At 40.4% G+C, this 122,807-nt stretch overlaps 2 protein-coding genes and 1 long non-coding RNA gene across 8 annotated transcripts; 2 read left to right on the top strand and 1 right to left on the bottom strand.

The window, feature by feature from the left end:
* The first annotated feature begins 3,849 nt into the window (after window positions 1-3,849).
* gpr25 (G protein-coupled receptor 25) lies at window positions 3,850-91,534 on the top strand. Of its 5 annotated transcripts, none has more exons than XM_072563552.1 (5): window positions 3,850-4,141; window positions 6,761-6,831; window positions 23,344-23,380; window positions 26,924-26,985; window positions 89,945-91,534. In XM_072563552.1, exon 5 carries the CDS (start codon window positions 90,102-90,104, stop codon window positions 91,197-91,199), a length of 1,098 nt encoding a protein of 365 aa, XP_072419653.1. In that variant the 5' UTR covers window positions 3,850-4,141; window positions 6,761-6,831; window positions 23,344-23,380; window positions 26,924-26,985; window positions 89,945-90,101; the 3' UTR covers window positions 91,200-91,534. The 5 variants fall into 5 exon arrangements, with proteins under 5 accessions (XP_072419653.1, XP_072419652.1, XP_072419655.1 ...); XM_072563553.1 differs by lacking the exon at window positions 3,850-4,141 and adding an exon at window positions 5,804-5,883; XM_072563555.1 differs by lacking the exons at window positions 3,850-4,141; window positions 6,761-6,831 and adding exons at window positions 5,829-5,883; window positions 7,295-7,330.
* LOC140467292 (protein FAM107B-like) lies at window positions 27,876-56,941 on the top strand. Of its 2 annotated transcripts, none has more exons than XM_072563557.1 (4): window positions 27,876-27,950; window positions 50,223-50,379; window positions 55,953-56,097; window positions 56,724-56,941. In XM_072563557.1, exons 2-4 carry the CDS (start codon window positions 50,264-50,266, stop codon window positions 56,889-56,891), a joined length of 429 nt encoding a protein of 142 aa, XP_072419658.1. In that variant the 5' UTR covers window positions 27,876-27,950; window positions 50,223-50,263; the 3' UTR covers window positions 56,892-56,941. The 2 variants fall into 2 exon arrangements, with proteins under 2 accessions (XP_072419658.1, XP_072419657.1); XM_072563556.1 differs by lacking the exon at window positions 27,876-27,950 and adding an exon at window positions 31,172-31,216.
* Window positions 35,750-119,973, bottom strand: LOC140467293 (uncharacterized). Its single transcript, XR_011955389.1, has 3 exons — window positions 119,698-119,973; window positions 37,601-37,696; window positions 35,750-35,980 (listed from the first exon to the last, which is right to left on the bottom strand). It is a non-coding gene; the product is annotated as an uncharacterized lncRNA (long non-coding RNA).
* Between the last annotated feature and the right edge of the window lie 2,834 nt (window positions 119,974-122,807).

Raw genomic sequence — 122,807 nt, 5'->3', positions numbered from 1 at the left:
CATGAGTCCAGATTGTTGTCTTTGAACTCCTCCAGGAATGTTAGCTTGCAGAGCTTTAATGGGCACCCAAATTTTAAGTGTCCCTACAGTCCAACAGTCAAAAACCAACTGCTTAACTTGTTCAAAGTCCTAATATCAATGCTCAGGCTGTATCATGAAGTCATGGAATTTCCACTGATACAACTCTGGTAAAGGTAAAGTTGCAATAGTCCTACCACACTTTAGGGATGTTCTCCTATTAGAGAGAAATGACTGATAGTAGTTTGACCAGAGGGTCACCATCCCTCAGACAAGGGAAGAGGAAAAGAGGAGAGTGCTTCATTAGTAACGTCATCTGGTGCAGGAACCTATGCTGTTGGCATCGTGCTGTATTGCAGACCAATCAATGTCAACTGAGCTGACCAATATCGTCACACTTCTGGTAATAACCAGTGCACATGTAAAATAGATGCCATATTGCTGGCTGCACACTTAAGGCAAGATGGAATAAATATCTCAAGTTTTCCTTGTCAGCATGTCTCACAACAAAAATATCCATTGTTGAATTGGCAACTCTTAACTGCTAACCCACTCATTCAAAAGTCCATGGCCTCTCTATCAGACTTGGGGATTTTCACTTTAAACTTGAAAACACATGCTTAAATATGAGTTAGGGTTGGCTCCCTCAATGCAGATGCCTTCATTAGGATTCTCTTTTCTCAGCTCATGCTATTTCAATTTAAACTCTCTTTCCTTTTCCAGGAATTCTCTCTCTTCCATTCCTGCCTCTCTTTTCTATTTCTCTTGTTCCATCCTCTCTCTCTTTTTCTCAGACACACTCTTCCTGGCTTTGCCTTCTGTACTTTTTTTCCTCGTTCTGTTGAAATTCTTGTTCCAATCTCTACAATTCAGTTTTAATTTATCTGTTTCTACATCTTCCATTTGTACCTCTAGATATTTTACTATCTGTTTTGTAATTTCTGTTTTTCTGGCTTTCAGGTGGAAATCAACTAACTCCAAGTGCCTTACTGTCCCTTTTTATTCTTCCAAGGACAGTGCCTTAACTTTCTGTTAGTTGCCTACCTTCTTCTATGAAAGCACCAACATCAAATGTAGACATTTTATCACTTTAATATTACAGTCCCAAGGAAACCTTTCTGCCATTTGTCTCAAATAGCTTTTGAAGAAGCAATCTAATTGTCTAATTGTCTGTGTGTCTAATCTACCAGATTCTAAACCCTAATTTTTGTTGTATCCAATTTAAAGAGAGGGAAATCACCTTCCTTCTTTTCAACCCTCTCAATTTGTTACAACGAAGATTTATGTGCAGCAAATATTTTATTAACTGTCACCTATGGGACGAGGAGTGTGCCAGTTGATCAAATATTCCAGATAATCAGGAGGTCCACATAATGTAAAAGGACATACAAAGTAATAAAAATATAATGTAGGAGGTATACACATCACTGTGTATGCTTTATTTGCAGCAAAAATCACTTTAATAACACGACTTTGCCTTAAATAAAACTTACTGTAAGAGAGTCTTTTCACTCGCACTCTCAATTGACTACTCGAATATCGCAGTATTTGAGGAGAAATTGAATCAACTGTTGATATTTTGTGTGACCAATAGATTGAACAACAAGCATGTTTACATGGAGGTAAATAAATTTTAAGAAATAATAATTGGACAGAATAATATAGTAAACTTCATAGTATTTGAGATATATAATTTATACTGGTTAATTGACAGTGCTAGTTCATAAGGTGCTGGTTAAAACAAAGTTTACTGTATTTTGTTAGCAGGAGGCTGTACCTGTCTGTAATAAAATTTAGTTACCCAATGTCTATGGTATAATTGAGGAACCAATTCACGGTTTTCTTGAGAGAAGTAAAGAGCTGTTTTATTGTTTACTAACCCTGAGAAATAATAAAGGTGTGAAATGGAGCATTCGCCGGTAAAAAGTTTTAAAGGTATGGTATCTAGGCTTATGGCCAGGTAAGGAAGGGTGAATTGGTTTTCTTCTTTTCAATCTTGGTTGGTCTCCACAATGATTTATGTGCTTTTTAACATGAGATTATAACCACTCTCCAATTAAAATGTAGTTAACTAGTACACCAGAAACATTAAGGAGCCAAATACAAGATTTTCTTTGAGTGAAAGAAGCAGTTTTATGTGCTAACCCAAGAAAAAATAATGAAGGCATCAAATGTAAATGAACATCAAAGGTAAAAAGGGAAAGTGTCCAGCTCAAAAAAAAGATGAAAAATGCAGGGTTTAACATCGTAGGGTATCCTCCAGGAGTAAAGGCTTTCTGCTGCAACATTGTCTTAATCCTTTCTGTAACAAACATTGGAGATCTTTTTAGGTTCTTCGTGTTATAATGTTTCCTTTTAATCAGCTCTGTCATGGCACACTTATTCCTTCTGGAGAGGTTGAGACAGAGCTTTTTCAAGTTTGTTCCAATCACAAGTGCATCTCCATTGCTCCACTTGCAGCTCCCTGAAATCCGGCTATTTTATGTATTACAATGTCTGAGTCTCCTCTTTTTAATCTGGATAATTCTATGAAATGTCTTTCATCTCCACTATGTGAAGCTTATCATACAGGTGTAAATTAAAATAGGATATAAGTTTTTTTTCACACCTGAATGGATGGACCAGTTTTCAATTTTTTTTGGATAAAATCTTAATTTTAGTTTAGCTGATTTTGTTTATTTGACTTTGGTTTCCCAAAGCTTATTTAATTTGTTTAACCACCATTTACTGCTTTTTTTTAAAGCCACTTAATTGTGGCAACAATATCTGCTTCAGCTAGTACATGTGGCAGTACTGTCTCTGTGTGAATCTACTGTAGGAGTTGTATTTTTATGCTGTGGTAGAGGTCACTTGATAGCAACTAGAGTGGTAACTCTGTCTGATTTGTACCCCGCTTCCAAACAAGAGATTTGCAGTCACTGTAATGCTTTGGCTGAGAGCCACTGACCGCATACTGGTGACCAAACCTGGAAGACCGTCTGCAGTTGTTTAACTTTATGTAACACATTTCACCTCTGTGTCTTCTTAGGGAAAAATTTATGTTGCACATTTCTCCACTGTGTCCTCAGGGGTAACAATTTTTGAACACTTTAGATTTACTGCGTTAACAGCTGTGTATATTTGGAAAAGAATTGCCTCACAGAATTTTAAGAAGAAAATTGCTAATAGGTTTTGTATTATAAATAAGGCACTGAATGATACCATTAAAATAGAATCCATACTGTCCTAAAAGAAAACAAATCATTCATAAGCAGATGAAAAGTATAATTATACAAAACTGATTGACAGTGTAAACTGAAGCCAGTGCTGTAAGGCACTATTTTATTTGCAATGAAAGATTGGTTTGCAATATGTCAGTGAAATATTTCAATTCTTGCTCTCATGGAAAATTTGTAATGTGAGAAATCTTGCTTTCAAGACCAATGATCACATAACTTCTTTCAGGAATAAGTTTTGGCCCAAGAATATATTTTATTTGCTGAATTTGTAATGAGCCTTGCAATCAGAAATCAAATCTTAGTTTTTAAATTGATAGAATTAATCAACTTGTGAAATAAACACTCTGAATAAAGTCTAATGAGACAAACACTAAAAAAAAACATCAGTGTGGTTTCTTCATGATGTGCACAGTGTTTATCGAGAGGCATTAGGAGTTAGGGAGCTAAGCTGTGAGAGTTTTGCTGCTGATCGCTTCACTGCAGAATGGTGATGTCTTGTACTGCCATAATCAATTAACATAATTCCAGTATGTTTGTGCATCCATTGCCTGGAATAGATCTACTATGGGCAGATATACTAATGCGATTACAGTCATGTAATGACTGTCTAACAATAGATGTGGAAAGAGTGGAGCTACATCGTGAAAATTTGATATAATACTCTTTACATTGGAAGATTTTCTTTCTACTAAGTGCTGACAATTCTAGGACTACTTTCAGATAATACTTGCTGCTTGAGCTTTTTAGCCATATAAGTGACTGCAAATAACTGCTGGATTGAGACCTCAGAAAAAGAAAATATAAATCTTTCTGTATAGGATTTCCCCATTAAAAAAAGGAGAAAACTACTGGTCTTAAAGTCAACCTGTTTACTCTAAGCTATAGGAGGATCTCAAGGCAAAAAGGTAACTTATGCATGTGGAACATGCTATGAACAAATGCCACTTATGACATACAATAATGCTTACTCTAAGCAATATATTGTATAGTTGCAACCACTACTACAGCTTTGTCTTTTTCTCAATCTAAAAATTTAACAATCATGTATTTATGGTTAAAAAAAATAATGCATTGACTGTTGTCTAAACACTTGATTTATGGTAGACTTCTGTTATTTGAGTCTATCCAGGCTGTAAATTATCTTATGGGGTCCTCTTAAGTCTGAAGATTCTGATGCAAGATCAACATGGATGTCCACAGTGTTTATGTTGTCATTGTTAATTCTTGAGGGACCACATGCATTGTCCTACTTCTGGTCTCTATCTGGGCAAATCAAATTTTATGCATTTAGCATAGTTGATTCTCAAATCATGCTGAACCAGTTTTCATGACTGTTTCCATATGGGCTACTCAGCTGCAGTGTTTTCCTAAGAGACGTTGTCTGGGATGCAGGAGTTAGTAATACTTTTTTTAGGCTGTCACTTTATTGCTTGTATTAACCACCTTGATGTTGTTTGTTATGACATAGTTCTCATTAAATATCTGCTTGGAGACTCATGTAATAATTGATGTGAGGGACATGGACTGCTCATCTAACTTGCATTTTCTGGAGACTACTTTCCATGCTATTGAACCAAATACAATGATGAGTCTTTATTATTTGTGATTTTGTCCTACCATCAAATTCTGATGGTGGATGGATGTGTCATAGATGGAAGTGTCATAGATGGAAGTTCCAGAGCTTCTATAGCAAACCCAAGATTCTGCACCATACATCAAGGGATACTGGACAAATTAGCACTAGTTTGTAGCTATACAGCATTATTAATGTAATTTTTTAAAAAAGATCCAAGGCATTTCACTAACAGAACTAAATAAGATATGGAGCCATAGAGGAAAATACACAGGCAGATGACCAAAAGCTTTGTCAAAGACATATGTTTTAAGCATGTCTTAAAGCAGGAAAACAAGGTAGAGAAAGATATGGTGAGGCTTAGGAAGTGTGTTCCAGAGTCTTGGGCTCAGGTAGCTGAAGGCGGGGCACCAAAGATAGAACAGTTAAAATCAGGGATGTTCAACAAATTGGAGGAGCACAGATGTCTTGGAGGGTTCTAGAGCTAAGGAAGATTACAAACATAAGGGAACCAGAACTTGGTGGATTTGATAACAATGATTAGAATTTTAAACTTGAGTACCTTTTTCAAGATGGAGTTGTGCATAGATTAATAAGCACAGCGATGAGTGAACAGATTTTTCTGCATGTTAGGATATGAACAATAGAATTTAGAATGACCTGAAGTTTAGACAGGGTAGAATATGGAGGCTAACCAGAAGTACATTGAATCATCAAGTCTGGAGGTAATAAAGTTAGGTTTTCAAGAGAAGAAGAGCTGAGACAGGGAAGGATAAAGAGTAATGTTATGGAGGTGGAAATAGCAGGTTTTAGCGTTGATATTGAAATGTGCTTGTAAGTTCCTCTTGTGGTCAAATATGACACCGAACTTGTACATAATCTCAGTGAGCCTCCAGCACTTTCCAGGGAGAAATATAGAATCAAGACAAGGGATTAGTGTTTGCAGCAAAGACATTGGCTTCAAATCTTCTGAATAATTAGTTGAAAGATATTCCTGCTTCAAACAATCCTAGATGAAGGAGAAGCAGTCTGAAAATGTAGAGACAATGGAATGTTAAGAGAGGTGGTGATCAGGTAAGGTTATGCTGTTCACATACATGTGCATCTGATGTGATTTCAGTTTAGAAGAATAAGGAATTGCACTCAGACATGGTTTTTTCCATTCACTTAAGTTTGGTTCAGTTCAGAAGACATCAGAGTGGAGCTCAGAAGCAAGGATTAGCTTCTTTCTTAATGGGAGTATTTTACTTAATTTAAGTTCAATCAAAGCCAGCCATCCCATTAGAAGTAAAAATGTGTTGCTGGTCAGGCAGCATCCAAGAAACAGGAGAACCGACGTTTCGGGCATAAGCCCTTCTTCAGGAATTCCATTAGAAGTGTCTAGTTTGGGGAGCTTCTAGGCCAAGAGATTTTGAATAGAAATCTTTAAATTATTGACTCTCAGATTTGTGAAGCATTCATATCAGGAGACTCAAAGGATTCATCAAATTGTTTCCACAGTCCAAAGGAAACAAACATTAAATAAGAACCAGAAGAGTTGAAGTTGATCTATAACTTCTCTGTAATAGATGGTGTTGGGAACAGTTTAAATTGTGTTTTTACACTTGAATTAAGATCTTTCTCACTATTTAGTAGTTCACTTTCCTTCTTTAGTCTCATAAACATGATCACAAATCTCACCATTTCTCACCAACATAAAATAAGAATTAGAATTACAAATTGGTTACAAATGCAGTGATATACTGGGTTTATTCTGGAAGTGATTTTAATACATTTTTCAATTACGTTGATAAGGGGACAAGTCTGCTTTGTGATGATCATACTAATCTCAAGAAACATCTGCTGTTTTTCTTAGCTAGAGTTCAAGCTAACAGAAATTAATCCATTTAATTAGTTCAGTTTATAAAGGTTGACAGATTCACAGTAAAACTCTATTGCGAAATCTTTACAGACATTATCATCTGGATTATAGCTGGAGGATAAGACTGCTAGCAGTGCAGGCTGTTGCTTGTACTTCCACTGGTAAGTAATTGCAAAGAGGTTTCTAATGCTCATTAATAACAAACAGAAAAATCTCCAGAAAATGAATGTAATTTGATAGTCTCATACCATTTGGATTTTAAATGTAAACCAACACCACACAAGCCATGAAGTCATATCTTAAAAGTCTCCAAATAGTGTAGCCTGGAAACATTTTAAAATTTGTATGAAGATTTCTCAGAGGGACCTCCTGGTTGCCTTCCATAAATGGAAAGATAGAAAATTCTAGATAATTTTTTAAAAAATTAAGATATATTTCATTCACATTATACCATCTAGTTGGAAGCAATGATATGATAGTAATGCAGTTGTTGACAAATCTTGGTGAAGATTCTGTATTATTTAGTTTACAGTAGGCCAAGATCTAAAATGAGAGAAAACATATGGAAGTTTATAAAATAATGAAAAGTATTGATAGAATTAATGGTAATTGTCTTTCCTGTAGGATAAGGGATTTCAAGACCGGGGATACATTTTTAAGGTGAGAGGAGAGAGATTTTAAAAAGATTGGAGTGGTAAATGTTTTACACAGAGGGTGGTTCCTAAGTGGAATGAACTTCCTGAGTTAAGTGGTGGATGTGGTATCACGAACAACATTTAAAAACCATTTGAATACGAAGATTGTAGGGAATCTTTGAAAAGGATATGGGCCAGGAGTAGGAAGGTGGGCCAAGTTTAGTTTGGGATTATGTTCAGTGTTTAGAAGAGTGGTGCTGGAAAAGCACAGCAGTTCAGGCAGCATCCGAGGAGCAGTTTCGGGCAAAAGCCCTTCATCAGGAATACAGGCAGAGCGGGATTATGTTCAGGATGGACTAGTTGGACTGAAAGGTCTGTTTCCTTGCTGTGTGACTATGACTCTGTCTCTGTGCATTGATTCAAAGCTGTGAAAACTTTATCCTCAAACCCAATATTTTTTCTCAAACATGATAACTTTGCATGTCATGCCTGTTCAAGCATCTTGCCAACTTAATTTTCTTCTTAACATTGCATTCCAAATATCACAACAATTTTATTCTCCTTCAAGCATGGACCATGTCTTCTAGTTTCATTGTTCTGGCAAGGTTAAATAGTTTGTTAAGGTCTACTCTTTTATTCATTGAGGGTGTGGGCATCACTGGTTGGGCCCCATCCATCATTGCCCTTTACAAGGTGTTATCACATTGTACTCCATTTGGCATAGATACACTCGCAATGCTGTTAGGGAGAGAGTTCCAGGATTTTGACCCAGTGACACGAGAGGAAAGGTGATTTATTTCCAATTCTGGATGTTGAATGGTTTGGAGGGGAACTTTCAGGCGATGCTATTCCCATGTGCCTGAATTTCGAGAGTGCATCTTGTAGATGGTACACTCTGCTGCTACTGAATTTCGATTATGGAGGGAGTGAATGTTTTGAGTAAATTGTGCCAATTAAGCAGACTCCTTTGTCTTAGGTGGTGTCAATCTTCTTGAAAGTTGTTGGAGCTGCACCCGCCCTGGCAAGTGGGTAAAATTCCACCATACTCCTGACTTGTGCCTTGCAGATGGTGGACAGGATCTGGACAGTCAGGAGATGAACTACTCATGGCAGAATGCTAGCCTCAGACCTGCTCCGATTGCTACGGTATTTATGTAGCCAGTCCAGTTCAGTTTCTGGTAAATGGCAACTCCCAGAAAGTTGGTACTGGGTGATTCAGTGACATTAATTCCATTGAACATCAAAAGATGATGGTTAGACTCTTTCTTGTTGGAGATGGGTCTCTGGCACTTGTGCGGCATGAATGTTACTTGTCACTTGTCAGGGTGTATTGTTAGGTTTTTCAAGTCTGATCAGAATGACTACAAGAAGACCATGTACACTTCAATATATAGTTCAAATACTTAATAACTACATGAATTCATAAGTGTTAACTTATCCTTCAGATAGATATATATTATAAAATTATATAATTCGGTTAAACAACTGAGGTAATCTAGTGAATCTCACATTGCCTTTCTATCCTTTGTCAACGGCAGCACACAGAGCTCGATCTCAGGTCCCATAGCAGCAGTCCTGTGAACCCAAGCCTGATGGTGTAAATTCCATGCGTATGGCAAAGTCCTAGATATCAATACTATTCTGAATGTAGGCTTACATGCTGAATTTTGTTATAACTTCAGTAATTTTCCAACCATCAAAAAACAGATAAAAAAACAAATCCAGGGTGGCCTCATGTAGACTGTAGAGGACGGTTCCCACTGTGCCTCAAGGTCAGGCAGGTCCCCCCCAGTCAAAATAGACTGTTTTTGCATGAGCTATTTTAGTTCAATTGCTCATTGTCATGTCGAATTAACTCTTAATGATTAACGTTTAATGGCCTGGTTTGAATATATAATTTTTAAGTCCAACACTACATCAGCACAGTTTGGACTGCTCCAGTATCTGAGGAGTCATGAATGGGTTTGAGCATTGTTAAGTCATCAGCGAACATCCCGACTGCTTATCTTCAGATAGAAGGAAGGTTATTATTGAAGCAGATGAAGATGGTTGGGCTTAGATACCACCCCGAAAACCCCTGCAGAGACATCTTGGAGCTGAGATATCTAACTCTAGCAACCACTGCCTTTGTGCTAGGAATTATTCCAACTAGCAGGGAGGTTTTCTCTTACTTCCTATTGGCTTAATTTTGCTAGGGCTCCTTGATGCAACAATTAGTCAAATGTTGCTTGTGTAAAAAAAAGTTTGTGAGGGAAGGCCTGAAAATTAATTGTAACTTTGTTTTTGATTGAAATACTCTTATCGATTATTTGACTCACAGAAACCTCATGACCAAACAGATAGCAGACATCTCATTGGTAACATGTCTTCATAGGGAGACAATCAGTCTGGCAGGGAGAGACTAGAGTTTGAATTGGATTTTGGAAGAACAAGTATGAAGATTTGATAGCTCCATGTCTAACCTTCCATGCATGCATGCATACACACACACACGTACACATACATGTAAGTCTATAGGGTGAATTTGTATTTACAGAATTGTGTTTGCAGATACATTGTATTTTGTTCAAAAAGCACACAATCTGCAGGCAGTCAATCCATGTGACATTTTATAAATTTCTACTTTGGAAATAGAACTAGTCTGACTCAAGTTTGGAATTCAGACAGACTCTAACCCTACACTTTTAATGCATTGTCTGAGCTCAGCTGTCACCTTTTTTAAATAAAACCTTATGTTATCTCAGGAATATGACTTGAAAGAAGTTCTGAGATTTACATATTAATGAATCAATGCCTGAAACCCATTCTAAAAGATGAAAAACCTAACAGCAATCTAGGTGTGTTCAATATATTGTATCAGTTGCATGACCCTATAATCTTTTGCTGTAAATTCTGTGTCTTATGATCCTGCCTCACTAGTTACCTGATGAAGGAGCAGCACTCCGAAAGCTAATACTTCTAAATAAACCTGGTGTTGTGTGATTTTTAACTTTGTCCACCCCAGTCCAACACTGGCAGTGCCACATCATAATCTCCCATTATCCGCTATTGGAAGGTCAGAGAAAAGGAACTAAGTTATAAATTGTTAAGGTGGGCCTGATTAACATCTTCAGAAAATGAACCAAGAAACAATCATTTGTGCCCATTAAACAACGTCATGTGGACTGCTTAAATAACCTTGCTAGTTTTATTTCCTGTTTTTAAATGTAACTATAAATGTGTTTGTCTGTCTGTCTTTTGTGTGAATGGGGCCAAAACAAATGTTATCAGGTTTAAGCCATAGACATTATATGATTACTTTTTTGTTTTTTCCTCTCCTAAAAGTGCTGTATTGTTACTAAGTTGTTAAATCTTGCATTTCAGCTACAAACCCAGTGTCTGGAATCGGTTATTCATAAATAGACAATAGGTGCAGGAGTAGGCCATTCTGCCCTCCGAGCCTGCACCACCATTCAATATGATCATGGCTGATTATCCTTAATCAGTATCCTGTTCCTGCCTTACCTCCATAACCCTTGATTCCACAATCCTTGAGAGCTCTATCCAACTCTTTCTTAAATGAATCCAGAGACTGGGCCTCCACTGCCCTCTGGGACAGAGCATTCCACACAGCCACCACTCTCTGGGTGAAGACGTTTCTCCTCATCTCTGTCCTAAATGGTCTACCCCGTATTTTTAAGCTGTGTCCTCTGGTTCGGCACTCACCCATCAGCGGAAACATGTTTCCTGCCTCCAGAGTGTCCAATCCTTTAATAATCTTCTATGTCTCAATCATATCCCCTCTCAGTCTTCTAAACTCAAGGGTATACAAGCCCAGTCGCTCCAGTCTTTCAGTGTAAAGTAATCCCGCCATTCCAGGAATTGACCTCGTGAACCTACGCTGCACTCCCTCAATAGCAGAATGTCTTTCCTCAAATTTGGAGACCAGAACTGCACACAGTACTCCAGGTGTGGTCTCACCAGGGCCCCGTACAGCTGCAGAAGAACCTCTTTGCTTCTATACTCAATCCCTCTTGTTATGAAGGCCAGCATGCTATTAGCCTTCTTCACTACTTGCTGTACCTGCATGCTTGCCTTCATTGACTGGTGTACAAGAACACCCAGATTTCTCTGTACTGCCCCTTTACCTAAATGGATTCCATTGAGGGAGTAATCTGCCTTCCTGTTCTTGCCACTGAAGTGGATAACCATACATTTATCCACATTGAACTGCATCTGCCATGCATCTGACCACTCACCTAACTTGTCCAGGTTACCCTGTAATGTCCTAACATCCTCATCACATTTCACCCTGCCACCCAGTTTAGTATCATTAGCAAATTTGCTAATGTTATTGCTAATACCATCTTCTATATCATTTACATATATTGTAAAAAGCTGCGGTCCCAGTACTGATCCCTGCAGTACCCCACTGGTCACTGCCTGCCATTCCGAAATTGAGCCGTTTATCACTATTCTTTGTTTCCCATCAGCCAACCAACTTTCAATCCAAGTTAGTACTTTGCCCCCAATACCATGTGTTCTAATTTTGCTCACTAACCTCCTATGTGGGACTTTATCAAAAGCTTTCTGAAAGTCCAGGTACACTACATCTACTGGATCTCCCTCATCCATCTTCAGAGTTACATCCTCAAAAAATTCTAGAAGATTAGTCAAACATGATTTCCCCTTCATAAATCCATGTTGACTCTGACCTATCCTGTTACTACTATCCAGATGTGTCGTAATTTCATCCTTTAAAATAGACTCCAGCATCTTTCCCACCACTGAGGTCAGACTAACTGGTCTATAATTTCCTGCTTTCTCTCTCCCACCTTTCTTAAGAAGTGGTACAACATTAGCCACCCTCCAATCTGCAGGAACTGATCCTGAATCTATCGAACTCTAGAAAATAATCACCAACGCATCCATGATTTCTTGAGCCACCTCCTTCAGTACCCTGGGATGTAGACCATCAGGCCCCAGGGACTTATCAATCTTCAGACCTAACAGTCTCTCCAACACCAATTCCTGGCAAATATAAATTCCTTTAAGTTCAGGTCTTTCAGCCACTGTTACCTCAGGGAGATTGCTTGTGTCTTCCCCAGTGAACACAGATCTGAAGTACCAATTCAATTCTTCTGCAATTTCTTAGTTCCCCGTAATATATTCCCCTGTTTCTGTCTTCAAGGGCCCAATTTTAGTCTTAACCATTTTTTTGCCTTTCACATACGTAAAAAAACTTTTACTATCCTCCTTTATATTATTGGCCAGTTTACCTTTGTACCTCATTTTTTCTCTGCGTATTTCCTTCTTAGTAATCCTCTGTTGTTCTTTAAAAGCTCCCCAGTCCTCCATTTTCCCACTTATCTTTGCTATGTTATACTTTTTCTCTTTTAACTTTATATGTTTCTTAACTTCCATCGTCAGCCACGGCCACCCATGTCTCCTCCTTGGATCTTTCTTCCTTTTTGGAATGAACTGATCCTGCAACTTCTGCATTATACACAGAAATATCCGCCATTGTTCCTCCACTGTCATCCCTGCTAAGGTATTGCACCATTGAACTTTGGCCAGTTGCTCCCTCATAGCTCCATAGTTCCCGTTATTCAACAGAAATATTGTCATTTCTGATTGTACCCTCTCCCTCTCCCTCTCAAATTGCAGATTGAAACTTATTGTATTATGGTCACTACTTCACAATGGCTCCTTCACTTCGAGGTCCCTGACCAATTCTGGTTCGTTGCACAATACCAGATCCAGAATCGCCTTCTCCCTGGTAGGCTCCAGCACCAGCTGTTCTAAGAATCCATCTCTGAGGCACTCCACAAAGTCTCTTTCTTGAGGTCCAATACCATCCTGATTCTCCCAGTCTACCTGCATGTTGAAATCCCCCATAACAACTGTAGTAACATCTTTGCGACAGGCCAATTTCAGCTCCTGATTTAACTTACATCCGACATCCAGACTACTGTTTGGGGGCCTGTAGATAACTCCCAAGAGGGTCTTTTTACTCTTAGTATTTCTCAGCTCTATCCACACTGACTCTACATCCCCTGATTCTAAGTCCCCCCGCACAAGGGACTGAATATCTTCTCTTACCGACATGGCCACCCTACCCCCTCTGCCCATCAATCTGTCCTTACGATAGCACGTGTAGCCTTGAATATTCATTTCCCAGGCCCTGTCCACTTGTAGCCATGTCTCAGTTATCCCCACAATATCGTATCTGCCAATTTCCAAAAGAGCCTCAAGCTCATCCATCTTATTTCTAATGCTTCGTGCATTCATGTATAATATTTTTAATTTGTTACTGCCCTCATCCTTCCCATCAACTCCTATTTCACTCAACCTTACAGCATGATCCCTTTCTGAGTTTTCTGCCTCATTGATACAGTTGTCTTTCTTGACTTCCCTTGTTCTAACTTTCCCTCCAAATTCCTTCTTAAACATCCAGTTTGTCCCCTCTCTCCTCTCTCTCCCCACCGCCCGCCCCCCCCCCCCCAACCCCGCTACTTAGTTTAAACGTAGCTGTGTTGCAGTAGCAAACCTGCCTGCCAGAATGCTGGTCTCTAACCTATTAAGGTGCAAACCATCTCTCTTGTAGAATTTATGCTTACCACAAAACATACCCCAGTGATCCAAGAATTTAAATCCTTGCTTCCTGCACCAGTTCCCCAGCCACACGTTCAAGTCCATTATCTCCCTGTTTCTGGCCTCTCCAGCCCGAGGAACTGGAAGCAAACCGGAGATAACCACCTTGGACATCCTGTTTTTCAGCCTTCTTCCTAGTTCTCCGAAGTCCCGTTGTAGTATGTTCCTCCTCTTCTTCCCGACATCATTTGTGCCGACATGTACCACCACCTCTGGCTCTTCACCTTCGTCCTTGAGGATTTCCTGCACTCTGTCTGTGATGTCTTTAACTCTGGCACCAGGAAGGCAACACACCATCCTTAAGTCCCATCTGCTGCCACAAAAACCCTGGTCAGTTCCTCTCACTATGGAGTCCCCTATTACCACGGCTCTGTGCGATGTCGGACTCTTCCGCTCTGTCTCCACGCCAACTTTTGATTGACAGACCTGGCCGCCTAGTGGACTGGCAGTGTCATCTGTCTCTACTGGGCGGCACGGTGGCACAGTGGTTAGCACTGCTGCCTCACAGCGCCAGAGACCCGGGTTCACTTCCCGCCTCAGGCGACTGACTGTGTGGAGTTTGCACATTCTCCCCGTGTCTGCGTGGGTTTCCTCCGGGTGCTCCGGTTTCCTCCCACACTCCAAAGATGTGCAGGTCAGGTGAACTGGCCACGCTAAATTGCCCGTAGTGTTAGGTAAGGGGTAGATCTAGATGTAGATGTAGGGGTATGGGTGGGTTACGCTTCGGCGAGGCGGTGTGGACTTGTTGGGCCGAAGGGCCTGTTTCAACACTAAGTAATCTAATCTAATCTAATCTAATCTACTGTTTCCAAAAGATTCAACTTGTTCCTGACAGGTACTTCCCCCAGGTCTCTTGCACCTGTCTCCTCTCTGCCTTCCTCATCGTCTGCTCTCTTCTGGTATGATTGGTGTAATAACCTCACTGAAGGTCTTGTCCAGAAAGATCTCGTTCTCTCGGATGAGCCTAAGGTCCTCGAGTTCTTTCATCAGTGCTGCAATATGCTTTGTCAATAGCTGAACGTGCACACACTTTCCACACTTATACGAGCCAGACACACCAGAGTCATTGACCTCCCATATCAAGCACGTAGCACACTGAACCAGCTTTGCAGTCATGTCTTCACACTCTTCAACTGTGGCGTAATCACTTCACTCAACCTCCTTGTCAAAGACTCCTGAGCTAAAGCCTCACTCTTCAATCCACAGGAACTTCCTTGGACCCTCTTTTTGGGGCAAGTCTGTGGACCTTTAATTTAGGTTAGAGGAGGAGGGAGGGAGGCCCTACTTTGTAGGACCTGGGGTCTAGAACACACCCACTCAAATAACAATCACTTACCTTCCCGACCGGCCTTGCGCTCTGCCTTCACTTCCACCCAGCTCCCGCCGCTCTCTGACGCGGGATTGGTTATTCTGGGATTGGAATTGGTTATTCAAAAAATCTGGGTAGGAACCATTGGGGCAAATTTTGAGGATCATACAGTCATAGAGTCATACAACATGGAAACAGACACTTGGTCCAACTCGTTCATGCTGACCAAGTTTCCCAAACTAAACTAGTCCCATTTGGCCCATATCCCTCTCAAGCTTTCCTATTCATGTACCTGTCCAAATGTCTTTTAAATGTTGTAACTGTACCTGCGGCTACCACTTCTCTGGCAGTTTATTCCACAAACAAATCACCTTCTGTATGAAAAAGTTGCCCCTCAGGTCCCTTTTAAATTTCTTTGAAGAACAGGATAACTGACTTGATTCAGTTGACTATCTTAAAACATTGAATGATAATACCACTCCACCATTATCTCCCCTATTACCTATAGAACTAAAACAAAAATCTCTTCAGTTCATACCACAATTGTACCAGCTGCACTTTAACTGATCCCAAACTGAAATGACTACCCCATTATTGTCTACACAACAAAGATTGTCTGCTCCCATTCCTGTATCATTTCTTATCTCTGACAATAACTTGGCTACACTGCTGTTGAAATCCTTGGGAATGGTTTTGTCAGCTCCAGACCTGATTCCTCCAAAGATCTTTTGGCTGCTTCCAAAAGTTTCAATCCACTCACCCAAATAAAATCATATTTTATTTAAATTATAGTGTACCTAATGTAATTAGAATTTACTTGGCACAAACAAGTGCAATTATCCTGTAACTGATTGTTAAAAGCATGAATTACAAAGCCATAGGAATTTTATATAAAACAGAGTTATCAGATGATTTGAATTAAGTAACTTTGAATTAAGGGTGTGTAGGATTTCATTTTATTTCGAGTAAAATTGGCACATTGGGCTCTACCATGCAAAATACAAAGGCAGCAAAAGAAAATAAACAAGTTGAATCTATTTGATACAACCTTATCACTAGTTGTAACCATGTTCATACTAATCTTTCTGTCTGCTTCTTTAAAGTAAATGATTTAATCCTCTAACTAGTGGATGGCTCTTTTTTTCTCCTGGTCTCTAAAAATTCCTGGCCTCTGGCAATGATTACCAGCCTTCAGCTACTACTCCCAGCCTCTGGTCAACTCCAGGCCACTGGCAATGACTTCCTCCCTCTGATGACTCCCGGCCTTCCGTAGTAGCCTCCGGTGTGGCATAGTGCGGTGACCCACCGGCCTGGCGTAGTGGCCTCTCCACCTATTGTAGCAATGTTTTAGGGCAGCTTCCCAAGGTGGTGTCCTCCCGGCCCAGTGTGGAATCCTCGGCGTAGTGCTCTGAAGCGACCTCCCAGACACATGACTTTGCGCAATCAGCAGCCAGGGCCTAGAGTGGACTGGAGGTGCCTGCATGGTGTTACACCCAAAATGTTGGCTTCTCCACTTCCTGATGCTGCCTGGCCTGTTGTGTTCTTCCAGCCTCCTGCTGGTCTATCTTGGAAGATCATTGTTCTGTACCGCTGGACATTTTATTTCGCTATTTTCTAAAATCTTGTAACTAAAGCAGCTGTACCTAGGTACCTTTGTACTTAAAATGGCACTGGAAGTGGTGATGTATAAACTTTTCACTAAATTCATTGAGTATAAGTGATAATAAAGCTAATTCATTCTTTTATTCCTTCATTCATCTCTAATATATTGCTGATCTTCAAATCTGCATCCACATGTAAGAGCTTCCTTACACACCTAAATGAATTCCAATCTGGACTCCAACCTTTTTTCATCAATGTGTTGATCATTGAGAAACCTTATAATGGCTTCTCCACTACTGGCCACCACAAATGGTCAATACATGCATTGAGATTTGTAATTCTACACACTTTAGATAATTTCCAATCAATCTGTTTGGAGATGCTATTACACACTTCTGGTGCTGGTGGAACTTGAATGCAGGCCTCCTGACTGAGAGGTAGGCCACTGCACCACAAGAGCCCTCTCTGCACACGGTCAGATTGGTTTTATTACTAATCTTGTAAATAGACTCACCTATTCATCTTGCAAGTTGGATGTATAAATAGAGTGCATCAACATTACCAAGGCCTGGTGGTTCAATGGTTAGCACTGGTGCCTCATAGCACCAGGAATCCAGGTTTGATTCCAAACTCGGACAAATGTCTCTGTGGAGTTTGTACATTTTCCCCATGTCTGCGTGGGCTTCCTCTGGGTGATCCAGTATCCTCCCACAGTCAAAGATGTGAATGTTAGTTGGATTGGCCACGTTGAATTGCCCATAGCATCCAGGTTTGTGCAGGCTAGATGGGTTAGCTATGAGAAATTCAAGATTACAAGGATAGGGTAAGTGGTGAAAATGAATGGGATGACTCAATGGGCTGAATTGCCTGCTTCCACATTGTAGGATTCTGTGATTCTATGAAAGTAATGGCTATCCAGATTAGATCATTGTTTGCTCTGTATTATACCAAACTCTCAAATGGGCCATAGGCCCATTTCAGATGTGAAAAGTACCAGCTCTACAAATTACCTTGGAAAGGCAAAGTATCTCAAAACTGTGAACAACAGATTAAGCAAGCCATTTTACACTGCTACCACTCAGTGGTATTTTCCACAATAGGGAAACAACCTCCTCCAAAATGACAGCTATCTATAACACAATTGAGTAACATAATGAATGGAAATACAGGCTGTGCATTCCAATGATTAGCTGGTCAAGTCAAATGATAAAAATAGATGGAGTACAGATCATACCCAAATAACCCTCACTCGCAAAACCCACTACGAAACATCAGCTGTTACATGATTCGATAATTTGACAGCATTTATTGGACAGTCCTGAGTACTCAAACTAAACTCAAACTAGGTTAAGATGATCAGTTGAACTCATAATGTGGCTCAGTAATGTTTGCAACATGCATTCGTAAACAGGGACCCATTCTCACAACTAAAATGAATTTATTCAAATCTTGTGCCTTTTTTAAATTCCCAGAAGCACAGAAAGCCTATACATCAATACCTCAGCCAATTGGAGCTACCTAGCCAACTAATCAGGAGCCATTTTCTCTTGTACTGTAGCTCCTTGTGATTATTTGGAAGTTGGCATTCTTCCTGTTTGACCTGATGAGTGCAAGATGAAAACCTTTAGCAACAAACCTCTCTCTTCAGTAATATCCATAATATAAATGGTAATATTGTAGAATGAGACTTCTAGGCTGATTTGTAACATGTTCACCTTCCAACAAACAATGCAATTAAAGCCAAGTCGCACACCTTCTTTAAAATCAGTGAGGACTATAGTTTCCCTGTTACCTTTCCTTTGTTTCAATTTTGCTGTCAGTCTCTCTTTTTCTCTGTTTTTCCACGGAAAGGATTCCACCAAAGTGTGAGTTGGGAAATTGGGCAGGACAGCAGCTCACCTGATACATGCCACTCACAATATTGCTGCAGCTAAAGTCTGAGGAAAGGTCACTCAAACCAAAACTTTAACTCTGATTTCTTGCTACAGATTCTGCCAGACCTGCTGTGTTTCTCCAGCAATTTCTGTTTTTGTTGTTGACATTGATTGAAAATATAGTTGCCTGCGATATAGGCTTTGGCCAGTAGATGGTACTACAGAGCAGGTTTCTGACATTCAGTCTCCCAATATAGTAGCTCCACCCCCACCCCTGCCAACCCCTTACCCGCAGGGGATATGTTCCAACACCTAACGTTGAAGCCTGAAACTGTGGATAGTAGTGGAACCATTCATTTAAATGGGAAATTTACCTCCCCGGCAGCTCCCTGGCCCTGGTTCTGAAATGTTCCATGCAATATGTGCAGGCTGCGGTAAACTGCGGGTAACTGAAACTGGAAACCGACACTGCGGATACAGCGGTCGCCCTGGATATCACTACCTCATATATTCAAATTCTCTATTTAAATTTATTAGTTGATAACAACAATACATCCTTAATTATCCGAACGAGAGGACGGGAGGTTATTTTGTTCGGATAATTGATCTGATTGTAAACAAGGAGTAATTTATGACTGCCAGTTATCAGACAATGCACACCATGCCATTTAACTGATAACTGAATGCTGAGTTGCTTAATGCCATTTTTTTACAGTACCTTGAGACCTTGATCGGGTAATCTGAAATTCGGTTAATTGTTGTGGTTCTGTTCGCCGAGCTGGGAATTTGTCTTGCAACCGTTTCGTCCCCTGTCTAGATGACATCCTCAGTGCTTGGGAGCTTCCTGTGAAGCGCTTCTGTGCTGTTTGCAAGACAAATTCCCAGCAGCCACTATAAATGCCAGAGGAAACAGCACAGAAGCGCTTCACAGGAAGCTCCCAAGCACTGAGGATGTCACCTAGACAGGGGACGAAACGTTTACAAGACAAATTCCCAGCTCGGCGAACAGAACCACAACAACGAGCACCCGAGCTACAAATCTTCTACCAAACTTTGAATTCGGTTAATTGATGCCCGGATAATTGAGGTTGCCCTGTATACAACTTACATTAAACATGTATGAAAAATTAATTTGCAATGTTAAATCGATTGGCATTTATTCTGAGTGTCTCCAAAGAATAAATTGATGACTTTAACAATGCAACAATTTTTGCCTATGAAATATAAATTCTGGAGCATATTCAGTTCTTAATTTTTGAACCAGAAAATGGTATATATTCAAAATGAAAATAATAAATTGTAACAGAGGTATGGCAGAGGATATCAATGCTGCAGCAAACTGTACCAAGGAGTAGTAGGATGTGACTAATGCATAGAGAATTCCCTCCATAAAACAATAGTTTGATTTCCATGATTCCATACATATACTAAATTTTTACGATTACTTACATTGTGAAATTTTGTACATGATTTGTTGGCAAAGCAATAATTGTTTTGTAAATCTGATCACTAGAGACCCTTTTGCAATAATTTGACAATGCATTGCATATGAGTGAAATAATGACATTTTCTGTTATTTCAGATTATGCATTACTTATTCAGGTGACATTGTTAGTTATGTGGAAAATTAACCTGTTTGGTGGAGACGGTTTTCACATTTTTCATGTAATCCAAATTCTATCCTCCAATGAAAGCTCATAAAACATCTTGCAGATGCTTTTCGAGAACATTGACCATCATCGACTAGTATGGTTACATCATCAAAATGTATTATTTAACAACAACAAGACAGCATTTATTGAAACTAATTGGTAGTTGCAAGATACTGACTCCATCCACCCAGTTTGAACATGCAAAACTCACAATCTATTGGCCAACATTAAATGTGCTCTGCAATTGAAAAGCATTTACTAAATAATCCTGAGTTTGGAAAACTTTTCACTGAACCAATTTAAGATTGTCAGTCAGGCTGAAAGCATGGCCCATTGTGTGTACTGGAAACTACATATATTAATATCTGGGGCCTTGTTAATTTCAGACAGAAAGAAGATATACACATACTGCATTGTTTCCAACGAAACAAGGAAATAGCCCTTGATTATTTTGCTTCTCAGGGTGATGCCTCAATCAATCAGAGTCAACCTGCTTGGCTTAAATTTAAATTTTATATAAAAGCATAAGAAAGAGAAACAGAAATAGGCCAGTCTGTCCCTCAAGCCTGCCCCACCGTTCAACAAGATCACAGTTGATCTGCCCCAAGTCTCAACCCCTCTTTCATGTCAGATCAACATAGCCGTCAACTTCATGATTTTTAATAATCTATCTATCTCCTCTCTAAATGCTTTCATTGATGTCAACTTCAGCAACTCTCTGGGATGGAGAATTCCAGCCATTTACTACCCTCTGGGAGAAGCAATCCATTCATATTTCAATTGAAAATAAATGCCCACTTATTCTGTAACTCTGTTCCATAGACTGAGATCCGCAACCACTCCCCCCCCCCACCCACCATACCTCATGGAAGTGTCTTCTCAACATCTGTCAAGCTCCAGCAGAATATTGTATGTTTCGATAAGACCACACTCATTCTTCTAAACTCTAATGAATAAAAGCCAACCTGCTTAGCTGTTTCTGATAAGCCAATACCAAGCTCAGCTATCAGTTAGCTATCAGTCAGTAAATAAAAGCAAATTACTACAGATGCTGGAATCTGAAACCAAAAGAGAAAATGCTGGAAAATCTCAGCAGATCGGGCAGCATCTGTAAGGAGAGAAAAGAGCTGACGTTTCGAGTCTAACTGACCCTTTGTCAAAGCTGTAAACCTCTATAAGGTCACCTCTCAGCATCTGATGCTCCAGGTAAAACAGCTTTGACAAAGGGTCAGTTAGACTCAAAACATCAGCTCTTTTCTCTCCTTACCGATGCTGCCAGACCTGCTGAGATTTTCCAGCATTTTCTCTTTTGGTAGCTATCAGTCAGTAACTGATACATTCTCCATGTCAAAGACACTACCAATCAAACATGCCAAACAATCAATACCCTTCCCTAATACAGTCTAAATGTTGTTTTCCTTTTGGACTTTTGTATTTATTGATCCTGATGAATTCAAGAGGAAAACATTGACAATTTTGTGTTCAACTAAACACATTTATTTAAGCTAATCAGTAGCTGCAGAGTTTTCAAGGGAATGATTCTTCTGTTGGAGCATTATTTCATAATTATATTAGATAAAATAGAATTTAGTTTCTAAATTAGGTGCAATTGAACATTGTATTTATTAATACTGCTGAAAATGAGTTCATTACAAATTGAATGATTTGAGTCAGCATCTAGTCTATGCCCTTAATTCTGAGAATTAGAAATTGACCAGATTTTAACCAGTTTTATTGGTGTGTACTAGATGGTATCTTGGTGCAAATATACTGTCTGGATACTAACTAAGTGAAGAGGGTGTTTCATATGCTTTCAGAAAAGATTTACAAGGATGTTGCCAGGGTTATTGGATTTGAGCTATAGGAAGAGGCTGAACAGGCTGGGCTGTTTTCCCTGGAGTATCGGAGGTTGAGGGGTGACCTTATAGAGGTTTACAAAATTATGAGGGGCATGGATAGGGTAAATAGGCAAAGTCTATTTCCTGGGGTTGGGGAGTCCAGAACTGGAGGGTATAGGTTTAGGCTGAGAGGGGAAAGGTATAAAAAAGACCTTGGGGGCAACTCTTTCACGCAGAGGATGGTACATGTATTGACTGACCTGCCAGATGGAAATGATTGCAACATTTAAGAGGCATTTGGATGGGTATATGAATAGGAAGGGTTTGGAGGGATATGGGCCAGGTGCTGACAGGTGGGACTAGATTGGGTTGGGATATCTGGTCGGCATAGACGGGTTGGACCGAAGGGTCTGTTTCCATACTGTACATATCTATGATTCTATGACTCTAAGTTGGAAAGTAAAAACTGGAATTGTCTGAAAACTGGACATCTTTGAATGTACTGAACATCACTTTTTTAAAAATATACTCAATTAAAACCAACTTACTTGAAAAATTTGGCTCATTATTACATGACACCAAATTTGATATCTGTTTCACTGTTCTGGTCAGTATCTTCATTACAAGTGACCCTTGACCCCATCTGACCCAGATTAGCCTGAATTAACCATTGCGGAAATAATATGATTCAAAATCTGGGGAAATATAAATTCCAGCATGGCTTCAACCGTCAGTTTTGAGAGAGTTGACCTGTAAGTAAAATGCACTTAATTATTAGAGACTTTGAAAAAGTGTCTACTGATTCCATCTGATAAAAACACAACTTAAGGTGAAGAACTTTCTGAACAGTTGAAAATGGGAGCTATTAATAAAAACAAGCTATTTAATATTGATCTGATGCAGTAGACAATAAAGCATTCATAAACCAGTTAATTCATATGAAAATTAACATAACTCAAAGTAATTTGCATGTAAACATCCAAGATAATTTGCATGTAAACGCCCATGATATTTTGCACTGCTTTGGTCATTTTGAGATGTTCATGGCTGTAACTCTAGATAAACTCTATTTAGAGGTATTTTAATCGTTCTGATTAATTGTTCCCTTTTTTGTTTGTCAATTACTACAGGCAGGGTGTAAAGGTGTGCAAGATGGGGTGAGATCAGGTAAGTAACAATGCATATTTTCAAAGAGTTTGACTTCCAAACCAATCTTCCAATGCCTTGTAAAATCAATTAATTTCAGAAAAGATTAGCTCTGATTGATAGATACACATCATACGTCTCTCTTTTCTTTTTTGCCTTACGTATAAGTTCTCCAAAACTGCACCGTTCCAAGGCAACAAATGAAGATTTTCACTGTATTTTAGTTGTAAAACACATGTGACAATTAAATCAAAATCAAATCAAATGCCATCATGTTTAGCCTATATTTGCGCTCAAATTTCAAGAGTTAAATTTTCCTGCAAATGCAGGAATTTAATATATCATCCTGTCAAACATAATTTTTATTAAGGTGTAATTATTCACTCTTGTTATAAACTCTTATCTGAAATTTTTTGCAGATAAAGATATAAATTCAATAAACCAGTCTTGATTTTTGTCACATTTATTTCCTATTTACATGAAAAGAATTATAAGTACAGCACTACTAAACGAGGTTTCCCAATTTGTCACTGCTCCAGCTGGCATACCCAAATACCCAAATGAACTGGCACCTCCTCTTTATATTTTTTAAGCTCTTATACATGACTGAACTTTCTTTCCCATATCACCACCGGTTAAATTACCCATTTTCCAATTGATTACTTTACAAGCAAAGTCTGTTAAGGGCAATGCAGACTCCCAAAGGTGAGGGAGAGCTAGGAAACAGGGAGAGGCTAAATCAAAATGAAGTTGGAAAGAGAGATAAAGCATTCTATCCCAACAGTGTCCACATCTCTCTGAAGACTTCAAGCATATCAGTGGACTCTGGCATGCTCCCTCTCCAGATTGTATCTATATTCACCCACCACACTTGATTGGTCACAACAAGGTTAATTTTAAAAGGATGCAATCGCTTGTGGATGCCCTTCTCTCATCTCCCCTAGAAAAAATGAAATTGTGTTTTAAAAGGAATCAATTTAACCAGGCTTTCCTAATTTACAATAGAGGGGTTTATTAGTTACTAAAGCAACACATAAACACACAGATTAGAAATAAGAGGTGAGACCAATAAAATAAAACCTAAAAAAAATGGATTGGGCTCTGAGTTCTGTGAATAGTAGATGATGGGACATTATGACTATTAAATTGGTGATATTGAGCATTAATGTTGCTATGTGACAAGTTGATTTTGAGATTCTTTACATTGTAGGCCAACTGAAAGGTCTTTCTCCTTTCAACATTTTCTTTCTCTCTGGGATGTTAGTTTCAACTGGGGTGGGTGGGAGGAGTGGTCAGATCAGGAAGTGTAGGCCATTACTTCAGCTGTGTCAAGGATTGGGGTTTGGAGCACAGCTTTAAGATTAGCTTCCAATTTCAGGGCTTGAGAATCAATATACTGTAGTTGTAGTTGCATTATCAGTTTCTAAGTTGAAATTGGTTGTGGAGTTTAGGGCAGGAAAATACAGAGGAAAGCTTTAATGTTTTAAAAAGATTTTTTTAAGATGGTTTCATACCTGCACCAAATATGGAAATTATCTCCTGTCAGCCTCTTCATTGGGAAAAAAAATCTAATACTGGAAGGACCCATTTGTCTGACTGTCCAAGAATGAGGAGTTGATGATGTCCAGAGCATTGCATAAGGCAATCTTGGTATCTGAATTGGTGTCTGAAAGGGATAAATGTCATCATGAGATAAGCTCTGTTCATTAGGATATAGAAGACTGTTCTTAGGAGGAGCTAACCATTTCACTTCCAGCTTATGCACTGTGCTGCTGTACCATTTTCAAGTACTAAGATCAATGTAGGTAACAACAATGTGTACTAATCTCTAATTGAGCCCAAGAGTCTCTTCTGAGATAATCATTATTCTCAGATATAGCATGAGTTGCTAATGAATCCAAAACAATAAACTTTTATTGTTTATCAAGATTGAGTCCACCGTCAGCCAAGGAATTTACGTGGGCACCCTTTCCTAGATTCTATCAGTACCAACAAAAAAAGATTAGAGCCAGTGACTCTACCTAAAGTATTCCAGAGTTTTAGTTGAATACGGCAACAACATATTTAAACAGCATCAGCAGTGGGGGCAAAGCGATTTGGCATAAAACATGTTGGCAGTGGTGGTTGTCTGAAGATTTAATTCAGCTGCATTTTAAAACAAGCTGAACAGCCATACAGATTTTGACCAGACAGTGCTGGCCTGAAGAAATCCTCCACTCCACAAGTGACACAGTCCTCTGAGGAGAAGAAAGAAAGAACACAAATTCCAGTCACAAAGGCTCTGAATGTGAGTTTAAACATTCATCAGCTGAAAAAAACACAGGCCAGTTTGCTTCTGTGAATGCAGCACCAGAAATTAAAAAGTAGCAGTACTGTCAGCTATACTAAGCCTGCCTCCAGAAGTTTAAACCAGTTAGACTATGATGGAAGCTACTGAAAAGCTTATGTACGTCATAGAGAACTATAAGGGAAAATGTTTGAATCATGAACCTGGTGAAAACCAATTGATAGCAGATAATCAAAGTAAGTTGTCTCTTAGAGCAAGGGTAAAAATTCTTAATTCCATGGAGAGATTCTATGTTGAAAGGCTGAATAAGCCTTAAACATTTATATTAAGTAAGTGAGCAGCACTAAAGTCATTAAAACCGTGAAAAAAAGCTGCAAATAAATATTTGGATGAAAGGACAATTTTAAAGATAATCATTGAAGCAGCTGTAGACTACGACTAATCAGGATCAGAAAATCAAAGATAGAAGAACAGTTTATTAAAAATAAGTACTTTGAGAGAAAATACATTTTTATTCAGCAACCATATCATTTTTAAGTCATAATAAACACAATGCCATCTTTTCCATTGAAAACAATACTGCTATTATGGAGAAGAATCATCCATGTTGTTAAAAAGGGTTTGACATTCATGAAGAAAGACAGAAAAAGGCATAAGATAGCAGTACTTGCTTCATTCTGAGGGGAAAAAAACAAAATAAACAGTATTTCTTAATTTAAAAGCATTTTAATGACCTTTGATCTCTTGAAATAATTTTTTCTGCAGTAAAAGAAAGATAATTCTGAAGCAGTTTTTAAAAGTTTTTCAACTTTAATTACTAGAAATTAGTGAATGTCTGAAAAGGAAAATAATAAAAAGTGAAAAGACTTCATCAATGCGATATGGTTTCTTAGTAACAAAGCTCTATTCGCAGTTCATCTTTAAGATACAGCAACTTAAAAATAATTGAGATATTAAAAAAAACTAAAACCTTGCTGAAGAAGACAACATTTAATATAATTGAAATAATTGTACAATTTAAAACACAAAGCAGTAAAACCAGTTATATCTACAAAAGAATTGAAAATTCCTGCACCAGCTATCAAGAAAATCATTTAAATAAAAGAAGTAACAGAAGTACAATCACAATGACCAAAGGAATTATAAGTTCATGTAGATTTAAAATCACAAACAGTTCAGAGTGAGAATTATACTACATGGGAAAAAACAATTCATGTGATGCAGAATTATAGAATAATTCAAGGGAAGTACAATAAGCATATTTCTTTATTCACTAGGTCTGCAAGTAAACCACGTTTTAAACTGATAGAATATAAGGAAAGAGGCAGATCCCTCTTTTGTAAGTAACTTCTAACAGCAAGTGGGAGACTTCTAGAGAATGTGTGAAAGCAAAATGTTGTTGAAAAACAGAACTAATAATGATTATTTGCACATAGAAGTTAACACATCAAAACAAGCATCTTTAGAAAAAAAACTCCAGAATATGAAAACACTCATTAGAATACTTCATTGTGGAAGGCTGGTTTGCCACGCAGAGTGATACCAGCAGTGCAAATTCATGAAATTACAATGAAGGTTCCACCTGCTCAATCTCACCTCTCACCAGAGGAGTGGTGACCCTCAGGTTAAACTCACCACTAGTCAACTCTCAAATGAGAAAGCAGCCCTTTGGTCCTCAGGGACTTTGGGTGACTTTATATTATTTGATGATATAATAATGATATACTGGATGTAGGTTTGCTTGCTGAGCTGAAAGGTTCATTTTCATTCGTTTCGTCACTAGGTAGCATCTTCAGTGAGAGACGGAAGTATGGTGATGAAACGTCTGAAAATGAATCTTACAGCTCAGTGAGCAAACCTACATTTAGAACCTTAATCTGAGCTACAAATCTTCTCAAAACTCGCTAATAATGATATAGCTTTACATTATGTGATGATCCATGGGTTTTCTCAAGGTGCTCTGGTTTCCTTCCACAGTCCAAATGCAGGTTAGGTAGATTGACCATGCTAAAATTAAAATTTGCCCCACAATGCCCAGGGATGAGCTGGTTAGGTGGGTTAACCATAATAAAAACCCCATGTGGCATTATAGGGTGGGGGTGGGGGTGGGTGTGGGTGTGGGTGGAATGCTCTTTGAAGAGTTGGTGCAAACTTGATGGGCCTATGATCTATGATTCTATAATATGCCATTCTTCTTATATGTGAATCAACATTTCCTCGGAATATTAGGTGACTCATCTCAGTCGCTGTTACTCAGATCAGACAGATTACAGTCATCAAACTAATTTTGAATTTGGCACTGAGGTAAGTATTACTGTACTATATAAAAACTCTGTTAATGGAGGAGATTGGAACATCTGATAGGGAACTGCATGTTGTAGGAAGAACACTACTCAAAGTCAAGTCAAAGGAATGCTGCAAGGACTTCTAAAATACAGAGACTAATGCTATATGGAACAAGTGTATGCCATTCAAAACCACAAAATATATGCTCTTCTGTTAAAATTCTATGGTATATTCAAGAATTTTAAACATAAATCAAATACCAGGGATCAATGCAATTCTAAGTAACAAGGTGAAAACTTCATAGGCCTCAGAAAATTATTACTTCTCAAGTGAAGGTTTATGCTGATGGTGAAAATCTGATTTTTGCACACTTGCTCAATCAACTAATCGACTGTGACAATGCTGTCACTTTAAACAGGTCATTTTGTCCTTTTTTTTCAAGGGAGGTCATAAAGGCAGTGGTGTTGAAGAGTCCATGAACTGTCTAGTTTAACTGCGGAAGGGGAGTGGCCAGTTTTCCCAATTTAGGTATTTTGCAGTTTGTTTTAGCTGTAGCAGTCACAAGATGTGTGAGTGCATGGGAGTTGCAAGCTTCAGTAAAGAACTCCTCTGACCATCTTCTGAAATCCCTTTGGATGTTGTTCTCTCCTGCCTGTAAGAATCAGTGTTTGAATTTATCTTTTTGTCATAGGATGTGTTTGTGGGATATTGCTGTATTGGAACTGTTAATTAATAATAGTTACTGGATCAGGTCAGTTATGTTTACCCATATTTAAGTTATTGTAAATTCTGTTTTCTTTTGTCCGTGTTTCAACTGTAGTGTTTGAATAAATTCTGTTTTGCTTAAAGCCAAGTGGTTTGACCAGTTGCAACACACCTGGAATATCCACTTCATGTCTGCCTTTAAAATAAAAAAAAGAAAAACCAGTTAGTCTTGCACACAGTCTTGATAGAGACCAATATAACAATTTCCTTTCAACATTTGTAACTATGTGTAACTTACGAATATTCATTTTACCCACTGGTATCATGTGGCAAGCTACAAATTGTTATATAATGTTATGAAACAGACCAGATTCCATTAAAATATTTCAAGATAGCAGTGACCCTAACTTTTTCTTGTTTTAAAGGCAAATGTAACATGTTGTATTCCAGATCTAATTCGACTAGTCAAACTACTCTGTGTTAAGCAAAACACAATTTATTCAACACTACAGTTAAAATACAATAAAGAAGAACTTAGAATAACTTTATCCTCTTGGAAAACTTAACAGAATAATAGATACAACATCTACTAATAATTAACTGTTCCAATATCGTAATATCACATAGATACTCCCCTTGGCAAAAAGGCAAATTCAGAAATCAGAATTTCTTATATGGAACACCCGCAATAGGAAGAGAAAACCTAGCTTCTAGCTTTAACCAAAAAGAGAAAAAAAAGCTTCTTCTACTTCAAAACTCCAGCAGCTTCTGCTGAACATACAAGCTAAAAAAAATCCTGGTCTGTGAGAGTTGGCCACACCCATCCAGGCTGCTTCTATTGTTCCAACTTTTTAAAAATCCCCAAGCCTCACTAGCTGTTTATGTTAAGATAGCTCAGCACTTCTCGTTCAATCTCTCTCATAAAAGAAAGCAGGACAAAGTACACCTCTTAAAGTACCATATTGTTTTGTCTTTTCTGGATATTGCCTGTATCAACAATGTTCCACTGTTCAACATCACTGAAAATGACTCTTAGTATCTGTTGTTAGACTTCCTCTGTGTTGATTTGTCATCTGTCTCTTAATGACATTTGCATCTATATCTTAAAAATTAGCGGATGTACACAGTTATAGAGCAGCAAAAGGCTAAATGTTTATTCTTACAATGAGGTTAATGAGGACAGACCATGCCTATCAGAAAAAACACTTGCCATTAGGTGATATCCCTCCATTAAAAAAGATCTCAGTGACATTCTTGGTTGAAATTAATACTCCAAATGACTAGTCATTCAACCAATTCTAGTTTCATGAAACATATTTATATTAAAATGCACCACAGCATTGTCACAGTAAGAAAACTGTTTATTCTGGTTAAGACTTGCTGTTCACTATCTGCTACCACTGATAATTTGACAGGACTTTGACTCAATATAAAATGGAGGCCCGTTGGCAGTGAACTATCTCAACCACCAACTGCTAATGGTTGGTACTGAGATCCAAACATGGAATGATGATCAGCAGTGGTCATCATTACTGAAACCCATAAAGAAAACTCAATGGAGAGAATCCATTCAACTCAGAATTGTTTTTTGTCCTAAGGTAATTGAGTTCACAAACTTAAGAACATTATCATTTTAAGGAGACACAGACGGTCAATCAGCAGGCAAAACATGAAGACTGATAAACATTCAGCAATACCTGTGTGAACTGCATTGGGATGAAATCAGTTCTTCAGAAGAAAATCTTCACCCCTGAGTTGGTAAGAGGTTAAAAGAAAATTTAAACATCTAGAACCAGAGAGAAGAGACAAAAACTTCAGAACTAAACTGTGTGGAGTTTGCACGTTCTCCCCGTGTCTGCGTGGGTTTCCTCCGGGTGCTCCGGTTTCCTCCCACAGTCCAAAGATGTGCAGGTCAGGTGAATTGGCCATGCTAAATTGCCCGGAGTGTTAGGTAAGGGGTAAATGTAGGGGTATGGGTGGGTTACGCTTCGGCGGGTCGGTGTGGACTTGTTGGGCCGAAGGGCCTGTTTCCACACTGTAAGTAATCTAATCAAAAAAAAAATCAAAGAAAGTATGGATAGTTTTGACAAAGTTGTGAAAGCTTTTGATAGTTACTTTAAGCAGCAAATGAACAAAATCCTTGAAAGGGCAAGATTTAACTGGAGAGTTCAGCTTTCAGGGGTATCTGCTGATCAATGAATAATGGATCATTTAAATCATAATTCATAAGAGACAGAATTTTATTAAAATTATTTGAGTCGAATAGATTTCAAATACTGCAAGGAAGATTTATCTTTGGTGAAAACTATTTAATTTGTGTTTGAAGCAGAAACCAAAAAGACTTACCAACAGAGATTGGGGTGGGGGTGGGGGGATGAAGAACAATGCTAAATAACAGAATGGAGCAACTTAATCTTCTTATTTTTCAGATGTAGTTGCAGGCGTCATCAAGAGACAGATGACAAACCAACACAAAGTAAGCTTAACAGCAGGTACTAAGAGCCATTGTCAGTGATGCTGAACTGTAGAACATGGTTGAAACAGGCAACACCCAGCAAAGACAAAAGAATGCCAAATCTGTAAGGCTGTAGGTCTTTAGAGGATTTACACAGTTGTAGAGCAGCAAAAGGCAAATGTTTATTCTTACAATTAGGTTAATGAGGACAGACCATGCCTATCAGAAAAACACTTGCATTAGGTGAAATCCCTCAATTAGAAAAGATATCGGTGGCATTCTTGGTTGAAATTAGTACTCCAAATGACTAGTCTTTCAACCAATTCTAGTTTCATGGAACTTATTTATGCCAATGACATTTTGTTAATTTTAAGCTTAATATAGAAATACATTTCATTGTCCTCTCAGATCAGGTAATATGGCTGAAGAAAAATACAGTCAGATGGAACAACTCCTAAAATAGGGTGGAACCATTGTGACATGCAATGGTTCTGAAAGAGATAGTCACTCCCCCCAACCTAATGATTCACACAGTCTTTAGGTGGAGAAACTGTTGATCTTGCACAATGTTCTGTGTTATGAAGTGTACTTTACATTTAAGAGAGTGAAGGACTTTACAAGTACACTGAGTTTATAATGTAACATTTGGTTCAGAACAGATAGCACTGGCTATGAGACAAAAACAAATTCAAATTCGACCAATCAGTTTAAATTATAGCCTGAAAATACTAAATTCCAATCAAGTTTGAACGGAGTATATTGCCAATGACACAATCCGATGCTTTGGGGTATAAGACTGGGAAAAATTGAACAGTTGAGAGGAGAACTGCCAAGCTACCAGCATGTAAGGACTGCCTGAAAAATAGCTGTCTTGAAGGTACCTTTATCAATCAGTAACCTGTGAAGCAGAATACCCAAGAAGAAAAGAATATGGAAAAAAACTAAAAGCTGCCTGGTTCTAAGATAAGAAGTTTTGTTTTGTAAATCTAAATTGGGAGTTTTATTGGACAAGTATTATAGAAGGGAAGGTAAAGTATTTAGAGGAAGGAGTTGTAAATAGTTGTTAGTTAACTATTCTCTGTTATACTTTAAGAAATAAAGTTGTTAATTTTTACTTTAAATCGAATTTTCATAGATTACTGCACAGGATAAATCTTTTCTATGTTGCTGGGTTAAATTGAGCAGGATGGTTTATCCCATGTTGTAACGCCTGATAGAGACAGACATGACATTGACTTCCAATAGTCGTGGCCTACCTAGTTAATTTCAATTTGACTTTTTGCTATTATGCAATGAACGACACCTTGCAATGTAATACAAGTGCCTGGTGATCTATCCTGTACTACTGGTAATTAAGACAGGCCTTCAGATAAAGGGACATGTTTTTGGAGCTTTTATAGCATAGTGGTAATGTCTTTACCTCTGGGCCAGAAGGCCGGGTTCATTGCCCACCTGCTTCAGAAATCTTTAATAATACATTTGAACAGATTGATTAAGATATCTATAATGAAGCATTGATGACAGTGAACCACTTCTGGTGGTTGTTGGTACCCAGAGGTGAGTTATTCGTCTTTAGGGACTAGACAGCCAGCAGGTCCTGGTAAGCTGGTGGGGAGCTTCAGAACACAGTACTTTAGCTGCAGGCATAATTATCATGGAGTGACCATTAAGGATCCTCCTGAAAAGGTGCCAACATTCATTTAACTGGCAGTCTCCCAATAATTTAATGATGGCATCTCTCAATGCAGACTGAGTGCATATGGGTGGAAGTGACCCTAATTGGAAGTGCTCAGCAGACTGCTTGGCTTGTGGACATATGCCTGAGTGTCCTTCTGCTGTTAATATGGCAGGAGAGTGGGAAGTCATCAGGTCTCTTCTGACAATTTCCTTTGGCACATTATCAGACCTCCAGCCTTCCATGACAAAAATAGAAATTGCTGCAAAAGCTCAGGTCTGTCAGCATCATGTCGAGTGACCTTTCCCTTTCTCCAGCCTTCCATCCTGTCTCCAAAGAATTGGGAAAATTTAATTTCCTAACTACAGTAATAAGCCCTCTTTTACATTTTAATTTAAACCTTTCTGATGTGAATTCAAAAACAATGAGAATTACATGTTTTAGTTCATCATAATATGCACGGTTCAGTGCATGCCACTCTAAAATACATCACTGAAGGGCAAGTGAGGTAAGCCAGCCAACATGTGGATCAGTTTAAGGCCAACAGCACTGGATTCAATCTTCATTCCAGCTGAAGGAGACTTGGGGTCTACCTCCTCACCAATGATCCCCCTAATTTCTGAGTGGGCTTCCAGTGTCTGTGTGCAGCAATAACCTCTACATGCAGAAGTCAATGCATCGTCACACTGATTGACATATGTGGAACCTCCAAGCAGTCAGGTAATCATACAAATTGGAGAGAATGTTGCTGTTCAACCAACTGTAGTAAAAACCAGCACTTTGGCAAATAATCACCAAGAATCTACTTTTGATCAGAGAATTCAAACAGAAAACCTGATTACAAAATGACAATTCGATTCTTTTTAACTTTTCCTTTGTCTCACCATCTTTATCAGCACATCAATAACTCAAGTGCCCCTAAGAATCTATTTCAACTATTCTTTAATGCTAGTCCTTGCAGAATTACAGATCATATCAAGTGGTTTCTCAATCTATCATCATAAATTCACTTGCTGCTTGGCGGTGTTCGTGTTCTGTTTCTGCTGTTGTTCCAGCCACTTCTCTGCTTTTTACATCTTTTGCTTCAGCATCCTATCTGCAAAGCTCCTTTTCAAGACAATTAAGTCCCTCTGTTAACGTGGTCCTCCTTTGCTAATTTGCTTAATGTGTGATACTTGCTAGGCACCTTTTCATCCACTTGCTTCCAATGTTGATAAAATGAGTGCCTGTGATATGTATTGTACATGTGCAGTCAGCCACTTTTATCATTCCTGAAAATCTCTGTGACATCCTCTTGGAATGTATCACCCACAAACAACAAGACTCTACTGTATTGACAATTCATGCACCTCAGTTTCATATCACCATTGCTCCCATATGGCAGGAGCCAAACCATTTTTGCCATTGTATTTTCTTGTTTTGCAAGCATTTGTTTACTAGTAATTCATGCAATTATGAATTTCAAACAATCTGATTGGACATTGCATGATAGCTATCCCACTTTAGTTTACAATATATATTAATGATTTAGATGAGGAAAGTGAATATATTATTGCCAAGTTTGCAGATGATACAAAAATAGGTGGGAAGGCAATTGGTGAGGAATATACAAAGAGTATGCAAAGGGATATGGACACGTTAAGGTGTTTGGGCAAATACTTGGCAGATGGAACATCATGTAAAGAAGTGTGAGGTAATACATTTTGGTAGGAAGAATAGAGGATCTGAATATTATTTAAATGGAGAAAAACTGCAGAAAGCTACAGATGAGAGGGATTTGGGAGTCCTCATCCATGAATCACAAAAACTAGCATCAGGATTCAGTAGATGAGGGAGAAGACAAGTGGAATGTTGGCCTTTATTTCAAAGGGAAATGCAGTATAAAAATACAGAGGTTTCACTAAAACTATACAAGGCACTAGTTATACCAAAGCTGAACTACTGTGAACATATTTTGGTGCCTTATATAAGGAAAGATGTGTTAGCATTGAATGCAATCCAGAAAAGGCTGATAGCATGTATGGAAAGATTGTATTATGAGGAGATGTTGATTAGAATGGGCCTGTACTTGTTGGAATATAGAAAAATAAGAGTTAACTTTATTGAAACGTACAAGGACTTGACAGGGTAGATGTGGAAATGTTGTTTCCTCTTGTGGGAGAGTCTGGGACAGAGGGCATTATTTCAGAATAAGGGGTTGCACATTTAAGACATTTGAGGAATATTTCTTCTCTCAGACGATAGTGAATCTGTGGAATTCTTTATCACAGGGGACTGTTGAGGCTGGACCATTAAGTCTGTTCAAGGATAAACTGAATAGATTTTTAATCATTTAGGCAATCAAATGTTATGGGGAAAAGGCAAGAAAGCGGAGTTGAACGTGATTAGATTGGTTGTGATCTCATTGAAAGGAGAGCAGACTTGATGGGCTGGACAGCATATGTTTGCTTCCATGTCTTATGGTCTAATTGGAGAAAGTGAGGACTGCAGATGCTGGAGATCAGAGCTGAAAATGTTTTGCTGGAAAAGCGCAGTAGGTCAGGCAGCATCCAAGGAGCAGGAGAATCGACGTTTCAGGCTGAAGAAGGGCTCATGCCCAAAACGTCGATTCTCCTGCTCCTTGGATGCTGCCTGACCTGCTGCACTTTTCCAGCAACACATTTTCAGTTATGGTGTAATTGGCACTACTTAGGATTCTTTACCACCTTTTTCCCCAGCTTTGATGATCATGACCAAATGCTAGTTTCCACAAATCACTTATAAACTAAAATTCATATCTTTATTCTTCATTGCACTACTGTGACTAAGTTTAACAATAAATGGTATGTGATATTGTGGGCAATAAATAAAATTATTACTTTTTCACCACCTCAAAATCTGAAAAATAACACACAACTGCACCAACGGAGACAAGATAAAATTATTTTGGACACAAGTAATATGCAGAATCAAGGAGATGTAATGAATATTAATGCAGGACAATAACCAGACATATAATATTTATTTAAAAGCAAATGCAAACTGAACAGAATCACTGCAGTTCTTTTCAGAAAATAATTAGAATCCCTGGTGTTATTCAATAGAGATTATTTTTGATCTGCCATTTACATTCCAAGTTAAAGTACAAATTATGCATTTGTAATGGAGGCCATAGGACGTTCCCTGAATTACGTAGCTTCTTTGCCATGATGTAAAAGCAGACTCTTTGAATATCTGAAAAACATCACAATAAACGATATATTAATGCTTTAGTAAACGGGTTTACTCAGTACTTTAATAAATGGATTTACTCAGTGCCATTTGCACTTTGCCAGTTGTAATAGCTAGGAACACTTAATTGATAGAGGACATTACATTTTACATTTGCTACATCACCCCAGGGGAAATGTTAAGTCAGTGATATAAACAAACTCCAGTTGTGAGCCTTTTGAAATATATTTCAAACAGAACTGCACACCAAAGAATTTGTTCAGAAAGTTCATTTTGATTAATTTTTTTTGATGGGGCAATTAGAAACAAAAATCTCTGTATCCTATTAGTAAATGGGGCCATTGGCCATCTTATAGTCTGAGGTCAAAACTAAGAACATTGGTTTCTTTTTAAATGCACTGAAATGTTACAATTATATTTGCTCTTCATACTAATATAGCCATTTTGTTCCAATTTCTGAAACTTCATTTCTTCAGATTATTTTATATGCACTTAGTGGTGACATATATTACAATGATTTGGAACATTGCAGATTTTCTCTCAAGTTGGGAAGTTGATGCTTCTTCTAAAGTAAGTGTGACTTCATCATGGTTAAATTAATCTGAAAAATGGATGCTCCAAGTAAGCAACAAACCTGCTCACTTTAATATGTACACTATAAATAGTAATTCTCAATCTCTGACTGATCGTGGATAACAATCTGACAAGCAATACTTCTTAAACAGCTAGCAGTTAGGTTACGAAGAATCAAAATCAGAAAAAGCAAAAGCCAAAGAACAGTAGATCGACAAGTCACAGTAATTCACCTGGAAATAACGTGATAAAATGATAGCAGACATCTCTATGACTCTATGACTATTTGATGATTTTGCAGTTCTGCACAGGTTTGCAACCTTGATTGGAGAGGAAAAAGTTTACAGAATCTTCTATTGATCATAATTCATTTGGGAGTTACAATTAATGGCCCAAGAAAATATCCTTATATCAGTTTAATGCACTCCTGCTGTGGAATTATCAATAAAAATAGGCCTCAGAGTTACTTGATTCGGACCCTTGGAATTTGATAATTAAAGATCTTGTTAAGACAGACATCATGATGGACACCTTTCTGATTGCCATGTGACATAACAAGCATCTATTAATCTGGGAAAGTCCCATCCCAATGTTATTGGGGTTGGTTAGCTCAGTTGGCTGAATGGCTGGCTTGTCACAGAGAGTGACACTAAAGCACAGATTCAATCCCTGCACTGGCCACGTTACAATGATGGTCCTACTTTCTCAATATTGCCACTTGCCCATGGTATGGCAACTCTCAGGTTAAACTCTCTAATAAGAGGGCAGGACTCTGGTAACTTCACTTTTACTATGTCCCAATGATCCATATTTGAGTATTCTATCACTTAAGTTGTCTGTGAGCACTTGTTGCCAAGGGAAAATTAACATCCAGTTTCCCAGTCTGGTCCCAAACCTATACCAATCATCAAATGTAATTAAAAAGTTGAGGGACAGGTTTAAAAAGAAAGAGAAATACAAAGGAACATATGCATGGATGTCCAGTTGTGAGAAACTATACATCAAGCTCAGAGCACATACACCAGGTGTCACTATCTGCTGAGAGTCTACCTGTACTTCCTGCTGTAAAGGAGGAGTCTGGTCATGTTGTCGTGAATGCTCCATTTTGTTGAAAAATCACCGGTGGAAGTGTTTGCACTCAAAGTCCTGCAGGAACAAGATACTGTTTACTTCCCTGAGCAGACTGAAAGTCATTTGACAAAAGGACTTATTGCCAAAACTTTCAAACAAGCACAATGATATGCTTTGCTTGGTAGTGAATTCCCTTACTGTCAAATTCTTTCTGCATTCCCAGGATTTTATGCCCTTCACATGTTACCCTGAACACAGCTGTGGCTGAAAAGACATCATTATTCCTGTTAGAAACTGCCTTTGCAAAGTAGACCTGGATATAGATGTCCTAGTTGTTGTTGAACTTTATGGTAACACAGCAAAAACATAGGAGCTGTGTTCCCAACGATGCACCCTGAGGTATGAGATGAATTTTGTAAATGCAACCTCATGGATTTGAACAGGCCAGAGGGACAGTACCTCGGAACAGGAAACAGATAACAAAATCAGCTATATTGGGACCATCAAGAGAAGTTTGGTGGTCAGCAGTTTGCTCGGAATAAAGGAAAGGGGGGGGGTGTCAGGTCTCACAGTCAAGATGAATCAGAATAGTGAAATGGTCGGGGTTTATCCTAGAAATTCATTTTTTACAAGTGGACTATCCAAATTAGTTATGCCCAGAACTTGGTTTCTAAAGTAGAGAAATTCCTTGTATACGAACTTAAATTGGTCTGAAGTTTTATTGACACATTAACTTGAGTTGAAGCTTTCAACTTGCTCTTATTTATTTGAAAGCAGGACTGTGAAAGAAACCCAAGAAAAGAATATACAGACAGGAGGAGAAATGCACAATTTCAGAAATCCTAGTCAATGCTATGGCACCATAGATTCTTGCATATGGGAACAATGTCCTGCTTTAAAGCAGAATGTTTGTTGTAGCATAAGGCACTTTCAAAAATGTGTAAAAGCAGAACTTGACACTGACAACCATAAAAATAAATTCTTCAAAAACGCTATAATGTAGAACAATATTAGCCTGAAGATAAACCCAAAATCTTTCTTGGTGATAGCAAAGATTCAAATCAGACATTTTAGCACACACACATTTATGTCCATGAGCATCCTATAGATTTTAAGTCAGATACTGGAGCAAGTGCAACAGTGTTGTTGCTTCCAAATTATTATTGGGAAGAAAGATCAATACTCAAATTCCTATTCTACCAAAGTAATTATTTCCAAGATTAAAATCAACAGATTATCAAAGAATCAACAACAAACAGGAATCTTATAGAATTCAAGACTGTTAATACAACATGTGCTAAGAACTTACCAAAGTTGTCGGAAGGTCAGAAGGTATGAATACATGACCAAAACTAAAAAAAGTATGAACATCCAGACTGATGAAAATCAACAAAAATCTTACATACTACATACAACAGAAAGAACTACAAGATGAAATAAAAGGAATCCTATCCCAGTAGAGTAAGACATCCATTGTTATATTGGGATGAACAAGGTATTGAATCTGAAATCTGAGAGGAACAGCAAATGTCAAATTTTCAGGAAGACCAACCAAGTCAAGAGTCAAAGGATTCAAGAGAGTTCATCATTCTTCCAAGTCTCCAACCATCTGAATTTGCACAGTCAGAGACTTTAAATGACTTTAAAGACTTTATAGATGTACAAAGATGAATGTATGTAATAGTAATATAATAATTGGGACAAAGAGTTGAATAGGCACGATAAGGATAATATTTAGAAGATTGCAATTAGCACCGTCCACCACGATGATATCGAATCAGAGACAAATCAATTGACAGACATTGAAAGCTTCTGGGTGAACAGCAATACTGATAAAACTAATGATTTAGATTAAAGTTTAGCTTGGACTAATACAAAAATTCTTATTGCTTAAATTTGCCCGATTCTTGAGATTCTTACTAGTTAGATGAAGAGGTAGATTGTTCTCATTTACAAGAAAATGCAAGAGGGTTCAAGGATCTAATATGGTGCAGCAGATGCAGAAATTTATTTGAAAAATCAACTAATTTTGAAATAGTCCTTAACGATATTGAATTTTAGAGACAGCAATCTTTACGGATAAGTCATTTTCTTGGAACATTAATAATAACGTTTGACCTCAATATTCAATGTTTGTTTGTAGGATAATATTAGAAACACATTTACACAAAAAGGACTTTGATGTAACAGAAACTCAAGAGAAGTGTACAATAATAATATATTACTTGCTGTGAGTCCAGCAGCACTTCATGGCAATTTCATCTTTCTTGATGATTTAGAAGCAAGGTCTCAGTTCAGATTGAAAACAATGCCTCGTAGAATTTGTCATTAGTAGAGTAAATTATAATACCTGCCTTGTAAACTGAATTTTATTTAGGGAATCAACAGAATGTGAACTGTTCTTATAAAGTACAGGTATGCTTATTACAATTAAATACATAGTCGCCCTAAGGCGATGTTGACATTATAAATTTAGTTTTCTGATTAAAAATACCTAAAAGATTATATTCTTATCATAAACATTCTGTTCATGAAGTGACTTGAAGAGGGATCCTTAGAAAAAAAATTAAGCAAGTTATGAATGTTACAATGTTGAATAGCTACACTGACATTAGATGCTGAGGACCAGGCATCTTTCTCAGTATTATCCTAGAGTACTATTACTTATACCAAAAACTAATATTTGTATAAATTTTGTGATTTTTTTATCTTCAAACAAAAATATTTCTGTGAAGAGAAAGTAAGGTCCTAAAGAGTGTTGCTGAACAAAGAGACCCTGGAGTGCAGGTTCATAGCTCCTTGAAAGTGGAGTCACAGGTAGATAGGATAGTGAAGGTGGTATTTGGTATGCTTTCCTTTATTGGTTGGAGTATTGAGTACAAGAGTTGGGAGGTCATGTTGTGGCTGTACAGGACATTGGTTAGGCCACTGTTGGAATATTGCATGCAATTCTGGTCTCCTTCCTATCGGAAAGATGTTGTGAAACTTGAAAGGGTTCAGAAAAGATTTACAAGGATGTTGTCGGGGTTGGGGGATTTGAGCTATAGGGAGAGGCTGAACAGGCTGGGGCTGTTTTCCCTGGAGCGTCGGAGGCTGAGGGGTGACCTTATAGAGGTTTAAAAAATTATGAGGGGCATGGATAGGATAAATAGACAAAGTCTTTTCCCCAGAGTGGGGGAGTCCAGAACTAGAGGGCATAGGCTTAGGGTGAGAGGGGAAAGATATAAGAGGGACCTAAGGGGCAACACTTTCACGCAGAGGGTGGTACGTGTATGGAATGAGCTGCCAGAGGAAGTGGTGGAGGCTGGTACAATTATAACATTTAAGAGGCATTTGGATGAGTATATGAATAGGAAGAGTTTGGAGGGATATGGGCTGGGTCCTGGCAGGTAGGACTAGGTTGGGTTGGGATATCTGGTCAGCATAGACGGGTTGGACCGAAGGGTTTGTTTCCATGCTGTACATCTCTATGACTTTATGACTCTATATATGTTGGAAGGACCAGAGTTCCAATCAGAACTCTATTAACAAACACATTGACTTGGATCCCATTTACCACCCCCTAAGAAAAAGAACCAGAAATAACATCACCATAGGAAATGATGTCACCATAGGAAATGGCATCACCAACCTTAGGAAACTCAAACATATAAATAGAAAGTGGCTACACTACTGGTGCTTCATTCAGAGGCTCACTGAAGATATTACCTAGTATGGTGACAGAACATCTGAAAATGAACCTTCCAGCTCAGTGAGCAAACCTACATGCAGAACAGAGTCGTGAACTGATGATGTTGAAATCATACTCATGGTTCATTATTTGTGAACCCCTCACCGAATTTGGAGGCACAGTACACCCCACTATATATTTCTAGCATTTTGCACCATAAACTTGGTAACACATTTACCACAGTGCAGTTTGAAATACAAATGGCTTTCCAATATTGTAGTACATGAAAGTGTAACAGTTTGCCATGCAACATTTTAATAATTAGTTAAAACTTAATTTTTAAAAAATTATCAAAAAAAACTCTTGAGGCACTTTAATTTACTTTAATCTACATAAATGAATAGAGAAGTTAATAATTCATGAATGAACTTTTCTAAATTGATACTTTCATTAAAACTCGCTTGAGATATAAACTCAGGTTTCTGGATGTAAGTAATTCGACTTATTTTTATTATTGTGCTTTAGTACTGATCATGTCCATTACCCCATAATCTCTGGCCTACATTCACCAATGGTTAAGCAGTGTCTTAAATTTAAAATTGTCATTGTTGTTTTCAAATCTGGCCCTGGCCTCATATCTCCCTTTCTCTGTAATCTGTACCAGCTCTAAAACCCCAAAGACATAAGCTCATCTAATAGTTAACCTCCCTCTTTAATATGTTTGCAGCAATAAAGCCTACTGCAGCTCCCAGTTTGAGAAACAAATATTATTCTTCCAAAATAAGTACTTATATCTTAAAAATACTGAAAAATGTTGGAAGCACACACAAGGTCAGACAGTGTCTGTTGAAAGATATCAGAAGTTAACATTTCAGGTTTAGACCTTCAGTTAAAACTGGAGATATTGCAATGGATGGCATTTAAAACAGAACAGAATGAAAGAAAGGAAGAAGGAGAAACATCTTTAAGCTATTCGTACACATGGCGGGTCCCATTTATCTATTTTCTTTATTAATATCACTGAAAGACTTTAACCATTTTCTATTTATAATTTAAACAATTTAAAAAGTCTGTCTTTTTCGTTTTGCATGTGTTTTGTTTTCCCTTTCTCTCTCTGTTCTGCTTCTTCTTAAATGCCAATTATTATTAATATTTCAATTTAGAAAAGTTCATTCATGAATTATTAACTTCTCTATTCATTTTGCAGATACTGCTAAGTGTATCAAGAATTTTCAACAACTGTTTCAGGTTTCTAGAATCTGCAATTACTTCACTTTCCCATTTTCAACTCTTTGCATGCCTAGAAACTTGTCTTCACCTTGACAATATCGGTTAAAAATATCAGGGGGACTTGAGCACATATCTTGGATTGTTTCCTTAATACCGTTAGTATGATAAGATGATATCTTCTGGAATATCAAGATTGAGGTCCCTGTACTTGCTGAGGTGCAAAGAAAAACATGAATGGACCTAATCTTCCCAACCCATGAATGACATGGGCATTGATGAGTCAGTTGGGAAAATAGGACAAATGAGATTCTTGATGCAAGAAAAACATTCAGATTCTGCTACCATTTTTGAATGCCGAAACAGAGATGCTCATTTTCATGTATTAGCATGCAATTGCTATCTTGTCTAACCTCATGGATATGCAAATTTCGATTCTCCCGCGCACCGGGAAGAAACTAGAAACTAACATTTCCCAACATGAAAGATAGACTCTGAACCTCGTGACTCCAACTCGCTATTTACTCCTCCATAATTCTACCTTGGACAGCAGTCACAACTTCTTAGGGCACACTTCATGGGCTGCAACGACCTGCAGCCCCCATCCATGATAGGGGCATTGGACATATAACAGACCCTCGATACCCTCACAGCGTATCTCTGATCCACTTACAGCACACTTCAGCAATTCAATACTGCACTTTGGAGTATACCAGCACTTATTATTGTAATGCTGCTGCCAGGACAGTTTGCCCACGTTTAGGCAGCCAGCTCGTGAAACAGACCAGGGTCCAACTCTCAGCTCCTTGCTTGCTCTCATAACGCTTACTCACCTTATGCCTACTTGGATGCTGGCAGCATCTCTGCTTTGCCTGACCTTGCGTGCTATTTTCAGCTTTGTCTGCTCAGTCACAGTTTAAAGACTCACTGTATTTCTACTTTACCTTAGCTTTTAGTAAAAACACAAAGCCAGGCACTTGTCATTGTCAGCAGTGATCACTCAAGATGATGGACAGGTTGTTATATGGAAAAGTGGTATGTTTGTCTCATAACCACACCACGTGCCAACAGCATACCGACAAACACATTGAATGTGCATCAACCAAATGACCATTTTTCAAAGTCTAAGGAGAGTAAATTCTCAGATGGTTCAAGGAAGGTGACCTTCACTCAGGCATAGCAAGTCAAAGGCTTCATCCAATTTCAGTTTAGGGGCATGGATACTGTCAGTTGGCAATCCTGCAAGGCTAATGCAATCAATCTTGTGAGTGCAGTAAGTCAAGGACCTGCACAGAGATTAGACAGGAGTCCAGTCACTCTAATGGTCAGGGTTGTCCATCCAAGTCAGTCATAGATGTGGACTAGTCTGACACTCAATGAAAGTCATGTGGTTATCAGGGTAATTAAAAATTTAGGAAGATTTAAAAATTCAATTCTGGGGATTAGAGGTACCAGGTTGGGATGCAAAGGGGGCAATAATTGTGAAGGGGGGTCTCAAAATATATATAAAGAGATCATAGTGCATTGAACATGAGCTACTGCAGGATGAGGCATCTGCAAAATTGCAACCATCCTAGCTTCGTGGGGGGGCAGTGCAGCATAATGAGGGGGTGGAGGGTGGAGGGGGTGGAGGAAGGGTGAGGGGGTGGAAGAAAAGAACACAAACAAGGAAAAGAACATAGAGTTTCAGGGGTGCTGTCATTACCAGGCTTAATCTCTGTGCAAAATGTGACCTGCATCATCTACATACTCATGTGAATTATCAGTTTGCAATAGTAATGGAAAATACATTAGTACAATTTACATTAGTAATGCGATCTCACCTGGAGTGGGTGGAGTATGTGGTGTTTTTCTGTCTGAGCATGCAAGGTCTACTTGTGAGCAATGTGAAACCTTCAGTAACAATTTCATTGATCAAGCATGTTCACAGAATGAATTGATGACATCTCTAAAAAAGCACCCTGCACGTGAAATGCAGCAGTGTCCAAATTCCTGGAATAGAAATCCTGGTCACAAGCAATCTTGACCATATTACTAGTCATTATAAATTGAAAATAGTTACCCTTGTGAGGCAGAGATCATCGTTTAAAATTGGGAACTGTGGGCTACAATTCACAAAGGCACTCCAAAATCATGAGAGAACAGTGTTTATTTATTCTCACCTTGAACTGCATGTATTTGTTAACACGCTCTCATATACAATGCTACCATCCTTGGGTAATGTAGGGATTGGGGTCAGGATGTCAGTAATCATGTAGCATTAATAATCTCCGACTGTATATGAGTGATATGCTGTGATTCATTTCTTGGAATTAAGTCTCTATGTCAAAGGTCCATTTATGCCCTCCTTGTCAGAGTCCAAGTCCTATTGCATGGAGGATTATGTTAAACAGTCAAGTGCCTAAGGCCTTACAAAGATGTAGCTGGGAGACAATGGCTACCCTCTGCTACCATGGTTGATATCTCTGTTCTGCCAATCCTTGACTGAGGAATAGCATTAATATGTGCAGTCCATTTTTCAACACTACTATCTTTATGCAGATGATAGGTCTTCTAATGATGACGTTCTGATCCTTGGATCATTCTGTGGGACCCTGTCAGTGCACTCCAGACAAACTGTGCATATTAATCCTTTCATGCTGTGCCAGATATAACTAGAGTAGGCAAAGATGGGCTGTGATGAATGCTGAAGTGCTGGGAGAGCGGCACAAGTGTTCTGAGGAGGAAGAAATGGTCATCAAGCAGTAAGAACATCACCTTTTGCATGATGTACCTCTGCAGTGTCAGGTAAAACAAAATAGACAGGATGTAATTGACACCCAAATCCAATAGATGTGAGCAGGCTGCTGTGATTATTCATTGACTATTGCTGCATGAAAGTCAAGCATTCTATTTGTGTTCCTAGAAGCAATTGCAGCTTATAATTTGCTTTCATATACTGTTCATTGTTTTGGAACTTTGGAGAAAAAAAGTCAAAAACAATGGCACTTTTAAAAGGGAGAGGCACAGACGAAGGCAGCACATGGTCTGTGCAGGAGAGAGAAAGAGAAAGAAACCCACACTGCTAACTGACACAGCAGTGAACCTGCACAGTTACTGCCTTTGCTGTTGAATTCATGTATCGATGGACATGGGAGTGCATCTGGGAAAATTATCAAACAGTGAAATTCACAACTAATCTTGGAGGAACCTGTTTGGGAGACGCCACAACACAGAAACAGATAAGTAAATAGTTTTAATGTGGCCTTGCTGTAAATCTACAGTCGTGAGTAGAGTGGGTTCTTTCTTGATTATATGTTTATTGAGATATGTCTCTTGATAAAACTTGAAAATGTAAGCCATAAGTATTAGGTTACCCTGGAGCAGTGTTTTGTAGAGGAGTAACACCACACTTTTTTTTGGGTCTGCAGACTGGAAGAAGCAAATATAACCCTTAGTAGAGTGATATAGTCTTTTTGTTGGATGTGGGAGTCTAGGGAGAGTTTATGTTTTACTGAGGATTATAACTGCAATAAATGCTGTTGGTTGCAAATCCTATCAGATCGAATGGATCAGTTGGAGTGACAGAGGCAATGTGGAATTTACAAGAGCAAGGGGGTGTGATGGATGGCAGTTATAGGAAGGGAAAAAAGTTGCAGATACAGTCACATAAATGGGTTAACTCCAGGAAAGGTAAGAGAGGTAGGCAGGTAATGCAGGCATCTTCTGTGGCTATCCTCATTTCAAATAAGTATGCTGTTTCAGAAAATGTAGGGAGTGACGGATTCTCAGGGGAATGTAGCACGAACAGTTAAGTTTCTGATATCGAGACTGGCTCTAATGCAATGTGGGGTAAATTGGGTTCCAAGAAATCAATTGTGTTAGGGGACCCTCTAGTCCGAAGCACAGATAGATGTTTCAGTGGCCAGCAGTGAAAAATCAGAATGATGTGTTGTCTCCCTGGTGCCAGGATAAAGGATGTCTCAGAGAGAATGTTCTCAAGGGGGAGAGGGAACAGCAGGAGGTCATTGTACACTTTGGAACCAGTGTCATAGGAAGGGAAAAGGATGAGATTCTGAAGGGAGAATAAAGAGACGTAGGCAGGAATTTAAAAAGGAGCTCCTTGAGAGTAGTAATATCTGAATTACTCCCAGTGGTATGAGCTAGTGATAGTAGGAATAAGAGGATAGAGCAGATGAATGCATGGCTGAGGAGCTGGTGTATGGGAGAAGGATTCACATTTTTGGATCATTGGAATCTCTTCTGGGGTAGAAGTGACCTATACAAGAAGGACAGATTGCACCTGAATTGGAAGGGGACTAATATACTGGCAGGGAGATTTGCAAGAGCTGCTTGGGAGGATTTAAATGAGTAAGGTGAGTAAATGAAAAAAGAAGTGAGCCAAACTCTCAGGGCAGGCAGGAGTAAAGCAGAGAACAAGGCAGGACTGACAAATTAAACTGCATTTATTTCAATGCAAGAGGTTTAACAATGAAGGCAGATGAATTCAGGGCATAGTTAGGAACATGGGACTGCGATATCATAGCAATTACAGAAACATGGCTCAGGGATGGACAGGACTGGCAACTTAATGTTCCAGGATACAAATGCTACAGCAAGGATAGAAAGGGAGGCAAGAGAGGAGGGGGAGTGGCACTTTTCGAAAGGGTTGCATTACAGCTGCATTGAGGGAGGATATTCCCAGAAATATATCCAGGAAAGTTATTTGGGTGGAACTAAGAAATAAGAAAGGGATGATCACCTTATTGGGATTGTAATATAGACCCCCCTAATAGTGAGAGGGAAATTGAGAAGCAACGTTTAAGGAAATTTCAGTTTTCTGTAAGAATAATAGGTGGTTTAGGTAGGGGCTTTTAACCTTCCAAACATCGACTGGGACTGCCATAGTGTTCAAGGTTTAGATGAAGAGGAATTTGTTAAGTGTGTACAAGAAGATTTTCTGATTCAGTATGTGGATATACCTACTGGAGAAGGTACAAAACTACTATTGGGAAATAAGGCAGGGCAGGTGACTGAGGTGTCAGTGGGGGAAAACTTTGGGGCCAGCGACCATAATTCTATTAGTTTTGAAATAGTGATGTAAAAGGATAGACCACTCTCAAAGCTAAAGTTCTAAATTGGAGAAAGGCTCATTTTGACGGTATGAGGCAAGAACTTTCAAGAGCTGATTAGGTGCAGATGTACGCAGGTAAAGGGATGGCTGGAAAATGGGAAGCCTTCAGAAATGAGATAAAAGTCCAGAGCCAGTATATTTCAGTTAGGGTGAAAGGAAAGGCTGGTAGGTATAGGGAATGCTGGATGACCAAAGAAATTGAGAGTTTGGTTAAGAAAAAGAAGGAAGCATATGTCAGGTATTAACAAGAGAGATCAAATGAATCCTTGGAGGAGTATACTTAATCAGGAGGGCAAAAAAGAGACATGAGGTAGCTTTGGCAAATAGGGTTAATGAGAATCCAAATGGTTTTACAAATACCTTAAGGACAAAAGGGTAACCAGGGAAAAACAGGGCCCCTCAAAGATCAGCAAGATGGTCTTTGTGCGGAGCTGCAGGAGATGGGGGAGATACTAAATGAGTATTTTGCGTCAGTGTTTACTGTGGAAAAGGACATGGAAGATATAGAATGCAGGGAAATAGATGGTGACATCTTGAAAAATGTCCATATTACAGAGGAGGAAATGCTGGATGTCTTGAAACTCATAAAAGTGCAAATATTTCCAAGACCAGATCAAGTATATCCTAGAACTCTGTGGGAAGCTAAGGAAATGATTTTTGGACCTCTTGCTGAGATATTTGTTTCACCGATAGTCACAGGTGAGGTGCTGGAAGTCTGGAGATTGACTAACGTGGTGCCATTGTTTAAGAAAGATGGTAAGGACAAGCCAGGGAACTACAGACCAATGAACCTGATGTTGGAGGAAATCCTGAGGGACAGGATTAGATTAGATTAGATTACTTACAGTGTGGAAACAGGCCCTTCGGCCCAACAAGTCCACACTGACCCGCCGAAGCGCAACCCACCTATACCCCTAACCTAACACCACGGGCAATTTGGCATGGCAAATTCACCTGACCTGCACATCTTTGGACTGTGGGAGGAAACCAGAGCACCCAGAGGAAACCCACGTAGACAATGTGCAAACTCCACACAGTCAGTCGTCTGAGGCGGGAATTGAACCCGGGTCTCTGGCGCTGTGAGGCAGCAGTGCTAGCCACTGTGCCACCGTGCCGCGCTAGATGTACATGTATTTGGAAAGGCAAGATTAGCGACAGTCACCATGGCTTTGTGCATGGGAAATCATGTCTCACAAACTTGGTTGAGTTTTTTGAAGAAGTAACAAAGAGGTTTGATGAGGGCAGAGTGGTGAACATGACCCATATGGACTTCAGTAAGGCCTTTGTCAAGGTTCCCCATCGGAGACTAGTTAGCAAGGTTAGATCTCATGAAATACAGGGAGAACTAACCATTTGGATACAGAACTGGCTCACAGGTAGAAGACAGAGGGTGGTGGTGGAGGGTTAGTTTTGAGACTGGAGGCCTGTGCTCAGTGGAGTGCCACAAGAATTGGTGCTGAGTCCACTACTTTTCATCATTTATATAAATGATTTGGATGTGAGCATGAGGGGTTATGGTTAGTAAGCTTGCAGATGACACCAAAATTTGAGGAGTAGTGGGTGTGGAGCGAAGAAGATTATATCAGATTACAACAGGATCTTGATCAGATGGGCCAGCAGGCTGAGGAGTGGCAGACAGAGTTTAATTTAGATAAATGCAAGGTGCTGATTTTATAAAGGCCAATCAGGGCAGGAGTTATACACTGAATGTAAGGTCCTATGGAGTGTTGCTGAACAAAGAGACCTTTGAGTGTAGGTTCGTAGCTCCTTGAAAATAGAGTCACAGGTGGACATGATAGTGAAGAAAGTGTTTGGTGTGCTTTCCTTCATTGGTCAGGGTATTGAGTACAGGAGTTAGGAGGTCATGTTGCGGTGTACAGGACATTGGTTCGGCCACTTTTGGAATATTGCATGCAATTCTGGTCTCCTTGCTATTGGAAGGATGTTGTGAAACTTGAAAGGGTTCAGAAAAGATTTACAAGGATGTTGCCAGGGTTGGAGGATTTGGGCTACAGGTAGAGGTTGAATAGGCTAGGGCTGTTTTCCCTGGAGTGTTGGAGGCTGAGAGGTGACCTTATGGAGGTTTATAAAATGATGAGGGGCATGGAGAGGCTAAATCGACAAGGTCTTTTCCCTGAGGTGGGGGAGTCCAGAACTAGAGGACATAGGTTTAGGGCAAGAGGGGAAAGATATAAAAGTGACCTAAATGGCAACTTTTTCACACAGAGGGTGGTGTGCATGTGGAATGGGCTGCCAGAGGAAGTGGTGGAGGCTGGTACAATTGCAACATTTAAAAGGCGTCTGGATGGGTATATGAATAGGAAGGGTTTGGAGGGATATGGGTCGGGTCCTGGCAGGTGGGATGAGATTGGGGTGGGATATCTGGTTGACATGGATAAAAGGGTCTGTTTCCATGCTGTACGTCTCTCTGACTCTATGTCTTTATATACTATTGTTCAATAAAAATGAACATGTTCAATCATTTGGAAACTTTCCAGTTTGTGATACTCCCACATTAAACAATGAAGAGATGTTAAGCTGCATTAGGTCATGTTTTTATATGTCGATCTAAAACCAATTGTCTATTGCAGAATATGCCTGGTCTGGTACCAAGAATGCATTGCAGAAAGCTATGTCTCAACCAGATGAGAAAACTGAGCTTATTACACCTAAAAAGTTAAATAATCCTATGAAAGATTCTAAGAGTTATCGAGATCTCCATCGCGAATTAGTATTTATTCAAAAGAGGTGAGTCATGGTATATAGAATGATTTTCAAAATACAGCTCCTTGTGGAATTTGTAAACCTTTTTGTTCGAAAGATGTTCTTCCATTTCAAACTTGGTAAGATTAGAACACTTACCTTTGTCCTCTGACACAAATTCTAAATCATTACAATTGACTTCATCTCCTTCCCTAGTCACTTTAACGTTGAATCATAGAGTCACACAGCTCAGAAACAGACCCTTTAGTCCAACTCGTCCATGCTGACCAAGTTTCCCAAACTAAACTGGCCTCATTTGCGCGCATTTGCCCGCATATTCCTCTAAACCTTTCTGATTCATGTACTTGTCCAATGTATTTTAAATTTTGTAACTGTATCTGCAGCTATCACACCCTCTGGTAGTTCATTCCACATATAAACCATTCTGTGTGTGAAAAGGTTGTCCCTCATCAGTTTCAAAGGTGAGAACTTTATTTTTACTGCTGATTAGGGGAACTACCCATAGCTTGAAAAGGTTTTAGATTTCAGTTTGACGGGTTGGTAGAAGTCTTGGCTGAGGATAGATGCATAAAACAGTTGTACCTAGAAAGGGTAATAGTTTAGAAGGTTATGAAAAAGGTTAAATCTAAATTCCTCCTGCTGAGGGAAAGTTCCACACCAGGAGTGTTTGGATAACACCTTGAAATTGTTATTTAAAGCTGAGAGAGTCAAAGTTGTTTTTGTATAAATGCTCAAGGTCGAGACAATCAGATACTCAAGACCATCGTACTCAAGGCACAGTGAAGTCAATCCCAATGTGTGATAAAGGAGAAAATACTTTCCCTGGTATTTTGTGACTGTAAAGGGGTGCTGTTGGGATTAATGGTGTTATATTTTACTTTGTTTTGCAACTCTGCAGCCTTCAGGACTCTATTATGTTCAATATTTTTAGGGTGTGAAGACCTCCTTCCATACCCTTTACCCACCCTAAACCCCAGGCCCTGTCATGACATGGGCTCCTTTCAGCACAGCCAACCCACTTTCACCTACTCAGTGTTCCCATTATCAGTTTTTCTCCTTCCCTGGCTTACTATCAACAATCCCCTTATGTGCCTAACTGTCTTTCTCTCTCTGAGCTTCATTTTCATCTATCTACTCACTCCTTCCCACCCAAACCTGTCACAACTTTTCATATCAGTTATCAGTTTTAAAGAGTTACTAAACTCGAAACATTAATTCTGCTTTATAATTAAAAGTAGATATTTATAACTACTTCAACCACATCTGCCAATCCTAACGCACTACTGTGGAAGATAGTCAGTGGACTCTGAAGGCATTTTGCAAGTAGAGACAATTTCTTCACTTTCCTTATAAATTTTGGGCATCTGGTCATAAAGATAAAATCAGACAAGACCTACCCTTTGTTATATACATTATATTTGCTTCCAAGTGATTCAACTTTCCAATTATTCCAATTACAACACACTTTTTTTAGTACAGGAAAGATCCTTCCTTATTTAAAATCTATTAGAAATACCCAACGTTCACCAATTCGTTTAAGAGTCCATTGCAATTTAAAAAGCAATTTTCAATCAGGTATCCTAGATTATTCTTCATTCATCCCCCAGTTGTGCCCCCTCAGATAATAAGTTCATTAGGGACAAAGTTTCACTTGCCTGCTTCACATTGGATATAAAGTCAATTCAACAAGCCAGAGGGTCTAAGAGTTTTACAGCATAGGGTTAGACATATCATATCTACAATGGTCATCAAGTATCTATCTCCTAGCATAGAGGTTTCCAGTACTTGGCCAGCAGCCTTATATATTATGGCAGTTCAAGTGTTCAACTAAATACTTAACTGTTGTGATGGTTCTCTCTTCACCATTTCCAGCACAGTTGCAGACATATCACTCTTGGCGAAAATTCCTTCTCAATCAACTGCCCCAAATCTTAATTCTATACCCCGGTTATTAACACCACTACTAAATAAAAGGGAGGGGATTTCTTTTTAACTACCCAATCTGTCTCCCTCAAAGTTGTACACTCATTCAGGTTTCCTTCCTGAACTTCTCAGCTCTAAAGAAAGCTTTCTTGGTAGCTATTTAGCATCTTTAACAGTAGATTGCAGTTTACGTTCATCTTTAAAGTTTTGTTCCTTCCTCTCCAACTACAGTGTCCACATTTGTGTCAGTGTACAATGTTAGATGCACAATGTCTCTTTCCAAGTGGCATGTCTAATCTTTTGAATTATTTCTGTACAATCAAATTCAGCTGGAAGTTTACTATTTTGAAAATTGATTTTCCTTTCTATTCAGAACATTTTGACCGTTGTTTCTATTGGTCTGCATGTTTTTGAAGGCATTGCACTTACCGGCAATTAATTTATCTATTATGAGCACCCTCCAGTATAATAGTGATGCTTATTTCTTGTAGTCTTTAAAGTGTATTGGTTTGAAGTAGCAAACAAGAGCCCAGTTCCTTCCTCAATTCAAAAGAAGCAAGTCAAGAATATATGTCTTGCTCTTCCCTACAACACTTGACATATATTTAGCTGGCAAGCAGGGGTTACAGGGAAAGATAGAGAGACAGAGAGAGAGATGGTATTCTTGACTAATTTACTAGATGATGCAGTCAGTATGAAAGAAACAGCTAAAAAACCAAAAGATGGGCCTCAAAGATCACATGAAGATCACATTTCAATTTTATTGTCTGCCCTGCTCCCCTATATTAAAATAGTTAATCGATAAAGAAAAAAAGTCATCATTTCCCCCCAAGTGACTTCCTCCAATAACTTGTGTTTTAAAGAGATATTTTAAAAACTGGAATTATTCGTGCTGAATCAGAATTATCAGTCAAATGATCACAACATGCCAGCAACTTGCTGGATTTGCAAAAGGCATGGAGAAATAACATCATTAAATAAGAGCCATGTATAAAATGTGAAAGATTACTCAAACTGTGTCGTAAAATGTTAACAGCTAATTGGTAAAGGTCTTGGGGCATACCATGTATAAAAAAATGTTATTGATATACAGATCCAGAAAACACAGCATGCTTTACCACAAATACCTACTGAGACACCAGCTTTTAAAAAGACAACTAAGTATTTCAAATATAAAACATACAAGATCATGCTCATTCAAATCCATTGATCTATTACTATGCTGCAGCATAAATAATTTAGTTTTTTACCTGGGAGGTATAAAATCTCAGATAACTATTTGCCAAAGGGAAAAGTTAACTTAAGGGATGACAGAAAAATTTTATGTCAAAAAAATTAATCTAAAAATAAGTACACTACCTTTAGACCACATTTCCTTCTTAGCCAAATTGTGACTACAGCACATTCTTAATCTGAAGTGCTGAAAATTAAACTTAAACAATAGAATTAAACTCAGTCAGGAGTTTACAAACCTTCACAAGGCATATATACATATGCTTTATTAATTAAGTTCTAAAGCTAATACGAATGGTTTACATAAAAGCAAAATGATCCACTCCCAAAACTGAACGCAATTTTGTGGATAGAAATCAGTCATAGTTTAATGAATGTTATTAAACACAACTTCAAGACTAACCTAAGTTTGCTTCATGTGGTTCCCATAAACAGCTCTAACTACATGCAGCTTTGTCACATAAATTCTAAAATGTAGCCGCAATCTGCCAGATAAGTGCTCCATTGAACCAAACAGTTTGCAACCTACAGTATTGCTGAAGATAGGGACTTATTGTCAAAGCTTTTCACCTTCCACTCATCAGGTCAGATGCAAGACCAAATTTCAAAGTGCTTCAGCCATTTTGCTGATGAAACATTCATCCATGTCTTTGTCACCTCCAATCTCAGTTATTCTAATGCTCTCCTAGTCAGTATCCAAACTGTGTAAACCATAATTCGTCAAAAACTACTGTCCATAGCTCAATCAGCACTTTGTCCTCGAGAAGTTCTGTTCCCCAGTATCATTCCAATTTAAGATTCTCATCCTTGTATTCATTCATTTTATGGCAACACCAAGATTTTCACATCATTCAGCTCTGCAAAGCCTCCAGAGTTCTGTGTTCCTTGATTTTGATAGTTAATGCCTTCTTTCCTTCACTGATATCCATTCCTTCACCTATGAAGGCCCCTAGCTCTAGTAGAAGTTTTCAAAGTAATGAGGGGCTGGATAGAGTAGATAGGGAGAAACTATTCCTGCTCATAAAAGGATCATGTGCAAAAAGACACAGATTTAAAGTAATTTGCAAAAGAAGCAAGAGTAAAATGAGAATAAAACTTTTCCACACCACGAGGTGAGAGGGGGAAGATTTAAAAGGGACCTAAGGGACAACATGTTCATTCAGAGGGTGGTGAGTGTATGGAATGAGCTGCTAGAGGAGTTGGTGGAGGCTGGTAAAATTACAACATTTAAAACAGGTCTGGATGGGTGCATGAGTAGGAAGGGCTTGAAAGGATATGGGCCAAATGCTGGCAAATAGGACTGGATTAATTTAGGATATCTGGTTGGCATGGACAAGTTGGACCAAAGGATTTGATTCCATTCTGAACATCTCTATGACTCTATGACTTGTTACATGCTGGATTGAATGGCCTGGAAATGTGGTGAAGGAATGTTCAATTCAAGCATTCAAGATGGTATTGGATAGTTACTTGAATAGAAGCAATGTACAAGGGTATTGAGAAAAGACAGAAAAATGATTCTAAATCATAATGTTCACTTGGAGAGCTAGTGCAAACACAATGCAATTGAATGGCTTTTTTCAGTACTGAAACAGCTTTGTGATTAATATTATGCACAATGTTCAGGATGCACCCTCTGATATGAATTTACGTTATTATAATACTGTGTTTCAATTAAACTCACAAGCTTGAAAATTAAAGCTCACTAATCCGTAATTTTTAACTATAGTGATAAACTGTGTTGCAAAAATTTGGCAAATAGTTTGTAGCTTTTTTAAAAGATATTTTCTGGAGGGGTAAATGTGCTTTTTCAACATCCAATATCTACATAAAATTTTAAAAGCAAACAGCTAAAGAATTCAGTTGGATAGATATTTGAGATTGGTGGTGAAAATTCATAGGAAGGGTCCATACATCTTGTAGCACAATGATTTGTTTAAGTATCTTTAGTGGTTCCTTGCCTGTCAAGAAAGAAACTGGTTATCACTGATCTATATAACTAATATTAATTTTGCAGAACAAAGTTGCTAATCAACCATAAAAATTGAATTGACATAAAAGTAACACTTGGAAACATAAAGCCAGTGGTGAAATACAGTGCACAACTGCCTGGTAGCAGTGTTTATCTAACTGATCATCGAGTGCAACTGGGTGCGGTTCCGGTGAATTGGTGAATCATCTAAGAGTAAAATAAATTTATAATGTGCAAGCGTGTTACTATTGAGCAGTGCTGCTGGCAAGTATGAATTATGTGCTCATTGTTTTATATTGATTACCATTTAAATGCCCTTCTTAACAGAATAGGAGAACTTAACAGCTTTAAATTGTAATTTGAATTTGAATTAACAAATTAGACTTTGGATTTTTATGGACCATTTACATGTAAAATGCTGTAGAAGAAAAGACTATATTAGACAATCTCTCCCTTTTCCTTCTCCTAGAGGTGTTGTTCTACAAAATAAACCTGAACTACAACAGGTGATGGAACAACGAAAATATAACTTACTGAGAGAGCAGGAAAAAGCTAAGCAAACAAAAACAGATTTTGAGGAGGTGCTAAAGAAAAAATATCAGAAACTAGAGCAGGTATGCTTTGATCTGATCTCATTAGTCCACCATCAACCACAGTTTCAATGATAACATTGTCCAATAGAATTTGGTGACAAACACCAATGTGGCTACAATGACACAGATTTACAGACATGCATACATTTTGTTAGAAAACATCTTGTGTGCACTCATACAATGCAGGCAACTGTATCGCACATGCATATGTTAACTTTGCAAATATTGGCCATCATTTACTAAACTGGCCATATCTCAAGTCAAAGTGATATGGTCCACTAACTGTGTTGGTTCAGCAAGAGTTTTCGAATCATGCTCACTTTTATGGTTTAAAAACAATAATAAACATTTGTAAAAATTTTTAGTATTAAAATACGTTTAATTTACTATAGTGTGCACTGTTATATTTGATGATTTGTGATGTTTATTGGAAACATGAAGCATAGCCCATCCAGTGCAGTTTCAAATGCCCATTCCAAATTGAATCTGTTACATCCAGGCACCTGCCAACATTCCCCAATTTATTATGATTCCTCAAATTGTCAACCTCCTGGGTGAGGCTGGGATGAACTAACTCCCCTTTATTCACTCATTCTCTCAGTTGGTTGCAACAAGCTTAATTTAAAAATTGATTCCTTCTCTTGCAGTTATCATTCTCCTGGACACAGGTTACTTGGCCTCATCTTTCGTCTCTGCATGATACTTTTCATCCCTATCCCAGCACTTCTGCCTCTCACATGGGTGCTATCACTCGTTCCAACTCTAGCCTTTCCAGTTGGTTTGGGATGGTTCGGAAAAGTTCTCTTCTAGAATAGGGGTTTGTGGATCAGCTCATAATTATCTGCCAGAGTTGCTGCCTGTCTGAATCCAGTGAATCTGTTTCACAATGCATCCTTATTGGGATTTTCCTCAAAAATAAATAGTTCACTTTGCTTTTCATAAGTGTCCATTGTCACTGGTCAAAAACAACGTGATTAAGCTTTTCCAATTTCAGGTACATCTAATCAAACCATTGCCTGAGGGTATGGAACTTTTGATGGCATGTCTCCAGCACTAATTAGGGTGCACTTAAGATTGCTTTTTTTTTAACTGCATCATAATCAATGGCACTATTCTCAGGAAAAGGGAGCAAAGCTTTTGTGCTTTCCTGAGAGATCACACTGCAGAAATCATGTTGAAATGACCACTTTAGCTGCATTGCTACTTGCTTGAAGAGATCAAAGAAGCTTCTACCTCTGTCTCATCAAACTTATGAATTCTGTGTGCAAACCAAGTTGTTTTCACCCTCAAGTCTGAGCAATCCATACTCATGAGATATTATAAAGGGGGCCGAATGGTATTAATGCTAGATTGTTAATCCAGAGATCCAGGTAATGTTCTGGGGACCCGAATTCAAATCCGGCTAAGGAGAGTTTGAATTCCATAAAAGAAATCTAAAATTAAGTGTCTAATGATGACCATGAATTCATTGTTGATTTTCAGATAAACCCATCAGGTTCACTTATCCTTTAGAGAAGGAAATGTCATCTTTACCTGATTTGGACTTACATGTGACACCAGACCCACAGTGATGTGGTTGACTCTTAACTGTCCTCTGGGTAATTAAGGATGGGCAACAAATGCTGGCCTAGCCAGTGACACCCTCATCCCGTGAATCATAGAATCCCTACAGTGTGGAAATATGCCCTTCAACCCAACAAATCCACACTGACCCTCTGAAGAGTAAACCACCACACCCATTCCCCTACTATCTTATATTTATCCCTGACCAATCCCCAAACTGACACATCCCTGAACACCAGGGGCAATTTAGCATAGCCAATTCACCTAACATACACATCTTTAGACTGTGGGAGGAAACCGGAGCACTCAGGAAACCCACACAGACAGGGGGAGAACACGCAAACTCCACGCAGACCATTACCCAAAGCTGGGATCGAACCCTGGTCGCTGACGTTCCGAGGCAGCAGTACTAACTAGTGAGCTACTGTGCTGCCCACTGAATAAATAAAAAGAAATTCTAGAGTTCTTGTCTTTCAGTTTCAGCTGTCTTAGTTCAAACTCCCTTTCCTGCCACTTTCCTTAAATTCTCTCTTCCTCCTTGTTTTTTCCCCATTTCTGTTTTTCCTTTTTGCCTTTCTTTTTCCTTTTCTTTTTCGTGAAATTCTGATTGCTATTTCTCCAATTTTAATCTTTCTGTTTCACTGTCACCATCATCTTTTAAAATTTTGGGTTTTCTGGCTCAGGTGAAATCCTAATCCCAAATGCTGTACAAAATGCTTTAACTGTTCAAGGAACAGAATCTTTGATTCTTCAGAAGTTACGTTCGCTAATTCTACTCAAGAGTTCTTACATCGATTGCAGACAATTCTATGCTGTGGCAGTGCAAACTGAAGACAACTTTTTGCATTAAAAAAAATTTACAAAGTAACAATGTGCACACTCTAATGTTGTTGTTCACATGTCGGTCTAAATCCCAGAGACCACCACAATTTGTACCTCCAGAGCTGACTGAGGCCCCCAGTTTGTAATGGTTTGAGGCAGGACACCCTAAATTGTTAATTTCTCAGGTGAGGAGGAATGAAGTGGCTCAACCTGTCCCCCTAGTTGGATACAACAAGGTCAATATAAAAAAGATTCCTTTCTTTGTGTATGCCTTTCTCCAGCCAAATGAATTTAAAAATAATCAATTTAATCAGGCTTTCTTGAGTTAATGAAGATTGTGCTAATTGGTTACTAAACATAAAAAGAATTAATAGCACAACACAGATTAGAACTAACTGATAAAAGATAAAACTTACAAAAACAGATTTACAGATCAACTTCTGAATTGTTTGTGAAGACAGTAGAATGCTGAGACTATTGCAGTGGAGGTTATTGGTAATCTTTACTTTGGAATTTGACTATTTGATTTCAAAATCCTTAGTTTCGTAGATTAGCTGCAATCCCTTCAACCAGTATTAAATTCCACCATTCAGAGTGAAATATTTGTCCTTTTTCCTGTTTGTCTAGTTTACTAGCTAGTTGGCTGCTAAGACTCAGAGTGAACAAATGAGGATTAGAGTCAGGTTCAGGGTTTGGAAGTACAAGTTAGAAATGTCTGTAGTATTTCAGGGTTCTGACTCATGGTTATGATATGCCTTCAGCCAAACTCCTACCCTTATGTTCTTATGTCATGCAAACGTGACAATTGAGATAATAGACCAAATTTTCATCAACTCAAGTCAACTCAGAAACACTATAAAGCGGAATCCGATTCCAGGATTCCCACCAATCATTCACATGTCCAGCTATTTTCACTGCCATTGGATAAGGGTTTGGGTATCTAGCCTGCATGTAGCATTCTGCCAGCTCCATTGTGAGAATGGGCAATATATTACCCCTACATGGAGTTGAGCCCTTAACATATGTGTACATGATACACTGCCCCTTAGTGAAGGCATGAACGACAAAGGAACCCCAGTCCAAAGTGGAGAACCAAGGAAAACAGTAACCTGCTCCTGGAAATATTATTTACAGGCTTTAAAATATGAAACAAAATATCTGATCTTTCAGCTTCAATAGTTTGATGCTATAGGAAGATACATGTGTTTCCAATGTAGCGATTAATAATACAGCTCTGCCACAAATGTAAGTTGGCCTTTACATCATTATTACATAGATCAGCATTGTGTAATTTTGGGGTGTAATTTTCTCATTCGGAAACATGCTCCTATGCTTTTAAAACTAGTGAAAATATTGTGTAGCCTGTCTATTACAATAAATAGCCAGAGATATTACAAATGAAGAACAGCAACAGTCAATTAGACAGGCCATCAGAAAATAATAGCAATTTATTTTTGTGATTTCAATAGTCCATTGTTGTTTGAGAACTACGAGGGGTAGTTCTGACAGCTAACCCTCTGTTTGTTTGGAGGAGGCAAGAGAAAATGAGGCAGGATGGGGTATGGTTTGGTGGATTGAGGGGAGGGAAGTGGGAGTTTGAGGGTGTTAGATTTACTGTTAAAACTGAATCAATGTTCCAGGAAATGGAGTCAGGGATTGTAGCCTGTCAGCATGGTCAGCATCACAGTGATCACCATAGGACTGTTTCTGGAGATGGCAGGCTCAACTCCAACTCTCCCTTGAATGAAACTTTGATGGGGAGGACCCCTATTATAGGAGATCAGTCAGCTGCATCGGTTTGTTTCCTGATTTCAACTTTCGCCCATCCTCCGCAAAAATCCAGTCCAACATGTTCAGTGAGGATATGCCTCTTACTCATTTTTCATTTAAGAATCAACAATGCAACCACAATTGGGCGGCCCTATTGTATAATGTGTTTAATAAGATAGGGCCTGTGAGATATTCCTTTCCAACACTCTGTATCACTGTCAGACTCTTGTGGAGGTTCAACACTGCTGATCCATGCCATATGACCATGTAACTCTACTTGGCCATTTAAATTATTTATAATTTTTAATCAGCATTTTACTTTAAGTTTATTTGAACATTATTTCAGTAGCTTTCTCCCACCTCATCAGGTTCAAACATGTTTTGCTTGTTTCAAGTTTCCTCTAACTTATACTCCAAATGAAGCTGCTTAGCTTTTCTTGGCAGAACCCCTCCATCTGTACCCTACCCTAACATGAGCTAATGCAGATTTGGTTGGGCAACATGAACACTATTGCCATTAATTCAGAATCTTGAAGACTAACTGACTCTTTTGAGAAATTTTACAACTTAACCAAGGCATGAAATTGAGGACTAACAAGTTTGATGCAAATATGAAAGGCCTTCCAAATGGTAGCCAGGGTTTCACATCAATGTATCAAAAGCATGCAATTAATTGTCAAAACAAAAGAATCTACATGAAAATAGAGAGAAAGCAGAAGGGTGGTCATATAAGTTAATTAGGGGAAGAAATAGAAGAATAGTAAACTTGTGAACTATGCACAGGAGACATGTTGACTGTGGTGATACAGAAATAATGGGGGCAAAATGTTCTGTGCCCACCATGATTTCTAGAAGGGTGGACAGGAGAACGTATTTGGATAGGAGGCAAAACTTCAGGTCCCCAACCATGTGTTAAACATTTACAATTAGGTCCTCCAAAGTTGGTGGCTGCTAAGACAGCCAATGAAATGATGGTTTTCTTCCTATATTCTATCGATTCTGGAATGATTCCTTTGGGTTGGAAACTATTAAACGCCAGTCCATGATAAGAAGGGAATGAGAAAGAAGAGGAACTACATATCTTGTTAGCCTTACATTAGTAGTGGGGAAAATGCTAGAATCTGTTGTAGAGGATGCGACTGATAACTTAGAAAATAATGTTCTGTTTGCTTTTTTGATTATTTCCTGCACCTGTTCATGACACTTTAAAGATCTATGCATCTGAACCTCCAAATCGTTTTGCACAACTATTGTATTTAATTTCATACCTATATTTTCATAAAGCTGACACTATATACTATTTGTGGGATGTACTACTTCCTCAAAGATGTGATAGTACAAATTAATTCACTAACTTGGCTCCTTCACAAACAAGCCATTTCTTGCAGAAATATAAGGGGTGAAATCTGACCAGATCAATCAGCTCACGAGCAGTCTCATTCATATGCAGTCTGCCTTATGTATCTAAATGCATATTGTGTAAGTGGTGAAACTTAACAATATTGATCAGTTTATGAGAAGTTGCAATTATACATAATCTAGCTTGTTGTAGTTAAACACACCTATTGTTAGGGATGAAGCCTGGCCAAGCAAAGCAGCAACACAAGCAAACCTGACCGTTTTGGGCAAGTGGAGCTGAATTCATAGGAAGACTCAATTCAAAAGATCATAATTTATGGTTGTGTCTGATGCAAACTGTTGGTGAAAAGCTATTTTTCTCTGCATTGTGATGAAAGGTCAGAGACCTGATCATGAATGAGCTGCTGAGTTTTTAAGCATCTTTTATGTCTGAAGTGTGAAAACAGGCAGATCTGTGAGAGGAAGTACCGCTATGGTTAATGGTGTGACAGTGCTATCTGCAATGAGTGACAGATATTGATTGTGTATGGACATCTAATGAAGATGCCTGGGACCCAAACTAGAACAGTCATACACAAAGAAAGCCTTATAATCCTAAATCATACTCAGGACCTTAAATTATTGAGTACACCATGGTACATACTCAGAGTGCATCAGATCATTCATCCATTTGGAGCACTGAAACCAGGTTCTCCTGAACTACCAATAGCTGCTGACCTCCACATCACCTCTATCAAGTCTTTGTCAGGAGGGATGGGCTGTTGTTGCCATCCTCAGGGAAAATAACTTCGCTCTCCTTTTTAGCCTTCTTGGGATGCATTGCTAAGAAATTAGAGATGGACCAAACCAAACCCCCTCAAAACAGTCAGTGCAGGGATCCCCTGTGGATGTTCCCCTGAAAAACAAGTATACCGTTTTGGATACTGTTGGGGGGGGGATGACTTACCAGGGGCATGTAGTGGGGTGCAGGTCTCTGGCACCACGTCTGTCCCTGTTGCTCAGAAGGGAAGGAGGGAAAGGAGGACAGTGTTAGTCATTGGGGATTCAATAGTTACAGGGTTAGAAGGTTTGTTGGGAACGAACAAGAGTCACAGTTGGTGTGTTGCCTCCCAGGTGTCAGGGTCCATGATGTCTCAGATTGTGTCTTTGGGGTCCTGAAGGGAAAGGGAGACCAGCCCCAAGTCATGGTCCACATAGGTACCAATGATATAGGTAGAAAGAGGGAAAGCGATGTAAAGCAGGATTTCAGGGACCGAGGGTGGAAGCTGAGAGCTAGAACAAACAGAGTTGTTACCACTGGTTTGTTACCCATGCCACGTGATAGCGAGGCAAGGAATAGGGAGAGATATCAGCTGAACACGTGGCTGCAAGGATAGAGCAGAAAGGAGGGATTCACGTGCATGGATTATTGGGGCTAATTCTGGGGGAGGTGGGACCTCCACAAACAGGAAGATCTTCACTTGAACCAGAGGGGATAGGAAATTTGCTGGTGCTATTCGGGTGGGTTTAAACTAGCTCAGGAGGGGGATGGGAACCTGTGTTGTAGTTCCAGTATGCAGGAGGATGAGAGTAGGGAAAACAGGGACAGAATTTCACGGTCACAGGAATGTGCTGGCAGACAGCAAACTGGGTTTGAAGTATGTTTACTTCAACACCAGAAGTATCCGAAATAAGGTAGGTGAGCTTGCAGCATGGATAGGGAACTGGGACTTCGATGTTATGGTCATTTCAGAGACATGGATGGAGCAGGGTCAGGAATGGATGTTGCAGGTTCCAGGGTTTAGATCTTTCATTAAGAACAGGGAAGGCGGTAAAAGAGGGGGAGGTGTGGCCTTATTAGTCAAGGACAGTGTAATGGCGGTTGAAAGAACTTTTGATGAGGACTCGTCTACTGAGGTTGTATGAAACAGGAGAGTAGAGTTTTTTTATAGGCCTCCACAGAGTTCCAGGGATGTGGAGGAGAGGACCGCAAAACGATTTTGGGTTGGAGTGAAAGGAACAGGGTGGTCATTATGGGGGACTTTAACTTCCCCACAATGACTGGAATTGTAATAACTCTAGTACGTCGGATGGACCAGTTTTTGTCCCATGGGTGCAGGAGGGTTTCCTTACACAGTATGTCGAAAGGTCGACAAGAGGCGAGGATCTGGTGCTTGGTAATGAACCAGGCCAGGTGTTTGATTTAGTGGTAGGTGAGCACTTTGGAGAAAGTGACCATAATTCAATTATGTTTAGTTTAGCGATAGAAAGGGACAGGCACATGTCACAAGCAAGAGTTATAGATGGGGAAAGGGCAATTATAATGCGATTAGGCAAGACTTAGGATGCATAGAATGTGGTAGCAAAATGCAGGGAATGGGGACAATCGAAATGTGGAGCTGGTTTAAGGAACAAATATTGTATGTCCTTGATAGGTATGTCCCTGTCAGGCAGGGAGGAAATGAACCTTGGTTTACTACAGACAGTGCAACTCTTGTTAAGTGGAAGAAGGAGGCTGATGTGATGATAAGATGAGATGGTTCAGATGAGGCGATGGAGAGTTATAGATTAGCTGGGAAGGATTTAAAGAAAGAGTTAAGAAGAGCAAGTGTGGACATAAGCAGTCTTTAGCAGGTAGAATAAAGGAGAACCCTCAAGCTTTCTACAGGTATGTGAAGAACAAAAGGCCAACTAGAGTAGGAATAGGGCCAGTCAAAGACAGAAGTGGGAAGTTATGTGTGGACCCTGTGGAGAGGTGGTGGGGGCAGAGAGGTTGGGAAGAAGATTGCAGGTCAAGAAGGCGGTGCTGAGTCTGAGGGTTGGTACTGAGAAAAGGTGGGGGGAGGGGAAATGAGGAAGCTGGAGAAATCTGCATTCATCTCCGGCCTATCACCCTCACCTTAACCTCCTTCCACCTATCGCATTCCCAACGCCCCTCCCCCAAGTCCGTCCTCCCTACCTTTTATCTTAGCCTGTTTGGCACACCCTCCTCATTCCTGAAGAAGGGCTTATGCCCGAAACATCGATTATCCTTCTCCTTTGATGCTGCCTGACCTGCTGCGCTTTTCCAGCAACACATTTTTAAGCTCTGATCTCCAGCATCTGCAGTCCTCACTTTCTTCATATTATGTACAGTTCTGGTGTACATCAGGAAGGATATGGAAGCATTGGAAAAAATGCAGAGGAGATTTACCAGGATGTTGCCTGGTCTGGGGGGGGAAGGTCTTATGAGGAAAGGCTGAGAGACTTGGGTCTGTTCTCATTGGAAAGAAGAAGGCTAAGAGGTGATTTGATAGAAATGTACAAGATGATCAGAGGATTAGGTAAGGTAGACAGTGAAAGTCTTTTCCCTTGAATGATGATGTCAGCTTGTGCGAGGGAGCATAGTTACAAATTGAGGGGTGATAGATTTAAAACAGATGTCAGAGGCAGGTTCTTTACTCAAAGAGTGGTAAGGGCATAGAATGCCCTGACTGCCAATGTGGTTAACTCAGCCACATTAGTGATTGAGATTTAAACAATTCTTAGGTAAGCACATGGATGATGATGGGATAGTGTAGAGGGATGGGCTTAGATGAGTTCACAGGTTGGCACAACATTGAGGGCTGAAGGGCCTTTTCTCTGCTATATTGTTCTATGTTTTACGTTCTGTGTCAAGGGGATAGCCTAGACCCTAACTTTACTTATTTTTACAAGCAAGTGCCAAGAATTGGCTTAACTGTAACTCTATTGAAATAATTAACAAAATAACAAACTACTCACTGAGTGTTCCAATACAGAAACATATCATAAGCACACCCTTGGCAAAAGCAAATTCAGTTACATGGATTGTCTCACATGCAATTCTAGCAGCACAAAAAGAACCCAAGCTTTAGCCGTAGCAGAGAGATAGATTTTGCAGCTTTTACAACCCCAAGAGCTAATGAAAGCCAAATTAAAAATCCTGGTTCTGTGGAGCTTGACTCCATCCATTCAGGCTGCTTCTATTGTTCCAACATTTTAAAAAATTCCCAAGGCCTCTCAAGCTGTTTACTTTTATTGGCTTGAAGCAGAGCACTTAGTACCTCTGTCTCGACCTCTGTTCATAAAATAAAATAGGACAAAACACACCTCTTAAAGCCAGAATATTGTTACACATGACATTGTTTTTTGTCTGGTCTCTGCACCTCCAGGAGTGTGTGGAAGTGATGCTTCTGGATTGGAGAGAATGAAATGCTTGCCAGGTACCTTTGAAATGTGGAACCCAGATATTGGAGCCCAATAGGAAAAACAGCATGTGGAAGCTGCAAAGAACTGAGGAGAATAGGACAAGAATTCAAAATAGGAGAGAGGCAAGTGATCATTGGATAACGCTAGAAATGCACAGATTCAAAACACAAGACAAACCACACACACACACACACCTCAGGCGGCTGACTGTGTGGAGTTTGCACATTCTCCCTGTGTCTGTGTGGGTTTCCTCTGGGTGCTCCGGTTTCCTCCCACAGTCCAAAGATCTGCAGCTCAGGTGAATTGGCCATGCTAAATTGCCTGTAGTGTTAGCTAAGGGGTAAATGTAGGGGTATGGGTGGGTTGCGCTTCGGCGGGTTGGTGTGGACTTGTTGGGCCGAAGGGCCTGTTTCCACACTAAGTAATCTAATCTAAACACACAGCTAAAAATCACACAACTCCAGGTTAAAGTCCAACAGGTTTACTTGGAAACACAAGCTTTCAGAATGCTGTTCCTTCATCACCTGAAAGCTTGTGCTTCCAAATAAACCTGTTGGACTATAACCTGCTGTTGTGTGATTTTTAACTTTGTCCACCCCAGTCCAACACTGGCTCCTCCATATCAAAGCTCCATAGACTCTGAGCAATATATGAAGAGAAAAATATTGATCCCAGATTGACCAAACTTAATTGACATAATCTGAAATTGTGAAAGCAGTCAAAAAGAATACATCACTGAAAATACTTTTTTAACAATCTATAAAAGGAACAGATTGGTTGCACTGAATCACCTTTTCCCTTTCTGCAATTTGTCTTTCAACTCTAAGATTTGCATGAAATTTGCAAAGAAAGTTTCAAAGGATATTATTAGATTCTCTTGATTTGTTATATGCTCTTGGGTATTGAACATAAATTGGTATATTTGCCAATTTATGTGCAGGTTCTGTGCTGCTGACTTCAAATGAACAACAACCCAAGGCTGGGCATTCATAAGGTGCCAGGAACCATCAGCAGCAGTAGTAGTATTGTACAAAACACAATCTACAAGCATATGACCTGGGACATTTGCCCTCTATCATTACCATCAAACCCAGGGGATCAATGCTGGTACAATGAAGAGTGCAAGACATGCCAGGAGCAGCATCAAACATACCTAATTTGCCCTCCAACCAGACCTAGCAATGTATTGCCATTGCTTCACTAAAGCTAGGTCAAAAAAATCTGAAATTCCTTCCCTAACATCATTGTGCAGTTTTCTATAATAAATGGATTGCAATGATTCAAGGAGGTAGCTCACCATCTTTTCAAGGGCAATTAGATTCTCTACAGTGTGGAAATAGGCCCTTTGGCCCAACAAGTCCACACCGACCCTCCCAGAAGAGTAACCCACCCAAACTAATTTCCCTCTGACTAATGCACCTAACACTATGGTCAATTTAACATGGCCGATTCACCTGGCTTGCACATCTTTGGATTGTGGGATGAAACCGGAGCAAACCCCCATGCAGACACAGGGCGAATGTGCAAACTCCATACAAACAGTTACCCAAGACTGGAATCAAGCCTGGGACCTTGGCGCTCTGCAGCAACAGTGCTACCAACTGAGCTACCATGCTGCCCTATTAGGCATAGCAATTAACGATCACCTCGCTAGTGTCATCTGCATCTCAAAGAAACAAACTTCTGAGGCCTATGGCAAATGTAAGCACATAATAAATAGGAGTAAGCACAGGCCATTGTTCCTTCAAGCTTGCCCCAGCATTTTAAAAGATAATGGCTGATCTGTTCCATATCACAACTCCTCTTTCATGCCAACACGTCATAGTCCTCAACTCCTCAATATTCCAAAAAAATGTAAATATTTAAAGATCTAAATACAATGATCTCATCTGTACAATTCTCTGGGGTAGAGAATTCCAGATATTCACACGTCTCCCCAAGGAGTTATTTTACAACTCAATTTTGAATGAATCTTCCTTTATTACAATATAGATGGTATTAGAAAGAATGTAGTACGGTATTTTCAGGGTGTCAACCACAGGATAGAAATATTGAAGGAAAGTAAACAGTACAAAACCAAACACCAAATCATGTAAATATTCTTCACAATTATAATTGCCATTATTACGAATTATTATCCTTTAATGTGGAAAGTAACAGTTACCATCCTGCTGAAAACTGAGGTAAAACTGAGATCTACTTTCTCAACAATCATTTAAGATTAAAATGTATGGATAAATCTATGTTTTTTTTGTGTCACTCTGTCTCACACTTTCAACTTCCTCCTCTCACTCCTACCTCATAACCTCAGATTCTGTCTGCTGCTTGCAATAAACAATTTTAAGTTCAACCAAGGACAAAGAAGATGATCCAAATCAAACAAACACTTTGATTTTAAAATTCTCATCCTTGCTTTCAAACTCCTCATGGCTTTGTTCTTCCCTTCCTTTGTTTGTGTGATAGTCCTACAGCCCTCAAGGACATCTGTGCTCCTCCAATTGGAGCCTTGTGTACATCCTCATTTAAATCACTTCAGCAGTGGTCTTGCCTTAAAGTGCCATATTTCAAATCTCCAGAATTCCCTCCTTCTGCCTTTTTTTCTCTCTTTAATCCTTTAACATTCTTTGAAAACTGGTCATCTGCCATATTATCTCATGTTGCTCAGTGCCAATATATGTACTATAATAATCCTCGACAGTATCTTGAAACTTTTACTATGTTCAATGCCCTTTATAAATGCAACCTGGTGTTTTTTGAACATGAGAACCAGAAGTTAGGAAGGAATATTTGCACGTATAAAATAGGAATAGAAGTAGACCATTCAGCTCCTCAAGTTCATTCCACCATTCAATATGATCGCGGCCAATCTATTTATGTTTCAAATTCTACATTCCCATCAATCCCTGATAATCTTTGATTCTTTTGCCTCACAAGAATTTATCTACCTCTGACTTAAAAATATTTAATGAGCCTTCATCCATTGCTTAATGAGGTAGAGGGTTCTAAAGTTGCACAACCCGCAGAGAAAATAGTTTCTGCATCTTTGTTCCTAAAATGGTGACCGCTATTTTTAAAATAGATTAGATTACTTACAGTGTGGAAACAGGCCCTTCGGCCCAACAAGTCCACACCGCCCCGCCGAAGCGTAACCCACCCATACCCCTACATCTACATCTACCCCTTACCTAACACTACGGGCAATTTAGCATGGCCAATTCACCTGACCCGCACATCTTTGGACTGTGGGAGGAAACCGGAGCACCCGGAGGAAACCCACGCAGACACGGGGAGAACGTGCAAACTCCACACAGTCAGTCGCCTGAGGCGGGAATTGAACCCGGGTCTCTGGCGCTGTGAGGCAGCAGTGCTAACCACTGTGCCATTGTGCCGCCCTTTAGTTTTAGACTGATCCATATAAGGAAACATTCTTTCTATATTCACCTTGTCAACACCATTCAGAATCTTGTACACTTCTGTCAAGTCACCGATAGCTCTTCTAAACTCCAATGAAAACAAGTCCAGCCTGTCCAACCCAACCTCATAAGGCAGAAAATGGGGACTGTAGATGCTGGAGATCAGAGTCAAGATTAGAGTGGTGCTGGAAAAGCACAGCAGGCCAGGCAGCATCTGAGGAGCAGGAAAATCGATGTTTTGGGCAAAAGCCCAATTCCTGATGAAGGGCTTTTGCCCAAAACATCGATTTCCCTGCTCCTCGGATACTGCCTGACCTGCTGTGCTTTTCCAGCATCACTCTAATCTTGACATAAACTCATAAGGCAACCTACTCATTCCAGGTATCAATCTAGTTAACCTCCTTTGCACTGTAAACTGCATTTACATCCTCCCTTAAATATGGAAATCAAAACTGTACACAGTATTTGAGATATGGCTTGACTAATGTCATGTATAACTGAAGTACACATTTCAATCAAGTCACTCTTCACTGTTCTAATCTCTAATTGAAACGAGCCCCAACCTCTCCAACTTATCTTTATATGACAGTTGTTCATTTCAGGTATCAAACTACTAAACCTCTTCTGAAATACTTCTAATGTAATGTTCTGGCATGCATTTGTCTTTTGAAGGGTGACAAAGGAGAAGAGAGAGTAGAAAGGCAAGGGAAGAAACTCAACAGCAGGGTTCAGAACAAAATCAAAATTGGAAGAGCACAGAGATCTTGGAATTTTTGGCTGGAGGAGTTTCAGAGCTGAGGAGGTCAAGAAAGGAATTGTAAACAAGGATGAGAATTTTAAAATTGATGTATTGCAAGGCCATGAGCCAACATATGTCAGTGAACTGGGAGGGAAAGTAATTTGGTTAGGATTTGCAGGTAGCAATAATTTGGATGAGGTCATGTTAATGGAGCTTGTATCTATCCTACATCTATCATATATACATATATTTTTAATGTCTTCAATAATTTAGTTTTATGGTATTACAAAAAAAAATTATGAAAACTATTTTCACTTTTCTTCAAAAGTATGAACAGGAACAACAAAAATTGGAAGGAAACGAGAACGTGCCAGAGTTTATCAAAGTCAAAGAAACTTTGAGGAGAACAATTATAACAGATGCTGCATAAGATGGCATGTCTTATCCAAGAGCTATTGTATTTATCAATGTGTTTTGTACCTCTTCAAAACTTGTACCAATCAATACACCAATTAAAAATATTTACCTTGTAATTTTCAATAATGAATTAATTGATTTATGTCAATGTTTGACTCACTTTCTATTGAAAACACCCTATTGGTCTTTCAGTTGAAAATCATTTGACCACACCTTCAGTTCTGTCAATTCTTTCATCACATTTGACTGCTCTTTTCAGCAAAGTCTATCACATTTCTCAATCAGTAATTTTTTGTCATATAATTGTGTATTAAATAATTTTAAGATGATATGCTAATATGTTCAGATATGACAGTCATGAAAGCAATTGATACAGATTATGTAAACCTTTATTTTATTCCTTGTCCTAACACTCTGATGATTTAATAATTATTTGTGATGATAATTTGACAGAAGTGGCTTTACCGAAACAACATTGACTTAGAATTTTGATGAAACGTTACTTGAATTAAAAAAGAAAGCTTGAAAATCACCTTTCACAAATTAGAAAAAATTGTTATATGAGCTGTTTACAGTATTATCCCCAATAACTTACATTCTAACCTAAAATCATATTTAATAATAGGTAAACTGTAGCTAAGGGTTGGTAGACCAGAAGTGTGATAACCATATAGGATTAAGTTTTATAGAATCTTCTCTGAAATGAACTTGGATGGTTTTAATCTTATTCCTAATGGCACAATGTTAATTTGAGGTAAACCACCACTCTTATTCTTTAGCCACAAGATTGCTCGGAACAGAAGAATGCATAAAATGCAAAGTGTTTCAAGATTAGAGATAAAGTACATTTCTGAGGTGGAATAAATGGAGCTTTAACTACATCTAACATTTCAATACACCTACTTAACCCTTGTGTTATTTGTTACTTGTAGATTTTAGAATAACAAGTCAAATGATTTGTCCTCAGTTGGATTGTTAACTACCTGGAATATGTATGGGGCTATTCATTGCTCTGTATGTGCATAATTAGTTAAAATTTAACAAGAAATAATTATGCTTAGGATTGTGATCCATGTTTGATTAAAGTATCATTTGTATCTTTGCATGCAGGTCTTTGGGTTAGGCAGGATAACCTAATGTGGTGTACTTTTAGATTTGTTTCACTTACTTTGCACTGTAACTCATTTTTTAAAAAAAGTTATGTGCAAAGGCAGGTATTTAAAACTTATAAACCACTTGAATTCTTGAACTCAATTCCTGCCCATGCCCCACAATAGACAAACTAATTTGCTAATTTATGTGATGATTTGCTTCTTTCTTTGAACAAGCAACAATTTCAAATCACAATAGGTATCTGAAATCAGATCTGGTAGAAATATCCATCAAAAAACAAGACAAGCAGCCTCCTTCCCACAAGTAATTCTGATGAAATTACAAGAACAATTCTTGTGGTGTACCATCTCAACTCTTAATGACTTTGCATTCAATATCTTTGCACAGAAAAATACCTTCTCCCCTTCAAAGAGTTATTGTGCCTCCAAATTAAGAAAACTACTGACTTTTAATGAAAGGGAATGTGTATTTCTAACGTCATGGCCACAACTACACTTTAATACAAAGGAAAAAGAAAATCAAAAGAAATCTGTTGTCCTGACATTAGTAGGGACAAAAAATAAAAACAACCGCACTTTAAAGAGGAAGACAGTCAAACGTACTGATCACATGGTCAGAGAGAAAAATCTATACTGCTGTGACACAGCAGTGAATATGCACAGTTACTGCCTTTACTGTTTGAGTTGAAGTATCTCTGGATATCAGAGCGCATTGAGAAAAAAAATTAACAAATAACAAAATTCACAGCTGACCTTGGAGAAACCTGTGTAGGAGAGCTCACAGCACAGGAACAGATAAGTGCAGAGTTTTTAAGTGTAGCCTTGCTGTTAATGTACAATAGTGAGTGGAGTGGGTTCTTTCATGATTTCATATTTTATTAGATCTGTCTCAATTAAATTTTAATAACATAAGCCATAAGTATTAAGTTAGCCTGGAGCAGTTTTTTTTAGAACAATAAGACGGTGCTATTTTCTGGGTCTGCAGATTGTGAAGGAGCAAAGATGGCCTTTAGTAGAATGATGTGCTCTTCCTATTGGATGTGGGAGTTTAGGGGGAGTTTCTATGTTACTGATGATTATGTCTGTGGGAAGTGTTTTTGGTTGCATCCTATCCAATCGCATGGATCAGTTGGAGCAACAGTTAGAGGCAATAAGGAATTTACAAGACCTAGGGAATGTGATGGATACCAGTTATAGGAAGGGAGAAAAGCTGCAGATGCATTCAGGTAGATGGTTTAACTCCAGGAAAGGTAAGAGAAGAAGGCAGGTAATGCAGGAGTCTCCTCTGGCTATCCCCATCTCAAGCAAGTGTGCTGTTTTGGAAAATATAGGGGGTGATGGACTCTTAGGGGAATGTAGCACGAACAGCCAAGTTTGTGGTACTGAGAATGAACCGAATGGAATGAGGGTTGCATCGGGTTCCAAGCGATTTATTGTGATAGAGGACTTTTTAAATCAGACACACAGACATGTTTCTGCTTCCGGAAATAAAAAAATCAGAATGGTGTTTTGCCTCCCTGGTGTCAGGATCAAAGATACCTCAGAGAGGATGCAGAATATTCTCAATGGGGAGACAGGTCAGCAGGAGGTCATTGTACACATTGGAATGAATAAAAGAGGAAGGGAAAAGAATGTGGTTGTGAAGGGACTATATAGAAAGCTAGGCAGGAATTTAAAAAGGAGGTCATCGGGGGTAGTAATATCTCGATTACTCCTGGTGCTATGAGTTGGTGAGGGTAGGAATAGGCGGATAGAACAGATGAATGCATGGCTGAGGGGCTGGTGTATGGAAGAAAGATTCACATTTTTGGATCATTGGAATCTCTTCTAGGGTAGATGTGACCTGTGTGGGAAGGACTGATTGCACCAGAATTGGAAGGGGACTAAGATACTGGCAGGGAGATTTGCTAGAGATGCTCGGGAGGATTTAAATGAGTAAGAGGGGAGGGGGAAGTGGAGATGGGTTTAGAACCCAGGGAAATAGGGAGGAAAGAGACTGAGACTGGTGCAGTTGGAAAAGGAGCAAGTCAAAAAGACAGGGACAGGCCGGAAAAAAAACAGAGAAAAATGTGGGACCGATAAATTAAACTGCATTCATTTCAATGCAAGAGGGAAGGCAGATGAACTCAGGGATGGTTAGGAATTTGGGACTGGGATATCATAGCAATTACAGAGACTTAGCTCAGGGATGGACAGGACTGGCAGCTTAAAGTTCTAGGTTACAAATGCTATAGAAAGGAAAGAAAGGGAGTGGGGAGTGGGGTCAAGAGAGGAGGGGGTGGGGTGTTTTTGATGAGGGTTAGCATTACGGTTGTACTTAGGCAGAATATTCCCAGAAATACATCCAGGGAAGTATTTTAGGTGGAACTGAGAAATAAGAAAGGGATGGTCACCTTATTAGCATTGCATTATAGCTAACCCCCCCCCCCCCCCCCCCCCCGACACTGGTACAGTGTCGACACAGTGTCGAGTAGGATTACAGGAGATCAAGTCCAGTTCTGGGAGAGTGGACCTGTTCCAGTGGTTGGCTGAAGGGTGTGGGGTCCGGGGAAGTGGGTTAGTAACTTGGCCCTGAGGAAGGGAATGTGAAGTTAACTTCAAAAGGAAGGGGAAGGGGTCAACCTAGTCCAGAATGGGGGTAGAAATGGACATCAGTTAAGTGTGAAAAAGAGGTGCTCAATAGTTCCCTACTTTAAAGGTATTCAGTTGATAATTGTGACCAATTGCAAAGCACAGTAGAAGCATCAATTATTGAGGCAAAAGTGAGTACCACAGATGCTGGAGATTAGAGTCAAGATTGTGGTGCTGAAAAAGCACAGCAGGTATGGCAGCATCTGAGGAGCAGGAAAATCGATGTTTCGGGCAAAAGCCCTTCTTCAGGAATGAGGCTGGGAGTCTTGGGTGTGGAGAGATAAGTGTGAAGAGGTGGGGGCGGGGCAGAGGTGGATGACAGTGCAATAGGCAGATGGAGGTGGGGGTAAAGGTCGGAGGGGAGGGTGGAGCGGATAGGTGAGAAGGAAGATTGACAGATAGGACAGGTCATGAAGACGGTGCTGAGCTGGAAGGTTGGAACTGGGGTAAAGTTGGGGGAGGGGGAATGAGGAAACTGGTGAAATCTGCATTGATGCCCTGGGGTTTGAGGGTCCCAAGGCAGAAGATGAGGCATTCTTCCTCCAGATGTTGGGTGGTGAGGGAATGGCGATGGAGGAGGCCCAGGACCTGCATGTCCTTTGCAGAGTGGGAAGGGGAGTTGAAGTGTTCGGCCACGGGGCGGTGGGGTTGATTGGTGTGGGTGTTCTGGAGATGTTCTCTGAAGTGCTCTGTGAGTAGGCGCCCTGTCTCCCCAGTGTAGTGGAGATCACATTGGGAACAACAGATACCATAAACGTGTGGAAGTGCAGCTGAAACTTTGATGGATGAGGCAGTCTCGTAGGGGCCTTGGATAGAGGTGAGAGGGGAGGTGCGGGCGCAGGTTTTGCAATTCCTGCAATGGCAGGGGAAGGTGCCAAGACGGGAGGGTGGGTTGTTAGGGGGTGTGGACCTGACCAGGTAGTTGCGAAGGAAATGCTCTTTACGGAAAGCAGATAGGGATGGGGAGGGTAATACATTTCTGGTAGTGGGGCCCATTTGTATGTGGCGGAAATGGCAGAGGATGGTACATGTATACGGAGGTTGGTGGGGTGGAAGGTGAGGACCGGAGGGGGTTCTTGTCCTTGTTGCGGTTGGAGGGGTGGGATTCAAGGGCGGAGGTGCAGGACATGGATGAGATGCGTTAGAGGGCATCATCAACCACGTGGGAGGGGAAATTGCAGTCTTTAAAGAAGGAGGCCATTTGGTGTGTTCTGTGGTGGAACTGGTCCTCCTGAGAGCAGATACTGCAGAGGCAGAGGAAATGGCAATAAGGGGTAGCATTTTTGCAGGAGGCAGGGTGGGAGGAGACATAATCCAGGTAGCTGTGGGAGTCTGTGGGTTTGTAGAAAATATCAGTGTTGAATCAGTCATTGTTGATGGAGATGGAGAGGTCCAGGAAGGGGAGAGAGGTCTCAGAGGTGGTCCAGATTAATTTAAGGTCAGGGTGGAATGTGTTGGTGAAGTTGATGAATTGTTCAACCTCCTCGTGGGAGCACAAGGTGGCACTGATGTAATAATCAACGTAGCAGAGGAAAAGGCAGGGATAGGTGCCGGCGTAACTGCGGAAAATAGACTGTTCTATGTAGCCGGCAAAGAGATAGGCATAGTTGGGGCCCATGCAGGTGTCCATGGCTACCGCTTTCATCTGGAGGAAATGGGAGAATTCAGAGGAGAAATTGTTGAGGATCAGGTGTAGTTCAGCCAAAGGAATAAGAGTGTCAGTGGGAGGGTACTGGTGTGGATGGCGAGAGAGAAAGAAACGGAAGACTTGGAGGCCCTGGTCATGGTGGATTGAGGTGTATAGGGACTGGATGTCCATGGTGAAGATGAGGCATTGAGGGCCAGGGAAACTGAAGTCTTGGATGAAGAGGAGGGCATGAGTGGTGTGCCGAACATATGTGGGGAGTTCCTGGACCGGGGGGATAGGAGAGTATGAAGAAGGGCTTATACCCGATACGTCGATTCGCCTGCTCTTTGGATGCTATCTGACCTGCTGCGCTTTTCCAGCAACACATTTTTCAGCGAGTATGGAGGTATGTGGAGAATAATTTGGTGGGCAGGAGCAGGCTGAGACGATAAGTCAGCCAGGGTAGTCAGGCTTGTGGATCTTGGGTAGGAGGTAGAATCAGACGGTTTGGGGTTCCCAAACTATGAGGTTGGAAGTTGTGGGTGGGAGATCTCCTGAGGCGATGAGGTTGTATATGGTCTGGGAGATGATGGTTTGGTGATGGTGGGGGGTGAAGTCATGGTGAGGAGGTGGTAAAGGAGGGGTCTTCGAGTTGGCACCTGGCTTCAGTGGTGTAGAGGTCAGTGTGCCAAACTACCACTGCACCCCCTCCCCCTTGTCCACTAGTTTGCTGGTGAGGTTGGGTTTGGAGCAGAGGGCGTGGAGGGCTGCATGTTGTGAGGGTGAGAGGTTGGAGTGGATGAGGGGGTGGGCAGGTTGAGGTGGTCAATGTCTTGGCAGCAGTTGGAAACAAAGAGATTGAGGGCGGGTAACAGACCGTCACGGGGTGTCCAGGTGGATGGGGTGTGTTGGAGGTGGGCGAAGGTGTCCTCGGAAGTTGGGTGGGAGTCTTGATTGAAAAAGTAAGCCCAGAGGCACAGGCGGCGGAAGAAGTGTTCAATGTCGCAATGCATATTAAATTCATTGATGCATGGACAGAGGGGGATAAAGGTAAGGCCTTTGCTGAGGACCGATCGTTTGTCCTCAGTGGGGGGGGGGGGGGAGGTGGTTGAGGTCTGGGGGCGGATGGTGAAAACTCAGCAGGGCTAGGAGCTAGGACTTGGTATAGAGCTGGAGCTGGGAGTGGGGGCAAGGACTATAACTGGAGTGGGTGTGGTAGTGGGAGAGTGGGGGCAATGTTATTTGTGGAAATGATGTTCACCTGGGGTGATGACAGTGGTGACACCACCGACACACCCTCCATGGACACCACCAACACAGATCCCACTGTTGCCACCCCAACCCCCAGAACCTTGGGGTGAGCATCACTTTGAAAATGATGTCATCCCCATTCCCCCCGCCACTACCATGCCCTTTTCAGTAAAAGTCTCCACCCCCACTCCCAGCTCCAGTTCCAATCTTCCAGCTTATCACTGTTTTTATGACCTGTCCCACCTGTCAATTTCTTTCCCACCAATCTACTCTGCCCTCCCCTTCAACCTATCACCTTTACTCCCGCCTCCATCCACCTATAGCACTCTCTGCTACCTTCCCCCCAGCCCCACTCCCCTCCCATTTATCTCTTCACCGAGGATCCTGATGAAGGGCTTTTGCCCGAAACGTTGATTTTCCTGCTCCTCGGATGCTTCCTGACCTGCTGTGCTTTTCCAGCACCACACTCCTGGCACCAATCCTTGAGACAGTTTTGAATTGAAGCCTTCCCTGGAAGAACCAATCTATTGCCTGTGAGTGGCTTTGCTCCTTCAACTTTGCTGTTCTCATCTAAATGTTCAATAGCAATGTCTTGCAAGATGTAACATACTAGGAAGCTTGTAAAGCTTGCTCTGGTTTGAGAATCTGAAATTCAGTTACAACATTTTTTACAATTTGGTTAATTTTCATGCCATCTTTGAAAGTAGGAACGAGACTTAGTGTCAGTGGAAAGTAAGTCTGATCTTCTCTTGGTCTTTCTCTTGTATTTGAAGATAAAGACAATTCAATTATTTGTATTATCACGTTGAATAATGAAAAACTATCTAATCCATGAAGTCTTATGTAAAGACACGATGATTCCCTTATTATGGGCTCACTTTTTCCCTTGCAGCAACCAGAGGTTAAAAGAAATTGCCTTTTATCAATCATTTCCTAGGATATAGCCATCATTGGCAAGGCCAGTATTTATTGCCTATCCTTAATTGTTCAGAGGGTAGTTAAGAATCAACTACATTGCTGTGGATCTGGAGTCAAATGTGGGCCAGACGAGATATAAAAATCCCTGAGGGGCATTAATAACAGATGGGTTTTCCCAACAATGACAATGGGTTTCATGGTCATCATTCTGAATTTTTTTTAAATTCAAATTCCACGATCAGCCATGGTGGAATTCAAACCCAGGACCCATTAACATTACCTGGGTCTCTGGATTCATAGTCTAGCAATAATACCAGTAGGCCTTTGGCTCTCCTAAGATGAAGATATTCTGCTCACAGACATTGCCTCATGGTTTGGCTTGTAGAGCATTATTTCACGAATACCATAACTTCGAGGTGCCAGTTTTGGACTGGGATGGACAAAGTTAAAAATCACACAATACCAAGTTATAATCCAACGGTTTATTTGGAAGCACTAGTTTTTGGAGCACCGCTCCTTCATCAGGTGGTTGTCCAAAAGCTAGTGCTTCCAAATAAACCTGTTAGACTATAACCTGGTGTTGTGCAATTTTTAACTTCATGAATACCTGCCTCGTGAAGGCAGATCTCCTCAGAGATCAGCAAATGGAGGTACCTAGTAAGCCATGTGTCAATTTATAACATCGTGTAAACAATCATTTTCTGTTTCTGCTCAAAATAAGTACCCTGTAGAGAAAAACAGGGAGAAAGAGAAGTACACTGAGCAGGATGCCTAGCTGCAAAGTTGTGGTTTTCAAAATTAAGCTGCTGCTGTCAACAATTGACAGAACATCGGGGCTGCAATTAAATCAAGAAAGTACAAAAAAAGCAGCAGAAACAAAAAAAAGGGTGCGAATTGCCTGAATTAACAAGAACACTGCAATGAAATGTCTGCTAATATTAGAACTTCATTTGAAAAACACAAGCTTCAGAATTGCTGAAACTATTTGTTGCAAAGCATATTTTAAAGAGAATACAACAACTATGTTTGTTAGTGCCTGTGGATCTCTGCTTCAGCAAGAATCTGATGCCTGAACAAAGGGAAGATTGAGAACAGCTCTACATTTAAAATAACCACATTGTGCCGCCAATGCAGAGGTGAAATTTAGACATGTTAAGAACATCCACAGAATAAAAACAACTACATATAATGGTAGAAATAATAAAAGCAAAGATACAACAGCAGTTTTAAATGGGAGAAGAGCAGACAAAGGTAGCACATGGTGAGGACAATGCAGGAGAGAGAGGGAGGGAGAGAGAGAGAGAGAGAGAGGGAGAGGGAGAGAGAGAGAGAGAATCTGCACAGTTACTGCCTTTGCTGTTTGATTTCGTGTATCGCAGTGCATCTGGGAAAATTAACAAACAGTGAAATTCACAACTAATCTTGGAGGAACTGTTGGGTGAAGTTCATAGCACAGATTCAGATAAGTTAATTGTTGTTTTAAGTCTGTCCAAGAGAAAGGCTGCAGTAGTGAGTATAGTGGATTCTTTCTTGATTATATGTCTTTGGAGGTAAGTCTCTTGATTAAACTTAAAATATAAGCCATAGCTATTAATTTAACCTGGGGCAGTGTTTGTAGAGGAATAAGACGGTTTTATTTTCTGGGTCTGTAGATTGTGAAGGAGCAAAAATGGCCTTTGCAATGATACGTACTTCTTGTCAGATATGGGAGTTTAAAGAGAGTTTAAGGGTTGCTGCGGATTATGTCTACCATAAATGCTGTTGGATGCGAATCTTATCAGATCGAGTGGATCGGTTGGAGAGACAGATAGAAGTGATGAGGAATTTGCAACAGCAACAGTATGTGATAGATGGCAGTTATAGGAAGGGGGGGAAGGTCTCAGATACAATCATATAGATGGGTTAACTCCAGGAAGGATAAGTGAGGTAGACAGCTAGTGCAGGAGTCTTTTGTGGCTATACCCATTTCAAACAGGTATGGTGTTTGGGAAAATGTAGGGGGTGATGGATTCTCAGGGGAACGTAGCACAATCAGCCAAGTTTCTGGTATTGAGACTGGCTCTAATGCAACGAGGAGTATGTCGGCTTCCAAGAGATCAATTGTGTTAGGGGATTCTGTAGTCAGAGGTACAGACAGACGTTTCTGTGGCCAGCAGAGAAAAAGCAGAATGGTGTGTTGTTTCCCTGGTGCCAGGATCCAGGGTGTCTCAGAGAGGGTGCAGAATGTTCCCACGGGGGAGAGGAGCCAGTAGGAGGTCATTGTCCACATTGGAACCAATGATATAGGAAGGGAAAAGGTTGAGATTCTGAAGGGAGATTACAGAGAGTTAGGCAGAAATTTAAAAAGGAGGTCCTCAAGGGTAGTAATATCTGGATTACTCCCAGTGCTATGAGCTAGTGAGGGCAGGAATAGGAGGATAGAGCAGATGAATGCATAGCTGAGGAGCTGGTGTGTGGGAGAAAGATTCACATTTTGGACCATTGGAATCTCCTTTGGGGTAGAAGTGACCTGTACAAGAAGGACGGATTACACCTAAATTGGAAGGGGACTAATATACTGGCAGGGAAATTTGCGAGAACTGCTTGGGAGGATTTAAACTAGTAAGGTGGCGGGGTGGGACCCAGGGAGATAATGAGGAAAGAGATCGATCTGAGACGGATACAGCTGAGAACAGAGGTGAGTCAAACAGTCAGGGCAGGCAGGGACAAGGTAGGACTAATAAATTAAACTGCATTTATTTCAATGCAAGGAGCCTAACAGGGAAGGCAGATGAACTCAGTGCATGGTTAGAAACATGGGACTGGGCTATCATAGCAATTACAGAAACATGGCTCAGGGATGGGCAGGACTGGCAGCTTAATGTTCCAGGATACAAATGCTACAGGAAGGATAGAAAGGGAGGCAAGAGAGGGAGTGGTATTTTTGAAAAGGGATAGTATTACAGCTGAGCTGAGGGAGGATATTCCTGGAAATACATCCAGAGCAGTTATTTGGGTGGAACTGAGAAATAAGAAAGGGATGATCACCCTTATTTGGATTGTATTATAGACCCTCCAATAGTCAAAGGGAAATTGAGAAACAAACTTGTAAGGAGATCTCAGCTATCTGGTAAGAACAACAGGTTAGTTATGGTAGGGGATTTTAACTTTCCAAACATCGACTGGTACTGCCATAGTGTTAAAGGTTTAGGTGGAGAGGAATTTCTTAAGTGTGTGCAAGACAATTTTCTGATTCAATATGTGGATGTACCTACTAGAGAAGGTGCAAAACTTGACCTACTCTTGGGAAATAAGGCAGGGCAGGTGGCTGAGGTGTCAGCGGGGGAGCACTTTGGGGCCAGCGACCATAATTCTATTCGTTTTAAATAGTAATGGAAAAAGATAGACCAGACCTAAAAGTTGAGGTTCTAAGTTGGAGAAAGGCCAATTTTGATGGTATTAGGCAAGAACTTTCGAAAGCTGATTGGAGGCAGATATTCACAGCTAAAGGGACGGCTGGAAAATGGGAAGCCTTCAGAAATGAGATAACAAGAATCCAGAGAAAGTATAATCCTGTCAGGGTGAAAGGGAAGGCTGGTAGGTATAGGGAATGCTGGACGACTAAAGAAATTGAGGGTTTGGTTAAGAAAAAGAAGGAAGCATATGTCAGGTATAGACAGGATTAATCAAATGAATCCTTAAAAGAGTATAAAGAAAGTAGGAGTATACTTAAGAGGGAAATCAGGAGGGCAAAAAGGGGACATGAGATAGCTTTGGCAAATAGAATTAAGGAGAATCCAAAGGGTTTTTACAAATATGTTAAGGACAAAAGGGTAACTAGGGAGAGAATATGGCCCCTCAAAGATCAGCAAGGCGGCCTTTGTGTAGAGCCACAGAAAATGGGGGAGATACTAAATGAATATTTTGCATCAGTATTTACTGTGGAAAAGGATATGGAAGATATAGACTGTCAGGAGATAGATGGTGACATCTTGCAAAATGTCCAGATTACAGAGGAGGAAGTGCTGGATGTCTTGAAATGGTTAAAAGTGGATAAATCCCCAGGACGTGATCAGGTGTACCTGAGAACTCTGTGGGAAGCTAGAGAAGTGATTGCTGGGCCTCTTGCTGAGATATTTGTATCATCGATAGTCACAAGTGAGGTGCCGGAAAACTGGAGGTTGGCAAACGTGGTGCCACTGTTTAAGATGCGCGGTAAAGACAAGCCAGGGGACCATGGACCAGTGAGCCTGACCTCAGTGTGAGCACGTTGTTGGAGGGAATCCTGAGGGACAGGATGTACATGTATTTGGAAAGGCAAGGACTGATTCGGGATAGTCAACATGGCTTCGTGCATGGGAAATCATGTCTCACAAACTTGATTGAGTTTTTTTGAAGAAGTAACAAAGAAGATTGATGAGGGCAGAGCAGTAGATGTGATCTATATGGACTTCAGTAAGGCATTCGACAAGGTTCCCCATGGGAGACTGATTAGCAAGGTTAGATCTGATGGAATACAGGGAGGACTAGCCATTTGGATACAGAACTGGCTCAAAAGAGAAGACAGAGGGTGGTGGTGGAGGGTTGTTTTTCAGACTGGAGGCCTGTGACCAGTGGAGTGCCACAAGGATCGGTGCTGGGCCCTCTAATGGTAAGGTCCTAGGGAGTGTTGCTGAACAGAGAGACCTTGGACCTTGAAAGTGGAGTCGCAGGTAAATAGGATAGTGAAGAAGGCATTTGGTATGCTTTCCTTTATTGGTTGGAGTATTGAGTACTAGAGTTGGGAGGTCATGTTGCAGCTGTACAGGACATTGGTTCGGCCACTGTTGGAATATTGTGTGCAATTCTGGTCTCCTTCCTATCGGAAAGATGTTGTGAAACTTGAAAGTGTTCAGAAAAGATTTACAAGGATGTTGCCAGGATTGGAGGATCTGAGCTACAGAGAGATGCTGAACAGGCTGGGGCTGTTTTCCCTGGAGCGTCGGAGGCTGAGGGGTGACCTTGTAGAGGTTTACAAAATTATGAGGGGCATGGATAGGATAAATAGACAAAGTATTTTCCCTGGGATCGGGGAGTCCAGAACTAGAGGGCATAGGTAGGATGAGAGGGGAAAGATAAAAAAGAGACCTAAGGCGCAACGTTTTCACACAAAGGGTGGTACGTGTATGGAATGAGCTCCCATAGAATGTGGTGGAGGCTGGTATAATTGCAACATTTAAGAGGCATTTGGATGGGTATATGAATAGGAAAGGTTTGGAGGGATATGGGCCAGGTGTTGGCAGGTGGGACTAGATTGGGTTGGGGTATCTGGTCAGCATGGACAGGTTGGACCGAAGGGTCTGTTTCCATGCTGTACATCTCTATGACTATATGACTCTGTAAGGCTTCAATGTATTCTTTCTGATAGAAATATTATCAGCGTGCTCTTTATCTGAACACAAGTTAAATATTTTACTGCTTAACATGCATAGCTTTGTTTCACTGTCTACAACCAGACTCAGTGTACTCTTGAATCATCCAACCATAGGACCTTCGTCAAATTGCCTCACTGCCTATCAATCAAATGTCCAACTCAAACTGAGGGGACTACAATCCTCCCTCAACAAGAGTTTAAAACCCCCACTGATTGACTAGCTACCCCTTATTTTACTACGCACCTCATATTCAATGCAAACAAAGCCCTCAAATGGTAAAGTGTAACCTACCCCCCCCCCCCATTACTCAGCAAATACAAGACAGACACAAACAGCACACAATGGCATAGACAAATGCATAAAATGTACCATCTACCTACATTGACCATATAAAATAGTAGTGCTCACTGAGATCAGGACAACATCCCCCTTCCTCACTAAAAAAAGATTAAATCTCTGCTGTAGCAGAGCACTTAATATCATCTACCACTAGTCAGATTTAACATTAATGTTCAGATTTATGTGTTCTTGCACGAAAAGTTGTTGAAAGTACAGATTATGTCATGTTGATAAAGTGGCCATCTGGAATCTGATGGAACAAGGCAAGCATGTGTTTATCTCCTTAAATAATCAATCACAATCGAATATTGTGAAATGAATGGCACATGTTCTGAGGAGAGTGAGTAAATTAGAGGGAATGAATTATATGTCAAATCAAGTATAGAAGGAGAAATAGAGATGAATAAAGACTGGCCTAAGAGAAAGAAAATCTCAGAAAGGGAAATAAGTTTCAGATTATTTATATTGTTAAATCTCTAAAAACAATTAAAATAGGAACAAATTAGACCAATTACAAATATGAAGATTGTAAGATTGTTACATTTTTGGACTTTAAGGCAAAGTGTGGAATGAAGGGGCTCAGGAAACCTGCTCTGAATCTAACCTAATAACAAATTTGAGTACCTTGATTGTTAAAGAATAAAGCAGGAAGCTTTACTGAAAAGAAGGTGCACGTTGCACACACTTGTAGACTACAACAGGACAATGTGTCTGGACTATGTGTAGACTGTTTGTCCCTAACTCTCATTGGTATGCTTTAATCAATTAAAAACCATCTATTTAATTCCAAAATAGAATGGAGTTGGGGGTGTAAAGGATATTTAATTATCATTCCTATCTGAATAAAACAAAACACTCATGTTACCATGGAGGCAACTTTGCAGAAATCAGAACAAGTGATCATGTTTCCAATTTTCCCAAGATATCCCAGAACTTTATTGATAGAGTCTGGAAAAGTCTGAGAGAGTGAGAGCCGAGGTAGTTCCACATGTGAAGCAGTGAAATTTCTCTTTATATTGACCACAAGAAAGGCAAGTGAAATCTCACACACTGATTGGAAAGGGTTCAGAAAATATTTACATGGGTGTTTCCAGGGTTGGAGGGTTTGAACTATAGGGAGAGGCTGAAGAGACTAAGCTTTGTTCCCCGCTAGCGTCGGAGGCTGAGGGATGACCTTATAGAGGTTTATAAAATCATGAGGGGCATGGACAGGATAAATAGACAAGGCATTTTGCCTGGGGTGGGAGAGTCCAAAACTAGGGGTGTAGGTTTAAGGTGAGAGGAAAAAGGGATCTAAGGGGCAATTTTTCCTCACAGAGGGTGGATGGAATGAGCTGCCAGAGGAACTGACAGAGGCTGGTACAATTATAATATTTAAAAGGCAGGTGGATGGGTATATGAATAGAAAGGGTTTAGATGGATATGGGCCAAGTGCTGGCAAGTGGGACTAGATTTATTTAGGACATCTGTTTGGCATGGATGAGTTGGACAGGAGGGTCTGTTTCTGTGATGCATATCTCTGTGACTCAATGACTGCAAGTTCATGAGGATTTAATCAAGGCCACAAGAGTTGCCTAGCTCAGTTAGAGGCAGGAATCTTCAAAGTAACTCTCATTGTGAAAGTCTGTTTGAGATTAGGAGTCACTTGGCTTGAAAAGGGAAAAAGTAAACAAGCCATAGAGAGCTGAGAATAGCTATGGACTAGTTTGTGGAGACTTAAGGAATAAAGTATGGTACAAGCCTGATGTGAATTTTGCCTCATTTTTAAAATCAAATGGTAAGAAATATTTCTCAGAGTTAGAGTATGAGTTGCTTCACGATAGCATTTAAACAATGCTTTTTTCAGTTTGAGTAAAATTTTAAATCTTGTGTGATCCTCCCAGTCAGTTACAGTCAGAGTCATACAGCATGGAAACAAATCCTTGGTCTAACCAATCTATACCAGACGTAATCCCAAACTAAACTAGCCCCACATGACTGGTCCTGGCTCATATCCCTCCAAACCTGCCTTGTACATGTTCTTATCCAAATGATTTTAAACATTGCAGGAAGGTCATTCCACAAAGTGAATCACACTAAATAAAAAACTTGCCACCCAACACCACCACCACCCCCCCTCCCCACCACTCCCACCACCACCCCCCCTCCCCACCACTCCCACCACCACCCCCCCTCCCCACCACTCCCACCACCACCCCCCCTCCCCACCACTCCCACCACCACCCCACCCCACCCCACCACTCCCACCACCACCCCCCCTCCCCACCACTCCCACCACCACCCCCCCTCCCCACCACTCCCACCACCACCCCCCCTCCCCACCACTCCCACCACCACCCCCCCTCCCCACCACTCCCACCACCACCCCACCCCACCCCACCACTCCCACCACCACCCCACCCCACCCCACCACTCCCACCACCACCCCCCCTCCCCACCACTCCCACCACCACCCCCCCTCCCCACCACTCCCACCACCACCCCCCCTCCCCACCACTCCCACCACCACCCCACCCCTCCCCACCACTCCCACCACCACCCCACCCCACCCCACCACTCCCACCACCACCCCACCCCACCCCACCACTCCCACCACCACCCCCCCTCCCCACCACTCCCACCACCACCCCACCCCACCACTCCCACCACCACCCCCCCTCCCCACCACTCCCACCACCACCCCCCCTCCCCACCACTCCCACCACCACCCCCCCTCCCCACCACTCCCACCACCACCCCACCCCACCCCACCACTCCCACCACCACCCCCCCTCCCCACCACTCCCACCACCACCCCCCCTCCCCACCACTCCCACCACCACCCCCCCTCCCCACCACTCCCACCACCACCACCCCACCCCACCCCACCACTCCCACCACCACCCCCCCACCCCACCACTCCCACCACCACCACCCCACCCCACCCCCGCCATGTCTTTCTTAAAATCTCTCTCCTCTCTCCTTAAAATATGACCCCTAGTCTTGCAATACCTCAAGCTAGGGAAAATACACCTATCATTAACCCTATCTATATCCCTCATAATTTTATAAACCTCTATAAGGTTACCTCTCAACCTCATACATTCTAATGAAGATTCACATGTTTTTAATATAGAATATGTTTATTACACAAAAGTGAAAGACAGTGATATTGTTGCAGAACACAGTTTAGAAAGACTTTTTTTTGTAAATTCAAATATACTTTTGAGTTATTAGTGTTATGTTCCTAGTTGATGGTGGTATAGAACAAGACAGATCAAGTTAGTAAAACTGAGTGATTAGGCACTGTAACATATTTACATGATGCTGCAGGTGTTCTTTACCAAGAAAGCATGAGTTTATTACTCAAAGAACAAAAAGCAAACCAAGCTATACATATATGTTGCAGTTGGAAAGAACTTAAATGGCTTCAATAAAACCAAAACAACTGTGGATACTGTATATCAGTTCTGAGGAAGGGTCACCAAACCCAAAACATTAGTTTTGATTTCTCTTCACAGATGCTGCTAGATCTGCTGAGCTTTTCTAACAATTTTTGTTTTTGTTTAAAAGGTTTCAACGTGTTTACCAGCACCATCACTCAGAGTCTCAAAGGAAATTAAACTTCTATCTCAACTCTTTAGATTTCTACTTCAAATTGTCTTCTTCCAGGTTCTTTCTCATTTACTGTGAAGATTTTACAGAAAATCAATGTTTTCTGAGTCTGCTGCTATGAATTCTTCAGAAATCTGACAGCCTAACCTTTCTCAGTTCTACCTACTTCCAGATTTCTATCAAACTTGCCCTGGAACCTTCACAAACTCGATACTTCTGCTAGGGCAACCAATTTCCCTGAACTGCCCTGAGCTCCTGCCAGTAGAGAAGCAAACCTTGCTTTTGAACTCAACTCTGGTGTTGTCAGAACTAACTTGCTTCTGAACTGAACTGAAAACAAACCTCATGGTCTTAAAATGATGCATTATCAAAAACTATCATGTTGTTAAGAGGGTCCTTCTGCTTGAGATGAAATGAAATGACAAGACTTAGCTTTCTGTGGCACTGATGCAACAATTTCATTTGTCTTTCAGTGGAGTGGTTGATAAGTGAGGTTCTGTTTTAGAGAAGGTAGTAGACAAACTCAGACAGTGATGTTTAGATATTGCAACTTTGTGTGCATCTGCTCCTTGCCTGATGTTGCCATATACTTACACCTAAATAATGGCAACTTCCATTAGCCATTTCATTGACAGCACAAGATAGCCAATACACAACCTATTGTACGAACGAACAAGAACACCCACATAACTACAAAGTAGCAGGGACACACCCACACCTTTGGTTCCCTACCTAAGTATTGTGCACAACCACTGTTGTGGCAAAAATCTGATGCATTACAGCCACCACATTGAAGCAAAAAACAAAACACCTTACCATCACAGTGAAGAAAAAATTGCTGTGCTTAATAAGCCAAAGTCCCTTGCCACTTCTTTCACCTTTCCCTAAACCTTTTCTTCCTCTGTACTAGCTATCAGTGCTTTAGCAGATTTCAGCATTTAAATCTCTTTGTTTCTCTACAGTTTTCAGTCTTTTTCCATGAAGAAACCATTTTAGCTTGTTTTTCCTCAGATATATAATAGTGATCTTTGCAATACCCCATGTAATCACTAATATATTGAGTTTAACATTTACAATTTGATCGATTTTTTGTTGAGAAAAAAATACTCAGATAAGAAATCAATCGATTTTATGTAATACACATGAATTTATCCAATAAAAAATTATTTTCTAATACTCTTTGTATTATAAAATGGGAATGAAAAGCAGATCTAGTTTATGTACTAAAAAGGGCAACCTGACCTATAATGTGTTTGAAAGTAAACAGAAAACTATGTTACATGAAGTTCATGTTTATGCCTAATTGAAGTTGCACTCAGGAACCACAAATGACTATTTTTGGGCACTGATGCTTTGATGAATATAAACTGTGAACATAAGGTTTCAGTTTACCACTTTCCCACTTGTAAATAATTTAATGGCACTGCAGAGTTTTTAAGAATAGCTCAATTCTGCATTATGTGATTGCAGCAATAGTGATCTACATTAGCTAGTAAGTATGAGTAATGTCATAGAATTTTACAGCATAGAAGTAGACCAATTAGCTCATCATGTTTATATGCTTACTTTTTGAAAAAGTTATCCAAGTACCTTCAGCACCCTGCTCTATGCACATTACTTTTAAAATGTTTACCGTTCATTCTTTCAGGCAGTGCAGCCCAGATCATAACAGCTTGCTCCATGAAAAAAAACCCTTATCTATTTGCTGGCACGTTTGCCAATAATTTTAAATCAGTGTCTTACTGACACAGTTGCCCATGGATATTGTTTCTCCTTCTTTAGTCTGACAAAAGCCTTCACAACTTTGAATACCTGTATTAAATCTCGTTAACCTATACAGCTCTAAGAACAATGATCCCAGCTTTGCTAATCTATCCAAATGACTGATGTTTCTCATACATCAAAGTAAGTATATTTTAGTCCAACTTGATAATCGATGTATAAAATTGACTTATCAAACCAGAACAATCTAATTAAACGAATGTTCAAACCTGCTTTGGTAAACATTTTTATGTGGGTTTCTTTAATTTGTTACAGTTGACCAGTTAATAATATCTACCCTGCAAGTTACCCGAATGTAGACCTGTAAAGAAAACAAAATTCTCAGCAAACTTGATTATATGTTGAATGAAACACACTTAGATTTAAAATATTAGAATAGAAGTGTACAGTTTTGATGAATTTTGTTGTTTTGGCCAACTTTGATATGGCAAAAATATGATGAGGGTCTGATCTTGTTGGAATATGATATCTCGTGGTGTATACCATTAGTAAGACTTTGCCCGGCATCTTCAGCTGAAGGCATTTTTGCACCATAATTTATTGGAAGTGCAAGCTGACAGTGGTGTGGTGAGGGCAACAGAGATGTTTGTGAACAATGGGACAAAAGTTTTTATCAAACATGTGTTTCCATTTTTAATATGGCATGAAGAGCCACATTGTCTGAAGTTGTAAAATGTATTCTTATAGAAATAAGGATTTAACTTTTATTAAAACATCTATAAAAGGATGACGCATGTGTGTTTCGGTGTTGTTTCTCTTGGTTAACTGTTGAAGCAGTTAAGTGTGTTTCACCAACCTCCCCCATGCCCCCAACCTCATCATTTACTGTTATTTCCTGTGCCAATGGCATGTTGACATCGGAAACAGGTTCAGATCAGTTAACTTGAAACCACTATAAAAAAGGGGCACTTTGAGGCTTTCAGCTCTATACTCTGCTAATGCTTCAGCAGGTCTCTACTTCTGCAAACAAGCTGCACAAGTTCAAACCCTTGAGTACACCATTGTCACTTGTGTGGATGAACACAAGAAAACAGCTGAACCCCTTCTTTTGACAACTTATCATTGTTATTTCGAAGTCAGAGCAAATTTGCGTCAACCAGAACCGAAATGTCCACTGAAGCTGGAGTCACCGAACAGGACGGCCATACATTCTCTGAGGATCCTTTCTATTTGGTGTATGAAGATTACGTAGATGACACAGATGGAAGAATTTGTCCTTCTCAGAATTTACATTTCCTAAACATCGCTATCTCAATGCTCTACTACCTGATCTTCATCGTTGGGTCATTGGGAAACATATTTGTCATCTTAGTAATGATCTGCAAAGAGAGGAGGAGGAAGAGACTGGTGGATACCTTTGTGATTAACTTAGCCTTTGCCGACCTAATCTTTGTCTTCACCTTGCCATTCTGGGCAGCATCAGCCAGTAACAATCATCAGTGGAACTTCGGCAGTGTCTTCTGCAAGATCAGCAGCTACATTGTCGCTGTCAACAGGTACTCCAGCATCTTTTTCCTCACCTGTATGAGCATTGACCGATATCTAGCCATTGTGAAACTACGGGACTTCAAGCACATCAGAACCCAGAAATACGCCGTGACCATCAGTGTCATGATCTGGCTCTCTTCTCTGCTTCTGGCCATACCTTCTGCCTACTTTCGAAAACCTGACCAGCTGAACGTGACCCAGTGCAGAGAGGACACGGATTCCCCCTTCCTCCAAGTGTTCAATCTGACTGCTGTCAGCCTGACCTTTGTCCTGCCTGTTATCATTATCCTGTTCTGCTACTGCTCCATCCTAGCCAGGCTGCGGAATCATTACGGCCACAGCATGAAAGCCATCCAGAGGCGGGAAAACTCCCTAAAAATCGTCTTCGCCATCGTGTCGGCTTTTGTGTTGTCCTGGTTGCCCTTTAACGTGTTCAAAACGATCGCTCTGTATTTGCAATTCCGCAGCGCCAACCTCTCCTGTTGGACAGTAGTGAGCCGAGGTTTGGCTATTGCTTCATGTATTGCTTTCGTTAATAGCTGCGTGAACCCGATCATTTATGCGTTTTTAGACCGGAATTTCAGGCGGAGAACTGGCTGGCTGACTTCTTATGTTTTTGCCGGTCTGGGCAAAAGAAACAGCAGCTTCGGGTCTGGGTCAACACCTTCCGAAAGCAGCACCGTCGTAAGAATACAAAGTCTTCTGTCGTACCAGTGAATGCTATCTACACATAGAGAAATCTGGTAACAAAGGTGCCAGACAGGCTGGTTTTGCTGATTAAATCTGTTTACAGCTAAAATGTGAAAGGATCTTCTTCAAAAATAGACTTTTGCAAGCTTCTCAATACGAATGTATTTGAAAATTGGGGGAGGTTGAGCACAAGTCTGATCGACACAAAGAGCAAACCTGTTGCTTTGAAAATTTAACTTGTGTTTGTACCTTAACCGAGTGTCTGATGTCTAGATTAGTTTGCTCTGTAGTCATTGAAAGAACAACGCATATCAGGTAACCAATATATTTGGATCGCTTTTAATGTTTTGTATCGAACTAAATAAACCTTGAATCAAACTTATTTTTTTCTCGGTTCTTGTTCTCTGCTCTCATTGCAAATTTGAAACTGAAAGTTTTAAAAAGTAAACGAAACAGATTGCTTCTCAGAGGAAACCATTAAGAAACACGGAGCAATTCAGCTACAAACGTGTATTTTAGATTAGATTCCCGGCAGTATGGAAACAGGCCCTTCGGCCCAACCAGTCCACACCGACCCTCCGAAGAGTAGCCCACCCAGAACCATTTCCCTCTGACTAATGCACCTAATACTGTGGGCAATTTAGCCTGGCCAATTCACCTGAACTGCACACCTTTGGACTGTGGGAGGAGACCCACGCAGACACCAGCCACAGGGAGAATTTGTAAACTCCACACATGCAGTCACCCGAGGTTGGAATCCACCTTGGTGCTGTGAGGTAGTAGTGCTAACCACTTAGCCACCATGCCGCCCATGAATCACTATGTGGCCAACGGCCACAAACGTGTATTTAACAATATACTCATTGAAACATGTTCCCTTATCAAAATATTCAAGTGCAAACTCAGTGTAAGGATTTATGTCAATGCCCAGTTCAGTATTTTTAATACTGAAGTTCAAACACAGTATGGTATGCTGGAAAGGTAGTTTTGGTCAAAGTAAGTTAACAATGCTAAGAAATAATCAGGGTAATGAAAAACATTTACACTCATTTTCTAAAGGAAGCAATGATTAGCCAAAAATGTTAATACTTTTGTGGAGCATGCAAGTAAATTTGGAGATTTACAAATAATGCCGGACCTTAGATAACTGTTAAATTGACAAATACTACTAAATACTTCATTCATGCTGATTTTCCCATTTGTCACGCCTAACCACATTTTTATATTTAAAATTTCTGATCATTAAGTTGGCAATACTGGGGTCTGAAGTTTCATCATTGCTAATATTTAATCCAAGGAACAATGGGAGACATTTCTGGAGTAACACCACATTTATCCTGTTTAGACTTACTTCTGAAAAATAACTTTCTTGGTGAAACAGTGCTGCTTTCTCCAGTTTTTTTTCTTGTTTGCCATTTTTGTAGTGTAAGACTGCCAAGATTTGTAGCCATTCATGCGAATTTTATTGAGCTTTGCGATTTGTGCAAACATCTTACACAGACCCATTAGTGATTATCATTTATTTTAAAAAGATCAATACTGCCAGCAACCACAGATATATTTTTACCTTGTACACATGCACACAAATATCTTCAACAAGGATGATCATAAGTTCATAAGTTCATCAAATGTAGGAGCAGAATTAGGCCATTCTGCCCATCGAGTCTGCTCAGCCATTCCATCATGGCTGATATCCTCCTCATTCCCATTTTCTTACCTTCTCCTCATAACCCTTCAACCCATTACCAATTAAAAATCTAACTAATCATGAACTGATCGCAAAATATTTGAGCTTGTTCAGGATGAGACAAAACCCAGCAAATTAAAAGCAGAATCATGTGTAATTGGAGCAATACTTCACAGGTGGATTTTAATCTAGATAAATGTAAAATCATTAATAAGGCAGCAATGAACCAATCAAGCAGTATGCATGAGAAGGAACAGTAGTACAGTTTGCTAGTCAGGAAAGGGATGGGGGAATGTTAAAAATCAATTATAAACAAGTGCTAAGCTGCTCTTTAAAAAGACACGTGGAGTATGAAACTGTGTTCTCACAGGACTAAAATGAAAATACTTACATTATTGTATGAAGCATATATCAGAAAATATCTGAAAGCCTGTATCCAGTTTTGGTCACACTGCCATTTCAAGCCAATTCTGGCCTTTAGAATTATAAAGAAGATATAAAAATAATTTAAGTTATCTAAAATCAATCCCAGAAACAATGTGTGGACAACCTAATTGAGGTTTTACCACTTCCTGAATTCCAACTTTCCACAAGTAAAAGATTTATGTGTTGTGTCACTTATGGCCCTCACTTAATTTTCTCTGGCAGCTTCCTGTTTAACCAGATTTGCTCACAATATCCACAATGCATAAGTTTTACTTTAACCTACTCCCAACCTAATATATTAGTAAATGATATCTTGAACCTTATTTAGTTCACAATCTCTCGAAATGCCTTTACTTTGTACACGTGATATGCACCTTCATTGAATTTTGTGAGTTATATATTGTCACATATATCTAGAAAGGTAGTGAAAGATGTTTTGTCACCACAAGCCAGTGATAGATTGAGTTACAAAAGAAAAATAAATTATGTCAATAGAGTTAATCTTCTGTACAAGGGGCCTTCAAACACAGCTCCAGGGCATCTGCAAGGTGTCCTGGGCCTCAAGGATTCCCTGCTCTGGGTACAGCAACAATAACACTGCCAAGAGTCCATGCTTCAGGTAGACTGCAACCATGCGTTCCCTGTTCCGGGTACCACTACTACTGCAGCCAACGCCCCATGACATCAGAAAATGAAGAAAAGAGAAAAGGAAAAAAAAGATGAAATAGGAGAGAGAGAGAGAGAGAGTGAGAAAGAGAGAGAGAGAGAGAGAGATGGAGAGCTGGCCTGGAGCAGATGGACTCAGCAACCTGAATACTGGATTAGTGGTGCTGGAAGAGCACAGCAGTTCAGGCAGCATCCAACGAGCAGCGAAATCAACGTTTCAGGCAAAAGCCCTTCATCAGGAATAAAGGCAGTGAGTCTGAAGCATGGAGAGATAAGCTAGAGGAGGGTGGGGGTGGGGAGAGAGTAGCATAGAGTACAATGGGTGAGTGGGGGAGGAGATGAAGGTGATAGGTCAAGGAGGAGAGGGTGGAGTGGATAGGTGGAAAAGAAGATAGGCAGGTCGGACAAGTCAAGGAGGCAGTAACTGAGCTGGAAGTTTGAAACTAGGATGAGGTGGGGGAAGGGGAAATGAGGAAGCTGTTGAAGTCCACATTGATGCCCTGGGGTTGAAGTGTTCCGAGGCGGAAGATGAGGCGTTCTTCCTCCAGGCGTCTGGTGGTGAGGGAGCGGCGGTGAAGGAGGCCCAGGACCTCCATGTCCTCGGCAGAGTGGGAGAGGGAGTTGAAATGTTGGGCCATGGGGCGGTTTGGTTGATTGGTACGGGTGTCTTGGAGATGTTCCCTAAAGCGCTCTGCTAGCGCCTCCTAGCAGAGCGCTTTAGGGAACATCTCCGAGACACCCGTACCAATCAACCAAACCACCCCGTGGCCCAACATTTCAACTCCCCCTCCCACTCTGCCGAGGACATGGAGGTCCTGGGCCTCCTTCACCGCCGCTCCCTCACCACCAGACGCCTGGAGGAAGAACGCCTCATCTTCCGCCTCGGAACACTTCAACCCCAGGGCATCAATGTGGACTTCAACAGCTTCCTCATTTCCCCTTCCCCCACCTCATCCTAGTTTCAAACTTCCAGCTCAGTTACTGCCTCCTTGACTTGTCCGACCTGCCTATCTTCTTTTCCACCTATCCACTCCACCCTCTCCTCCTTGACCTATCACCTTCATCTCCTCCCCCACTCACCCATTGTACTCTATGCTACTCTCTCCCCACCCCCACCCTCCTCTAGCTTATCTCTCCATGCTTCAGACTCACTGCCTTTATTCCTGATGAAGGGCTTTTGCCTGAAACGTTGATTTCGCTGCTCATTGGATGCTGCCTGAACTGCTGTGCTCTTCCAGCACCACTAATCCAGTATTTGATTTTCAGCATCTGCAGTCATTGTTTTTACCTCAGCAACCTGAACACTACCTACCATATGCCATTGCTGCCATCTTGAAGTTTGTATTTAATATATTTTCTTATAAATTTACTTCTGTGGCTGAGCACGCCATTTGATGCACTTCAGCTCACAAAACACTCCACGAGTTCAAAAGAAATATTTTTAAAAAATCTAATTCTTGAGTGTTAACCATGATTGCAAAGGTAAACGTCTATCTCTGAAAACAATGATGGACCAGTCTTCTGTGTTCAGAACTAAGAATAGAATATAGATTGCAGTTGCATTAAGTCCACAAAATCTTTGCTCAGAAGAGCGCACCTTTGTCTATGTGAAGGTATGAGGTGATAATTATCCTCTTAATTAAATATTTATTGCTACTTAATTATATTGGGGCATCAACTGGGGATTCACCTCTGCTTATAATTTTGTTAAAACATCACACAATATCAGGTTATAATCAAACAGGCTTACTTGGAAGTACAAGCTTTCAGAGCGCTGCTACTTCATCAAGTAGCTAGTAAAATAGGATCACAGGACACAGAATTTATAGCAAAAGATCATACAACTGATGCAATATATTGAACAAACCTAGATTGCTGTTAAGTCGTTCATCTTTTAGAATGGGTTGCACTTTAGAATGAATCAAAATGTACAACCTGCAACTATCAACTCCTCTTACTCCCAGGACTGCAGAATGCATTACAAAATGGCTACTGATCTCGCTGACATCTGTAATTACTGACACGCACATACCCCTAAATCACTTCCCGTACATATCTGGCTTCTTTACATCACCTGGTCCTTATTTCTCAACTGCCAACTTCCCTAAATTTACAATGTTGTTGCAAGAGGATATGGTTCAGGCTGACCATGAAAGGCAAATTATACCAAATGGGTCAATCTTACATTTAAACACCTCATGTGCTCTGAAGAGTGGGTCTGGAGCTCATGTTGAGGCATTTGCTTTGGCAGCACTGATGGCAGAAATTTAGGAGGAGAAAGTGAAGACTGCAGGTGCTGGAGATCAGAGTGGAGAGAGTGGTGCTGGAAAAGCACAGCAGGTCAGGCAGCATCTGAGGAGCAAGAGAGTCAATATTTCAGGCATGAGTCCTTCAACCTGATGAAGGGCTCTTGCCCAAAATGTCGATTCTCCTACTCCTCAGATGCTACCTGACCTGCTGTGCTTTTCCAGCACCACACTCTTGGTAGTAATTTACTGTTTGATCTACACTGCAGTCTGAAATTCTTGGGAAACCAAACACAAAAATGTCTTTTTTTTCATTTTAATGGAATAATATTCTTAGTTGCAGCTGCCTTTTGTTACAGATCTAGCATGACAGCAAGGAAGCAGAGTACAAAGGAGATAGCGATATGAGGGAAGAACTGAAAATGAATGACAACCTTGTGAAATCTGATGATGAGGATGATGAAGAAAATGAAGAGGTGAAATCTGACATACACCTATCTTTTATTTTTTTGCAGAGACCTCTAGCTCAGTGCTCTACCTTCTCCAACAAACCCCCATTCCACCCACAGATCACATGCTTCTTTACACCTGTGCATCAGCTCAGCTACTTTCAGTGAGGGAAATTCAATATTTTTAGTGAAAACATGTTACCATCTCATCTATAAATTGCAAGAGAACGAGGAGTAGGAAATTGATAAGAAAATACTAGACTGCAGGTTGGCATAACAACAGATATGAATGTTCCAAAAAAAGTACAGAACAGCCTCAACAATGGGCACAGCCGACGTAAGCAAACTGGACACCAGAGCAGAAGGTATAGTTTTCTTTAAACAGAAAGCATGATGTAACACTACACAGGGGCTGACGGGATGGTCCATTGGATCTCCCTGATCATTGTGAAACAAAATGATGCAGAAGTGTTATGGCATAGGAGGGCCATTCAGTGCCTGTAACAGCTATCCAAAGAGCATTACGAATGTCTTGCTTTTATTTTATACCCTTGTTCTATTCAGGCTTAGCCCTCCAAATGCCTCTAGTGAACCTACTTCCACTACACTTCCAGACTGTGTATCCAGACCTGAACCATTTATTGTGTGAAAAAGGTACTTCTCGCATTACATTTGCTTCATTTGAAAATTACTTTGAATCTGAGACGTCTTGTTCTCAATCCCTTTGTTAGTATGCCCCATCTACTTTATCTATGCTTCTTATGATTGCATAAACATCTATTAGATCTCCCCTAAACCTCCTTCTCTCCAAAAACAGTCTCAACCTCTCCAACCTATTCTCACAACTGAACATTCTCAATCCTAGAACTACTTCTAAATCTCTTCTGCATTCTCTACAATGGATTCTTATCCTTCTTATGATATGGCACCCAGAATATACTCCAGTCGAGACGTAGCAAGTACCTTGTACAAATTCAACGTAACTTCCCTGCTCTTATACTCAGATACTAGATTTCCATCCAGTGTGGGCAGATGAGCCCAGAAAATGTGCTGTTAGTAATGTTGGCATCCATTGCTTTATGATGATTAAGATCTACAAACTCTGGCACGAGTGGTACTGGAAGGCATCAGTAGATAGTTACATCTTTCTGGTAACTGACTGCTTCATTTTCATACATCAGGAAATGATATGTAATGAAACTAATGTTCTATGTTTTAAACCAAGTAGTAAGTAATTAAAAACTTTCTATTGGCATATTTGGTAATTGCTGTGAACACAATTAGTTCCAAAGCTTGTCATGTGAACATTGGGGTTCTGATGAATTTACTCATATGAAATTTCAGCCTATAATTTTTCTTCAAAATACCTACTGCAACATTTCCTTTTATTTTCTGCGTTATTCATATTTCCAATTATATTTTTGTAAGATAAATTATGGAAATTGGTTTATGCAGATGAACTGCCACAGAAAATTGGCAGAAGCAGTTCATAGAGCAATTGAGATGTACAGGAAACTAACCCTTCGGTCTAACTTGTCCATGCCGACCAGATATCCCAACCCAATCTAATCCCACCTGCCAGCACTCAGCCCATATCCCTCCAAAATTCTTCCTATTCATATACCCTTTTAAATGTTGCAATTGTACCAGCCTCCACCACTTCCTTGGCAGCTCATTCCATACACACACCTTCCCTCTGCGTGAAAAAGTTGCCCCTTAGGTCTCTTTTATATCTTTCCCCTCTCACCCTAAACCTATACTGTCTAGTTCTGGACTCCACCACCCCAAGAGAGAGACTTTGTCTATTTATCATATTCATGCCCCTCATGATTTTATAAGCTGCTATAACGTTACCCCTCAACCTCCGAAGCTCCAGGGAAAACAGCCCCAGCCTATTCAACCTCCCCTTTTAGTTCTAATCCTTTGTCTGTTCTTCCCTAGATTCTAAACCTCTTCCAGTTTACTGTTTGACGCCAGTTGAGATAGCTGTAGCTTTGGTTTTGTATTTGATTCTGAGATAAGCTTCTAATCACATATCCCTACTATCACGAAGTCCATTTTCTTCCACCTGAATAGCAATGAAGTGTATCTGCCCTTTTCTCAGTTCAGCTGCAGTTGACACCACCGCACACTCCTGCCCAGTCTTTTATTTTTCACCTTTCCTAAATTTAAACTCATTCAAAATCTCTGTCTGTATTTAACTCGTGACATGCCTTCTTCAGCTAGTTCCCTTGTGTTTGTTGATCCACATTAGCACCCAGTCTGATAACAGCTTCATTTTAAAGTCTCAGCCCCAAATTAAAATTCCACCATAGCCTTGCCCCTGCATACCTCTGTAGCTTCTGCCATTCCTGATGAATGTTCCTTATGCCCGTAACATTGACTCTCCTGCTCCTCGGTTGCCACCTGACCTGCTGTGCTTTTCCAGCACCACAATTTTCAACTCAGCTTCTGCCAATCCAACAATCCTCCTAGGTCTTTGTGTTCCTTTAACTCTAATGTGCACAAGACAGTATTCAATCATTCTACAATTGGCTTTATTCAGATTCCTTGGGTGAAATTTTGTTTCTGAGACTAATTAATAAAAGCAAGACATTCTTTTTCCCAGAAACATCTAGTTTTAGGGCATAATTCATATTCTTCTGCACCCATCAGATATGCGTGTTGGGACAAAATGTCAAATTTTATGTGTCAGCAGACAGGGCACCTGCCCCTGCTCAGATTTTCCAGGATTCAACATCCAGGTGCCTTATTTAACATTTCACTCTCTGCAACCCAACAATATTACTTAACCTCTGCTCATCATCTCAACCACCCCTGGAAAAGTCAGAGATCAAGCATAAAAGTGGCACTGTACCTTAATGACATCTCTATAGAGTCTCTCCTGAAGGTTCTCTAAGAGAGAAGGGTGACAATAGGAGGTCATCCCTGACAAAGGCAAACTGAACAAAGGTGGCTGTGGAGATCAATGCCTCCTGGGAAGTGCAAGGAAACCTATAACAAGTGCCATTAAGAAATTAAAAAATCTACTGTGCTCCACAAGGTATGGACCACGATATAATCAACACTCATATCCTCAGAGTGTGGGTTAGCATTATAAAGATTGTGATTTCAGAGGACAGTTACCCTCAAGATTGGTTGTTAGGCAACTTCACCTAATGCTTCAAGTGCAATCAATGTCTGCCACATCATTGCAGATACTGATGGAGCATTACATACAGCACAGTGCTTCTGCCTCTTACTTATCTGCAAGGGTTAACAGTTAAACCATAAAAGAAGCCTCAACACTCAGCAACTCATGGACCATCAGCTCATTGATCTTTCATCACAACCAGGAGAATGTAAACACCTGATAGCTTTGCAACAAAGGCTTACATGGGACCAGGAGTTGGCCACAACATTTGGCTTTTGGATGAGCATCTCATAGCATCTCAGACACACTACTTAAACAATGCTTTATTAGTTTTCATCAATTGTGGTTTTGCAATGACACTGAAGTACCTTTCATTCAGAACCCTTTAACACACACCTTCTCCAGGTCCACATTCTTTATACTCAAACGAGAAGGACACGAGTTTGATCCATCTCTATTTCTTCACCGACGCTGGTTCAAAGTCCTGGAATTCCCTCCTTAAGGACATTGTAGGTCTACCTACAGCAGGTGGATTCACTGGCTCAAGAAGACAGTTCACCATCACTTTCTCAAGGGCAACTAGGGAAGAGGAAGAAATATTGGCCAGCCAGCGATGCCCAAGTCCCAGAAGGGAATAAAAAGAATTACAGTTGTAGGGATTCATATCTCTATCTTTGTCTATCAATGCATGCAGTGCTCATGTATCCACAATAATGTCTTTCACTATTTCTCTACCTTTGCAGGAGAGGAATTACACAATTAGAGAAACCATGCTCAGAGGTAATGCCTGACATACTGCTCCTGACCTCCTTTGTGAGGCAGGTCACTGAGCTGGCCTGACAGCAAGGAGAAGTGCCTTTGCTGAAAGAGAGGTTTGCATATCTACTGCCATGAAGTGAAGATGATTCCAAACTGCTGTGAACAGCAACACATGAAGCATCAGTTTTGAGCAAGGATGGCAACATATTGTTATGTTTTTATCAATGCAGCCTCTAAATTGCACTCTCAGATCAAAACAAAAAGCCCCAGCATTGCTACCAACCTCTTGAACCACATCTATTAGGAACAACACTGGAAGATATAACATCAAGGATTTCATATACATTCATCACCAGTGCAGGGACATTCTCCTTAGTAAGTTAACAATCTAGTGTAGGCTTGGAGTCACATTCTGTGAGCAGAGCACTGACATAGTCACACAGCTAGAGAAGATAAAAACCCATCCGAGCTCTCTGGCACTCGAAAGACTGTTGGAGCACATGCCCCCTTCTAAAGTCAGTCCAGATGATGAATCCCTGGATTTGGCCATTAATGACCTTACAGAGATGCAGACATAAGCAAAGCAGAGGGACCAAACACCATGCATAAACTGACTGGACTGAAGGACAGAGAAGTCTGTCACATTCTTTGTAAGTCATAGCTGTGGGATGTGAGTACATGGCTGTCTCCAATGAATGCGAGAGCCAGGTCCAGATTTTTGGCCAAACCAAAGGAACCTTAACTTAAGCCATAGAAATATTTATTCACAGTCTAGGTGAAAGGGCCCAAAGGGACCTTGAGCTCCCTCCAGGTGCCCCATTCTCCTCAAGAGTTAAGAGCGGATGGGGAGGAGGAGCAACAGCCAGACAAACAGGGATTGTCAACTCAGGTGCCCAGCCACACCAGCTCCCCTGTGCCAGGGACCCAAATGCTTCCATCAGCTCAGGCTGAGGAGGTTGTACCTGCATCTGTGCTAACAAGACAGTACTGTGATGAATTTGAAGTTTTGTTTCTGTGCATTTGGCTACATATGGTCCAAGGGCTATAAGTTGAATATTACTATGCTATAAATCATAATAACAGTATTAAGAACTTCAAAAATAATGCAGAAGTCTGTATCTGTGCAGCAGTTGTTAGTACAATATCTGCTTCCCTTTGTAGCTTTCCTAGCTATCAAAGTAAACCATAGCTAATTATCTCAACTGCTTTGGCAATGTTTGCTGGAAGGAATTAAATTTACTTGTCCATGGTGCAACATCAGCAAGAATCGTTTGAAATACTGTTATTTCTAAAATAAATAACTTGCATTGACATAATGCCATTCACATCCACAATCCTTCAGCATAGATAAATGCAGCAACCAATTCATGCAGACCCAGGTTCCAAAAACAGCAAGAGATTACATGCCATACTATCATTGTAAAAGAGGCAGTGAAATTTGCGGAATACAAGACAGAAAACAATTTATGCTCTTAGTCTACTTTGCATTCTCAGCCACAGAATAAGGTGTTAACGATAATGTTGGAAGTCTGAAAATAAAAACAAGAACAATGATGGAAATACCCAACAGTTCTGCAGCAGCTGTGGAGAAAGAGTTAACATATTGACTCAGATATTACAGAACAAGATCTTTTACTGACAAATCAGTAGCAGGTATATATTGTGCAAATAAGATTTATCTGATCATTAAACTGCATAAAATGTTGAACTATTGAAATGATTATAGGAAACTGAAGTATTTTGGACAAAAAAAAACTTGATTCATCCTATAAGTTCAGAAGGTCACTGTGGTGTGCGTGTAGCTTTGGAAAACCACCAAAACTAAAATGACTAATCTTCACCTTGAGGCAATGTGAATCAAGGTCTGAGATTTGAAAGAAACAAACAGTCTACAATGATTGTTACATAAAATATTTTAAAATAACTTTGCAAAAAAAAAATGGGTGAAGGAGATGGGAAAATCATCTTGACCACATAATGCAAAGAATCAATTAATTGAAAGACAGGTCTTGGTTCTTTGTCTACTGCTGCTTCAACCTTAGCAGTTTTTTTTGTCAGTGGGTAGTTTGCCTTCCACTCTCAAGGGCAGGGCAACAATGCAGGTTTGAACCTCAACTAGAACAGGATTCAAGCTCACACTATTGGCATTTATGCTCGCCTCACAATAACAGGCCAACCATCTGAGCTAACCAGCCACGTGAGGAATATTGAACTTCAATGCAATTGTCAGAAATGATAAAATAATTGTTAAATAAAACAATTTTGAAGGTAGGCACTAAAATCATTTTCAGCTGCCAGAGATGTTAGATATGCAAATTCACCCACCTCCACAATTCGGATTTCAGAAACTCTCCAATGAGTCGAACCTCGTGTACTAAGGTTAGTGATATCTGCTGTGACTTTTCTATGAATAAAGTCATTCAAATCTTTCTAATCACAATTAGTACTATTAAGAAAAATAGTGGGGAAATTGGTATGTAACAACAGCGTGAAAACAGCATGCGGTAAACTGGCAATTGATCTTCTTCCTGCCTGAACCTATTTCCGTTGAAGTAGCCTAGTTTCCAAAGTTTAAAATTTAAAATCCTGACAGTAAACCAAATCAATGTAAATAAATAGTAGTGCAAAGGCTACCATTTCACTGACTTGCTTCATGTTGTTGGACTTACTTCACCCAAGAAAATGCATAATCCCTTAATTCTATGAGAAATAGATTCCCTTCAATGCAAACAAATTGGAAGGTCTTCAGTGAGGAGAGATCTGCCACATCTCGTCACATCAGAAATTAAGCTTTTGGGCAGAATGCCAATAAGTGACATTCCTGACCTGCTGCAATCAAGGCCCTAAATTGTCAATTAATGAATTGTTGGGGTGAGGGAAGGAGGGATTCCCTGGATCTGCACTTGTTTTAGTATATGCAGGGACTCAGGCTAGGGAAGGGCATGTCTTTGACACCCATATGCTACCTTGCTTCTGACACCCTTGCCACCCTCTCCCAATGTCACCCAAACCCCACCAAACAACAACACTAACCTGTCTTGACAAGCTATGTCAGTGAATGTTGAACTAGATGTCTGGTCAAAGTTGTCTTTGCAACAGCCATGGCCTCAGCCACGATGCTGATTGGCCAGCAGCTCCAGGTTGGCAAGTCTTCCTCATCCAGATTCATAATTTTCACAGAAAACTTGCCAGCAACCAACTAGCTGTCTGATTGACCTTAGTCTGACCAGAGTGGGCTGTGTGTTTCTCCCAGTAACCCTTCCTGCGTTCAGAACAAGTCTGAGAGCAGGAAGATCTTTGCCATTGAAACTGCACGTCTCAGAAAAATACATCCACCAATAGATCATATTCTACTACTGGAGATGTTTCACTGTTGTCTTTTGCTTACATAATCCAGCTTTTTGAGAAATATTGTGAATATTTGATAGTACAGCCCTTAAACATTGCTAAAAGGAGATTAGAATTTGAAGCTTTTTCATCTTGCACTCATCAGAACTAGGACACAAAAAAAAGATTTATAAAAAGAGACACCATTTTACACAAGATAAGAAGAGGGTGCTGATTGGGTGGACCATCATTGGCATACAGATAAGCAACAACAGTTAACTGCTCATCTTAATTCTCTGACCAGGAAGGTAGATTCTGATTGGTCAGGGCTTGTGTAAAAGTTGCAGTCGAGTTTAGCTGTCTCCATGTCCTTCATGCATCATACAGTTGGCACACCCAAAGAACTTAAATTGTTTTCTGGCATAACTCTTAGCACTGTGGATTATTTAATAAATTATTTCTAATAGCAGAATCACATCTAATGGTGGATGTACTTTTATGACGCTTGCAAACATTGGCAGGTAGAGCATAGTGGCATTCTGTCCACTGTGAATACTCAAGGGGATGTTTTGTTTGATATAGTCTTCCAATCATTGGAATAGAAGATCTATATACCTGGCATCATACCATCACTGGTCAGCAGTGTACTGAGTGCTGGTGTGTGCAGATGCAAAACATGGATCTTACAAAGGAGGAGAGGAACAAGGTAGCTTTGAAATGTAGGTTTGAAGGAGAATGGAAATGCCTTGGACAGAAATAAAATCAAATGGATGAAATGTTGTGGAGGGTGAAATTTGTTGAATATAGTTAGGAAAGGGAAAAAAACTGGGTAGGACACATGTTCAGAGAAGACACATTTGTAAAAGATATTAGGAAGAATCAAGGTTAAAAGAAGTTAGCTTAAGACTTGACAGATGTTCTTGGCAACAATTAATTCCATTTTGTTTAAATTATGGGTTCAAGGATTGCCAATAAAAGACAGAACTGCAAATGTGTAATGTGTAACTACTTCACAGTTGCATTCACAAGCTTTTTTCATACTCTGAAATGTCATTGCAGTACAAATGCTTATGGTCTGAGAAATATATACTCGTATTATTTCTGTTGGTGAAAATCCAGGACTGTAACTGTCATTCAGATCAAAATCATCCCTGCAAATTTTGATGTATCACACAGAGTTCTTCATATATGTACGAATTACAAAGTAAGTCTATTTCAGTCAGTTACTGCAAGGAACAAGAAAAGCTGTAACACAGGAGTAATGACTGTGTAGAAAATATTCCCACATGGTTGTTGAACTCTTCTCCCTTAAGGATGAAAATTCTCTTAAATATTTATTTGATAACAAACTTTTGCTTTTTGGTTTCTGCTCTGATATTCTGTGTTAATCAAACTACCTGTATTGCAAAGATCAAGGAAGCTTCAATTTAAATCCTATCAATTATGACTTTGTGGGCGGCAATCAATTTGTGGGTGGCACGGTGGCACAGTGGTTAGCACTGCTGCCTCACAGTGCCAGAGACCTGGGTTCAATTCCTGCCTCAGGCAACTGACTGTGTGGAGTTTGCACATTCTCCCCGTGTCTGCGTGGGTTTCCTCCGGGTGCTCCGGTTTCCTCCCACAGTCCAAAAATGTGCAGGTCAGGTGAATTGGCCATGCTAAATTTCCTGTAGTGTTAGGTTAGGGGTATGGGTGAGTTGGTGTGGACTTGTTGGGCCTGTTTCCACACTGTAAGTAATCTAATCTAATCTAAGACTATAGATTTCTCAGACCAGAAACATTTACAAGGCAATGACACTTCAGCGCTACTTTGGTGTACAACTATCCTTTTTTTCTCATTAACAGCAGGATGTTTCTGCACAGCGTTACATCAGTAACTAAAATCTATTTACTTAATTGTCTTTCCGGTATCAGATCTGTTTATAGAGCTACTATTAAAAATGTGGCTTGTGGGTCTAGATTTTCTGATAGGCAGTTGGATGTTTGGCTTGAGGTGCTAAAATGAGGATCTTAGGCAATTTAACAGTACCTCTGTCATAAATCTATCACAATCTGACTGCTGACAAACCATCAGACCATAAGAAATAGGAACAGAAGGAGGCCATTTGGCCCCTCAAGGATGTTCCATCATTCAATAGGATCATGGCTGATATGTCATCTTCCTGCCCTTACTCCATAATTCTTCACTCCCCTGCTGATCAAGACTGTATGTATCTTGACCGCAAGTGTACACAAGGACTGTGCTCCCACAGCCTCTATGGTACGGAGTTCCAAAGACTCACAACCTCTGTTCAAAGAAATTCCTTTTTATTTCAATCTTAAATTTGCACTCTTTAATACTGAGATTATGCCCTCTGGTCCTCGACTATCCGATGAGGGGAAACATCCTCTCAGCATTTATCCTGTCCAGCCCCTTAAGAATCCTATACGTTTCAATGAGATCACCTCTCATTCTTCTAAACACCAATGAGTCCGCTGTCAACTGGTTCAGCCTTTGTTCATAAAACAATCCCTCCATACCAAGGATCACCCTGGTGAACTTTTTCTGAATAGCCTCCAACGAAAGAATATCTTTTCTTAAATAAAAGGACCAAAACCGTTCTTAGCACTTCAGATGTGATCTCACCAGCTAGGAGAAAGTGAGGACTGCAGATGCTGGAGATCAGAGTCGAGAGTGTGGTGTTGGAAAAGCACAGCAGTTCGGGCAGTATCTGAGGAGCAGGAGAATCGACGTATCGGACATAAGTCATGATGAAAGGCTTATGCCTGAAACGCCAATTCTCCTGTTCCTTGGACGCAGCCTGACCTTTTCCATCACCACACTCTCCACTGTGGTCTCACCAGTACCTTGTATAGTTGTAAGAAGACTTTGCTACTCTTATACTCCAACTTCAATGAACTAAGGGCCAACATTCCATTAACTTTCCTGATTACCTGCTGCACCTATGTACTAGCTTTCTGGGTTTCATGCACAAGTAATCCCAAGACTCTGTGTTGTAGCTTTCTGTAGTTTTTTTCCACTTAAATAATACTGTTCTTTTGTCCTCACTGCCAAAATGAACAACTTTACATTTTTCCACATTATACTCCATTTTCCAACGAAATTAACCTATTCACATCTCACTGTAATGTGTTCGTATCTGCTTCATAACTTTCCTTTCCATCTATTTTTGGGTTGGATGCAAAGTCATGAATATATATTAACCATTTGATTCACTGAGCCTTGCCTGTAGTTAATGAATCAAAAGTGGAGTGTGATTTAATTGTACCGGGGCTGGAACCCAACAACCTGCATATATCATGAACACACTAGCAATATGTCTGTAATGGAAGGATGTGCTTTGATTTACCAGTTTATCTTATGTTTATGATCAAATTGATAAAAAGTTACTTTTTTTAAAAAGGCAGCAGATTAAAGTTAGAGACAAAAAAACTGCACACGCTGGAATCCAAGGTAGACAAACAGGAGGCTGGAAGAATACAGCAAGCCAGGCAGCATCAGGAGGGGGAGAAGTCGACATTTCGGGTGTAACCCTTCTTTAGGATTGGGGGCTGTCCAGTCCTGGAGAAGAGTGACACCTGAAATGTCAACTTCTCCACCTCCTGATACTGCCTGGCTTGCTGTATTCTTTCAGCCTCCTGTTTGTCTACCAGCAGAGTAAGGTTGGTGAAGGCAAATCAATTTTAAATCCATCCTAAAAGCATCACAAAACGTTTCAAATATGAATCTTTCAAGCAATCTGTTCTACCAGTTGTAGGTAAAATGTTCCTCAGCACAATTTTGAAAAGGAACGGGCGAGTTTTCTTGGTGTCCTGGCCAAACTTTATCTCTCAAACAAAAATACTAAAACCGAGGATCCAATTATTTATTTATTTATAGTTTGAGGGAACTTGGTATATGCAAATTGGCTGGCTGATTTTATACATTACAAGAGCAAGTATGTAATTTGCTGTAGAACACTTTTAGGACATCATGACGTCATGTAAGCTACTGTCTATTTGTAAGACTTTCTCTTAAAATAATATGAAGGTTCTCCTGAAAGTTGACACAAAATGTACAATTTGGAAGCTTGTTGGAACAATTTTTGGCATAACTTCACATGTTAAAGATTCCCTGAGATGGCTAAGGTGTGCCATGAGCTAAAATATTGGTTTATCCTATATTCAGTACAAGATGTTACCTTTGTAAACAAGTTGAAGCCGGTGAAAGGAACAACTTCCCAGAGGCTTGATTAAGAAACTATCTGCCACTTACAATCCCGCAAGTGTCATTAAAGAGGCTTCAAGGTAGTTGCCAATGCTTCAATTAAAGGGGAAAGTGAGGACTGCAGATGCTGGAGATCAGAGCTGAAAATGTGTTGCTGGAAAAGCGCAACAGGTCAGGCAGCATCCAAGGAGCAGGAGAATCGATGTTTCGGGCATGAGCCCTTCTGCAGGAATTCCTGAAGAAGGGCTCATGCCCGAAACATCGATTCTCCTGCTCCTTGGATGCTGCCTGACCTGCTGCAATTTTCCAGCAACACATTTTCAGCTCTAATGCTTCAATTAAAGCACTTTAATATTGATTAATTGCTTATAATACATATTATTAATTTCAATTTCAGACACTACTTAAAAGGATACTTGTTATTTTCAGTTAATGGCTGCTGGAGCCCCACAAGGCCTCAAACATGTCAAGAGACATCAACATATCTGGAACACTTTGACAAGACATCACCAACATTCTCAAGTGACATTTAATCTGGAAATTCTTTGAGGATTCATTGAAAAACAACAAGCAATCTGTTAAATGCTCCATTTTATTGTACTTATGACAGAAGTTACCAGGAGAAAGGGAGTGTTTGTCTATGAGTGCCTCGTTAGTTTGAATGAGGACTAAGAAGAGAACACAAAAGCAGGCAGAGATACTTCAGCAGAGAGTGACAGGAGGGCACAGTGACATTTATCCATTCACTGCAGGAGAAAGCTCCTACACCAAGACCTCTAGAGCCATCTTTGAGAACCTAGCATTTATGTGCTAGACATGTTGTTTTCCTTAAACTTTTGTTTAGAACTAGTGAAAAAGTGTCATACTGGATTTGAAATGTTCCCGTAGTTTTTCTCTCCTCAGTCACTGCCAGACCCACAAGGTTTCTCTGGGCCCTGGGCCCCGGGCCCCTGCCCCCCTGCCCCCTTGCCCCCCTGCCCCCTTGCCCCCTTGCCCCCTTGCCCCCTGCCCCTTGCCCCCTTGCCGTTAAGATTCCAGAGTAGTTTCCAGTGGAATCAGTGAGGATGCTAAACCTGACATTTTAAAACATTTATATTAATTAGCAATTAAGAATTCCAAACAGGTGGGTCTCATTTGCACTGCAGTCTTTAGTGTTCATTCCACCCTTTGACAAAAGTAAACTCTAAATATTCATTGAATTCAGCTGATTTAAAAGAAAGGTTTTCAATATGTCACAATGTAATGTTGCTTTATATAATAAAACTATAATGGGGCCAGAATTTATTTCTGATGATTTGTTGGGTTGATGGTTGGTCGTCATGCTTGCTTTTATTAAAGTGTGAGTAGCACCCTCTATCGTCAACAAATGACACATCTCTTCACAGCACTTATTGTGAACAGATGTTTCTAATTAAATGCCTTCTTCTGTTAGACCAAAATATATTGAGGTTAGAATTAAATGCTCCCTGGGTGGTATTATCCTTTATCTTGTTAGTGCCTGCACTGCTGTTTTTTGTTTAGCCAGGACTATTTTGAGTGCAATGGAGAATGAGACTGTTGTGGCTATAAAAATTGCTTTACCAAAATGAGTGATCATCAAAGCAATATTTAACCAAAGTGCAGCTCACACGTTTAGCATGACATAGAACACTCCTGTATAATATTCATAACTGAAATTTGAAAAATTCACATTTTAAAAGCTTTTCTTTGTTTTTCAGTAGCATGTTAGTAATTGTCTTAAAGACTGATTTACATTTTATCTTGGATATTGGTTATTTTCACCCCTTTCTAGAGTCTTCCAGTCCAGCAGCTTTTCCTGACTAAACTAGCGGCTGCAAAATTTCATCATCTAAACTCCATCAAGGCGTAAGTTAATGAATAAATGGATAGTTTATGTTGACCTACTGCTGATTCATGCCACCTAGTGGATATGTAGAGGAAAAGTAACATTAATGTTGACAAGTTGAGAAAAATGGCAAGTTAAAGATAATGAAGGAATGGTTCCACGTGCACCAAAGAAAAATAGATGACACATGTAAGTAAGAAGGAAGTCGAAAGGTACCTATAAAATTTAATATCAATTGACAGTGAACAATTGCAATGCAGAACAAAATTAATTAAGTGAAAAGAATGTTGAAGTATACAGTCAAAAAGGTAGAATTTAATTCCGAGGATGTCATGAATAAACTGTGTTGTATTCTTGATCAGGTTGCTTTTTGACTATTATGCTCAGTTCTAACCATTTTGACTAAAGGATCACATTCAATCATCAGAATATAATCATGAGACTGATCCATAAAGGGTAATTATAACCCCCATAAGAATTGGGTTTGGGTCAAATAAAAACCATCTAAAATCCTGATGCATTCTGCTTCGTACTCTCTCATATCCAGTTTTAAGCAGGTGGGTAAGGTGGGGAGGAGAGGGAGATGCAGATAGGATGAGGTACCTTTTGTGAACTTCCGCATCCTCCAATCCTTTCACACACCGCAGCCCCCAGTCTTCCTCCAATCTCCTAAACTGAAAACCTCCCCAGTGTCTCTATAAACGTCCCTCTTTCCCATTAACCATCCCAGTCTGATCCTGAATCATCAGCTGCCTTTATCTTCAATTATCTTCTTTTTGGGTGTGACCTTGTCTCCCCCCACTCTTCCAGGGATGCTGATTCCCTCCTCTCACCCAGGATGCTTAGTCCCCAGATTTTACCAAGTGTTCCTAAATTTATTTTTGCTTTACAAAGTGTTAGTGTCACTGGCTAGCCACCATTTATTTTGCCTGGTTTATTGCTCTGGAAAAAGGAATAGTGGGTCAATTTCTTGAATCCCAGGGGCACGGTGGCACAGTGGTTAGCACTGCTGCCTCACAGCGCCTGAGACCCGGGTTCATTTCCCGCCTCAGGCGACTGACTGTGTGGAGTTTGCACGTTCTCCCCGTGTCTGCGTGGGTTTCCTCCGGGTGCTCCGGTTTCCTCCCACAGTCCAAAGATGTGCAGGCCAGGTGAATTGGCCATGCTAAATTTCCTGTAGTGTTAGGTAAGGGGTAAATGTAGGGGTATGGGTGAGTTGGTGTGGACTTGTTGGGCCTGTTTCCACACTGTAAGTAATCTAATCTAATCTAAGACTATAGATTTCTCAGACCAGAAACATTTACAAGGCAATGACACTTCAGCGCTACATATGAGATAAATGGGAGGAGAATGGAGATGGGGCTGGGGGGTAGGTAGCTGAGAGTGTGATAGGTAGATGGAGGTGGGGCAATGGTGATAGGTCGGAGGGGAGGGTGGAGTGGATAGCTGGGAAGGAAGATGGACAAGTCGGACAGGTCATGAGGGCGGTGCTGGGTTAGAAGGTTGGAACTGGGATAAGATGGGGGGAAGGGAAATGAGGAAACTGATGAAATCCACAGTGATGCCCATGGGGGTGGAGGGTCCTGTGGTGGAAGATGAGGCATTCTTCCTGCAGGCATTGGGTGGTTAGGGAGTGGTGATGGAGGAGGCCCAGGACCTGCATGTCCTTGGCAGATTGAGAGGGGGAGTTGAAGTGGTGAGCCATTGGGGTGGTGGGGTTGGTTGGTGCAGGTGTCCTGGATCGGAAGTGCTCTGCGAGTAGGCATCCTGTTTCCCCATTGTAGAGGAGACCTCATCGGGAACAACGGTACAGTAAGTGATGTGTGAAAGCACAGGTAAAACTCTGATGGATGTGGAAGGCTCCTTTGGGGCCTTGGATGGAAGTGAGGGGGAGATGTGGGCACACATTTTGCAATTCCTATGGTGGCAGGGGAAAGTGCCGGGAGGGGACGGTGGATTGGTGGGGGGGTGTGACCCTGACGAGGTAGTTGCAGAGGGAATGGTGTTTGCGGAAAGTGGATAGGGATGGGGTGGTAAATATATATCTGGTCGTGGGGTCCATTTGTAGCTGGCGGAAATAGCAGGGATGATACGATGTATATGGAGGTTAGTGGGGTGGAAGGTGAGGACTGGGGTGTTCTATCCTTGTTGCGGTTGAAGGGGTGGGGTTCGAGGGTGGAGGTGCAGGAAGTGGATGAGATGCACTGGAGGGCATCTTCAACCACCTGGGAGGGGAAATTGTGGTCTTTAAAGAAAGAGGCTATCTGCTGTGTTTTGTGGTGAGAATGGTCCTCCTGGGAGCAGATGCGGCAGAGGCGGAGGAATTGGAAATAAGGGATAGCATTTTTGCGGGGGCAGGGTGGGAGAAGGTGTAGTGTAGGTAACTGTGGGAGTTAGTGGATTTGTAGAAAATGTCAGTGTTGAGTTGGTCACTGTTGATCGAAATGGAGAGGTCCAGGAAGGGGAGGAAGGTGTCTGAGATGGTCCAGCAGAACGTAAGGTTGGGGTGGAATGTGTTGGTGAAGTTGATGAACTGTTCAACCTCCTCATGGGAGCAGGAGGTGGTGTTAATACAGTCATCAATATAGTGAAGGAAGAGGTGGGGAATGCTGCCAGTGTAACTACAGAAGGTGCACTATTCCATGTAACCAACAAAGAGACAGACATAGCTTGAGCCTATGTGGGTGCCAACGGCTACCTGTTTCATCTGGAGGAGGTGGGAGCATTCAAAGGAGAAATTGAGGGTAAGGACCAGTTCAGCCAAATGACTGAGAGTGTCAGTGGAAGGGTACTGGTGGGGACATCGGGAGAGTCAGAAACTGAGGGTTTGGAGGCCCTGGTCATGGCAGATGGAGGTGTATAGGGACTGGATGTCCATGGTGAAAATGAGATGTTGGAAACCAGGGAAATGGAAGTCTTGGAGGAGGTGGAAAGCATGGGTGGTGACCCGAATGTATGTGAGGAGTTCCTGGACTAGGGGAGAATAGGACAGTATCAAGGTATGTGGAGATGAGTTTGGTGGGGCAGGAGCAGGCCAAGATAATGGGTTGGCTGTGGTAGTCAGGCTTGTGGATCTTGGGTAGGTGGTAGATCCAGGTGGTGTGGGGTTCCCAAACTATGAGGTTGGAAGCTGTGGGTGGGAGATCCACTGAGGTGATGAGTTTGTGTACAGTCTGAGAGATTATGGTTTGGTGATGAGGGGATGAGGTCGTAATTGAGGAGGCAGTAGGAGGAAGTATCTTTGAGTTGGTGCCTGGCTTCAGCGGTATAGAAGTCAGTGCTCCAAACTACCACTGCACCCCCCTTGTCTAATGGATTGATGGTGAGGTTGGGGTTGGAGTGGAGGGCTATGCGTTGTGAGAGTGAGAGGTTGGAGTTGGAGATGGGGAGTGGACAGGTTGAGGTGGTTAATGTCCTTGTGGCAGTTGGAAATAAAGAGATTGAGGGCGGGTAACGGACTGGCATGGGATGTCCAGGTGGATGGGGTGTGTTGGAGGCAGAAGAAGGGGTCCTTGGAGGGTAGCCAGGAGTCTTGGTGGAAAAAGTAAGCCATGAGGTGGAGGCGAGGGAAGAAGTGTTCAATGTCACAGCGGGTATTGAATTCATTGATCCGTGGCTGCTGTATTGGCCAGTTCTAGAAAATGAACTAATGTGGCATGTTTAATCCATAATTATCTTGCGAACCATAAAGGTCAACAGCAATAATTTCCACAAGGCTTCTTTTGAATTCCTGAGTTGATCAGAATATCCTGAAGAAATTATGTGAGCAATCAATTATGTTATTTCTCCAGATTTTCTGCCAAATGGAGCGATATGAAGAACATCCAGGATATTATAAGTCATAATGTTTTTCTGAGATTTGAGATAGAAGTTTTTTTGACATCTTCAAGAAATTAACTGAGTTTAAAATGAATCAACCGATTCCTGGGCAGAAAGAACTATATGTGAAAAAAAAGTCTGAAATTAAAAATCCACAAAATCATTGTTGTTTGTCATTAAAAAAAATAACCTAATATCGTTTATTAAGACGGAATTTGTCATTTTAATCTGTTCCGGCCTACATATGACTCCAGACCTACAGCAATATCCTTAACTCTTAACTGTCCTCTGAAATAGCCTAACAAGTCAACAACCTCCCCATCTTGCCCACCTCACTGAGTTCATACTCCTTACTGTAGTGGAGGACACAATGGGTGGGTTCAGCAATGTCCACACCAAGAGTGGGCTTGGCAGCACCACTCTTGACAAAATTTGTTGAGTACTAAAGGACAAAGCTGCTAGACTGAGTCTGCATCAGGTGGTGATAGAACCAACATACTTGACCTTATCCTCACCAATCTTCCTTTCACAGATGCACTTATACATGACAGTATTGGTAATAATGACCACAGCATAACACTTATAGAAATAAAATCCTGTCTTTACATTGGGAGTATCTTACATTGTGCTGTGAACACTGTCGCTAGATGTGGCACTAAATAGGTTAGACTTTAAACAGATTTAGCAATTCAGACTGGGCATTTATACAGCACATGGCTGCATTCTGCAACATCATGACCTCAAATCAAAAACCAACCACATAGAACATAGAACAGTACGTCACAGGAATGGGCCCATTGGCCCACAATGTTATGCCGAACATGCTGCCAAATTAAATTAATCCATTCTGTCTGCCTTGGTCCATATCGCTTTAGTCCTTGCATATTCATATGCTTATCTAAAAGTGCCTTAAACACCCCTATTGTATCTGCCTCTACCACCATTCCTGGCAGCGTTCTTCAGACTTCTACCACTCTGTGTAAAAAAACTTGCCCCTCGCATTTTCTTTGAACTTTCTCTTTCTCACCTTAATTACATGGCCCCTCATATTTAACATTCCAACTCTGAGAAAAAAACTCTGATCATCAACCTTATCTATGCATCTCATAATTTTATAGACTTCTATCATGTCTCTCCTGAGCTTCCACCACTCCAGAGAAAACAACTCAAGTTTTTTAGCCTCTCCTTATAACTCATACTAGGCAAAAGTGAGAACTGCAGATGCTGGAAACCAGAGTTTAGATCAGAGTAGTGCTGGAAAAGCACAGTAGGTCAGGCAGCATCTGAGGAGCAGGAAAATCGACGTTTCAAGCAAAAGACCTTCATCAGGAATTCCGTTGATTTTCCTACTTCTTGAATGCTGCCTGACCTGCTGTGCTTTTCCAGCACCACCCTGATCTAAACTTATAGCTCATACTGTCTAATCCAGCCAGCATCCTGATAAACCTCTTCTGCATCCTTTCCAAAGTCTCCACATCCTTCTTGTAATATGGCAACATAATTGAACCCTGGTTCAATGACTTAATTTGATATGATTTGATTTATTATTATCAGACATACTGAGACACAGTGAAAAGTATTGTTTTGCATGCTAACCTGACAAATCATACCTTACATAAGTAACTCAGAGTAATAGAAGAGTATGCAAAATATCGTGACTGTCTGTGTGAGGTTTGTACATTCTCCCCGTGTCTGTGTGGGTTTCCTCCAGGTGCTCTGGTTTCCTCCCACAGTCCAAAGATGTGCCAGTTAGATGAATTGGACATGCTAAATTGTCCATAGTGCTCAGGGATGTGTAGGCTTAGGTGCATAAGTCAGGGGAAATGTAGAGTGATGAGGTAGGGGAATGGGTCTGGGTGTAATTCTATGATAGTTAAGATTGCAGGAGGGCATGCCAGGAGCAGCAGCAGCCACACCAAAACTGTGGTGTCAACCTGATGAAGCTATGACACAGGACTATTTGTAAGCCAAACAGCATAAGCAGCAAGACAGAGTTAGATGATTTCATTACCAACAGATCAGATCTAAACTCTACAATCCCGCTGCATCTAATTATGAATGGTGGTAGACATTAAATGATTCACTGGAAGAGAAGGATCCACAAATATCCCCATCCTCAATAATGGAAGAGCCCAGCACATCAGTGCAAAAGATAAGGCTGAAGCACTCGCAGCAATTTTCAGCCGGAGGTACCGAGTGGATGATGCAACTCAGTCCCCTATAGAGGTCCTCAGAATCTCGAATGATGTAATCCAACCAATTCGATTCATTCCAATTTTTTTTTAATCATTCATGGGATGAAGATGTCACTGGCCAGGCCAGTATTTGTTGCCCATCCCTAATTGCCCACATTGTTGTGGATCTGGAGTCACATATAGGCCAGATCAGGTAAAGATGGCAATTTCTTTCCCTAAAGGACATTAGTGGACCTGATGGGCTTTTTCTGACAATTGACAATGGATTCATATCAGTGATGTTAAGAAACTATTGGAGACACTGGACGCTGCAAAGGCGATAGGTCCTGACAACATTTCAGCAACAGTATTGAAGACGTGTTCCAGAAACTGATGTGACCTTCGAAAAACTGTTCCAGCTATTTTGCATTTGAACAACATTTGCCCAGGCATGTCCTGTACTCAAAAATCCAACCCAACCAATTACTGTGAGACAGTGAGATATGCTGTTGGATACATCGCTATCTTTAGAGGGTGAATTGGCAGAGTGGTCAAAAGGGCACCAACAATTCCCTTGCAGTTGGTCACACCAAACATTTTCAAGCTTAAAGATTTAAAAATTCGAGTTTGCAGCTTTACTAAGAGTTACTGAGAAACAAAGTCAGGGTGACTGCCAAGGTGTACCTTAGTTCTTACTCAACTAATCTGACACTGGAAATTCTTCAAAGTAAAATAAATTACCTAACAGTTGTTCTGTAGCTCTTTGTAGTATTACCACAAGGACATCTCAATTTACTTTCTTTTCTGTGTTTTAATAATCTACATTTGTAGGCAAAGTTACTCTCTAAAAAGGTTGCACCATTATAGTGAACAAGCATTACAAACAACAACTTATTCCATGACATGCTAATGTCAGTTAAACTGAATTTTGATCTAATTCATCCTCAGTCAGGAACCAAGATTATTTGAGGATTGTCAGATTAATGATCAACTTCAGGAATTAGTCTTATCCCAATTCCCTTTAGCAGGAATTGAAAGAGGTTAAGAGGTTATCTCTGAAAAATAATAAAAGGTGATTAGAAACTGGAAAGCTGGGAAAAATCCAAATTACAAAGAATTGGTCTGTAAGTTTGAACCAGCACTGTGATTCGGAAATTATCAACTCTTTGTTGTATAGAAAAGGTAACATTTTATCTTCACTGCAGGGTCAGTGATTGCCTGCATGTTACGAAACCCAAACAATTTCCCTTCCATTGATCATATAGGTGAAAATATACCTTACAATTTCCTGAATATTAGTCAATTAGTCAAGATTTAGAGAATAATCAAAAGAACAATAAGGAGGGAATGGCCTGGTGATATTATTACTAGACTATTAATCCAGAGACCCTGGTAATGTTACGGGGATCTAGGGTTTGAATCCCACCATAGCAGATAGTGGAATTTGAATTCAATTTAAAAAGTCTGGAATTAAGAGTCTAATGATGACCATGAAACAGTTGTCAATTGTCAGGAAAACCTGTCTGACTTACTAATGTCCTTCACGGATGGAAACTGCCATTCTTACCCAATCTGGTCTACATACGGCTCCAGGCCCATAGCAATGTGGTAGGCTCTCAACTGCTCTTTGGGCAATTGGAGAGCGTGGGCCTGGCCAGTAATGCTCACATGCTCTGAATGAATAAAACAAAATCAGAATCTGTCTGTAATTTCACCTGGGGTGCTGAGGCTATCTGCTCTGTATTTTACTGCTTCTTCCATACTCAAGGCTGGGATTGATGCATTTTTAATCAGGAAGGAAATCAAAGAGAATGGGCAACAAATGGAGTTGAGGATTTTCACTTCAGCCATTTAATGGCAGAACAGACTTGATGGGCTAAAGGGCCTATTTCTACTTTTATTTCTTATAGTCTCACAGTCTGTCTATGATTGACTATACCCCTACAGTCACAGTGATACAAATTCTTCTTGGTACACATCACGCAGCTTATTAAAACTGGTTAGAATTGACTTTTGGTATATTAAGGCATAAAATGTTTCTAAGTTATAAAAAACGGAAAGCTGTTTTGATGCTCATAAGCAAAATTAAAGCTCATGGTATTAGGGGGAAATGTATTGATATGGATGACCTTTGGAAGCAGAGAGTTAGATAACTAGTTTCGTTTCAGAGTGGCAGGTAGTGATGAGTGGGTTACTGCAGAGTTCAGTGCTGGAACCCCAGCTGTTTACAATATCAATTAACAATTTGGACGAAGGAGTTGAATGCAATATCTCCAAATTTGTGGATGGCAGTAAGCTGGGTGGCAGTGTGTGCTGAGAGGAAGATGCTAAGAGGCTGCAGGGTGACTCGGACAAAGCGGCTGAGTGGGCAAATACTTGGCAAAATCAATATAATGTGGATAAATGTGAGATTATTCACTTTGGTCGCAAAAAAAAGGAAGTCAGATTTTTACCTGAATGGTGAAAGTTTAGGTAAAAGTGAGATGCAATGAGGCATGGGTGTCATGGTGGAATAGTCACTGAAGATTGGCATGCAGGTGCAGCAGGCGGTGTGGAAAGCTAACAGCATGCTGGCCTTCATAGTGAGAGGATTTGAGTATCAGAGTAAGGATGTCTTGCTGCAGTTATAAAGGAACTTGGTGAGGCCAAACCTTGAGTATTGTGCGCAGTTCTGATCTCCTAGTCTGAGGAAGGACATTCTTGTTATTGAAGGAGTCCAGTGAAGGTTCACCAGATTGATTTCCGTGATGGCAGGACTAACATATGAAGAAAGCTTGGATCAACTTGCCTTGTATTCACTGGAATTTAGAAGAATGAGGGGGAATCTCATAGAAACTTAAAAAATCCTGACAGGACTGAACAGGCTGGATGAGAGAAAAATGTTTCCAATGTTGGGCAGTCCAGACCTAGGGGTCACAGTCTAAGAAAAAAGGTGTAAGCCATTCAGGACTGAGATGAGGAAGAGTTTCTTCACTCAGAGAGTTGTGAACCTGTGGAATTCTTTCCCACAGGAAGCTGTTGGGGCCAATTGTTAGATATATTCAAGACAGAGTTAGACATGGCCCTTGTGGCTAAAGGGATCAAGAGGTAGGGATCAACCGGAGTGGTATACCAAATTGCATAATCAGCCATGATCATATTGAGTGGTGGTGTAGGGCTGAAGGGCTAAATGACCTACTCCTGCACCTATTTTCTATGTTTCTATTATCAGTGAGAGAATGGAATATATGATATGCATACATACAACATTTTCCCATTTCCCCAATTAGTGTTGTACATGTTAAGCTAGTTTCAGGCAAAACAGCAACAGAGTTGTTTCAGCTCAGTACCCCTTATTATTGAATGGTCGATTATGTTTCTTTTCCCACTCCTTAGGAAGGAATACTGAGTTGAAGCAGTTGCTGTTCTGTCTGAGGCTAGCCTAACAAGTACCTGCCAACTGTCTATTGAGTGTTGTTGAAAAGTAAACTCATGCGGGCATTGATTGATATTGGATTAGTCTTTGAAATCCCCATGCTTGAGTTGCCCATCGACCTCACTGTTCAAGCTCAGACATGAAGGACGATCATTTAGTTAAAGCATTAAAGGAACAGTAGCTTGGGCAAGGAACATGGAGTTTAAGGTAGAAAGCAGCAAATGAGGAGACACAAAAGATACCTGAAATATCAACTTCACTTTAGACAGCAGAACTGAAGGATAGAGTAAAATACAGTTCAGAAGAAGAATTTTAAATAATTACAAATTATATTTAAATATTAAAAATAAATAAAAAGATAACAGTCTTACCTTACAATACGCATTGCATCCAATTCCTCCACTGGGGCAAATGCTGTAATCTATGCCGTTAATTAATGTGAATTTCCAGCTAAAACATTATCATTGAAAATCGAACTGGGCAACTAAACTACAAGGCTCTCTTCCCTTAAATTGCTTCCTTTAAAAGGCAAAATTATGTTTCTATGGTAACAAAATGTTCATAGTCCAATCAAGATCCCTACAGTAAGATTTCTCCTTTTCTGTACAATTTCAAGTTAAGGTATGTTAAAGACGATGAACTCTTGAACCTTTCAATATCTGTCTGCATCAGTGAAACAAACTGATTGGCAAACAGTCATTTCAGCTCTAACCTCAGCTTCTCACTGTAAGGTTCCCATACATTATTACAATCGTCTGAGGAGTGTTTTTAATCAGGTCAGGAAGTGGCTGAAACCTTTGCACACTCCACAAGCTATTCTCAGTAACAGCTAGACATGTTCCCACACTCTAAACTGAAGCAAGAAAATTGTATGTCGATATCTGCTAACTGCAATCTGCACGAAACACAAATGGATCACTTACTGATGTGAAAATGTTGATATACGTTTTGATTCTTTCTGTGTACGGAATTTTACAAACATTTTTAATCTTCAGTCTGAAAAAAATTGAATGCTAATCATTTTCTTCATTCTTTTACTTTTCCTACTTACTATAGTCAAATAAATCTGGATATGATTGAAATTTCTGACTACTAATGACTACATATTGGGATCAGGTTCAGATTCATGGAAAGAGTTGAAAGTTGTGGAAGGACATTCCTCTGGAATTTCCACTTGTTCCCTCATCCTCTACCAGTGGTTTTGGCTTTTCTTGCCTTCTGTAATTTTTCTGCTACTGACTATGTAAATACAAAATTAAAGCATTCAGGGCATACATGCAGCAAATGTGACAATGCAGTGCTACACTCAGGGGCCATTTTTGACTTTCTCAAAACACATTGACTCACAGGAAGTTAAAAATGGCATAGTTTCTGAATCCCTGATCTTAAATTCTTTTGCTGTTGTCAGTACAGGCAAATAGGTAAGAGCAAAAGACCTGGAATAGAAAGCAAATAGATGGTGTGATGAGTGGCAGAACCAGGCATTAGATGTGGGAGGATAAAATCCATTTCATTTTAGTTTTTGATTATGAGAAAATAGCTTGCAAGGAAGGAAGATATTCTATCATCAAATCCAGATTATGGATTCAGAGTCATTGACAATAAAGGTTAACAGCATCTTGTCAGTTTTTTTAAAAATTCACTCACTGGATGTGTGCACTGCTGGCTGGGCCAACACTTATTGCCCATCCCTGGGTGCCCTTGAGAAGGTGATGATGAGATGCTTTCTTAAACCGCTGCAGTACATTTGGTGTAGGTACACCCATAATGCCATAATGGAAGGAATTCCAGGACTTTGACCCAGTGACACTGAAGAAATGGCAGTATATTTCTAATTTTGGATGGTGAGTGGCTTGGAGCAGAGCTTGCAAGTGGTGGTGTTCAACTATATCTGCTGTCTGTGTCTTTCTGAATGGTAATGGCCATAGTTTTGAAAGATGCTGTCGAAGGAGCTTTGGTGAATTTCTGTCGTTAATTTTGTGAATGGTGCACACTGCTATAACTGACATCAGTTGAAGAGACTGAATGTTTGTAGATGTGTTCCTTTCAAACAGGATGCTTTATCCTGGATGGTGTCAAGATTCCTCAGTGCTGTTGCAGCTGCACTCTTCCAGTGACTTGTGCTTTCTAACTAGTGGATAGGCTTTGGAGAGTCAGGAGGTGTGTTACACACTTCAAGATTCTAGGCTCTGGCCTGCTGTTCTGATACACCACTTAAATGTGACTAGTCCAATTCAATTATGGTCAATTGTAAACATCCAAGATATTGATAGTGGAAGATTCAGTGATAGTATGCCATTGAATGCCAAGTGGTGATGCTTAGATTCTCTCTTGTCAGAAAAGATTATTGCCTCACACTTTTGCGATGTGAATGTTATTTGCTACTTGTTAGCCCAAACTTCAATATTGTCTAGATCTTGTTACATTTGGGAATGAATTATTTCAGTATCTGAGGAGTCATGAATGGTCCTGAATATTGTGCATTCAGCAGTGGACATCCCCATTTCTGACCTTATGATGGAAGAAAAATCCTTAATGACATAGCTGAAAGTTGGGCCAAGGGCAGAACCCTCAGGAATGCCTACATGAGGTCTTGGAAATGAGATGACTGACCTCTAATGACTGCAACCATCTTCCTTTGTGCCAGTGGAGAGTTTACTCCAGATTTCCTATGGTTATAGATTCGCTGGAGCTCCATAATGCCACATCTGATCAAATGTGGCCTTGATGTCAAGGATTGTCACTCTCACCTCATCTCTGGAATTCAGCTCTTTTATCCATGTTTGGACCAATGAGATCAGAAGCAGAGTTGCTTGGGTGGAACATGAACTGAGCATCAGTGAGTTAGTTATTGCTCAGAAATGCTGCTTAATAGATATTGCTGATGTCAATTTCCACCATTTTACTGATGATCAAGTGTAGAGTGATGGGGTGGTAATTGACTAGGTTGGACACACCTGGGCAATTTTCCACATTTTTGGGTAGTTGCCAGTGTTGTAACTACTGTACTGGAACAGCTTGCCTACATATGTGGCAAGTTCAGAGCATAAGTTTGCAGTACTACTACTGGAATGCTGTCAAGACCCAGCGTCTTTGTAGTACCCAGTGCCTCCAACTGTTTGATATTAGTGGAGTGAATTGAATTGATTGAAGACTGACATCTGTGATGCTATGGACCACTGGAGGAAGCCGATATGGATCATCCTCTTGGCACTTATGGCCAAAGATTGTTCCAAGTGCTTCAGCCTTATGTTTTGCACTGATGTGCTTGGCTCACCCATGCCTGAGGATGGAGATGTTTACGAAGCCTCCTCTCCCACTTGATTGTCCACAACCATTCACTGCCACCTATGGCAGGATTGCAGAGCTTAGATCTAAACTGTTTGTTGTGGAATCACTTGGCTCTGTCTGTTATTTGCTATTCATGCTGTTTGGCATGCAATAGCCCCATTTTGTAGCTTCACCTGGTTAGCACCTCATT

This window comes from Chiloscyllium punctatum, chromosome 45, assembly GCF_047496795.1.
Source record: "Chiloscyllium punctatum isolate Juve2018m chromosome 45, sChiPun1.3, whole genome shotgun sequence".
In the NCBI taxonomy this organism is placed as follows: domain Eukaryota; kingdom Metazoa; phylum Chordata; class Chondrichthyes; order Orectolobiformes; family Hemiscylliidae; genus Chiloscyllium; species Chiloscyllium punctatum.
Note: the sequence above shows the minus strand (reverse complement) of the source record. Positions and strands in the feature narration are given on the sequence as shown.

What these genes read in the sequence shown, in the direction of transcription:
- gpr25 (XM_072563551.1), top strand. Translation starts at nt 90,102, where the DNA reads ATGTCCACTGAAGCTGGAGTCACCGAACAGGACGGCCATACATTCTCT.
- LOC140467292 (XM_072563557.1), top strand. Translation starts at nt 50,264, where the DNA reads ATGTCTCAACCAGATGAGAAAACTGAGCTTATTACACCTAAAAAGTTA. An exon ending in TTAGTATTTATTCAAAAGAG is followed by an intron (nt 50,380 to 55,952) that starts GTGAGTCATGGT and finishes TCCTTCTCCTAG; the next exon opens with AGGTGTTGTTCTACAAAATA. An exon ending in AATATCAGAAACTAGAGCAG is followed by an intron (nt 56,098 to 56,723) that starts GTATGCTTTGAT and finishes CTTCTCTTGCAG; the next exon opens with TTATCATTCTCCTGGACACA.